Source organism: Apus apus, chromosome Z (assembly GCF_020740795.1).
Source record: "Apus apus isolate bApuApu2 chromosome Z, bApuApu2.pri.cur, whole genome shotgun sequence".
NCBI lineage: Eukaryota > Metazoa > Chordata > Aves > Apodiformes > Apodidae > Apus > Apus apus.
The window spans coordinates 42,385,677-42,529,855 of NC_067312.1; the positions used below are offsets into that span (position 1 = coordinate 42,385,677).

The 144,179-nt window shown below is 40.4% G+C and overlaps 1 protein-coding gene across 3 annotated transcripts; it reads right to left on the reverse strand.

The window, feature by feature from the left end:
• Positions 1–6,135: 6,135 nt before the first annotated feature.
• LOC127395741 (transducin-like enhancer protein 4) lies at positions 6,136–106,044 on the reverse strand. 3 transcript variants are annotated; one of them, XM_051643061.1, is made up of 20 exons: positions 105,958–106,044; positions 105,498–105,595; positions 104,293–104,356; positions 102,883–102,927; positions 74,847–74,909; positions 66,183–66,257; positions 52,244–52,445; positions 51,824–51,840; positions 22,161–22,280; positions 21,558–21,611; positions 20,833–20,985; positions 19,453–19,585; positions 19,016–19,209; positions 18,759–18,835; positions 14,996–15,245; positions 13,668–13,915; positions 10,709–10,856; positions 9,977–10,127; positions 9,481–9,557; positions 6,136–7,855 (listed from the first exon to the last, which is right to left on the reverse strand). In XM_051643061.1, exons 1-20 carry the CDS (start codon positions 106,000–106,002, stop codon positions 7,748–7,750), a joined length of 2,322 nt encoding a protein of 773 aa, XP_051499021.1. In that variant the 5' UTR covers positions 106,003–106,044; the 3' UTR covers positions 6,136–7,747. The 3 variants fall into 3 exon arrangements, with proteins under 3 accessions (XP_051499021.1, XP_051499020.1, XP_051499022.1); XM_051643060.1 differs by having other exon boundaries at positions 52,244–52,448; XM_051643062.1 differs by lacking the exon at positions 105,498–105,595 and having other exon boundaries at positions 52,244–52,448; positions 105,958–105,980.
• Positions 106,045–144,179: the final 38,135 nt, after the last annotated feature.

Here is a 144,179-nt window from a genome sequence, read left to right on the forward strand (position 1 = left end):
CATGTGCAGCCAAAATCATCTTCCGTCTCTTTCCCTACTGTTATTCTGATCACCTTACAGCTGCAAAACCCAAGTGCTATGGACATGACCAGTGACAGATGTTGAGAAGTACCTGCCACATCTCCAAGCTCAAAAAAATCCAAATATTTTGACTTATAAAAGAAACCAGATAACCTATCTGGGCTGGTGGAGTACAAACCCAGTGAGTCTAAGTAGGCTTGAACATGCTGTATTAGGGCTTGTATTATGTGCAGTTTTCTTCTTAGCTATTGTTTTTAGGTACGCAGAGTCATAACAATTAGATCCAGGGAGAAGTGGTGGTTTTTCAGCTGCAGAGAAACACTCCAAATGAGTGCTTTCTGTTTGACAGCCCTTCTCTCCCACTCTCTTCAGCCACCTTCCTCCTCTCCGTCCCTCCTACCAAGCTTTTTTTCAAAATAAGCATTCCTTCATTCCATTACCTTTATATATTCTTTATAGATGCAGGTCAAGCACGTGGGAGGAACTGGAAGAGACGTACAGGCTATGGGTGACAATGCCCTGCTTTCACTCATACCTCTTCATAAATGTATCATGCTCCATCTTAAAAGAAGCCTGCTTTTTTCTCAGAGGTCTCTGGATTATAAACCCACTTCAGGGCTTCCCTACACTAATGGGAGCATCTTTAATTCCAGGCTACACTGTTTTCCTCACTTGTTTTTTGTGCTAGCATTATCTTTCAGATGGAATACCTTTTCACCCTCAATGAACAGACATTGAAGTATTATTAGACATTTGTATCTTCTCTACATCTGTTAAGATTAAAAGGATGTAGGCTTTTCTTATACGACAAATTCTCCAACCCCTTGATTTTCCAGTCTACCTGGTAGGCCCTTCTGCCTATATCAGTCCCAATTTCAATTAAGTTTTTTGAGCTGGGTGACCAGGTTTGTACTCACTATTCAAGGCAAGGTATCACCAGTTCCTTGTATAATGGCAGCAATACTTCCCTATCTCTGCTGCAAATGCCTCTTCTGACACATCCTAGACCAGATTTGTCTTTTTCATGGCTGTCTCACTGGTACACTGAGCTCTGCTAGGACTCCCAGCTCCTCTCCTGCTTCATCATTTCCAGCTGATGAGCACCTGTGAAACTTGGTAAAGCAGATGGGTCAGCTAGACAGGGGACTGCTCCTACTGGATGTCTTTATTTAGGACTGCTCAAAGGAAGAAAGAGGCATAAATTACTCTGTAAGAGCTGTCACAGCTGTTGTTACAGCCAGCCAAATCCTGTGAAGAATTTTCATTCCCATTTGCTGAGCAACCTCTAAAATCAAGACCAAGCCACAAGCAACAGCATCCCCTGAGCACTGAACACCAGCTTCAGGAAGGTTCTCAGTGGGGGAGGAAGGAATAAGAAAATAGCAGCAGAGTTATACATGACCCCAGAAAACCCTAACATTGATGTGAGTTAGAGAAGCTATTCTGGGTGTTTCTTAAAAGCCTGATTTGAAACAAGCTAATTTGCAGTGGAGGTGGGAATCTTTTTAATCTGGCAAAAAACGTGTGCACAGGTAAATGGGAGGATGACACTGACATTGCTTTGGAAAACTATTTTCATTGAAATATTGTCATCACTGTCCCCACTTAGGACATTATACTGTACAATGAGCATATTGTTTTTTTTGTATAGTATTGTTCTGCATGTTGAAGAGGAGAGAGCCAGGTAGCTACCTTCATTCTTTCAATGTCACTATTTTTGTAAGATGGCTAGCCATGACATTATTAATAGCATAAGAGGATTCATGTTTATTTTAAAATCAATACAAATTGGACTTCATACCTAATACATTAAAGCCATGCTGAAACACAAAGAAGTCCATTATCTTTATATGATATATTTTAGGGTATTTTTCTCCCCTTTCCAGAAGCAGACTGACAGTTTATACTGCAGTGGTGCAACTCCCTCATTTGCACATTTTCAGTGTTTGATAAGCAGCTGAAATTCTTTATTCCTCAGAGGTCCTCCTTCTTCTTTCCCCAACAGAAAATGTCTCCCTATATTTCAATAAAGCTGTGACAAATTCTTCTAAAAAACTGATTATCTAGCCTTTAGATAATGCCTTTCATGCAGAAGAACATAAAAACGCTTTACACAGGACTCATGTAAATTACTTCACTACACACCATGTAGCAGAGCAGAGCCTGGAATCAGAAGCAGAGCAGCCCATTCCACATGGCACCTCATGGGCACGGCCCTGGGACCCAACTCATTCCTATGCACCATTTCTTGTGTCAAACATAACCTAAACTACAGTAAAAAAATCTGCACAGAATTGCTGAAATCCTCAAAATTTCCTTAGGCCATATTGGATAGACATCCAAATGCATTCAAATATACTGCCAAAAATCCATATTGCTTTCACTCAGGAAATGAGGCAACATTTTTGACCATCAATTCATGCTTTTTTAAAATGTTGATAGCGCTGTCTTAAATCTGGCTTTTAATAGCAGCCACATCACCTATCCCCATTTATAGCATTATTGTGGATTTTGCCACAGCACATTTGTGACAAAATTTTCCAAGAATAATGACAATAAAACCAAGAACAGTTACTTCTCCAAGCACTAGCATTGGGGTATTTTTTTAATTAACAGATTTGATTGAAAGGTAAAGATTAGCTTTAAATTCCTCCACCCCTTCTTTTATTTGAATATGAAAAGAAGGTGTAATACAGGGACTTACCTTGATATGACATTAGAAGACAGTTTGGGTCAATATAATTATTGAAGAAAAGCAGTTTAAAAAAAAAATAATCCTTAAATATTTGTACTTACTGATTTTACCCTTCAGATTCATTTTAGCATTCTGGGGTAATCAGCTAAGTCCAAACCACAGATGCAGAAGTAACTACTAGACAGCCCCTCCCTTACAGTGTATACTAGTCATACAATATCCACCCCCTAAACAAGAAAAAATAATTTCTGCAACAACATTGCTGAATGTAACCATGTGAGTCAAAGTGACTCCTCAGAAGAGTTCCTTTGCACGGGATGGCAGCTTTATGGACATGTTGTAAATGTCAGACTACACCACTTTTAATAATAAAAAAAGACACTGTAATACTGTTTCCTTGTAACCAGGACAGAAAATCATTTGGTAAGAGTAAGAACATTTATTGGTTTTGACATAAAAAATTCTTGCTGTGAGGTGGAAATGCTGTACTCCAAATACTGGAAGAAATATGAAATCTCAAGGGTTATGTTCAGTAACTCTTGGTTCAAAAGCAGACGCAGCAGGTGCATTATTTAAGAGCTTGTCAGAGATGATCTTCTACAGCACACTACTCTAGGATTAATCTGCTGCTATGCCTGTTAAGGGAACTCTCATATGGCAGAACTGGCTTGGCTGCACAAAAGGCCTATACTGCCTAACTCCCCCCAATACCGCTGTGCTCACTGCTTAATGTCCATACCAGAAAAAGTCTTCCTACTGAATGCAACTACTCCTCTGACATACCCCATCTAAGAGAAGTTCTTTGTTTGAGCTCTTCAGACTGCATTTGCTCTGAAAAAATCAGTGACATTCTTCTCAGTAGCTGTACTTGATGTTCTAAGGTGTATTTTGTATTGCTGTTCTCAGTGCTTATTTGGTGGCACAAGGACATAGTATAATCAGAAACAGTCGCAGCCCAAGCTCCCACTTCCGATTTCCCTACTCCTACACATACAAAAACTTCTGCACATTTTATTTTTTATTTCCTCATTCTTTTAGAGCGTAAATCCTTGAGTAGAAGTTAGTCACATCAGGATTTCTGCAGCAAAGATCACAAATAAACATGCTTGTAGAAAAGGCTCAAAGAACCAAACTGTTCAAAACAAAATACTCTAATCCAAAGAAGCTGATTGGGTTCCCTATGGCTACAGCAGTGAGCTAGATTTTCAGCTGTGTAAGACATGGGAGCATCGTTGTCTTCAGCACTGATAAGCTTATTTGCGCAAAGGATCTGACCCGTGTTTCTGCAGAAGATACTCCAGACACACACAGACCCACACAGCTACCTTCCTTCTTCTCTCACACACCCGCCAGCATTTCATGGAGAAGAAATGGTCTGTGTGTTTTGGGTGTTAGAGTGAAAAACATTCACAAAAGCCAATTTGAACTATTCCAGCACAGACTTAAAAATCCTTCATGCAGGAAAATCACAGCCAGTAAAATACACATTTTTCTTTCTTTTTTACATAACTGCCTCACTTAAAAAGAAATAGGATAGAAAAACTACTTTTGGCTAAGAACAAGCAGGAGAAATATAATTTAAAATGATATATTTTTAGAAAATACTGTTTTGATGGAAAGCATTCCCCTTAAACATGTCTATACTGGCCAGCCAGAAAGGATACAAAGATTAGAAAGAAATGGCTTTCCTAACGTATCATCGCACTAAACAACATTTGAGAACCAAAGAATAGAGAAAAAGCAATGGTTGTACCTTGAATATGGAGTATGCTGGCCACATGTTTGTGACACAAAAAACATTTGCAACAAAAAAAATTTGCACAAAATTGTGCTCTGCAGTGGTGAAAGAAACTAAAGAATGAAAAAGGAAAGTGAACCTATGTGTGTGTAACTGAAAAACAGAAAGTAGCTCTCTACCTTCTCTCACTTCCCTGAAGAGAGGGAAAAAATGGGATTATTACACATTTAACTGAAGTAATCCTGGATTAAAGCACTTAATTCGTAGACAGTTTACAAGCCATGAATACAAACATTAATAAGAAGATATATGGCAGGCTGCTTCAAAACTATATGACTTGGCTGTCAAAACTAGCTCTGGTACAAATTCAGGAGTGTGCAATTTTTCCTTATTTTTAAAGGAAGGTTTTATTTTAGGGATTTTAGGTAATTTCTTATGCCTGAATTACTACATAAAAATGTAACATCCTCTGCAAACATTCAGTAGGTGGTTTCTCTTCTGTTAGCAAATGGGGTACACTCTAGCTTTTTAAATTTTGGAATTCCTTTGAAAATAGAAGGTGTCTCTAATATAATAAGAGGTAAAATATATCTCTTCAGCCAAGAGTAACAATTAACAGAAAGCATCTGTATCATGTTTACTTTTATGAAACGTTATTGTACCAAACAGGACAGAATCTCCATATGAGTGAAAACTTCTGGGGGACATCTGGAAAACTCTTTACCACTAATGCTAAGGAAACTGATAGGCCTGAGGGAAACTTGCCTATACAGTCTCTTGGATCAATAAGTATACCCAGTCACTCATAGTATAGGTAAGTCACCTCATTAGCTAAAGCCTTGTGTTGGCATTTAAAAAAAAAAAATAAAAAAAAAAATTCTCAGCTTCAGACCAATCATGGGCAGTCATCATGCCAGGGCAGGCTTACATGCCTGGAATTTCCAACATGCACAATGTTGCCTTTCAGAATGGGTTGCAGCAGAAAGATTTCACACCAATTTCTCCTTGGATTTCTCCATTTTAATTTCTCCTGTTATGAATAGCAGAACTCCTCCCACCCCACCCCATCCCACCTCACTCCCCTCAATAGAGTATAAAGTAATATTCCCTAGGTCAGTTTAACCTCTGGTCTTAACTCAATGGAAGCTGGGTTAAATTCTTGATCTAAAACGAACTGTAGTTAAAAGAAGCCTTTCCATGTGCATGAACAGGTTTTAGCTCTGGATGGGTAAAATCCAGGCGTGTCGCTGCAGTGCAACAGCATTCCCCACATCCTCCTGAGCTTTGCATACTCCAGCAGGTGCAGAAGAAGGAATCATCCCCTATTTCTCTCTCTCCAAGGTACAGGACAACATAAAGCTTGGTATCGGATGACAAACTACAGAAACTGGAGGTGGCAAACACTTATGTAACATGGCCGAAGTCTTGTGTCTGATGCCTCCAAGAGTTCAGAATCACTGCAGTCAAATAATTTGGGAACCTATAAATTCACTGATTTTGCCAACTCATTTTGTGAAACTCCACATTGTCTCTCATCAGTGAAAAAACTGCGAAGTATCTGTAAGTGGCGTGCTCTGTGACTGAATGTCTGTTGTCCTCACAGACAGCATTCTGCACACACAACTGAGATAATAACATGTGAAAAAGAATGAGAAAGGGTAAAAACGAAACAGAAAGATGAATTTTAGAAGTTACTTAAGTTTAATGCTTAAAAGTCTGAATGCACAAACAATAATCTACCATTAAAGAAGTACTGGTGGTCAATACAATGCATTAGAACTATGTACAGTGACACAGTTTAGTATCAAAATCTTTCTACAATGTAGAGTATTACGAAACTGTTAATGACATCAAACACTAAGCACTTAAGACACCATTTTTTGCTACCACATTTGGAACTTCAATGAACAGTCCATTTTAACTTGCAGCATCAATCCATTTCTAGTATGAAATTAAGTAATTTTCTACTTATACAATAAGATTTATCTACACGGGTCTTTTGATTTTGATCCATAGCAGCAAAGGCACTGTACATCAGCAGATCCACAGACTTAAAGATTTTTTTTAAAGCATTCAAAAAAAAAGTCACAGATCATAGTTTTAACAGCAACAACAACAACATAAAAAGATAATACGTTGTCTCTGGCACAATGGCTCAGTCTGCGTCTGTTTTAGGGACATCCAATTAAGATTTGGATTGAACCACTGGCAAACAAAGTAAGTCCTTATCCCAGTGAGAATCCATTCCTTTTTGTATATCGGAATGAGTACTCTTGTGAATCCTACCTCAGAGGTCATTGCTTTTGTAGTTTGTGTACTGGTAGGCATCCATTCTTATTTCAGTGCAGTTTCCAAAGAACATATCAAATATTTTTCATAATCTCTTGTAATTGAAAAATTGCCCAAAGACACATATCCCCATTTTCAAGGAAACATTGCAAAAGTTTCCAGAAGTAACAAAGGTGATTCTTTGAGGCAACTTATTGTACTCTCTACAATATAACAAAGAGAGGAGTTTATATTAAAAAACCTAGCTTGACACCAAAATGTTTTATGCTTATCAACAGAAAAGCATTGAGAACAAATCTGTACACAAGATGCTATATTAACATTGCAAATATATAAATTAGCACATTCTCACTTAATGTGAATTTAATTTAGATGTGAACTGAATTTGCCATTCATCACAGGCATGTAGATTACTGGCTACAGTTTGCAATTTCCTAAGTTTCCAAGACTGTCTAAAATAGTTAAGATACAGCATCTTCCCATCAAATAATTATATTGTAGTAACACTTAGAGGTCTCATCCAGGAACAGGACTAAAAAATATAACAAAGTTTATTTTTTTTAAATAGAAATTACAAGTCTATTTAGTGTAATCTAACTATTTCCTGAACATCCTTCTCCAAGATCCCCAATTCGTCCACCTGTAAAAACGCAAAGTATACAATGCACCTTTCAAACTAAAGCCGGGCCAGACAGCTTTATTTAGTCAGTTCATTGTTAGAAAGCCGCCTTTAAACAAAATAAATACATTACAGATATAATACATAATTAAAAAGTCAAGTTCACTGTTAAGTATGCTTATTCCATCTTCTTCCAAGTAGGTATCTGATAATTTGGTATCACAAGTGCTTAATGAGCATTCACAAATGAACAGCAAGTTAAGAAGGTAAAAATAAATTCCACAACTGTGATCAGCATTTAAGTTCCCAGTTAGAAAGGAAAAAAAACCAGAAAGGAACATACAGCAAAGTGCTAGGAGAAGGAGTTCTGCATTCAGATTTGTCTCTAATAAATAACTTCATAGACTGTAGCTTTCTTGTCCCCAGAGCCAGTGACTATGTATTTGTCATCCACAGAGATATCACAGCTAAGCACAGATGAGGATTCTTTGGACTACAAGAAAGAAATAAAAAAAAAAAAAAGAAAAAGAAAAAAGAAAATTACATTTTTACAGTCCTTCAATCCAGAAGGGCTTGAAGATTAATTAGAAGAATTTATAGAGAGGGAATGCACTAAAAGCTCATTTAAATATCAGCATCGTATGAGAGCTTTTGTTGCAAGACTGTCTCTTCAAATTTGTTCCACCTAAAGCTCTATGACAAAAAAAACAACAAGGAAAGGGAAGTGAATGGCATGAACTTAGAGATAATCTATCAAACAAACAAAAAGAATCAGTCCTTTTTATACACTTCACAAGCAACGAGCATTTAATGGTATTTTACACATTAGTTTTTGCATAAAAAGTAATCAACAGTCATCTTCCCTTCCGTTTTTTGTTGTAAACCAGAAACCCATATGGAGGAGCACTACAAGCCCTACCCACCCATAGGTATGAAAGAATGAAGACTGCACAGAACTAACCGTATCTCCTCTCACTATTTCCTCAACACAGAAGACAAAAGTCTTGCACAAAGATATTCACATTATCAGGGAGGACGCAAATACGAAAAGATACTGTGGCGGAATTGGATGCACAACTGCCACTGAATGGCAGACAGATTACACCAGCCATGCCTTGTCTCTCCCAGCTTTTCTTCCTTTCCTGAGATAATGCTTAGACATTGTCACTTTTTACTTGCTGTTATATACTGCGTGTTTTCTTCACCTAGAATATTTCCACATTCTCTTCTGCCTGTCACTGCAAGAGCTGAACACACCCCAGTCACGCTAAGTTTTTGCTAAGAAACCTCTGCTGCACTGCACAGGAAATTTATTTCTCTGCCCCTCATTAAGAATGCTGCACTGGTGTTTTAACAACACTTTCAAATGAGATGTGTTATTTTTAGGACAATTTTGGCTTTCTGTGGTAGGTGGTTCTGGAGCTCAATAACACCAACTAAGAAAACTCAGACCTCAGCTTTCTTATGTCAAGGCAAACTCTGCTCTCCCCAGATATACATACATGGCAGCTACCAGTGCGGGTCAGATCTGACCATTTAAACCAGAACATCAGTTAGCTTAATTCAAAAATTTCCCAGTCTAGAGGTACCTGTTGATGAAAGAAGAGAAGGACATGCCAAAAATCCCACTGAAGTGCTATTAAAATTGGGCACAGAAAGATTAAAGAATATAGAAAGGCTGTAACTCCACAAGGCTCCTCCATAAGGATAGTCTTCAGCTCAGGAGTCTGCCTATCCAATCCACTGACTACGCATCTCATCCAAGAAAAATACACGTTAAATATGACCTTCACTGTTTTAGCTACATTTTGGACCTTCATCTCATCTAACAACATGACTTTGGGTACTGTATTACAGCAATATGCATATGAAGGTGAGAAAGAAGAGTATTAAAAACAATTTCAGATCAAAGGGCTACTTTTTGTAAGAGCTAAATTGTTCAAATGTTAGAAAGGACAAAAACATATCTTCCTTTAATTACAGACAAAGTCTTAAAGAAACATAGTAATTAGCCAAGAATTTACATTTAAAAGCTTCTTGAGCTAAAGACAGACCACAAGATGTGCAGCTCTACTGTACTGTAACGTATGTGGAAAACAGCTTTTAGGAGATGATTACCTGGAATATACTGGCTCCATAAGGTGTTCTCCAGGCATTAAGAAGATTATCTTTTCCAGTGCTTACAAACCATTTGCCTGCAACAGATTATTCAGATGTTATTCCTGCCTTTTGTTTTAAAGGAATGTACCCCAAGAAACAGATTAAACATGCATTCACACGTTAACGGATGAGGATTTTTGCCACCTGGTCTAGTGTGAGGTGCCCCTGCTCAAAGCAGGGAGGTTTGAACCTGATGATCTTAAAGGTCCCTTCCAACCTTAACCATTCTATGAGTCTATATCCAAAGAATGGTCACATCTTCATCTGGCTGCACTACAATGTTTGATTACAATATATGCAATCCACACAAAAAAGCAGTCGTATACTATTTAAGAAATAATTTTAGTAGTTAAATTAAAAATCTAATTTCTAACTATACCCGTACTTTCATTTAAAAGTAATCTTGAATTAATTTCTCTGGAGGGAAAACATTGGCATAGAAATATTTGCTTACCACAGTGAGCAAACTTGAGTGACAACACACAGCTCTCATGAAGATGCAGCTGATACTTGTCTGGCTTAGTAACATGCAGCACCTCGACATTACTGTTCTCCATTCCTACTGCCAACCATTCACCAGTCGGACAATAGCCCAGTGAGAAGATCTGGAATTAGCACACCACATGCTTCAATAAGTAAATGAATGAGCTAGAAATATTCAAAATCAACTCCTGCTACACTGTTAACACTGCAAAAACACTACTGCAGTTTTAAAAATATGATAATCCAACTCCTATCATAATCAAGATAAATCAGTCCATGTAAAAAAAAGCTCAATTAAAACTGTAATATTAAAGCACTGAATCAAGCTATAATAGTTAACATCCTAGCCTATCTGACATAATTTAAAAGTATTTTTGAAAATATGTTTTAATTGAAGAATCTCCAGAAATGGGAACAGACTGCACACAGTAACACTTTAATCTGGCAATTGTTTAATAAAAAGAACACTACTCTTATGGGAAAAGTACTAATCTGTCAAACAGTCATAACCCAGAAAGGTGTTTAGCTGCCACATGAAAAAGAAAAAAACAAAAGAGAAAAAAGAAAAAAGTGTAAGACTAATTGAAAAATTATTCAGAGTTCTCTTTGAGACTGCTTTTTTGCTTAAAAAAAAAAAAATAGTGCTTGTTTTACAAAACTACAACAGACTTTTCTTAACATGTGAAGGCTTCTGAGATTGAACCTGTGATGTGAAGTCATGTTGTTGTAGTTGTCTCCCTTCTCTTAGATCCCAGGATCTGACTGTATTGTCCAAGCCTCCCGTCCATAGTTTGGTGCCATCATTAGAAATGTCAATACAGCTCGCTCCATCTGTGTGGCCCTGAAATTGCCTGAAATATTAAAAAAACAAAACCAAACCACATTCTCACACTGGAAACAGTCAGTTCTGTGCATGTATACAGAACACCTCCTTTTTCTTTCATTCCCTGACATTAAAGACAACAGTAATGTAAATTCCAACAGCAGTCTGAGATTAATATAATGGAAAAAAAAAATAAAAATAGAATAATAGATAATAGAAAGGGCTTTTTCAAATACATAGCCAACAAAACTAATACCAGAGGCAATACAGGCCCACTGTTGAATGAGGTGGGTGCCCTGGTGACAGAGGATATAAAGAAGGCAGAGGTGCTGAATGCCTTATTTGCCTCTGTCTTTACTCCTGCAGGCTTTCCCCATGAGCCCCAGATTCATATAGCCCCAGAAGAAGTCAAGATAAAGGAGGAGTTTGCCCAGGTAGATGAGGATTGGGTTAGGGATCAGTTGAGTAATCTGGACATACATAAATAGATGGGTCCAGATGAAATGCATCCAAGGGTGCTGAGGGAGCTGGCGGAGGTCATTGCTAGGCCACTCTCCATCATCTTCGGTAAGTCATGGGTAACAGGAGAGGTGCCTGAGGACTGGAGGATAGCAAATGTCACTCCAGTCTACAAGAAGGGCAAGAAGGAGGACCCGGGTAACTATAGACCGGTCAGCCTCACCTCCATCCCTGGAAAGGTGATGGAACAACTTGTCCTTGTCACTATCTCTAGGCATATCAAGGAGATGGGGGTCATCAAGAGCAGTCAACATGGTTTTACCAAGGGTAAGTCATGTTTGACTAACCTCATAGCCTTCTATGAGGAAATTACTAGGTGGATAGATGATGGTAGAGCGGTTGATGTGGTCTATCTTGATTTCAGTAAAGCATTTGACACCGTCTCCCACAGCATCCTTGTAGATAAGTTGATCAAGTATGGGTTTGATGATCAGGCAGTGAGGTGGATCAAGAACTGGTTGAAAGGTAGAAGTCAGAGAGTTGTAGTCAATGGGGCAGAATCTAGTTGGAGGCCTGTGACTAGTGGAGTCCCTCAGGGGTCGGTACTGGGACCGGTGTTGTTCAAAATCTTCATCAACGACCTGGATGAGGGTACAGAATGTACCCTCAGCAAGTTTGCTGATGACACCAAGCTGGGAGGAGTGGCTGACACACCAGAAGGCTGTGCTGCCCTTCAGAGAGACTTAGACAGGCTGGAGACTTGGGCGGGGAAAAACCTGATGAAGTTCAATAAGGGCAAGTGTAGAGTTTTGCATTTGGGGAAGAAAAATGTCATGCACCAGTACAGGTTGGGGGCTGACCTGCTGGAGAGCAGTGTAGGTGAAAGGGATCTGGGGGTCCTAGTAGACAGGAGGATGACCATTAGCCAGCAGTGTGCCCTGGTGGCTAAGAAGGCCAATGGCATCCTGGGGTGCATTAGAAAGGGTGTGGTTAGAAGGTCAAGAGAGGTTCTCCTCCCCCTCTATTCTGCATTGGTGAGGCCACATCTGGAGTATTGTGTCCAGTTCTGGGCCCCTCAGTTCAGGAAGGACATGGAACTGCTGGAAAGAGTCCAACGCAGAGCCACAAAGATGATTAAGGGAGTGGAACATCTCCCTTATGAGGAAAGGCTGAGAGAGCTGGGTCTCTTTAGTTTGGAGAAAAGGAGACTGAGGGGTGACCTCATCAATGTTTACAAATACGTAAAGGGTGAGTGTCAAGAAGATGGAGTTAAGCTTTTTTCAGTGATGACCAGTGATAGGACAAGGAGTAATGGATACAAATTGGAGCATAGGAGGTTTAAGGTGAATATCAGAAAAAATATTTTTACTGTGAGAGTGACAGAGCACTGGAACAGGCTGCCCAGAGAAGTTGTGGAGTCTTCTTCACTGGAGACATTCAAGACCCACCTGGACGCATTCCTGTGTGATGTACTCTAGGTGACCCTGCTCTGGCAGGGGGGGTTGGACTAGATGATCTTTCGAGGTCCCTTCCAACCCCTAGGATTCTATGATTAATATAAACTCTGAGAAGACCATGTGAGTTTTGTGATGAATTGATGAAGCAATTTAGCCAGACATCCCAGTGCTAATTTGGTTTCAAAAGCACACTTTACAAGTTAGATACTCTGGGGATCTTTGCTGCTGTGTGCTACCTGGTGTTTGACTGAAAAGAACCCTTTCCTCTCAAAGGGATGTAGTGTGATTGTCAAAATCTAGTAAGTTTAAGAAAAATCTACAGGTCACCAACAAAGCTGGGGAAAAAAAGAGTGGTCTAAATGGGAACATCATGGAGTAAAAGCCTGCCTTTACACACACAATACTGATATATTACATACAACAACATACACACAGTGCAGCGCACAGAGAAGCTCTGTATGACTGGCTCCTAGCTTACTTTACATTATGTTGAGTAGCAACCCAAATTCTTCAGAAGTTTGCAATGCATTAATTTACACACATCTTTACCTAAGATATATTTGCTGGAGCAGTGTATATATTTGCTAGAGCTGGGTTAGAGAGATTGGAGTGTGAACACAGTGTAGTGCATGGAAACAAAGAAAACCATCTGTTCAAAGAACCTACAGCAGTTTCAACACCAGCTGATCTAAGGAAATCATAGTTATAGCTGCTCAACAGGCCTGGAATTATGAAACTCTCAAAACCTATAAACAATTATGTAGACTTTTGTCAAGGTATTACCACTGCTATTGCCTAGCAATGAAATACCAAAAGCAGCTATGCAGACACCATGGAGAAAATATCACATGTCCAGAGAGAAACATGTAAGGCCATACCTAATAAATTCTTTGCAATCTGATGATCCAGTTCTGTCGACCTACCTTACTAAAGTCTGATTATGCAGATCCCAAACTGCAATGTTTCCATCGCTACAGCAAGAGAAGCAGACCTTGGAATCAGGGCTGATAGCGAGAGCATAGCAAGCTGGAGCAGAAGATGTCAGCTCTGCTTTGATGCGAGGAGTTGGAGCTGCCAAGTCCCAAATGGATAACGTGCTGGCTTCCCCACCAACAATCAGGGTGCGGCCGTCAGGGAGCAATCTGCAGGAACGGATGTAGTTATCTCTGTTCTGTGGAGACAGAAGCCATCAAGAGATTACTCATGAGGAAAGGAAAACAGCATTAACATGAGAGCAGAAATGCATAGAAGTATTGTATTCCCTCCTGGTTTTAATGAGCCATTTATACTTATGACAATGATAAAGTGTATTAATGCCAGAAAATTACATGACATTAGGGAAGTACTTAAACTTGATCTACAAAACTCAGTAGTGAGAGATATTTAATCTTAATTAGCATCAAAATGCAAAGACCTGAACCCAGCCCCAAAACAATTCAAAATATCTGTATTCAATAGCTTATGTAGAAAGTTACACTTTCATACTCTGCTTATTTCAGCACATTAGCCTCTTGGCATGGGGGAGTACAAAATTCCCTGAACACTCCACCCCCCTCTGCTCCAGTGAGACTTGCTGCCATCAACTAGGAGATGTTAGAGGAAAATATTTGGGCAATTTTCTTCATTTGTGTAGTAAGTTGTGTAGCAATTCATTATATGTCTACACGTGCTGCACAGTTCTCATTTTACTGCCTCTGTAACAAGAAGCAACATGCTACCAAGAACTGGTAAATTACACAAGAAAAGCTGCTAACAATGGTTCATCTTGTTAGAACATTCAAATAATTCATGAATAACATTCAGGGATATTTTCACTTGTCACATTAAGACAGGGCAATGCATTCACACACACAGACACAAAATACATGACACAGCTTTCAAATGTTCTCAGACAATACAGTGGCAAAACAGCAATTTTTAGCATGATAGGATATCAACCTTTAAGATTGCAAACAAATGTCGAAGTTTGTAAACAATATTGGCTGTGCTGTCTTTGATCTTTCCCCGACCAATACAATCTTAGGATATTAAAGATATTTTGATTTGTTGGGGGGATAAAACCACAAGAAAGGCAAGAAACATACTTCAAACTCATTTCTAAAATAAACAACAAATTACAAATGAAACATCAAACTTTGATACTGGGGACAGCACTCAAGACAGCCACTGTTTCTTGTACCTTAATGGTATCATTTCTATCTTAACACAACCGACTATTTTCTTCCACTGTCATGTGCTGCTGTTCACCTACCAGGCAGTCCAGCTGAGAGACCGGGCTCTTGTTGCCGGGGTGGCTGATGTCCCAGACTTTGACGCAACCCTTCCCACCCGTGTACACGTGTCTTGTGGGGTTGCTGATGGTAACCGCACACACAACTTCCCCATGGCTCAGAGTGTTGATCTGACGGGCATGGCGCGGAATTCCTGGACCGATGAGGGCATCAGGAGGGAAAGGAACTGGCTGCATCTGACCGTCTGCAGTAACGTGAAAGGAGTAGGCTCTAAGGGAAAAAAAAAGACAGGGGAGATTTGGTATGTTTTCCTTCACACTTGTTGAAGAAAACAGAATTAAATATATGTGTCTACTGCAGGCATTCAGATTGTGCACTCAGCTCCTTTTGCAATTTTTTAAATAATGTGGAGGATAAATTATTTATTTACCTATAGCATGGCCCTCAAAGCATAAACTTAGGCACTCTTCTTTCAACATGGAAAGTCAAGCACCATCTAGCAATCAAATGAGGTTTTACAACTCATGCAATGACATTTTCTGGCATGCATGAGGATTCATGATATTACTCTTAAATTTGGGGAACATGGAGACCACCACATGAAGAAAGCAAGGGAGGTCAGGTCAGGGTGCCCTTGAAGACAGAAATAGTTGGCTGGCTGCTGCAGAGCATAACAGGTAGCTGAGTACCAGGGAACATTTGGTTACTCCCTTACTGACTCTGAAGTGTAAACTTCAGGTGGACTGCAGCCAAGCTGCCCTGAACACTCTGCCGGTCCCATGCCCCTTGAGCAAAACTGCCCAGCACTGTTCCTAAAGGTGCAGTGAAACCTCCACTGTCAAAGAGCTAAGCCCTCAGTGAAACCTCCACCGTCAAGGAGTTAAGTCCTCAAGGCACGGTTGCTGACAACTGACATGACAGACCAGCAAAAATGCACTGGATTTATTTTCCTTCTTTCGGGCTTTCTTTTCTTCTTTTTTTTTTCCACCCCCCCTCCTTTGTGCAGACCTGACACAACAACTACAAATCCCAATTTCTCTTGCCAGAATCAGAGCTCGCACTGAGAAAGAATGTGTTGTGTGACTGCCAGTTATGCCACCTGTGAATAACCTATCAACAACTTCATCTCAAAACGTTTTCCAGGGAGAACAGTTAGGTCGTGAAATTGTCTTGTTCTGAGATGCTGCCTGACACATCGCATCTATTAAAAGAGCACAAACTTTGTAAGAGGGCTCACCTACCCATACCAAGGTATGCTTAATGGAAGCCTTTGATTTCCTTACAAAAAATCATCACAGCACTGATCAAAAATCCATTGTCACAATGGTAGAATGAGAAAAGCTCACCAAAAAATTGCTTTTATGAGAACACTTAGGAAGATCACTTCCTTAATTGTTGCTTCAAAGTCACTGAAGACAGCAGTCTTCAGAATTCAACTACTGAATTTATTATTTAAGATTCAAAGTGCATTAACACTAGAACAATAATTTTCAGTGGGACAAAATGCAACTGCATTTTCACCTTTCTGCCCTATTCCCAAAGCTTTACACACTCTTCTCATTCTGCACTCTGTTTCTCATTCTGACAGATCTGAGTGACAGAACATATCATCATTCTTGTTTTTTTGACATTAAACACATTCTGAAAAGAGTAGGAAAGATTTATGTGGTTATCAAAAGAAGCAATCTGCCTGTATGAGTAGAATTGGGGTTCGATTATCACTGCAGAAATCTAAAATAGCTTCTTCATTATCTACCTAATTCCTGTTTCCTGCAGTAAACTACAGAAAAAAGCTGCTTATGATCACCTGAAATCTCTAATAAAACAGAGAACTTCCTTATAATCTTTCTGATTTCTGTAGGCAGTCACTCTCTGAAGAGCCATGCTGAGCACTAAGTGTATGATACTGTTATCAGCAAAAATGATTTTTACCATGTTTATAAAGAACACAGGGAACACATTTAACAATTACAGAAATAAAGCGTAGATCTGGAGTGATCTTTGAGTACATTATTCTCACTCTATTCATTACTGCATACCAGCACATGTGATTAAACTGTTGCTTTGTTGCTTGGTTTGGTTTTGTGGTAGTTGAGTGGCTTGTTGCTTTTTTTTTTCACCCTGAGAACTAACACTGCATGTTGCTTATTTGAATTACTATAAATATCTTACAAATACCACACAGCACAAACACCTGATGGGCACTTTCTTCTTCTTTTAGCTGCCTTTTGTATTTATATATTGTAAAGCCCTCAGTGTTTTGCTACAAGCCCAAAGTGAAAAGAGTTACTAGGGGCCAGATATAGACATGCTGCTACTCCATTTCAACAGACCCTCAACAGTGTTGAGAATTTACGTAACTTTCACTTTAAGGGAAAAGGAAGAGTAAATGAGAAAACAACAATCCTGAATAATAGCTGTGAAAAGGACCACACTTAAGATCAAGAAAAATCAATGTAATCATGCTAAAACAACCACAGGTTTCAAAGTTTTCAGGCTCTATGGCAGACAAGTACCAGTTACGTTTAGGAGGGAGATCTGCACAGTCCTGGTATTGCTGGTAGAGCTGGTTACCCTTCCTTTCAGGTAACTGACTCCACCAAGGAGGAACATGAAGCCAGCAAACATCTGAATGCGAAATCAAGACATTTCTAAGTGCCTGCTGCAGGTACAGGATGAAGATCTGTGGCCCACAGTTTTTAATGCAAGCAGCTGGTCCAGAAGCTGCTGCACACTAATCTTCACACTTATGCAGACACCTAACAGGGCAGCACTACTACCAGAGACATCAACTTGAGCTAGTAACTAGTGTGTGACATCTGAGAGGGCTGGACTTGTTTTATGACTTGTATGACAGACATGTACAAGAGAAATTTCAGAGACAAGGACAGATCACTTGTCACCATGGTATGTTATTAATCCTTCGTGTCCACAAGCTCACTAGCAGGTAAGTGTATGCGTTACTCATATGCATTCAAGTGTGCAACCACCCCACAGCAGCTTCTCCACAGGCACAAGAGAGAACATATGGCATAAACATCCCCTGCCCTTCCAACTCTCCAATACTAACTGGTCACAGTTTCCCACAAGCGTCACAAAGAAGTGGAACTGGAGGACCCTTACATAAAATCTGGATCAGTATGGTTTGCATTGCAGTTTTTATTTTTCCCCTCTCTAACTCAAGAGTGATGTGCCAGAGTTCTTCGTATCTGTGTAGTTCTTTTTCCAAGGCTCACAACAAGTGAAGCCTGGTAGAGCAGGTCACCTTTTAAAGTCAGTTCCATTGAGGATGAATATGATACAATAATTCTTTCCAATATTTTCAATCAAACAAAACATTTCAGCATTCCTTTCTCTGCACACTGCTGTTTATAGCAGCTGATAAGTTTGCAAGTAATTGCAAGGCTTTTGTGAACAATTTTTTTTTTTTTAAACGGAGAAGCAGATTACAGTAGAGACGGAGAGCCAAGAACCCATTCCAGCTTGCATTTCCACGTAAGACCAACTAGTCAGATTCAGCATATAACACCTTGAATCTCAGAACCTTCTCCCATTTATATCCTTTACTGTATATCATCCAGTCCTTGTTGGCTGCTATAGGTCTTCAAAACAAAGTTACAAATGAAGCTTTAGGATTAAACAGTATTTCTCCTGCCCTTGCCAAACAGGTATATTTATTTCTGTTCACACAGTAGTTTTCAGTAGCTAAGAGGCATTCCAGCTGGCAAGCAAACACAACTTCAACAGACACGTGACTTTTTAAGTTGGATGTTTGATACTTACGGTTTTCCTCCTGGGATGCCGGTGAGATTGGGAGGGATGCCGGGGACTCGCATGTGATGATGTGGATCAAAACCAACCTACAGTTTTCCCCAGACAAAAGAAAAAGTTGCATTAAAGATGGTGTTAGGCAAAGGAAGACTGTTTAGTTCATGTTCTCCATAGCAAAACTGCAGAGACTGAACTAGATTTAACCTCACAGGTCTTACATTTAATAAAAGCTGCTTTCAGCTCCACAGACACTAGCGGCCAACACTTACCACCGGAGATCTCCCGTAAGCTGCCGCTGCTGCTGCTGCTGCAGCTGCTGCACTCATTTGAGGGGAAATATTGTGTAGACCAGCATAGGCAGCTCCGGGACTGGTCAGCTCCCCATTCATACCAGCATGTGGCACAATCCCAAATGGAGTAGGATAAGGACACGGCACTGCCATAGGTGTCCTTAAACCTGAAGCTATTGAGGTGAAAAAAAGACAGAAGTCACACAGCCAGCCCGGACCCCCCATCAGATGAAAGAAGAGTCTGGCAAACAGTAATAAATAAATAAATGCCCCCACTGTATTAAAGTGCTGAAGAACCACCTCAGCATCCAGCTTAAGCAGGTGTAGTATACTGTCATGTCACTCCAGATTTAAAGGGAGCCTGGTTAGGGACACATGGCCACTGTCTCACACCACTGAACTATATGGACACTAACCTAGCGGGTCAACACCTGGAGGTTTGCCAGGCACTGGCCTCAGTCCGGGAGTGGAGTTGCTGCCTGGAGTTGGGGCATCAGTCCGTGGAGTTGGGGTATTTGATTTAGACACAGGAGTGGTAGATTTCTCATTCTAATGACCAAAAAGAAACAGGGAAGACGGTTAGTTATTTTACTTTTTATCTAGTAGTTGGAAAGAGAGCTGATAAGGAAAAGTGTCAATGATTAGTGATATTTAGCTTTTATGTTTGGGTTTCAACAGTCCCTGGCAATGAAGAGAAGCTACAGAGACAATGAATGAGACAGAATGGCTTTGGAAATTAACTACAGCCTTCACAGCTTTTGTCATTGAGGGCATCCATACAATTCAGAATGAGGTCAACGACTGAAACTCATTGCTGTCTGACAATTATATTGGCAGCATATGTGAAATCTGCCAGTGGTCTCACTCTGCTCATGCTGGACCTGCTCCCATTACATTTAGGAGTTTCTGAGAGGCCACTGCCAGGTGGACAAAAGCAGCAGAAAAAAAGCCCACAACTGACCAATAACTCACATCCAAACACAGTACAGGAAACACAGGACAGATACAGTGATGAGCATAAAGTCACAAACTGTACAGTGCTGATTTTGTGATAAGCTTGTTCATCAGACAAACCACTGACTTCTCCTGTCATTCCATCACCTTTCCTGAGCACGACATTCACTTTAAGCTTTATTTTTATTTATTTCATTTCACTAAATAATCATGTATCCTGACCTGTGAAGAACTGAAAGGGGAGTTACTGTGAAGCTCAGGAAGGTGATTGACTGTAGTCACAAACAGGAAAGGAAAGAACACCCCTGAGTTGCAGGCAGCCCTATTTTTATTTTTTTTCATTGTGATTTGCAATGCAAGTCAAGGCAGGCTCTTGTAAATGACAGATTACTTTTTAGATAGAAAATAAAAAATATTGTTGTGGTATATGGCCTGATAATTCAAACGAAGCTAACAACCAAATCACATCCAAGCAGGGAAGTGAACTGCTATAAACCACAGCACAGGAAAACAGCTCAAGGAACCCCTGTGTACTTATATTTATTCTCCAAATGACAGTTTTTCATGCGGTAGCAGAAAAAAAATGTATCTCAGCACAGCACATTCATCACCTATCCACACCACCTGTAAAAGCAACCTCTTCCTACCCCAAAAAAGGCTGTGGACTTCCTTTGTACTATTTTATTAAACTCCCTTAAAGAGATATATAAAACAAATTTTAAATTAATGCTTCACAGAGCTTTACTGCTAGCCGTGGAAATCCAAATTGTGTCCAGAAAGAAATCTGGTAATCACGTATTTCAGCATATGATCATGGGTCAGTAGCATTTTTAAGCACTTACAAGGCTAAGTTCTTTGGATTTGGAGGAAGGAGTACTGCTGGAGGATGCAATAGATGCTGGACTAATTGGTGCATCTTTCTTAAGCAGACGTGTCTTGTCCAAGCCATTCTCCCGCGGAGAGTGTGCTGGGCTCCCCCGGGGAGAAGAAGGATCCTAAACATCAACAATGTGGGTTAGTATAAAAACTTCATACTAGCCACTAGTGCTTGTCTTTTGAAATTCTCCCTTTGGAATGAAGATTTGTCCTAAAAAGTGACATCTTCCTTCAGTTCTTAATTGATCGTGAAGGACAATTTTTATTTTTTTTAAAGAACGTCTTAAAATTTTATGTCACTAAGAATGAAAAATAATGTTAAAAAAATATATGTATATAGAAATAGGGAAGTAAATCTTATTTTTGAGGTAACAGATTGAAAACATGTGAGGCACTTGGCACACCTGATAAAGTTCACAAATGAAGACACAGCCAAAGTGAAAGAAAACACGGATACTGTTGCTCACTTCATGTATCTCAAGCAGACTTTTGGTTCATACAAGAAATAAAAAGGTCCTTTGTAGAAGTAAGTCTTACAGATTTGATTTGCATTCTAAGAGAGACAACCTGATTGGATTCCCTCAGGCATTTCAAGGTCCTTTCTGAAGGCAAAGGCTTCAATATGCACAGAAACCACTGAACACACCCCCTCACCACCACTGTAAGGTAGAAAAACCACCATTGTGTATACCTCATTGGAAACATCAACTACCAAGTTGTCATCGCTCTTTTCACCATCGCTGTCCTGCAATGACAAGTCACCAGGTGTTAAATACATTTATTTAATAACTCAAAGTCTCTAAACTACTAAGAAAAAAAAAAAAACAAACAAAATGCAAGGCAGTTTACCACTATGCAACACATCATTTACTTTAATGAAGCTTAATGTGGTAATACAGTTATAATACTTAGATCACCTATACGGCTTCTGGTTAAAACAGGTTTCGACAGTTCACCATTCTTCCCTGTTTTCACAACAGTGAACAAGAACACAGGATGAAAATCCTCATCTGAAGTGGAGCCAAGCTAGAGTCCAGATCTACCAAGTCCCAGCCTAATTAACACTCAGTCCTCTGGTCACACACCTTTCAGGTGATCTGTATTTTTATTGTTAAAACCACTATCAGTTTTACACACCAAAACCTTCCACCCAAGACAGAAGTTAGAGGCAGGCAGTAGAAACCAGCCAAAAATTTTTACTCTCAATTTTAAAATTAGTTTTGCAGCAGGAATAAGGTGAAATTACAGAGGAACACTTAAGTTTGACAGTGCACAATGTAGAGAATTTACTCACATAGCGAGCTGCTATTTCCTTTTCTTCTGTTTTCTGTTTTTTACTATCTGAAGAATAATCTGCTGAATTTCTGTGCTTTTCTGCTGTTCTGAAACTGGCTGAGGGAGATACAGAAGAGCTCTGCAGTCAGAAAAAAGATGAAGAAAAACATCATTAGATTCCCATTCAAAACAGTGGTTCATTTGCCACTTCAAGTTGTTCTCACAGACAGCACTTTGGGTTTTATCAGTGGCAGCTGCCCAGCAAGTGTCTTGTATTAAAAGTGCACAATGCATTGCAAGAGCCAGACAAAAGTGATCACTTGACAGACCATAGTTGCTATCTGCAGTGTCAATGAGATGAATGTAGAGCTACTTTGCATAATTTTATCAATACTGAGCATTGGCCTGGTTTTGACTTGTTTCCTCTATGAATATGCAGGGTTAAATTACTATTCCTAGGAGAAGGGAGGGTGTATGTATGTGTTTGCCCGTGTATATCACAAAGAACAAAGTGGCTCAAGGTAAGTCCCAATTCAGCAAATGTTTGAATGAAGATTTCTATCAAAGAAAGAAGCAAGCTTCTGGACAGTTTCAAAGCATAAAAGAACATGGCAGAACACCTAAACCCATTTTATTTTATCATCTTTTACAATTACAGGCTGTGCCTGCAGTAGATGAGGCAATGGCTCAGTGAGTCTTGACATTCTGCAGCCTTCGCTTAGTAATGATCATTAAAGAGCATGCATAGAGGACAAGAAAGAAAGGAAGATAATATGTACTTTATGCACAATCATCCAACAATTCTGCTCTACTCCTCTAAACAAGGTAGGCAACATTTATCAACTCCTACCATATTTCCAAAGCTTGGTGGAGCCTGCATCTTGGTGTACAAGAAAGGAAGCAATGAAAGATGCAAAGCTCCCTCTGGGATTGATTTTAGCAGCAGCAGTGGCTTTTGGCCCTAGATCAAGAAAGCATTTAAGCATGCACTAGACTTTATTTCACACTGAAGTTAATGACTGAACATACAGAAGTATGGGTATGTTCAGGCATTTGCAGAATTGGAACTGACAGAAATTAAGATGGAAGTAACTCTCAGTTGAAACCCTACTGACTATTTCCATCTTTCTGTCCTCCTTATACAAGGGGTAGATGAACCAACTATCAAAGAAGTCCTTACTGCTGGATTTTACATCCTCCTGTTTGTCCAGAAACACTGTGTTTGGGGCTCTTCCTCCACACACTATGAACAGCTGTTGTTCTGCACAAAACTGTACAACACAGCAATTTGGTTGTGGGGTTTTCAGTGCATAACTTGGTAGGTTTATTTTATAGCTACTACTAGGAATGCAAACCAAGAAGTTAGCATTTACATTGTGCAACTTCTGTTCCATTGCTATTACCAAATTTCTTCTTCTCCTTAACTTACTACACCATAAACTTCTGGTAAGGATTAAGAACTGCCACCCATAAAAGCTAAGCTGTAGTTGTTGCCCAAGTCAAACGAGAGAAAGTTTCTCTCTGCTGGGACACTCAGGTCCTCCTCTCTAATTCACTGAAATTTCCAGTTCTTCTCAGTAGCAGTTCAGTTTAATGAATGGTGGAATCTGCAAAAAAATCTTCCATCTTTTTGATTGGTGGATTGTTAATTACCCCCAAATAAACTGAGTGGAAGTAAAAATTATAGAACAAAGCTAGTGATGAACACAGGCCGTGCCTCTCCCATTTGCCTGCCTGCTGCTCTCACTGACAGTATAAAATAGGTAGACAAGGATTTCCCATCCTGAGCAAATACATCTTAAAATGTGTTCATTGATTTAGCTCTAAAGCAGATGATTAATCAACTGTTACAGGAAATGACACAAACTAACAATGTCACCTTTTTCTCTGAAGAAACAATGTATATTAAGACACTTGGAGACAGTAGTGGCAGTAGGCACAGAATCCCTTAAAATAAAGGTCAAGTAGAAATTCAACATTAAATGAACTGATGGCTTTAAAAATGTATTTGTTTACTGCAACTGTATAGCATAGTCTTTTGAAAAAGATTTTAACAGTATGCTCCTATTACACTCATATTCATTTGCAATTTGGGATGCAGTAGCTTGTAATGCGCATTCAATTCACTATTTCTCAACTTCATCCTACAGAAAGCAATTTGCTTTAAATCGAAGAAAAATAATCACCAGTAAACTACAAATTAGAATGGTATGTAAAGAACTGAAGTAAACTACTGCACTTATTTAGATAGAAATACTTATTTTCAGAAATTTGAAACCATATAGTTAATTTTTTCACAATCTAGTTAGCTATGTACTATAGATACCATTTTAATCTTTGATTTCACTGCTTAATAAAGTAATAAATTAAAACTCCCTACTAGAATGATAAAGTAGCTAATTATCACTAGCACATGAAGAATGAGCAGAACACTGGGCTTTGGAGCAAAGCACACTACTTAATGGGCTTATTGCTCCAAAAATGGATCAGTCCCAATACTGGTAAGAAAAGCTCTTGCTGCAGTAGCTCACCTGACACTAAACGGAAAAGAGCAGTCACCCACTGACAGCAGGGAGAATTTCCCAAACTAAAATTTGGCCTAACATTATTTTGTCTCAAGAGACAATTACTGCAGAACAAATCTAAACATTCTCTCTTTCAATTGTCCTACCCTTTTCCTTGCATGGAGCCTGTCAATCAACATCCCTGCAGCATTAGCTACTTTTCTCTTCAACATGTAATGCACCTGCCACATAAAGATCTCTGACTTCACGAGATCTCTGGTATCGATGCTGACAGATCTAAATTTATCTCCTACACTAAGTAATAAAGATACGTCATGCACAAAGCCAGTGAGCTACGGTCTAGATCTTCCTATAGATCAAACCATTTTCACTGTGTGAGGGACAACATTATTAATTACACCTAATTCCCACTGCTATTTGCAATAGCTTTTCAGTCTATAAACACAGTGAGAAATAACGGGGATGTAAATATGTCCTCATGGTTTCTACTGACATTAGATTCCAATGCATAATCTTGTACCCATCCACACCTTGGTTCATGAGTGTGCAAGTCTACATTCTCCAAGAGAGTTCCTTGTAAGGAACTGTAAGAGACTGTGCAAGAAACCTTCCATTGAAGCACACTGTTTAGCTGTCAGACTCTGCCCTATTCCTTCATTATAACATTGGTGCTCTCCTAACAGTTGCCTTAAAGAAGCTGGAATAGGATTGCTACTTAAGAGAAATTAAGTGATTCAGCATTATGACTTAGCAGGCTGTAACTTAACGGGCTAGAGTCCTCATTTTAGTAACTAGTAAAATTTACATTGAAATAAAGTCTTTTCACACTGCTGTTTTCTTCAATAAAGTATGTTAAGGCACTAGAAAGTAAGATTTTTCTACTAACCGACACTGAGTTTGCTCACATATAGTAATTAGATCAGGCATAGGAAAAAAATACTCTTTGGTGAAAGTAGGTTATATTTAGTTCTCATTTTAGCAAAATGTACCAATTTTTCACATTCTGCTTAGGTAGGACATTTTTATTCATGTTAAATACACCACAAAATGCTGACAAAAAACAATTGAACATATACATTTACAGAAAGGTTGAGCACGTTGCCTTGTTCACATAATTTGTTCAAGGAGTGGAACTTGAGCTTCTAGTGCCAGCATCTCTTGCTAGCCTCTACAGCATAGCAACCTACGCTTCAGTCTCTGTTTTGGGCAGTGCTAACCACAGTGCCAACTGAAAAGATATCCCACCACAAGGACCACTCTCTTCTCTTTCCAATATTGGCAGGGCACTGCTCCTCATGGAGTACCAGTGCCACACAGGCACAAATTAAATGAACATAAAGAGGGCCATACAAGCCTCTTATGCAGCCGTAAAATTCTCACCAGTAACAGGGCAAATATCAATGTGCTTGCTGCTCACCTGGGATAATTAATACTTCAAACTGCTAAGAAAAAAAATAAATAAATCACCGTTTCACCCCCAACTTCTACTGGAAGCTACTTACATTAACATAGATGACTCACACTCTAACATGGCAGAAGAGAAATCAACTTGGCTAGATTGCACAGGCATCCAACTGTTCTCAATTCCTGCAGGCCCCAGCTCCCCATATGCTATCTCCTACAGATGAAGACCTGGTGTGAGCAGACTAAGTGATAATTAAATGAAACCAGTGTTAAAAGTAATGACTAGAGATGACAGGATGAAAAGCCCTCCTCCATCATAAAGCATTGCTTTAAAGCATTCAGTAATATGACCATTCCCCAGCGTACCTTTACTACTATGACAATATTATGTATTTGGAGTGTAATAATTAAAACAATAATTCCCAACAAAGTGGGAATTATGAAATAATTGACCATCCTGAATTATTAAGTGAACTGCAGTAAAAGCCAAGGATGCTTAACGCTAAGGTCAATTACAGTATAATTATCTGAATGACATTATTGCTGTTATAAAGTCTGTTCAAAGTATAAAAGAAAAAATAAAAGAGGATACAATATACATCAAAGGGGAGCAACCAGGCAGTAACGCTGCTTGGTTGGCTGATGCCAATGTTATGGATGGAAGTACGAGTGCTGGAGCTTAGACCCAGGCACTGTGCCCAACGTGGTGCACTGAGCTCTTTAAGATAACACTGTATGCTTAAATCAGAAACACACACACAAAAAGACATAAAAGCTGTGGTGTTGTGACTTCTGACATGCCAGATGAGACGGAAACTGTTCTGGTGAGAAATGAGTGGTACAAGGTAGGAGAGGTTCCACCAGAGAGGTGACAGGACAGGGCAGGCCATTTCCCACTTTTCCAGCTTGTTTCTCTGCTTACCCAAACTAAAAGCCAGCTTCCACTCAGCCACAACCTGATCAGGTTTATTGTTTTTGTTTGTTTGTTTTGGTCTAATTTGCTGCCTTTTCCCTGCAGCTGCATTTTTCAGATACCAGGCAAAGTCTCAGTAATTGTTAGTGAAAAATGCTACTAACTAGCTAGGAAAGATACAGAACAAAGCTCTTTTTAATAACACAACTGTGTCTGAGCTAGCTGGATTGAGTTTAATAATCAGGCATGTGATAATTATTTTTAATACAAACTATGATTAAAATGCAAACTTTGAAGCTTTATATAATATTTTTACCCACTAATTAACTTCATTAATTGCAAAATTAATGAAGTTAATTAGTGGATAAGAGTGTAATAAAAAACATCAAAGTATATATGTGCAGTTCTATGCAAGAGCAATGAGACAACCATAAAGAAGTTCAGAATAAAGAATATGTAGGCTCAGCAGCTAGTCTTCAAAACACAACTGCTTACAAATGTGTTACATGCATAGAATTATAGATATGTACATATGTTACATACATGTATGTGTAATTTCTTTAAAAATATCCATGTAACTGTTTACACTGGTGCCAGTGGCACCACTGTTAGATTTAATCTGAGCTAATTAAATGCATTGAAGTCTAGATGTTATGAAATGGGTAATAAAATCAACAATAAACCACTACTGTTGCATACGTTAATTCCAGTCATGTCTTTCAACATTCACTTACCGATTTGCTAGAAAAGCTAAGCAGGCCACTCAGCAGAAGCTGGAGATACCTAGGAAATTTGACTTATAAGCCTATCAGCGTGTGCTGTTGTTTCTCCATCCCCTTCTGTAGTACAGGTGCATGGTGATGGCATGAAAAGTAGGTGTTTAAAGCAATGGTGAGGGCTGCTGGCTAGCCTTTCACAGATGGATTTTTGCAATGAATCCTTTAAAATACAGCTTCTCCAGTAATAGCTGGCTGAAGGACATAACACACATAAGGTCTAATCATTGCTGACACTGTGAGGGTTAAAGGATGGAGAGAAGAACTGATGTAGCTTAAGCACAAGCAGTAGAGGAACACAGCTGTGAGGCAAAACGGAAAGGTTTAGGTTAAAGTACATCTTAGCACAGGCACATGAAAGAAGTGAAATCAAGGACTGTGGCAAGAATAACAATCACCCTTTGGTAAGCAAGACAGTTTGAACAAAGGACTTGGTTTCAGCAGGGAACAAAAGAAAAAGAAATAAATGGGCAGGAAAAGGAGTTAAACACTTCTGATAGGTTTACAGAAGCTTCAAAGTTCACAGATTACATTTACCACCAAGTCTGCTCTTATCCACATGTGCCAACTTGTAAATATTGAATTTAATTGATGGTAACACAACCCTGTATTGTCAAACATCCTCCCCTTTAATCCACCGAGCAATTCACCTGATTCGTTTTCCATTCACTACCCTGCACTTCAATCTCCTACCCACTGAACAGACCCCAAGCTAAGACTGCATGCTTCAGCACACAGCAGAGCAAGTACTCTGGATGGAGTAAAAAGATGTGCAAGGTGTTAAGGCACAAATTGCAACTGGTACAGGCAATGCAGCCAGTGAGCTCTAGGGCACATGCAGGCTGCAGAAGAATTCTGTCCCTATTGATTCCAGAATCAATCCAGTGCTCCTGGATAACAGCAAAAGCATAGGAAAGCTACCAGAAAGAGGAAACCATGCTGCTGGCATTTTAGAAAATAAATGCCAAAATCTGGGACAAACCTGCAGGTTGGTCATCACAGTGTACGAACCTCTAAATGTTACTTTAACCAAAATTAGACACACTGAAACAGGGGTCAAAGATCACTGAGTTACAGAAATTCATAAGAACTGATGGTAAATATACTCTTCTTTGGAAATCTAAGGAACAGGGCAGTGCCAAGGAAACGCAGAACTACAGCTGTACTCTCCTCAAATATTTATCTGGGGTTCCAGTTACCGATCTTTCACACTACTTCCTTCAGCAGAGGCCTGAAACAGTTTGAGCAGCTCTAGCAAAAAAGAAACAGAAAAAGAGAGGAGAGGATTGAGAGTTAACTAGGGAGAAAGAGCGAGGGAGACCATGCAATCACCGGATAAGAGAAAATGGTCAACCAGCTGTAGCATTCAATGCAGCAATTTAACTGTGGGCTCACCACCATGAAAGGGAGAGAGCAGGATAACGATGAGCCTGAATTACAAGCTTTGATTCAGCAGCATGCCACAGGGCAAGGAAAAGCAGCAGCACTCCCTGAGCATTCTTCAATGCTTGTAATGATGGACATGCACAGAAAATTCCCAACATCCAACATCTCTCCAGAATATTAACACGAATTACATTTTCATAGTGACTGAATTTAAACAGAACACAGAAGGTAACTCAGTTTTTAGAATTGTAAGAGAACACTAAAGAGCTCATGTTTTGTTATAGCCATTAGAGGCCTCTGTCAGTGTGCTTTACACTTTGCTAAAAAATACCTGCAAGAACTACAAAATCCCTCTGAAGAATAACCAGCTTTTGCTTAGAGCCCTCTTTTCAGACCAAGCACCACAGTAAAACTTATCCCTTTACTTTGCACAGTGATTAAAATGCATTGTACGGCACTGAGCCAAGCTGAACACACTTTCCTATGGCAGCTCAAGCCACAGGGGTTATAAAAATCTCACTGGTACCAGAAACAGAGGTTAGGAGGTAAAAAATACACACACCTACACCCTCCCAATTTGCCAGGTTAAAGTAATAATGATCGAGGCCTTATGCATTGCCTTCTCTGGGGATAGCTAAGTGGATTCAGTTTTCATGTGACAGGTCCTAACATCTTTCTCCTGGGATTTACATTCCCTGTATAATTCTTCATTTTGACTAGAAGGATATAACCTAGCACTAATTAGCCTCTTGTTTGTTGCTTTAAAACCACGGAGATCACGTCTGAAGATGCTCCCACAAGATATTCCATTTAGCTGCTTTCAATCAGGTACTGTGGCCCACATTTTTAGTTTGGGTACATCTAACGTAGGCTATATTCATAGAATCATAGAATCAGAACTATTCAGGTTGGAAAAGACCCTTGGGGTCACCAAGTCCAACCATCATCCCTACTCTACAAAGTTCTGCCCTAAACCAACATATCCACCAACACCACACCCAAACGACCGTTAAACACACCCAGGGATGGTGACTCAACCACCTCCCTAGGCAGCCTATTCCAGTGTCTAACCACTCTTTCTGTGAATTTTTTTTTCCTAATGTCCAGTCTAAACCTACCCTGTGGCAGCTTGAAGCCATTCCCTCTTGTTCTGCTGCTAATTACCTGTGAGAAGGGACCAGCACCGGCCTCTCTACAATGACCTTTCAGGTAGTTATAGAGACTGATGAGGTCTCCCCTCAGCCTCCTCTTCCTCAAACTAAACATTCCCAGCTCCTTCAAGCATTCTCCTTAAGATTTATTCTCTAGGCCCTTCACCAGCTTCATTGCCCTCCTCTGTACTCGCTCCAGCACCTCAATATCTCTCTTGAATGGAGGTGCCCAAAACTGGACAGCAATACTCCAGGTGTGGCCTCATCAGTGCTGAGTACACCTCTCTAAATGGCAAAGGCATCAATTTTCAGTTTTCAAATTTCTGTTCTCATCTATCCATATGTATAAACCCTTCTGGGAAAACAAATTTCATTTTCTTTCCTTCTTCGTGTTTGTCTCTAAAGGGTTTTATAGTTGCTTTGGTGCAGAGGTGACCTATGAGACAATAAGAAAACAAAGCAAATTATTTTTTTAACTGAGTACTTCACAGATAGAGCTGATGATCTCTTTCTACACTCTCTGACTTGCTCCCTTCCTTCCCTCCACTTTTTAATCCTATTTGGTCCTGACTTGTCAGCAGAACAAATCTTGCCACCTCCCTGGAAGTGTCCAAGGCCAGGCTTGATGGGGTTCTGAGCAACCTGGTCTAGCAGGAGGTGTCCCTGCCCATGAAGGGGCACCTGAACTAGACGATCTTTAAGGTCCCTTCCAACTCCAACGACTCTATGATTCTATGATGGAAAAAGAGCTAGCCTTTAAGAGGCTACTATGATCACAAAATGGGCCTTAAAATTCAACAGAAACATCCATTCCATATCCCATTTGCTTTAATCAGCAGAAACATGTTCACATGTTTTTCTAAGGTATTAAACTAAGAGACTGGCAACTATCTCATCTCTTCCCCTGTCAGATCTTGTACAACTTCTAAAGACGTCTATATTTTATGTTCTTCTATTACCCTATCTGATTTAGGAAGCCAGAGTCACTGCTAAATGTTCAGTGAAAACAGAATTCATTATCCAACCAGTCTCTTAATTGGGCAGGTGAATAAAACATGGCCAGCTGCTATTAAGTATCTGCAAATTCCAGTTTGTTCTGATTCTGAATGCAGTATATTCTCATCTATAAAAATATATTCCAAAAAGAAATCTTTGAACACTACTGTTTGCCTCTCTACCCAGATAACACCCAAGCGTATTTTTTTTTCTGTCTCACTTCATCTACACTCACGTGTGCTCCCAAGTCCCTTGTTCAGGAAATTATCCCATTTCCTATTCAGGAAAGCACTGGAGCAGATGCCAGATTTGACGCATACACTTTGATCTCAGGAAAATCACAAGGCAGATGAAGAAATCAGGAATGTACATATGTGCTGAACTTTAGATGTCTATCCTGAATCTGGACCTCAGCCTGCTGCAAAACATAATCGTCCCCAGTTTCATTCTTTAAATCAAGGACTGTGGTAAGTGGAATGGATGGAGGAGTCATAGGAACACAGATCCTGCAGTCAGCCTTGAAACAATTACATCAGTATATAATAGCACATTATATGTATAACACCTACTTTTAAAACTGAAAAAGTAAAATACAGTCAATTCTGCCAAACTTTTAGATGCATTACAATTCCCAAACATCTTAGAGCTTTTGCCAGCATAGCTTTTACATCTCTAGGCCTTTCATTATTTACATTAGACGGGTCATGCCGTTGATTTTTTAAACATATAAGCACAATCAAATGCAAACTTCAGGCTAGCTGGAAATGTTTTGATGTCAGCAATAAGCAGCAAATACATTTTTACTTCAGGCAAGAGGAGAGGAAAAGCAAAAATCTTCCTCTTGTACTCCCTCTATACTCTGCCAAGTAGTTAAGTGTGGTAACTGGCATGCACACACATGACCTTCTATTCTATTCAGATGAGTTATCTTAGATAATTTGTGAAGACTGTTCTTTCTCATTTAAGTACTTCATAATACAATTCATTTTCCCCTTTGATTTTGTTAAGGGAAGACTGCAGTAATCCCCCTAAAACAGCATTCTGGCAAATGCTCCTAAATTATGTAATTCACTAGGTTCAACCCTATTGTTGAAATAATTTTCAAGGACGATGGGTATAATACTTTATCATTTTAGCTATACAATCCTAAGTTTCGTTTTCCTTGGCTGATTTCCTAACATTTTAATGCTGAAATTGATCTGTTTTAAAAACTTCATGTGAAAGGCTTTTTAAATACTGTACATTTTCAAGCTCTTTATTTTAAATGGTTTAGAAATGAGTTGGTGAAAACAGCAGACCCAAAAAAAAAAGAAGGGGAAAAAAAAAGGTCTTATGTTCTCTAATCTAACATTAAGCAGATTTTGAAGAACAGGCATGTTTCCAAACAAACTAGTTCAGTGTACACCCAGCAGAGATGGAGATAACAATGCATAGGGCCTGAGTTCAGATCTGAGAAGAAGCTGACATTTCATCAACACACTGGTTGTCTAGGAAACTATTTAAAAAAATTATTTACAAAACAAAATGAAAGATGTTTATTTCCATCTGGGATGCCTCTAGAGAAGCTGGCAAGTAACAAGTTTATTTAAATGACAAGTTCAAGGTACTCTTCTTGTTGACTGTAAATAACCTCCCTGTGAGCCAATTAAGAGTGTGAAGATCAAAGGCCCAGGCAGCACCATAAAACTAGGAACTACAGAGTTCAGGGAAAGCCTCTGCAAGCTTCCTCAATATGGAAAACTTCCTCTAACATCATTCACTCAGTGCAACAGCAAAGACAAGTATTTTTGGACTTGCTTTGAAGTACATTAAAAACCAACACCCATATTTTAATGGACACCAAACCAAGCAGCTTGATTTTATGCACGTTCAGGAATTATTTTAGTTGTAAATAATGATCCAGATGAGACCAAAGCAGATGGATGGTGAGAAAGCAAAACTGAGTCTGGGAAGGATACATGAGATAACTTGTAAAATGGGTTCCTCAGTTGGGAAGGTCTATTAAAACCCAGAATGCAGAAGTTCGTCAATGCACTTTTCCTCAGCAGCTGCCAAGACCATGACTTTTCACGGCAGAAGCCAGAACAGCTAGCAAAGCATTTTCTAACATAAGGCTTTACTAGTATGGCGATCTCTGCGCACACCATCTTCAAATTTGACATCAGCATAGACCATACTTGTTCTGACTACATTAAGTACACAAAGCATTGCCAGCAAGTCTCTAGCTAGAATTAAGAGGCTGAGTTCTAAGTCACACCACTATTGACTACCTGACATTTGAACTGACTGAGCAACAGCATACTGTTTCCTTGCAACGCAACCTTGCTTACTCTTAGTAACGAGCTAAGACAGAGAAAATCTTTTTATTTTAAAGTGGATCTTCATAGTGCTTCCTACGATGATATGGACAGATTCTGAACCTGCCCAGTCCATTCCCCTCCATTTTGCTGCCCTTCCCTGCCCCTTAAACTACACGTTGGGAGTTGAAGGAAAAGCTTTTAGCATTTGTTGTGACTTCTAAGACAATCAGACTGCTCACTGTGGGTAGAATTTAGTTCTGACAGTAAACGTAAATTTCAATTTGAAGACACCTAGAGCACCAGATGGAGCCCTTACAGGGAGAAAGTGTAACAAGCTCTTTCACAGCAGGCACAATTGTACCCAGAGCTCCAGCCCACAGATGGAAATCCTTCTTCCCTGTCTACACACTCACTCCACAGGGTGCTTTCACTACTGACAAAAATCACATTCCCATATCCACCCCTGGGGCTGTTCTCTCGCAGCAGCACTGGAGGAAACCTGGAAGAGTACTCCAGCCATGTAGCTGCCTGCACTGGGCACCTTGCTAGCTGGCAGAGGAGCCCCGTGCCAACAATTTTGATTCACGGCTGAACAACCTTGCCCCACTTATGGAAAGCAGCAGAGCTCTGTGAGCGTGGCCTCAGGCCAGAGGTAATGCAATGGGAACAGCTCAGGCACAGTGTTGGGCGCTCAGAGTCATGCTGCTGGTGGGTGGTGTGCAACCAAGACAGGCTGGCATTAGTCCTGGGGTTTTGGCTGTGTGCTTCATTGCATGGTGTATATGCTGTGTGATGGCTGGTTAGCCTGGGGTCTGGGGACATGTCACTGCACACGTGCTCCCCTTGCCCTGACCCTCACAGTGCAGTGGGCTTCTACTGATTCTGCTACACCTACAACCCCATGCTGTATTGAAGCATCCATACCACACACAAGGGCAATCAGATTGAATCCTCCAGGGAAGGATGCAAGTTCAAGCAAAGCTTCTCTCCTGAAAAATATTATATAGAGATAAGGTAGTCAACTTAATCAGGCCAAGGCGATTGAGCTGGCAAACTAGCCCACATGAGCTAGTACCAGAAGGAAGCATGCATACACTTGCCATGAATGGGACTCAAATCTACTTTTTGATGTAGATTTTAAAAGGAAGAATCAAGTAAAAATGGATCACCAGGTACCACTGATGCTTGAGCAAAAAACTGAAACTGGGAAGGATGGGAAACTGTTTATATATGGGACAACTAGGTTCAGCAGTCTGCTCGTTCATCTGATCACGTGAACTCAATTAGCCTCTCCATGCCTCAGTTCATTATCTGTATAATAGGGATAATTTCAGAAGTCTACAGAGTGTTTCCTTCCTTTACAGTGTTGTTGTGAGGATTAATGTATCGAAGATTTGGAGCCACTCCAGTATCAGAGGGATGGATCCATCAAATATCCTATATCGAAATGGAATAATAAGGGAGAGAAGAAAAATCAGTCTTCCTTGTATTAGCAAAACTACAACTAGATGACTAGAGTAATACAGCTACTACAGCAGAGTACCTATACTAAACTCCAGAAACTAGTATGTCTACAAATAATAACTTCAGTCCTTTCTTAGTTTGCATGGATTTGTATCACATAGACCTAGAAAATGCACCAAAAAAAGAAATACTTCTGCATTGTATGTAAAGCTGTCATCAGCTAAACTTATGAGAGCCTACAGCCACTACATTTGAGATATAACTAACTTAATACACTGAGCAAAATTTCAGGAAGAAAATACTGATGATGGTTGCTGTTGTTTTTTAAATTACTCATGGGCAACAGAATTAACCAGGAAATGTGCTATCTGCAAGTTTGTCTTTGAAACTGTTTTTTTTTTTCAAATTAATCTTATGTATTTGAAATGTGAATAAAGTCAAACTTGCAGCCACCAAATAAACTCAAACCTGTACTTTGGAACGTGTAAGGCCTTCTCAAAGACAGCCAGATGTCAGATACAGCTCCTTGACCTCAGAAATGCAGAGCCAGTCTTCCCATGAGCACTCCTTTTACTATAAATCACCAAGTACACAGTCTTTTATTGCTTTGTGCTATGCAGTGTTTGCACTTACAGCACTCGATATACAAAAAGCAAACAGGGTGTGTGCTTATCAGATTAAATTCCAATGTAAATTATATGCAACCTGTGTGTAAACCCACTGGCTCATGGCAAGTAGCCAGTAAAGACCTTCTGTGCCGAAGGTTGTGCACCACTGACTTAGGTCATCTCACTGTCATACTTCACTTCTCTCTTATTATTTTAGCTTCCTATGCTACATTATCTAATACCCTCTCCATCTCCCCACTTATTACTAATTGGCCAGTTTAGCAGTCCATTTTCTTACTATCTGACACTAGACTATGCAAAAAAAACATTACACGATTATGTGTAATCACTTTGCAATTTGGGCAAATCCATTTTCAATACATCACTTCTCTCTCTCCTTCTTGCTCCTGTGATCACTCAAAACTATTGTTACTCAAATGCAAATTCTTTCCAGATGCACTCTCCTGCTTCCAGGTCTCAGCTTCCTGAAAATCCTGCCTTCTCCTGGCAACAAACAGTTTGGGGGGCCTTCTTGCAGGTCTGCAATAAAAACAGATTAGCCTAAAGAGTTAACTGTGTGACCAAATACAGGGGAAAGTGCATTTCACATGAAATCAGAAAACTATCCAAGTCTGACTAAAAATCATCCAGGAAATGCAGCAGAACATTAAAAAATATTGGGGTTTTTTTGTTTGTTTGTTTTTGTTTGTTTGTGGTTTTTGTTTTGTTTTGTTGTTGTTGTTTTTTAGAATTCTCCCACAATTCAGGTGATTCAAAACTGGATTTCTCAAATGCTGTCCAGACATGATTATGTACTGAATTTTTCTGATTGGGCCTTAAGTCTTTACTTTTTAGAGATTTCTCATTTTTTGTTCTGTTGAGGCTGAAATTTGCTATGAGAATTTCTTTAGCCCCCTATAGAATTGTTCAGGGTATTCCCTAAAGAGAGAGACAAAGAAAAACAACTGGGGATTCTTCATGCATAAGCTGATATTTACAGTAACACCACTCCTAGTACATGTTTGCTGGAAATAGCTTGGTATTTCTTCACTTTCTTTTAATATTTGTAGGATTAATAACAAATTCAGGCTCTGATCCCACAGTATTTAAGATCTGGGCAAAATACTTCTTCCTGATGTCCACAGGGCTGAGGCTTGGCACAACAAACGTGCTGCATGTTACAAAAAACCTTAGCAGTGGAAGCAGTAAAAGGCAATTTCTTCCTTACCTCTTTTTGTCCATTCCTTCTTTTCTTACTGTGAAGAGGCTAGGAAGAATATGACAGATGTAAAAATGGGGAATAAAGAAAAATCTCACAGATGATTGCTCAAAGTGGGTCCACAAGTGCCATGACTGCCATGCTTCTCTGGCATTTGGTTTCAGGACAACTTGAAGCTGCACAAAGGCAGGTGAAAAAAAAAAAATCTGCATATGACAACTCTAGCTCTCTAAAACCCTGTGGGCACTTTAGATACCACCAGACACACATGCTACAGCAGAGGCAAGGAATACCTTTATATGCCTTCAACAGCAAAACAAAACTGTGCCTTTTCCTTCCATCACAGTGGTGTCTTCACCCCTATGAACTCTAATTGTCACTTCCCAGTTCACTTGCACAACACTCTGAGGTTGACTGCTACCAGAAAACTACAGCTGGAATAACAAATATGAAGCATCTCTCCTGCAAAGTGATAAGACCTTCCAAATCACATACAAACTTCCTCCATGACTGGCCAGCATAACCGTATTTCACATTAAATGCATTAAGGGTCCCAAGTAAACAATGTTCAGGCACAGAATTCAAGAGCCAAAGATGACTAGAACAAACTTGCAGCTCCTCTAGGGCCAAAACTGCCTTTTCAGGAAAGATACCCTAACACGACTCTAATCTTCTGCCTTTATTCTCTTCCATCACTCAAGAGAGACTTGAAAAGGAAGGACAGCTGGAAAAAAAAAAAAAAAAAAAAAGAGCAGTGACAAAACCATGAGTCAGAGGTAAAAAGGTTAGTCTCCCAGAGCCAGAAAACACCAGGATAGGCATCTTAGACACGTATTTATAAATGCTTTCTTATTCTCTCCTTCTTCCCTTCCTGAAAGACTAAATGCAAAAAGAAAGAATCTTACAGGGCAGCCGCTTCCCCCCTGTGTTCAATCATTCCAGTCACACTATGTTGTCCAGTAACCTGCATTGATAATTCCTCATGAATAAAATGCCAACATTATCATCCACAGCTATGTTGTTGACATGCTTTTGCTGTTTCACTAAAAATACCATTAATTTTCTGGCTTCACAACAGCTGAGCTACTCCCCATTTGAATATACAAAAGAGTACTTTGTTTAAACCAAATTAAAAGCGTTCCAGTAAATGAGTTCAATTTGCTGGCTATACTACTTAGTGTATACTGTTCTATTTAATCCTCCCTTTTCTCAGCTATACCCCTTCTACTTCCCCCTCCTTTTCTTTCTTTCATTTTTTTTACTTTTTTTTTTTTCCCCTCTTTTTTTTTTTTTTTCTTGCCTTTTTGTACTTAATCCTTTCATGCCAGGAACTGGATTTGCCCAGCAAGGCATGCACAGTCAGAAAGACCTTTAAAAACATGGTGCAAAAGAGTTAAGGAAATGGTGAAATTGCGGCCATTCTGGTTTTATTCATCTGTGTTTCCAAAACATATCTAGCATATTTAGTATGTAATGGAAGGAAAGGGGAGAGGGAAACACACAAATGCTGAACACACCTTCCATTTCCTATCGAGGTAAGTGTCACATTCCCCATTTAAGTTGGAATGAAAACCACCATTACTGCCAAAGCCCTCCTGGCATCTCACCACTTTATTTGTTCCCATTTGTATCTAATGCTTTTGTCAACAGTTCAACAAAAGTCAAAGCAAACAACCCAGTACAAACACTGGGGGTAACAGCAACAACCATGAATCCTTCACAATTATCCAGCCCAGCTGCTCAGTGCCTGTCCAGGCTGCTGTCATTTACAACAGTGTCAACAAAAGGCTGAAACCCAGTAACTAGGTGGGTCAATACTACCACTGTAAACCCTCCGGAGAAGGAAATGCTGTTCTCCTGCTTAACTGCTTCAGCAAACATGCAGAATAATTCAGTTAGATAGACAAGTGTTTGCCTAATCATTTCTCGTGTGAATTATTCAAGGCTTTCCCTGTAAACTACTAAGCGATGCCTTTTCAAATATTTCTGAGGAACCAACAGATGGATGTCTGACAGGAGAAAATTAAACATGAGGTAAATTCTGACATCAGAGGACAACAGTAAACTATGGTCTTGGAAAGCGTTAATGTTCAGAGGATTAACACCTTCCTACAGACCTTGCTGCTGGTGTCACCGTATAGACGGCAAACAGCTCTTACATACAAGTGATAAGCACGCACTGGTCTGCTAGCTTCCTGATCTTTATGCAGCATAATCAACACTGCTGCCTACATTTTTTCTTTCTCTGTTTTCATGCGTGTTGTAAAAGAGTTCTCTCCAGAGAATACGTAAAATGTGGATAAAAATAAGCACAGTAGTTAGTCAGGTGGATGCGGAAAGAAAACATGCATTTATTCCCACATCTCTCCCTCCACTCCCAACCATGCTCATTTGATCTCTTCTTAATCACCCACCTTACTGTTTCTTTCTCTGCAGCCACAAGCGAATGTTCACTTGCTTCTCTCCAGAGGTTTCACTAAGACTTATGTTTACAAAGAGCAGCAAACTAGTCATACAGCATAGAAGCAAGTGCTAAGCATGACATCTTTTACTTCAATTGCCTCTTTGCTGTAGAAAACACCACCTCCAGATGTCTGCTTCCTCATTTTCAATGGCTTTTGTCACAACCATATGATTACATGAAAATATTCTTTTTAAACTTTAAGTAAAATTTAAAGAAACAGGCAAATTAGGTAAGAAGTAGTGCTTGTTTTGATTTAATCTCACTATTGGCAAAAACAAACCTGGATACGAACAAATGTTTTTCCTAAAACCAGATTACATCACAGTGCAGCATTGGACAGATACACATCTTGAGCCAGAACACAGTACCAAAACCAGTTATAAATATTTTATTTTTGACATCTACAGTAGAAGTTGTGTATATTGAATAAGTAGTATTTTAGAGAGAAACCTTGAAAGTTTTAAGACTTAGTAAAATAGTAAGAGAAATTCTGTCTCTATGTAAAATTAAAACACATAATTTTGTTTCTATAATTAGAATCTGTAGCATATTTTGTTTGCAAAAACAAGCAGTTTTGCAATGCTAGCATTGTAGCAATCTCTGGAGCTTTTTGTCAACATAAAGAGTCTTTTTCAATTAAGTAAGGTTTTCTTCCTCTTTCTGTCCAAAACAGTTATGGAACACTTGTCTACTGAATAGCTGCAGCATCATTACTTTGTGATCACTGCAGCTGTTAGTAGGCATTTCAGCCCTACTCCACATGGTGAGAAACTTCAGTTAAATTTACTATTACAAATCAAGTTATTGCTATTTGCAATGCTAAGTTTGTTTATCAGTATTAGCAGGACTGTTACAGTCATTAGCAGTATTTGCAAAATGGTTTAGGGTCCATGAAGACCACATGCACAACTGAAAGGTAGTACAGCACAGAAAATATTTTATATCAAAAGGATTGCAACTTGCACAGACTACCAGGAAAAACGTGTACAGTATCTGATGCTAGATACTCTAAAAATAACAGAGACGAGAGACAACACAACACAAAAATGTCACCACTTACTCATCTCCTGGAGTAGGAAGAGGGCTACAAAACTGGCACCTTTAGCTTCCCCATGGCTGGAGACAACACAGTTACCATAAAACCTTCATGAAGCACTCAAGAGTCCTACGTGAGGTCTGCTAAATACTTCCTTGCTTTCAAATACCTGCAGTGTGCTTTAAAGCTTTAGGCTATCTGGGTGGTATAAGAGCATAACAGACCTTTTCATAAAAGCACCAAACTGACCCTGGACAGGCTGCCTTTATGCTGAGAGCATTGCTGCTCTAATGTCCACTTTCACCCTGACAGGGCACTTGGAAAGATACCGTACTTCAAGGAAACGGCAGGAATAGGGTTTCTCCCAGCCCACAGGGTTTAATATAAGAAAGCACTTTAAAGGGATTATTTTAAAATTCTTCAGCCATTGAATTCCTCTCATGTCTTGCAGTATGAGACAGCAAAGCTCATTACAAAATAATATTTGCAGGTCGTTCATTGCAACAAACTCTTTTCTCAACGCAGGGGAGGAAAACCAAACCATTTATTTCCTCAAGGACTAAAATAAATTGCAATTTGGTATTTTTGAAAGAAAAAAAGAAAGGTGGGACAGAAATACAGCATCAGCTAGTATGGTTTCAGCAAACATATCAGGGAGAGACAAGAAATATAAGCACACAGCTATAATTACTGCAAGCCAAATAAAATGATTTCCTAATACCTGGTGTTGTAAGGCAAAGCTCTGTGTTTCTTAGGTCAGCGTTAGCTTTTCAACTCAATGCAAGCAATGATTTCTATAGTCAGGCCACTTTGTTGTTAAAATGAAATTAACAAAGGACTCAGAAATGCATTGATGTAGCTGCCAAGTTTTGTGTCCTGTGTGGTCTGTGTCAAACTCACATCACACATCCCTAAGGAGAGACCTTCTTTTGGGGTGTAGCTGCAGCAGGGAGATATCTCTCCTGGCCCTTTTTCTACACACCTGTGCTGCACCTCTGCAGCGCACACCTGTCTGACAAAGCAGGACACTGCCAGCAAAATCAGTAATTATTTAGTCTGGCCTGGCAAGATTAATATAGCAACGAAAATACTGTATGGTCTCTTTCAAAAATACAGGGGCTTGATATACTCCAGCTTCACTGCACCGAGAAGCTATGATAGAACGCTCACCCTTCAGACAAAAAAAAAGGAACAAACTGTGTCAAAATCTTCATTTCTCCCTCCCCTCCGTCCCACTTACTCATAAGCACGCATTAAGGAAACTCCCACAGCTGCATTCGCTGCCCCTCGAGAGGCAGAAAAACAAAGGTACAGCTGTGCCTGCTAATGCTCCTATGCAAACAAGTAGCGTCCAACTGGCTGCAACACCTCACTTAGAGGCACCTCAGTACTCTCTGATAAGCTCGCAGCTCAAGAAAGAAGTGAACCAGAGCAATCTGCCGTCCTCTTAATGCAATTAGCAGATTAAAGTGGCATTTCACTTCCAATACTTCATTAAAATACTGATTGCAGCCAGCACTCGCTGACGATACGACATACACAGTGTTCCCCCTACAGTCCTGCCGGAGACTCGGTGGGAACCGGCGGTGCCGGGGCCGCGCCCGGAGGCTGCAGCGGATCCGCCGAGGGACGCGGCCGAGGAGAGCGGGCAGCGCGGAGCGAGCGGCCGGGGCTGGACCCCTGCGCACCTGCCGTGCAGAGGCTGGCGGGGCCGCCGAACTGCCCCGGTGCGGGCTCGCTATGTGACTGCTCGGGGACGCACTGGGAACCGCTAACCCTCGCCTTCTGCATCTCCCAGGCGCAGTGGCGGCCGGGCCCTGGCCGCGGTGGCTGTCACACTGCTGGCTTCTGTCACACAGCTCCATTTTGCGGTCTGCGCGACTCCAGCTACCCCTCTACTTCTGTTTCCGCTGCAGTCCGGTGAGAGCAAAGCACCGGACTGGGATGAACTCCAGTCAACTGCGGTACGGACACAAGCGCTTATTTCGTTGTTGTTTTTTTGTTGTTTTGTGTGGGTTTTTTTTTTTTTTGTTTTTGTTTTGTTTTGTTTTGTTTTTTTTCCCAAAGCAGACCAAAAAGTCCAGTAACGCCTCATCTTAGGAGAAAATTATTTAATTCTTTCCCCCCGTGCAGCAAGCTAAGAGCATCCCAGCGAGAACGCCGTCAGGTCAAGTCCCTCCGCTGCGAAAAGCCCTGCCAGAGGGGGTCTGGCAACACCTCCTCTGCCATGTGCTGGGGGCACCCCTGGGGGACCCTTCAGCTCAGTCCCCACTGCTGCCAGCCAGCGTGGCCCCGCAGATGCCAAGGAGAGAACAAACTAAAAAAGATTAATTCACAGATGTTCATGCATTTCACACACAGGGTGCCCTGTGGTCCGTTGCCAGGGCAACGGGAGACCACCGGCGTGCGCTTTATTGGCTTTATGAAGTGCGTCTCGGGGGCTGTAGTCCGAGAAATGCTGCATGATAATTGTCAGGCTTTTCAGAAGCCTTGTTTTGTGTTTATCCACATTTAACCCTCCGAGTCTTATTAAGAGCACCACTATGCATGTCTGGCACATCCAGGGAAGTAGAGACGGGGGAGGGGGCGGGGGGGCGGGCACGGACTCACGCATCGTCTCCGCTTTCAGCCTAGAAACACTGGAAAATGCATCCTCAGCATCTGCTCCACCTGTCTAGCGTTGGAAGTTTTTGCCCACGGGCTGCAGGTGAGCTGGTCCCTAGGCTGCCATAGTGCAGGGTTCAGCACAGCAAGGTCTGGGGAAAAAACTGACACTGGTAGGTGCAAAGGCAGCACAAATGTCACATTAGACTAACAGAGTACTGATGGCAGGCACCTGTTTCCCCAGTAACTTCTAAAGAAGGAAAAAAAATTAAAAGAAAAAAAGGCCCAGCAGCTTCCTAGATGTAATATGAGAAAAAACACACTCTCATTTTGAATCCCGAACTCCAACACAAGCAAGCCAAACATGCCAAAACCTTTACCACAGCCCCTCCAAAGCTGTTGTCCCTGTGAAAAAGGAAAAGGAATAGGAAAATTCCATGTCCAGATGCTGGGTCTCATAGTGCCAAGGGCTACACCACCATATATAACTTCACACAAACAAGTGGGAGCAATAAGCTACGTAGGACTCTGGCTGCTCTGCCTCCCCCACCGCCTGCTCCCCATCATCTCCTTGCCCAAGGCCAGCGTCAAGTATCTCCTCCGGCTGTCCTCTTACCAGCTGTGGCAGGGCTGGGGATAGCGGGACAGGGTTAAAATGACAAATACCAAAACGCCCCAAGCAGCAGCAGTGCTGCCACCAACATCAAGCGCTAATCCAGCATGAGAGGAGAGGGAGAAAGCAAGGGTGGCAGAGGCGATCAACAGAAGAAACGGCTTGCATTCAGGCTCGAAGGAGAAAGAGCACGCAGAGACAATAATTTCCTGGGAAAAGCTAAAGCCTAACGAGAATTTACTCTGCCTCCTTTATTCAGACAACCAACCCTTTTGTGGCAGGAGCTTCCTGAGTGACAGGAACCCAGGGCCCCTTAATAGGATTTCCATATTATTTCCAACACCTGCCTAGAAGTTATTTGTTTACATTGAAGAAGGCGAGATTCTCAAATCAGACATCTGCTTCTGGTTCAGGCATATCTTAGGAAACCATCTAGAAAGAAGCTTTGTTGCTATGGAGACATTTTTATTTTCTTCCCTTAGTTGGCTGAAAAACATTAGCATTTCCAATTTTTTGTTCTTCAAAAGGCCAAATGTCACTCAACAAAACAGAACTTTTCAAATTGCTATGCAGAATACGTTAATTGAGCTTTAGATATTTAATTAATTATTCTACTCAATTAGAGCTGTACTGGAGAGAGGCGGGAGACACGGTGTAACTTTCCCGCAAATTCCCCTCAGGAACCCCCCAGTTCCTGCTGGCCAGCCTAATTGCTTCTTCCCTCAAAGCACAGCTAAAACTTTGTAATTCATGATGCACTCAACAATCTTGCATAATAACTCGGGAATCAGTCAGGCTACTAATTTCCTTCAGCTTTCTCTAAAATCAAACTAAGACACCAACAACATTTTGATCAGGAATGTGTTTCTCTCCCAGTGCTATGAATGAGATAGGAAGAGCAATATAAAGTTAATAAATTAATGCTCCTACTAGCATTTGGTGACTTTTGCCAGAGGACAGAAACTTCCAACCCACTGTCATCCATGTCACTGATTATGGAAGACAATCTGTCCTTCTCTCCTCCCTTTAGCAGCTAATTAGCTTGCCCAAGGAATCCATGGATTTCCGTGAAAATAACGAATACTTCAAGTTACTTTGTACCTAAGGGTTCTGAAGACAACTTAAAATCAAAATGCTAAGTGCTCAATGCAACAACAACAACAAAAAAAGTATCACAGTGCCAGCAGAAATACATAACGCAAAGAGAAGCTATCTAGTTTGTGTCTGGCTTTGACAAATTATTTAAAATATTGCTTATTTTCTCCTATTACTAACACCGATCTAACCCAACCTGCAAAAACCTTTTTCATTCCAGGTAAATTCACCATGAGTAAACTGGTGTGAGCCATGAATGCCAGGTTCCAAAGTATGATTTTAATAGCACACTTACAATGAGGACAACTTCAAAAGAGATAATAAACAAATTCATTCCTTCCCTTTACTTCTTTTCCCCCAGCTATTACATTGTCAAAGCCTTTGTACTGGAGAAGACCTTTCCACCCACCTCCTTACCATAGCAAACTTCCTCTTCCTACTCTACAACTGTGAAGTCATAATCCTGTGTTATCAACATCACAGTCTGTTGCCATGGAAATAATTAGACATGACTACTCAGGTTAGAAACTACAGCCCATGGAAGTGTTTGCCTCCTGGGTGCAGAGAGCATCCAGAGAGAGAACATTTGAGGTATGCTAAATCACCAAGTTGCAAAATAAAGTCTGATAGTGAAAAGCACTGCAGGAGTGGGCACACCACCAACTAAGAATCACACTGTGGCAACTGGCAAAAGGGTGCAAGGTAAGAGGTGAGTGTACAGTTAAGATAATACACAGAAGTAGGAAAAAGGCTATTGGGTAAAAGAAGGTGAAGCCATCAAAAATGGCAGAAGCAGCTTATTGTTTGATACCAGAGTACATGCTGTTACTTTCATACGAATAGTCTACACTAAATTAAAATTCCCAGATGACCTCATGAAAAAGGCAAATTATATGACACTGAATGAAAGAAAGAAATACATGTGAAACTCGGAGGGGGGAGACCAAGGGTGAAAGAAAAGAAGAAAAACACACAAGGGACATATATATACCTCAGGTTCAGTTTTGTGTTCTGAAAATCTCTTAAAAAACACAGAGCTTGAATGACGTGCTACAAGTTGAGCCATGAAAAGGTTATTAAGGAAAAAAAGCAGTGTCAAAAATGAGCTCCATAAGAGAGACCGAGACAACAAACAGGACCCTGCTAATTAATATTTGTTCTGCTTCAGCAGTTAGTTACTGGACGAGACTGCAACAAACAAGCATGTCTCACCCAATCACATCATTAATCCATTCACGTTCACCACCTGAGGACCAGCTATGCCCTACAGATATTTATTCATCTGTTCCACAAACAAACAATTACAACACATTTTCTGGAATTAGGGCACCTGTTACATTCTGCACAGCTTACACACCCAGAGGCAGACATCAATTAATACTGAAAAAATTACTGTATTGCAAGCCAAAAAAAGTTACTCATTATATTTTAATAACACCACCCCCAAAATACCCACAAAAATCAAAAACCTAAGTCTTGCAGAGCAAAGTTTAGCTCAAATATGCTCAGTTTAAAACTACCACGTCATCATTACAGAAAGCAAAATACACCAAATGCCTCGCTTGTGGATAGAGAAAGGCACAAGCAGAATCCATGACCTGAGTGTGAAATGTTTGGATTTTAACTAGCCTGTGAAGTGCTTTTCAGCTGAGTGGTACTAAAGTAGCAAAACAACAAAATTATCAGGAAATAAATTCTGTAGATTTCTTTAGGCATGTAACCACTGCCTACATTTCTTTGGCTTCTTAAACACATACTGAATGCAAGACATTTGGCAGGATATTCATGCCACTGGAGGAAGTCTCACTTAAAGAAACATGAAAATTAAGACAAAGTCCACAGCAGTATATCATGGCAGTTTATGTAGCATTCCTCTACCAGCAGAAGAACAAAGTCTGAGTAATGTAATTAAATTTGTTCATACCTGAAAGTCTTACCAAATATGATGGGAATTTTGATTTTAAACTACCTTTCCAGAAGCATTAAACTCTTACAACTTTTTTTTTTTTCTTTTTTTAATTGTCAAATTAGAACTGCAGGAATAAGCAGCTTACTCTTACCTACATACTAAATGAACAGAGGTCTGAACACTTAATAGTGGCTAAGAGGTTGAGAAGCTAAATTCAGAAGCACTGGAGCAAATGCCACAAAAAATGTAAATGGAACGTGGGAATTACACCCATGCTACACATGTAATTATTAGCCCTCACACAGATTAAAGCAAAAGCAATCTTATTGCTAAACGTGCTGGAATTTGCCCTGACATACTATTCCTAGTTCACTAGCATGTTGGACAGAAATTCCCAAACCTGCATTTGATGTGTTATTTCAGATCCTTACAAGTTTTTAGTTGTTTGTTTTGGTGTAGGTTGTTGTTTTTTTTTTCCACAGGAATCTGAAACAAGCTGTTTTATTCCTGCCACAAGACTGCAGGTTTTAATTACTGGCACTTGTTGCTGCTGAAACAGTAACAGCTAGCATAAAAATGAACAGTCTCCACAGCATAGGGAAGTCTCTGCCCGAAATCATTTAAAAGTGAGAAAAAAACCCCCCAAGAACACAACGCACCACATGAGGGCAAAGAACAACAGGATCTGCATTAACAACAGATGCTGTAAAAAATTACACAAGTTGAATCCTGTGCATGAGGCAGGAAGACTGAGAGATTCCTGAATAATCTGCCCAGGGACATCCTAGCTACCTGTGGTAGGCCGGCAACCCAGCCAGTATCTGGGGGTCCTTCTCTCCAGCCACCACAGCACCAGCCACAGGAAGAGACAGGCAGCACTCTACTGCTTTCTGCAGGGTGGTGCTTCTGCCCACAAAATGCTTCTGTAACTTCTTCACATGATCTGTTTTACAGGGACTGTAAGAGACCGGAGAAAATAGAGAAACTTTTGCCACAGCTGTCCCAGAGAAGGTACCAGGGCTGGGGAAAACAACATGCTTCCTGCATCACCAGCTCTAGCAGCAGGAGGTGGAAAAATCCTTCTAGGGTACATTTGGCAGGCAAGAATCCACTGCAGAATAACCCTTTTTTTTTTTTTTAAAGGAGTTTTACCACTTTGAAAAGGAGACACATGAAGTCCTCTGTGAAAAGCTGCTCAGTTAACTGCAGAGCTGTTTGTCTTTCTGTCTAAACACATTATATTCCCTCAGAGCCCTTAAGGCAGGGCTGCACTTCAAGCGCTGCCCTTGTGCTTGCCACCCTTCCTTTGTCCGCCCCGCAGCCTCGCCGCTGTACAAAGAGCACTCCTGTGACCCAGTTTACCACGTCTAGAGTTTTCCCACACTTCGAACTTTGCAAAGGATTTGGAGGACTGAATCCAACACGGAATCAAAGATCTCCTAAAGCCTCCCTCCTCTACAGAGCTTGCTGTGCTGATCCTGATCTATTATTTACGAATAGCTCCTCAAAAATCTCATATTATCTGGAAGGTGGGTACTGTTTCACAGAATCACAGAGTGCTTTAGGTTGGAAGGCACCATGAAGATCGCCTAGTTCTAACCCCTCTGCACGCTCACTAGACCAGATTGCTCCAACTACCATCCAACCCGCCCTTGAACACTTCCAGGGAAAGGGCATCCACAGCTTCTCTAGTCAACTTGTTTCAATGTCTCACTACCCTCACAAGGCAAGAATTTCTTCCTACTATCTCATCTAAACCTACACTCTTTCAGTGTGAAACTGTTTCCCATTGTCCTGTCTCTACATGCCCTTGTAAACAGCCCCTCCTCAGTTTTTCTGTAGTCCCTTCAGCTACTGGAAGGCCACTATTATGTCTTCCTGGAGCCTTCTCTTCTCCAGGCTGAACAGCCCCAGCTCTCTCAGCCTGTCTTCACAGGAGAGGTAGAGGTGCTCCAGCCCTCTAATCATCTTTGTGGCCCCCTCTGGATGAACTCCAACAGCTCCATATGCACCCTGAAGGCACAGAGGCAGCATGTAATGAAAGCACAGAAATTCAAGCGAAAAAGACTTGGAGAGTTTATCTGTTTCAGAAACAGCATCAACTTTACTTGATCCCTTTCTGACTGAAATGCAGCCACCACACTATTGAAATGCATTCTCCAGTGCTCCTCCCATGCAGATCCCTTTGCTGCAGCTAGAGCTCAACAGCTTGTGCTCAGTCTGGGAACACAAGTCCACTGGAGATCAGGACCACACAGAAGACTGGTTCACCACCACAGCCCACTGCTCACTCTGGGGAGGTGCTAAGAGGGACACAAGCCACATCTGGTTTACCAGGCAGAAAACATCATGTTCAGAAGAGCGATGCAAATTGCCTTTTCCTGGCCTGAACCAGGGGAAGGATCATGACCAGCAAAGCTGGAGACAGGAAGTTTCACAGACAACTGCCCAGAAAATCCAAAGTGCTGGAAGTGGTAGAAAGAAACAAGACACTTCAGCCAAACTCCTTTGTAGAAATGGGTAGGGTACCTTCATTTCCTGAATCATACACTAAAGCGTAAATTTATACTTTATGAGCTGTTCTAATATCTGCCCTGCTTAATAATCTGTATCAGCAAGAAAAAACTTTGGTGTCTCTCACAATTAAACCCAGGCACAACCTTGTATAAATCAAAATTTTGCTACCATATCAAAATGTTACACTGGGGCTGTATAACATTGCCCATATCCTCATTACATGCTACACTAATTACTACCAGCAGATTCAGAATTTTCTGCACATTAGAGGCTTTTAGAGGAGCTATAAAAAATTTCAGGCACCATTAATTTAAATTTGTATTGAAATTTCCTTTTGACAGATGGCCAAAAATTACTTACTATTTAGAGTACCAGAGCTGCCTGTTTGCACATTAGAAGAGGAAAGGGAAAAATTAAAAGCAAGAAGGCAATTTATGTCACGTTCATTACCTGTTAAATGTTAAGGAGCATTATCCTGCATGAATAAATTATTTCATACAAGTACACAGACTCCAGCTGCTGGCAACTGGCACGTTACGGCTGACAAAAACCATCTCAGGTCACATGGCAGACAATCATAAAAAGCCTCTCTTAACCAGGAGCCACTTAAGGGAGGACAGATCGATCGAACAAGCGACTAACTGCTACTCTGGGCATCACTGAAAACATTTAAGGAAATTAGCAAACTATTTCACCTTGCAAAGCTGGCAGCAAGCCCCATAATGCTGACACACAAGCCAACTCACAACCTGAACACCATGCAAGATAAACATCTCGTATAATTTCAATGTAAATTGGCACAAAGTAGCATCACCCTCCTCTCCCCTATCCAAGCTGTATGAATAACAGTGTGTTTGAGTCATTCCCAGACAGAATCAGCCTTATTGGTATAAACACTCCCCATAACACCCATGCCAGCATAAACATCCCAACATCCCACACATATTACAGAAACATAATTAGCATATTTTGTTTAAAATCAGCCATTGGCATATACTAGCAGTTCTCCTCATTCACTCTGAGTGAAATACTTGTGGTTCCACCCGTACAGGTATGCAAACTCGCTAAAGAAACCAGATGGGTTGGTATTCCCATATTTCAGTATCTGTCGTACTTGTTTGTTTGGGTGCAGAAAAAAGGAAAATGGACTAAACTTATCTGTTCACAGCAAAAAAGGGGTGTTTTAGGGAAATCATCATTAATATGCACTCAGCCTCAACCCATAAATTGACAATCCCAGTTCCCAGCTCTCACGACAAGGAACCTGAAGTGAAATCCAATGTGCTGTGGTCCTAAGTTGGCAGATAAGACAGCTTCAGTGCCTTTGCTTCTCACAGTAAAATCTGACAGTTCCTTTCAGCTCCTGGTTGTTATGCAGAGCCACATGGGTAACAGGAAAACTGACAACCATCATCTCAGTTGCACTCGGCTGGGACGTGGCAGAGTTGCCAGTGGCAGAACAGGCATGCTGAGGACGGCTGTGGGACACGTCCCCACATGGACCTGCCAGAGAAGCAAAGGCATAGCCCCTCACAAAGCAGCCCTGGCCAGACAACTCTCTGGCAGGGGTAAAGGCAGTGCTCAGAACTGTGCTCCTCCTTATGCTGTCTAGGGCATGCCAGTAACACCTGCTTGGCAAGCTCCTGGTCATCTTGTCTAATTAATGCAAGACTTGCGGTGAACACCTCTTCAGCCAAGAATAAAACTACATTTGCCCCAAAAACAAGCATAATTAAAACCAAGACAAATTGTTTTTAAGTGTTTGAGCATATCTTTAGTTTCAGAGTCACCATCACCTAAAAAAGCTTACACTCATTAAAATTGTGCAAGCCACTCAGGCTCTACTCTGTAACCATACCCAGCTACCTGGAGCTGGGCTGTTAACTGTACAGCTGACACCAGCTGGGTCTGTGGTGAATTGGTAAACCTCCTGTGGTAGCAGGGAGAACAGACTGATCCAGGAGAGGGCAGGGCCAAGATGCACCTACCCACTTGCTGCACTGAAACCCCACGAGCCTCTGAGAGACTTTTCATGGCTCTCCAGTATGGACAAGCATACACTGAATCATGGTGGTAGGCAGCACCGAATGCTCAAAATTACATAAGCCACAAGGTGTGTATTACATCTCCTTATAAACACTACCATGTGCAGCATGGTGCACATATGCATGCTGCGACGTCATTCAGAGCCTGAAAATTAACTTTTGGAAAAGAAAGCAGGCTCCTCAGTACAAGCACCACCTTGACGGGGTAGGGAACAGCAGCTTTCCAACTGCTATGGCAAAGACAGCTGGCAGCACCCCACTTCCCCCTGCGAGTGACAGAGCTCTCCTTCCATAACTGTATTATTAGGATATATCAGAATTACAGTTTACAGCCTCCAAATGACTTAAAACCACTGGCTAATTCTTTCTGCCTTAGAAGCTTGGGCAGAGACCCTGGGCAGTCCTTCCCTTACACCCAGAAACTACTGTTCCACCAAACCTACTGGATGGCACACTGCTTGCAATCCCAGCTGCCCCACTACCAGCCTCTTTCTAAGTGTCATACACCATCCGTGCAGGGCTCTGATAACCAACAGGAGCATCACAACTGGGTTTAACTTTGTGACTTTTTCCATGACTCTGGGCCATATTTCAGAACAGAAACGTGGTGTACAGCTCTTTCGAGCCACCCCTTACACATATAAAATGAAGTCCTACCTTAATGGAGTCTCTGTCTGCATGCAGAGCAGCCCCCGTAAGTAAGGAGAAAAGAAGGTGGTGGCAGGGGATGGGGAGGTGGGGGGAGAGAGAATGAGAAAAGTACTAGTTAGCTTACATTAAATTATATGTTTATCATACTCAGAAGAAAGAATCCTGATGTCTGTTAAATAATAAACTGCACAGATGTTAACTTTTCTGTACAGTTAATTATTAATACTGTACAGCCAGGCTTATAAAACTGGATTTCTATCATTTGAATACAATTTCTAGCTACCACTAGGTAATAAATACTGAAGCTATCAGCTAGAAATTCTTGTGAAAAGTACTTTTTTGTGTGTGTTTTTTTCCCCCAGAAAATATGAGTTTAAAAAAAGAAAGTAAGAAAAGAGAAACAAAGTTCTGTCAGGAACTACCTACCTCTTTGGTGATCGTTATCATGGTGCTTCTTCTCATCTTTAATTGGAAGGTGGGACTGCCCCCCCAGCGCACTGGACAGTGCCAGAAGACCAGCACTGCTGCCAATGGGTGGGATGGTTGGAGGCTGCAAGCCTGAGGGGTGTGGAGTGAGCGGCACAGGAAGACCATGTCCATGTGACAAATGCTGGGCCTGGAGTTGTTGCTGCTGTGAAAAACAAAACACAGATATTGAATTTGTTCAGGCAGCCAGGGGTTGTCTGATTGATCCTGTACATCAAACGTGACTGATCAGATCAACCAGTGGATCTGATCAATCCCAATACCAACTCTCATAAACATCCTGGCATTTTAAAAATGTTCATATGTTTGGACACCACACAATCAGTAAACTTCAGGCTGAATTAGAAGAACAATAAACAAAACAAGACAAAACAAAACAAAGGAGAGGAATTGTACAGTTTTGGTGATGCTTTTATTTCCCTAACAGAGGTATTACATTTTACTCTTTCTAGCAGAAATGTACCACGTACACATCTAATCAAAACATATGTAACTATAAAAGCAGTTATATAATGAAAAAAAAGCTGAAAATTGAGAAAATTAGTGTTAAACAGTTCTCCCAGCGCTACTGCACAGCATGCAGTGAGAGTTAATTTGAAAGAGAAAACCTGAATTAACAATCCAGAAAAGGAAACTGGTTGCAGCCACCGTTTTAAACCCTTTAAGTGTCCTCAGCGGTACTTGAGCAAATTACTAAAGAAAATCTAATGTAGCAAGGCTTGGGTCCTCCTGTAGGCTTGCTCAATAATGCTGAAATAATTGGGCACTCTGTGCACGTTTAGTGATGCTCGAATGAAAAGCTAGAGGCCTGCCCTTGTACTCTTCTCTAGCTGCTGAGTCTGTGTTGTGACAGGTTTATTTGAGTGGGACTGTGATGCATGCACCAGTAACTGCGCTGACAAGAGTTTAAAGTCATTTTTACCAGTACACTGGCAACACACAGAGAAAGCCCTTGAGAGGTTCGAATTGGAGTGCTTGACCTCAACCAGGGCTGCATCAAGCTCTGTGCTATGCTAGCCTTTGTGGGGTAGATAGGTTGTTTGTTGTTATTCAAGGGAAGGCAGGGGAAAAAAAACAACAAACCTAAAACACACAAAAAAACCCCAAACCCAAGCAAACAGGTGAAAAAGTTATGTTAAATAGATTTCAAGAGAGATCTGCTCAGGTCTGAGGCTTGCCCACTAACTGTCCAACTAATTTCTGTTTATACAGTAACTAGATTAGCTCTGAAATGTTTTGTTTTCAAGCACTCACTGCTCAGGACTCAGGGTAGATCAAATCAGAAATCCCCTAGGATTGCTTTTTCTCCACTGCACAACTGTATACAGGACTTAGGAAGAAGAAATAAAATCTAACATATAAAAACATTCCATTTTAAATTCCTAATTAAGAAGATTTAAGTCTCACTTTAGTTTGCTTTTCATTTGAAGCTAAACACACTTCTCACCTTGCAACCCAGCTCTTTAATCAGTCAAGAAACACTATGCTGTTCACTTGATTGTTCCCTCCCTCCTTAGCATGAATTTTTACATAAGGGTGAGCTGAAAGTAAAAGACTGAGAGTCATGCTAGGTAACTCTTGCAGCACACTGCATGCTCGGTGCGCTCAGTACCTCCCTGTGGAAGTACAGATCCTTCTCCTATCCTTGGAAATACAATCCAGGGGGTGGAATCAGATTGGCTGTGGCATGCACATCTCATCTGACCCAGATCAGTGCCAGGGAAAGCAGTGGAACGATCCAAAAGGAAGGTGAGAAAAAAAATAAACTGAAAATGCAAAAAATAGAGGGGCCAGGGCAAGGCACAAAAAAACCCCAAACCCATAAAGAAGATTCTTCCAGGTAGAAGAGGGAAGGCTTGATCCTTCCCCTGCTTGAGAACCATGACATTCCAGCATATATTCTTTCTTGTAGAAAGTAACAACCATATTTTGCTTGCTTGATGCTCTTATGGAAGGATGCTTTGTTTCTCAAAAGTTTACATAAACTACAACAAAATGAAGCAAGAGCCAACAGCGTATTGTTTAGCTTCAGGGTTTGAATGAGGCTCCCAGGCAGCAAGGGAACAATCTGGCATGCCTGACCTGGGGAAGGGAGGAGGAGAGCAACAGGAAAGAAAGGAATGGACAAAATAATCTGTCTTCTGGAGCCTTATTTCAAATAAGGAATTTCTAGTTCCTGATGAAGAACATGCTATAAACCACTGCAAGAAAATGTCTGCATGAACCTGCCAGTGATCTGAAGAAAAGGCATTGAGAAGAGCCTGAAATACCTACAGTGACAGAGCTTTCCCATTTTTAACTATTTCACTGTCGACTGGAGTGTACCAGGTAAGGGATCCTCACTGCACAGCACTGTACAATCCATATAGATCTGCCTGCTGAACTACCAAATTTGCATTCTATGCATTCCATGTCTCCTGTATGGACAAAATATAGTTTCCAAAGAGTTTGATTAAAAAATGTACTGTGAATGTAATCCCTTTTTTCCTGCTCTTTGTTGGGAACTTTCTACATAGCTCAGCAAGACAGCAGCACAGAATGCCCCTTAGATATACCAAACATCATTAATGCCTTCCAGGCATGGACATTAAGAGTAGCACTGGCAATGACACCTCAGTGGCTAGCAACTGGAGATCACCCAGACCAGCATGGCTGGCCTGGTACCTCCTGGCCAAGAAATGACATGTTTTCACTGCAAGTCAAAATGCAGAGAGATCTGAAAATAAGTGAACAGTGTAGGGAAAAAAATCCAAACCCACAGCCTTCCTGCCATGGTGAACTTTTCCTAAGAGACCAAACTCTCCCATGGATAACAATGGCAACATGAAATCTGGGAAAAACACGGCCCCTGCACTCACAATTAGGTAATCCACTGATACAGCAGAAATTAGGTGGAATGTAGTCACACTGTAATGGCACAAAGAAAGCACTTTGGTATGAAAAACAATCTGTAAAATAAATCTAAACTAACTCAGAATTCCAAATAGTACCACATGCCTGCGCCCCCTAGACTGGGTAATGTTGTGTGTGTTGTGTTAAGACTGGGGTGGGACTAAAAATTCAACAGGAGGAGGGTTGTGGATTAGGTTTGCATTGGTACAGGCAGGACTATGAGCTCCTCCAACACGATAAGCAACGCTGTTCGTCAAAAGTGAGGCACTGATCCAAAAATGGAAATTACAAGAATTCAAGAGAAACACTGGGAAGCATTTTGCTCTCAGAATGTAGATGAGCAAACGGAGACAAAAGTGTATGATTGCATCATTTTGCACTGTTTGCTAATAGGCACGCTCAAGAAGGTAAAGACAAAGTGACAGACCATGTCTAACTGCCATTTCCAGACCTCTGAAATCTATTACAGTATTCCAGTGTCCATGACCTTCACAGATTGGTTTTTGTTTTCTACTGCCATGGGTGTCACTGGTAAGCTTCAGCTTATCAGATGGCCTGTACACAGCTGCTTGCTTACAAGGTAAGTTATAAAAACATGGGCAATTCCTTAACTCACTGAGCATCAGTCTAGTGCTAGACAGTAGTAAAAAAAGGTAGTCTCCTCTAGTCATCAAAATGCAGAAGATATGGAGGAATAAGACAACTGACAGATATTCTCCCCACACAGAAATATTCCACTGGGGAAGAAAGTTTACATTTGTTTCTACCTCTACCATGAATTTAGATCATAAAATTTGACACAACTTAAAAATTTGCAAGAAAGCCTGAAAATGAGCCAACTGAGCAACCCTGCAATTTTTTATATGTTGCTCTAACGCTTTCACTTCCCACTCCTCCATCTTCTCTTTAATTTGTTATCCTTAGTTATGTTATTTATGAACTCTTAGCATGTGGTTAACTTTAGACAATCCTATCACAGTTGTTGACTACAGTACGTGTAAAGTCAAGCATGTATTTTCAGCATCAATGCATAATAGGTGAAAACTTGCAAACAGTGTACACCAGGCTTTATTATGCTGTAAATTCTCCGGAACTATTTAAAAATAAAAACAGCAACAGTTAGCTGCCAAGAATTATGTCCTATGGAATTGCAAAATAGATAGCCATGTTTTTAAGAAACATCCAGCACACAAAAAATGTAAGAGCACGGGTAAACCCAGCAATCAGAAAGAAGCCAAAAAAGAAGACTGTATTTGGTAGTAAGTTTGGGAAGATGACCATTTAAATCACCTCAGTAGTAGAAACTGAAGCAAAACTTTCAAGACATATTAATGCAGGTCAAATGACGATAACATCTGATTGCTACTGAACTGTTTCTTTGAATTTTCTGTATATTCTTCTAGAGAGTCTACAGTAAGGAGTAAAATAACTCCACAGCCACATCTAGACAAATGGATAAAAAGGCTTTGCAAAAGGTTCTCATCTGAGTACCACCAATTTTTACAAGAATTCTAAATATTGATGATTAGCCTAATTCTTTCCCAAACACAACTCAAGAGATCAAATTTAAAATAAAATGTGCTAACAATCCCACTAAAAAATTAGCTTCTAATGTTCTCTTGTTATAGTCAGCACATTCAAAGCTTGTTTTCCTGGACAAGCTTCAAGTTTTTACCGGATACTTTCCAAGCAGCTCTGTGTCATAGTAATGTGACAGAGGTAGAGCCTGAAAGTTCACAGCCATTATTCAAACAACCTGAAGACATTTCTAATGTTAACAAACTAATGTTTCAAAAAGATATTTTATATTTATACATGTGTGCACTACCCATACCTGCAGTACTGCTGGGAGGCAATAAATAAAATAAAATTGATAGACTTCCTTCATTGTTTGTTTGCAATTTGTTAGATTACGTGATTGATTGCTCGCAGTGAATCATTACTAAGTTAACATACAGATAAAACAGTAACCAAGATTAAAAAGATACAGACAAAAAACAACAGCTTGAGAGTACACAGTAGCAGTGCCAGTGGTTTAGAGACCAGCAAGAAAATTAAGTCCTTTGGCACACACAGTTATGAGTGTGCTTAGAACAATTTGAATTTTTATCTATCATGCTTGTTTCCACCCTTGACATGATGTGCACTGTTTGTACTTCCTTGTACATTTCTCTCTTTGCTGACATACCCTTAACAAACAAACAAACAAACAAAAAAGTTTTTTTTCTGATATTTACATACAACTCAGCAAAACAACATACAGAGACAGTCACGCATTAGTTCTTCCAGTGGAATGGTCCTGGAGCTATATCTATATGTACTGTATGATTGGTTTAACATAAAGAAACTGTAGTTCAGATGCAGGGTAAAGCAACCTGCTAGCCTTACTCTTTTAAGGGAGAGTGATCGTTTTGCAAATGACTGTGCTCAGTGTGAAAGAAACGTATCAGAGATTGGTGGAAACTCTAAAAACTCATACACAACTGATCAGCTGGAAAACACAAATGTTGTTTCTGTTCAGAAAAAGGAATAAATGCACAGGTTAGACAAAATCTAGGAAAAAAAGAATGAAAAATAATTAAAAAGAATAGGGAGGAGACCAATAATAATAATAACAACTACTTTCAATTTTACTTTTTTTTAAAGCAACTGTCAAGCATCTTGCTCTGTGAGAATCAGCAATTCCTGCCTTTGAGGATGCTGATTGTACAGAAGGAAAGCAAGCTTCACTGAGAAAACTATGGGGGAAAGGAAAAAAATCAATAGCTGTCATTAATCAGATGGGGAACATTTAGTACTCCTAGGTAAGTAACAAAGAAAGTATCAGAATCATATCTCTACAAATTGCCTCAAAGATCTTTTAAGTGATCTAGGAACCAAAAGTCATCTCCTGAATTATATTGTGGGATGAAAGGCAATATATGCAGAGCACATTTCCGTTCCTAATCACATGTGTAGAAACATCTGTTAGGATACATGTTTTATCATTTGTCCTCCCTTCCCCCCTTATGACTGTTTTTCATTTAGTGAAACAGCGTAGACAGAGGACAAAAGTAACTAAAATATTAATAAAACATACTAGTAAAGAAAAAAAAATGTGATGAAAAAGGCCTGCATTTTAATAAAGCAAAAAATAGTCCTCTGCAAAAGGTCAACTGCACCTTCCCCCAGAATCTCAGAGTTCAGTAGCTCCTCCAGCTTGCAGGACTCCTCTCCATCTCCATTTCACAGTGGGGGAGAAGAGAGGAAAAACTGGGCTCCTTAGAATGATTTTCTATTATCATTTAATAAAGGACAGAAATTCTTGCATACAGCATACCACTTAAGCTCTCTTCTCCTTTATTCTACCCCATCAACTGCTAGCTAAGGAAAACAATAACCACACCTCCTGCAAAAGAAGTCAGAGAGCATCAAATATAAGTAAGCTCAAAGTCTTACCCTCCAGAGCACCAGTGGTGTGAATGCCACAAGTGCCAAAGTTCCACTTCAAATATTTTTCAGAAAGATTTAAGCAGAACAAAGAGTAACAATAGAAGCAACTGAGTGCCCTCTGTTACAGACGACAAAAATCAGCTCTGGATAGGTAAGTGCACACTGGTTGAAGTACCTTATTGACCAAGTGCTCCACTACTCATGTCCTACCCAGACACACTGGGAAGAGATTTCTCTCCTGTGGACTGCCAGTAGGAAAATGGTGTCCCTGTTGTGACTGTGTGAATCTTGATCCTTTTCTTTAGAACTAGAAAATGAGAGTGATGCCTATGCTTTCCCAGCAAAGTCCTAAATAACCTTCTTCTATGCTTCTCATATGAAAAAGTTTCTGAAACCCTGGGCTACATACACAACTGATAAACGAAGAAAGTATCATCTGAGATATATAACAAATCAAACAATAGAAAATAGAAGAAAAGTTAAGTCATGCCACTGGTCACAGAGACCCCACTTGCTCGATCTATAAGCAATTCTACCACCTTAGCTTTTTATTTGGCAACTATAATTAACTTCGGAGTTTCCTCACAAGATACAGTCTAAGAGCCACACAGCCTTAGCATGAAAAAGATGCATGTTATGCATCTCACACATGCATATCTTTAATGCATCTTTTGAAGTCAGACCTCAGCATGTCAATTTTCTGGATAGCAGTTACTGAGAACCGTAACTCCTTTCCAGCCCATTTTGAATCTTTAAAGACTGACATTTCTGGTGCAGCTCTGCTCCTGCGCAGACCACTGTAATGCCTGTTCTTCTCATTACTGAGCAGCCTCTCCCACACATCAGTGTGAGGTGTTAGGACATCTATCCCTCTCCAAGCAGATTTCATTTAGAGATGCAGTGTTCTGTCTCTTTAATGTAGTCAAATAACTGAAACTTAAAGTGAGCTCTTTTGCTTTAGTGCAATTTCCCAGTTACAGCAGCTTTGATAAAGGAAGGTCTTGACAAGAATCAAATCACATGGATTTAAGTCACAACTCTGAAACTATGGAAGAACCATTTGTTCTCTTTGCCTCAGTCTCTTTCAAAGTTCGAACAGGGGAAGCAGTACTGCCTTGCTTCAGAAACATTACTGGAGTAAGTTCATCAATGCTTGGTGATTAATTCATATGCTAAGGAAGTGTCTGTGAAAGTTCACCAAACAATAAGGAACTGTCTCACATAAATCAAACATTCTGAAATACCAGACAACTTAGAGATTTAAGACATCTTAAATTCCTTCTTCATGAATAACCTTAACATTTGGAAATACTCTCCTTATGCAGTACTTTCGTGTCCATCCCAGCTAAGTCCTAAAGCCCTCACTTTGGCCTATATTTAAGATTGGAAACATCAAAAGAACTAACCATACATCTGACGAAAACACTTAAATGATCCACTTTATGGTATTCTGGTCCTCATTCACAGCTGTAAGCAAAAGCCTACAAAGTGTGGCTGGGAAGAAGTCCACATGACAAATACACAATCCTCTTTATGGGTGATATCTGAACTCTGTGGTATGAAACCATGACACGAAACAGTAACTGTCCTTAGGCTATTCTGTACCGTGAGGACATACATTTAAATGGACTGTATCTCCACCGAGTACATAAACACTGTTGATTTTGCAAGTAAGCATTTTTTGAAAACCCCAGCCTTCATGATACTTCAAACAGATGCTTTATATACTTCTTCATATTTTCCAAAGCCCCAGTATAAGGTCATCACTGAACACAATATATGGCATCAATAGTCTGATGGAGTATGGCAAATCTGTATTTGCTTGGATACAGCTCCCATACACTGGTGTACAGATCACCTTGGCAAGTGTTTTCTCCCTTCTACCGCATGTCAAGTGAAAGGGTACAAAAATAAGTCATAAATAAAATACACTACATGTTCATGCTGTAGAACATGAAGAAAATTATCTGTAGGAATCTGCATATCTATACTGATTAATCCTAACTAAAAAAATAAACGCACTGGTCAAATAGCTTTGGTGTCACGGTTTGGACAACCTTGAGAAACATGGAGGCAAAGTCAACCCTCCTGCCTGATCAGATACAGTATATGAGCTGTAACACTTGTGTCATATGCACTTACTTAAGCATAACAAGTAGGGCCTCTGGCATCAGCATATGGCCAGTGAGACATGGTAAGCGGTCTGCACTTGCACTGCAACGTTACTGACTGCTCATATAGTGACAGACCAATACAAATACAGTAGTTACCACAGCTACTGAAAATAGAAGAGGAAAACAGTGGCAGCCCATTCCAAGTGTAGCAACAGTATTTAAAATTCATCCTCAGAGGGGTTTTTGCAATAAATATGGAACCTGGAGTTATTTACATTCTAATTAATTCTCTCAAAAAAACCCTAAAAATATCCTGTCCTCATTTTCAGCTTCTTTAAATCAGGATAATGCTGCATTTGGAAGAGATTTATTTAAATTAGGCCTCACCTGCAAGGCTTTCTCTGAGACTAGTTCCTGGGAGTAAGGAAAGAAGAAAAAAATCCCTACAAAACACCTATTCACCCCAAGAAACCGTGATGTCTTTAATATAGCCAGACTTCAGATGAATAATTCAAAACCAAAAGTGCTTACTCACAAACCTACAATTACTACTACAATTTATTTCAGGCACCAGGCAGTGTAAAAAAATTTGCAGGACAGTATCATCACACATCCTCCATATACAAAGCAAGTGTAATTAAACATGGAGGAATTAATTTCAACATTTTTGTGAGGTACACAAATAAATACAACTCAAAGCACATACCATCCAGTCAACCTCCTCTGCAACCTTCCCACTGTAACCACTTGTGTACAACATTGAGAAGGTGGCCAACTTCCAAATTGTTTTACAGCATTTCATCTTCAACCACTGCTTAATATGCCTCTGAACGAGCAATACAGATGGGCTGGAGAGACAAGTGACTCTTCCTCCCAGCACACACACACATAAGAAACAGAAACAACCAATCCTCTACAAGGAGCGGGAGCCCCTGTACATGAAGCACCTACACCAAAAAGTGCCTTGGCATCTGGCAGTAGGAGCCCCCAACCACTGGCATCATGGCAGCAAGAGCATGTATTGATGACAAGCTTTTATTGCAACTTGTCTTGCAATGTATCTGCATTATAATGCTGTCAAAGGTTTCCATGCCTGCAACAACATACTGCTATTTTTCAAAAAGGTGTTGTTTTCCACGGCTGCTAGAAGGGACTCCTCACTTGGAAGCAACCAAAAATTATACACCTTTTGAGACGGGTCAAGCAAGTGCCTCGGTCCCCAACACAGGGTAGAAATCGTGATAAGCCATGTCTTAAGGAAGGGACCTTATAACTTGATGATTACATGTGACAATACAGAAGAGTCCTTTCTTCAGTAACAGCTATTTGCTTATTTTTAAACGTAATAGAAGTGACATAATAAAACAAAATGCTTAAAAATTAAAGAAAAGCCATTTTTCTTTCACTCAGATGTATAGAATGGTAAAGGAAAAATAATTTAAATAATTTCCTTAGTAATACAAGTAATATTTAAATAGATTTAATAGTGCTGCTCCAAACCAATGAATTATTAGTATAAAACCTATTAAAATGTAATGTGTTTTTTTTCCTGAGCTGAGGGGAGAGAGATTTAAATCCACTGAATTTTAATATTTCAGCTTGAGCTGCAGGAGGTAGAGAAAGTCCAAATGAACTATTCCATCAGCACCATTCAAGCATGAACATTTTAATCAGTTTTACTTCCTTGGAGTTCTCCAACACAGTTTACGCTGTCATTCTGAAAGCACTTAACACAGAGGGTGTGAAAAACCACCAAGGCTTGTTATTGCCTTCACAATTGATGGCAAATAATTTTGCAGACTTCCTATCATTAAAATGTCACTGTTAAAAATTGAGGTTCAGCACTTCTTGTGCTAAACTGCATTTTCTTTGAACACCATCACATACCTGTTTTTAAGTTTTTGGTAGGTTTATCTCTCTCTGTATCATAAACAGGCACACAAGTAGCAGCCTCCATTTCTGCCTTATTACCCAACTACAGCTGAAAACTGACTATTTTTAACAGAGGGGGGGGAAAAAAGACTATAAAAAATTTCTTATAAAGTTACAAGTACATTCACTAGTTCCCTTATTAAAACATAACCACATTCACTCAGCATGTTCAGATTATATAGTAGAACGGATTAAGAACAACAGCAACAAGCAAAAACATTGTAAGAGAGTTAGATGACTCAATTTAATAATACAGGAAATGAAAACATCATTCTGAATTAGATCATATTACTGATTTAAGGCTACAATTTGTGTGTTGTTGCAACAGTGTGATCTCGCTGATTCTAATTTAAAAACCCGATAGCTATGACACATGACAAGATTAACTGGATACATCACACTGCTCATCCCAATATACCCAATCTGGAAAGGAGTTCTGGATGTGCACTACAAATTGCTCTGAGCAAGAATGCTATACCATACTGTCCACAACAAACACCAGATGCGGAGTCTGGATGCTTGCAGATTTACAGTCCTCCTACAGCATGCATATGATACCTAGTTTTAGCTTAGTTTTCTCACTGCATCTCTCTAGAAGAGAAAATAGGTTATATTTAACTTGTTCCAGCCCGTCAACAGTTTTAAACTGAACATGACCTGTGAAAGAAGTCATTATAAGTGTGTTTCATTCCATTAAACACAACTAGTTTACTGTTAGGAGAGCAGCAGTCTCCCCGGGTTCCAGGCTCACTTCAGTATTTTGCATTTAAACTGCATGGATCAGTGATTTCATTCATTTACCAATGAAGATAGAATATATGGTGATTCCTCAGATTCCATTAAATCAAAACACAGACACGTGAAACACAATCTCAATCTCAATACAGACACGTGAAACACAAAGAGAGGCATGATCTGTGCACATTTGATTATTTTCTTGTGCTGTCCTCCGTTCCCTAGGTTTCCTCCATTTGAAGCAAAGGGGTTTAGCATGAGAGAGGTTAACTGAACAGCCTCCCCGCCCAAAGCACAGAGAAACTTAAGCTACAGTTTTATTTAAAAAACTCAAATACTGCTTCCGCCTCTGTAAACTCAACAAGTAACTAAAAGATAGGTTTTTAAAACTTGTGAAGAGCAAATGAACTTCAGAAACTTTTAAAACATCATAAGGTTAAAAGAACACAAACTCTTGTCAGATTTCTCAAACAGCAAAATAGTATTAGAAAATAAAATTAGAAGTATAGAAAAGCCATAATTTATCACTACCTTCTTTATTAGTATTCACTTTACAAATTATGACAAGTCTTTTTAGTCTCATGCTTCGATTTCAGAGTTCAAATCTAAGTGCAGACATAACATTACTGTGGGTATTCACGAAACTGGAACTTAAGCTTTTTTGATAACCTGCTATCCTATTTATTCCTTTTTAAAGCATTGATCTCTGAAAGACTGGATTAGATTACTTCTCTTTAAATCTGATGAACACAAAGTTTTCAGTCCATATTGCCCTGTTTCTCTAAAAATAAAGGGCATTTAGTTTTTCCCACACAGCATTTCGTAAGTCATCATAAAACAGCAGAGTGAGAAAAGGCAGTAGAGCAAGGTCAAAATCAGTCTTGTGAGGTTAGTGAGAGCTGTCCCATTTTAATGTACAAACCCAAAATTCAGATACTATGAAATTTTGAGGCAACAGAATTTCAATTGACTTAAAGAGAGAAATTCAGACAGCAACAAACAAAACATAAAATATACTTCTGTCTGATGAGGGAAGACCAGCAGAGGTTACTGCTAGGCTCACAGACAAGTGTCTAGTCTGCACAGATTCTGTGTGGTATTGTGGTTCATGAAAGCAGAATAAGCTTAAATAACAAGTGCAATAGTTGGTACCTATAACATCACATGTTAAACATCAATCAATTTATTCCTTAACAGAAAGCAAATTGCTTTTTGCAGTCTACCTAACACATACAAAGGTGAATGGCAAAAATGTACAAGAGGAAACTGTGAAGTATTCATACATGTGTGTGCACATACATGCACACACAAAACAGTACGTGCACATATACGCAAACACTATGTATGCACACGCAGCACAAGCATATAAATACTTCTTTAACAAAGAAGCCAACCTTTAGCTACTTACTTTATGCAAATAAAGTTAATAGAACGGAATAACTTTGGCTAGGTAACGAAAACTAATTGGGAAATTACTCATCTCCCACTCTCCCCACTGGAGTGTAAAAGTCGTACAACAAATGTTGTTCATGATTCTACACAACTCATTCCGATTCACCCCCTTCTTTCTAATGGGCACTTCAGAGGAAATAAAGGTTACTTTTTTTCCATTTATATCTTCTAATTGACTAACAGTGTTTTCTTGTGGTCAGAGGGATACAAAATAGAGTTAGAAACAAGCGAGAATCACACTGCTGCACTACACCATCGTCAGCAATGATCAGAGAGTCCTGATTTCCTTGTTAAAAGACAGAGGCATAATTGAAGCAGTATCTTCACTTCAGATTGATTATTCGGCGACCCTTATCCACATCTTCACTCAGCAATTTGAATTTTAATGAAAGTAAATGGAATAATTAGCATTTCAAAGTGTGTTTGATACACTGAATTAAAAAAAGGAAAATACTTTTATGTATAATCTATACACAAAAGAAAAAGCGTTTGGGAGGGTGCAGATGATGGGAAGTACAGTTGTAGTGTCTTCATTAGAATAACTTAAACAACTGCTTGCACCAGCTGCATAATTATACATGTGAATAATGTGCTATTAAGCTATGACTTCTCACCTTTATTTTAGGTAGTGTGAACAGCCACAGCTTTCATTGTTATGCCTTTCCTCTCCAGTTGCAAAACGTAAACACTACAATCTCGCAGGACTGCTATACTGGGCTAATACTGCTGGCAGTAAAACTTTTACACAAGGGGCTCCACGCTCCCGTATTTTTAGATGACTGGGAGCAGGAACACCTATGAGCCTACCAGTGACGAGTGCATTTGCCGTCCATCTTGGTTGCTTCAGTTTGTTGGTTTTTTTCTAAAAGGAACAGCTACTTTTTAATGTAAAAATAAAAAGCGCAGTGAATATTCACAGTCTTGAGCCATCAACCAGAACAAGATGTGGGCAGCAGGGCTGGGAAAAACCCTCCTAAAGCACAGTTTGTTATAGGAAGGCTACTGGTTACGGTGGCTGCAGAAGCAGACTGGCAGGTGGTATGTGAAAAAAACCAATGTTACTTAAAAGGACAATAAAAAAACACACAGTCATCCAGCTTCAGCAAATGGATACAACCCAGACAGTAATTACCCTGTTAGTCTTCTCAGTACAGTGGAAGCAAAAGTTTTCACGTAGTAACCAGCTTTTATGAAGATCAAACTACTGAACTTCACTGCCCACAACTATTGCCCACTGGATGCAAATGAGTTCATGCAAGACAGAAAGAAAATGAAAAGCTATTTACAAACACTATTAGAGCAAAAACGGAAAGACCACATACCCCAATGATTGCGTTCAGTTCTGCCATGGTCACTTGCTTGGCACGCTCCACAGCCTGCACCACTTGTTGCTGGTGCTATAAATGAAGATCAGAAACAGAATTATTTGTTTTCTAAATTATTAAGCAGGGATTCTTCCTTTTATCTTTTTTTCTTTGGTTTTCAAACACATGTAGAGTTTGAAATAACTCTTCTCTAACAGACAGTCACACTCTGTTTTGACCTGCAAGAGAATCAGGTAATGGGAGGATTTTTTTTATGCCATTACTTGCCAGGAATTACACATTCACTCCCCAAAGAGCTATTTTACAACCTGGCTAAATGGGAAATTGTCTTCCTTTTGTTCATCAGCACAGTGTGCTCTTGAATTCACATGCCAATGTAAAATGTAAGCCACTTTCCTTACAGCAACAGAAAAATATTTGTTCTTTTTTATTTTTATTTTTAAAAAGCATACTGAAAAAGAAAGGTATGTATTTTCAACGAGCGCATGGCACACACATCACTGAAGGATATACAGATTCTCCTAGGTACATTTCAAAGCAGCTCAACTGCAAGAAAGAAATTTAAAATGCCATTCACAATTCTGTCAAACATGTGAAAGAGAACTAATTATTTCAATCCCCAACTTGTAAATTTTAGTAGCTTTAAGAAGTCCATGAAAAACACATGGTCTAATTAACAACAGAGTTAACAAGCTTCAGTGGTTATATTATCTCAGTTTGACTGATACTGTATTCCTGCAGTAAATTCAGAATTGCTGTATACTGAAAACTGATTGATATTTATTTGAAAACATCAACTACAAACAAAAGAAGGTCCTCATCTTGCAACCAGATCCATGCCTGTTTGGAGCTCTGCCAGTGGCAAATTCATCTGCACAGGCAGCCTTGCAGGATCAGTATTTCACACAAGAAATTGGTGCAAGGGGGGGGTTAGGGAGAATTCCAAGTAGGTTGTGGAGTCAGCCCTGGCAGTGAGTCATCCTTGATCTACAGCCACACATTAAACATGAGGAGGGATGAGCTCTTGCCTATCTCAAAAGGTGCTGAAGCCGCAACGATGAAACATCAGTTCTGTATAGAAACCAACATCTAGATGATCTTTGTCTCAAAGCCTAAGGAAAGTGCTGAAAACGTCTCTTTAAAGCCTCCAGTTTGCTGGCCCCTATGGCTGTGTATCTGGGCACAGTGAAGTCAAGGTAAAGATCATACAGCAACACCTCCCATGAGTCCCTACTAAGGGCAGAAAATAAGGTGGGGACCCAAATCTTCAAGACTTCCTCCAACGCAAGAGTAGGTAAAGAGCATCAGAAAGACTCCTCAGTCAGCAACCTGAGCCCCACTAGGAGAGGGGGCTGTAAGGAATGGCTTTGCTACCTCCGGGGCTTGGCGCTCTCAGATTTGCCACTTCTATCTCAGTACAACACACAAATAAAAATGGCATTTTCACTTATAAACTCTCTCCCATAAAAGCCCTCAGAGGAGGAAAAGAAAACCTCAAAATCCACCTGTAACTGTAAGAAATACTGACCTCAACTACAAAAAATGGATAAATGCAAACAACGAAGGAGATAATTTAGAAACACTCATGAAAGGAAGAAAATGGTTTTAAGGCTTGTTTGGTTTTAAGCAAAGAAGAATTAAATGAAGGAAATGCCAGGAGAGCAAATAACATATTACTGCAAACAGAACCACAGCAATCCCTTTTAGTTTTGTAAAGCTACAGTGCTAATGTAAGCCAGATCTATCATTTTTAAACAGACAATGTAAAGAAAAAAAAGCAGGCTCATCATGAGCAAATGTGTTCCTGGCATTCAGAGAAAAAATATTAAATGCAGTGGTGTATCAACATCACAGATAAACCAGTAAAAAGAAAATAATGATACTCAGGCCTCAAGTTCCTGACAATGTGTTACCATCATCACATTTTGATAAGAGGTACAGCTTTCCTCAATTATATAGCTGAAAATGCCTAGTAACATATGGCAACAGGGTGATCACAAAAATTACACCACCATTTCTGGTGGAGGTCTGCCATGCCAAAAATGGGTCAAAACATTTGATCAAGCCATTAAAAATAAATAAATAAAATTTTTTAAAACTCCCCAAAATTATTTTTAAAAATCTTTTAAGTTATTTTTAAAATCCCACAACATTCACTGAGAAGTTTACAGTCACCTTTACTTTCCTACTATTTCCTAGGCAATGCTTTTTGCACTGAGGTAAAGAAATGCATCTAGCTCTTGATGTGTATGTACATAAGAATGTTTCATTCCAACACCTCTTTAGTTAAATCCTGTTCCCAGGGCCATGGATGGGAGAAGAAGAAACTTCTCAGGAACATACAGAAAGACAGCCTGAAAACTTCAGACATTTTAGGAATCACTTCAATTTTCATTCAGGTTTTGGAAAAACAAGTCAACTCCACAAGAGTTTGATTGTTTTTCTTTAAAACAAATACACAAAGAATGGCCCTGAGGAGTATTTGGGAAAAATATTTCATACCTAGGTAAGGGGAAGAGAAGGCAGAGGTGCAGAGTACCAAAATCTCACTTTCAGATTTCTGCTGGAAAGCACTATCAGGCAGAAATTCCCTACATAGCCACAAAAGCCATCTTTCATTCATTTTAATAGGTTTGGGATCAAGATTCCACAGAGAGGAAAAAAACCCATGGGCCTTGTAATGCTGAACCTAAATTAGGTATGATAGAGACAATTAAAACTTTCCTATCGCTAGCTGTGTAACATGGATCCAATCTTCAGTGGCACAGTATGCAAATGACCCAATACAGGTGGTCTCCAATTAGCGCCTCCATTGCTTCCACCTCATTGCAGCAACTGACCACACTCCCACCCAGCTCCCCAAACCACACACAGGGCCTAGACTGTCCTGAGTCATCCTGGAGCTGCTTTGAGTCACAGACACAAACCATATACTCCAGTGACTAAAGACAGGGAGCAGGGCCACTCCATGCCGTGGCAGAGCCCCACGCAAGCTTTGAGAAGCCCACCAGCCACCCTCACTGTCTCAGAAATGGGGGTGGTGTGGGCAGGGGGCTCCACATTACTGACCCTAGCTCCAGCAGGGGATGGCTCCAGCGCTTACTGTGTACTCCAATGCCTTCCCTGGCCAGCACACCGGGAACAAGCAGCATCACCTTAAAACCAAGCAGTACACATTAGCCTGCCCATCAAGTATCATGCAGCAATATACAGCTGAGTAAAAACACCAACAACAGAAAAACGGTTACGTTTTTTTCCGAACAAAATATAGACACAGGGTTGTAGCTTTGACAAGCATTTAATGCTAGCCTTCCTCTGTGCACACAAGCAAATGACAGACCCATTTTCTTCAGCTATGGGAAAACCGTATTTTGCATTGTACTTAACAGCAATACCCTGCTCTGCCTGTCATGAAGACTAGTATAGTTTCTCTTTTTTCACTTCTTCCCTGTTTCTACTCTTCACCCTTTTTTGCTTTTTCTAATAATCAGTGTATCTGCACTTGCCTTGTGTTGGAAAAACATCTTCTTTCCATCTCACAGCAGGTAGTGACAACAGAGACCACACGAATGACACAGGGTTTTTCACCATCACATTGGCCAAGGGGAGAGCTTATTGCTCTCTACAGCTACCTGAAAGGAGGCTGTAACAAGGTGGAGGTTGGTCTCTCCTCCCAAGTAACAAGCAATGAAACGAGAAAATGGCCTCAAGTTGCACCAGGGGAGGTTGAGATTGGATGTTAGGAAAAAAATCTTCACTGAAAAGGCTATCACACATTGGAACAGAACAGGCTGCCCAGGGCAGTGGTGGAGTCAGCATCCCTGGAGAAATTTAAAAGATGTAGATGTAGTGCTTCTGGTCATGGTTTAGTGGTGGACTTGGCAGTACTGGGTTAACCTGATAATCTTAAAGGTCTTTTCCAACCAAAATTATTCTACGATTGTCTCACCACACTCACTTCTCATCTATCCCTGACTCCTGCACAGGCATTGAATCATGGTGGAAAATACGTGGGCTTTTTATACCATGCCAGGGCTCACCACAGCTCCCAGTGACAGGAGAGCCATGCTGACAGCAAATATATGGCCAAAATTCCCCCTCACATGCACACACATACGCTGGTGTTAAAAACATCTGTCTTGAGCACTGCCAACAACACCCAAAGTGAAACTCACTGAGCTTTGCAGAAAGCACACAGGCTCTGCTATGTTTTATTAGGATTATTTTGTTGTTGTATTATCTGTTTAGAGGGAGTACAGACCAGGTCTTGCTAAAGAACTGCAGGAGTGCCATTCCAGAAAACCCAATCTAGAGATGGTCTAATTAAAAGAGACTGTGCCAAAAACACTAATGGGGACTGGAAAGCAATCACACATTTACCGTGGAGTAGAGCACACACTCTAAGGGACCAGCAGGGTTACTGCATCCAAGCACTTTAACTCAGACAAGATAAAATAACCAATTCATAAAAAATAATAACATTATTACCATAAATTGCTGATAAGATGCCTTTCTTGGTAGAAGAGTAACAGATACCTTACAGCTTCCTTTTACTGTTTCAGCTCTAGTCTGGGGCAAATCTAAGATGGAATATAATAATTTTGTGTTCTCAGCCTCTCATGTCTCAGAATAACAACTGCTTCCTTTTGAATGCATGTCAGGACTCCTGCTCTACTTCTATGTAATGGATTTCACATTCTTCATCCAAATGTACTGAACTTTAGAAGCATCTCTAGGGAATGTATGTACAGAGAAGAGCAAGTACACTATAGCCCATGTCTATCTTGTAAAAGGAAAATCATCAATTAATATTAAAAGTGTTTGAAAGGAAAAGACTGCATGCAGCATTTCCTTTTTGTATATTTGTTCACATATATGCACACCAGTGGTAAGCATTTTAGTGTACAGGCCTGTAATTTCCTGGATTATCTTTAATCCCTTTTTATATATTCATTGATGTGAATATCAAACTATCTATACCAGCTGCAGCAGTTCAAAACTAAGCTACAAGTGAGTGCTAACAATCTCGAAGTATCTTTCTATAACCTTGCTGACACCCTTGTCACCTTATGCAACAGGAACTACTTTGAGCACAGTATCACAGGGAGGTGGAAAATGACTGTTGCAACACACAAAGCCTGCAACCACAGCAGAAAATGAACACACATCGCCCCTGAGGTCCATCTCATGCCTCAACCACAAAGTCATTCCTTCTTATCAAAATAGGAAGCTCTTACTTCTTGGTGCTGTTTTTTACAGTCTGCCTAAGGCAGAGACATTGTAAAAACATGGTACCACTTGACTGTATGTTTAGGCAGGGTAGGAACGTTATCTTCAATATATGCTTAGATGATGTACAGCACAGTAAAACTGACTGAAGCCTGGAGAATCTCCTGAATTCTTTACTGGATTGCCCCCTGAAACAGCAGACACTAGTACGTAGTAGGGTGATGTATTATAATTGCATCCTTTTCACAAGATCTCTGGCAATTTTGGCCACGTTTTCTTACTTCTAAGTGAGCTATCGCAAGCCATTGATTCCTTGCAAAGTTAACAAGCAATAAGACAAGTTAACCTGATGCTATTATGAGGCAATAATGTTGCCATCAGTGCATGTAACTGCTGTATTTTGTTCATTTTTCCCTTAGGCACAATAAAAAGGAGCCTGATCACATTTTTCAGCCACTGTTTCACAATTAGACTGTATGCAAAATGCATAAACAGCAAAAGCAAGCTGCAATTCAATTCTCTATTAATCTCAATGATGAAATGAAGACACTTCCACTAAGACACTCTTTTTTAAAGACTCAAATAATATAGAAACCAAGACTAGCCGAATACTCAGATCTGGAAGTAAGCTGTCTTTTGCCTTATCAAAATATTCCAATATAAACTGATTAAAATGTTTCTACAGAAGTCAAACAATTGCCAATATTTTCCTAACCCTGATAAGAAAACTATCAAAATCAATGGCACTGTCAAGACACATGAAAATTTTTCTTCTGCTTCCCCTTTCAAAGTTTCTCTGCTGTCTACTCTCTGCTCTCCTTCTCTCTTGCTAGGTGAACTAAAATGCACACTTGCCTCCATGCAAGACATATATGTGCACTGGCTTTTTGGAAGTGCTCACTTTATCTTTATCAATGCATGAAAAAATGCTGAAGTTCTGATTTTTTGACCATTCTATTGCCTCTCTACACCAAAGAGCTTTGATGCCGTGCCACATTATGGGCCATGGATTTAAAAAGCAGAGGCTCACTAGCACAGAAGCCATACAAGAGTCTGTTTTCAGATCTAAACTTGCTTAACTCAGAGCTCTGATCTAAAGCTGAACAAAGTAAACAGCAGTCATTACACACACTGACGCTGGTGTGCTTAAGCCCTCACTAGGTGGTACTGTACCCATGACAGAAATGGGACAACATCCTTTTTCCAAGTTTACAATCTGGATCATCTCAGTTTTCTGTTTACATACTTCTTATAACTAGTGTATTAATGACAATCTACTGCCATGGCTATGTGTGGAATTACTTTAAATTGCATGGTCTCCATGCCTTGCTTGACAGCCAGGAGGCTGTTTAACAGTGATCAGGGCCTTTGACTCATAGTTCACAAGTTACCACATGTAAGCACCACAAGGGAGATTCTCCTCAACAGACAAAAACAATGAAGTACAACGTGCAGCCTTCACAGTGCATTCCCCCTCTAAGACAGGGACATCGAATGTACTAATATCAGCTTTTAGACAAATGACTCCAGGGCAATTCAGCTCCAGGGACAGGAGAGCACGATGTATAGTGAGCAGAGAATAAGGAGAGAGCCCATGCTCACCTTAGTGGGGTGCTACTAACCTTAAAGCTCTAATACCTACAGCCTTTTGTCTTACCTTGTTTTTTGGGATTTTTGTGGGGTTTTTTGGCCTCAGTTCCATATGAGCATGTAGAGGGAGGTGGAGCCATTTTTCCAAAAATCAAAAGCCAAGATCTACCAGTCACAGTGAGTCAAACACATCTTTTCTTCAAACGTATTTTAAGCCCTTGTAATCCATTTGCTTGTCTAATTGGCAAGAAAAATCTACTCCAAGAAAGCACATGGGATGCATTTGTGAAAGCAGAGCAGCATGACTTACTTGTGTAGAGTAATAAAGTTCTGCTCAGCAATTCAGCTGAAAATAGTACCAGTAGCAGCAGTAGTACACCGGCACAAAGTTTCTAAACATGGTATCATACACTCTAGAGAAGATGTCTCTGTTGTGGAAATGTTGATCCCATGTCTTTGCCAAGATAACAGCCCTGCCTGCCAAGTACTCACCCCTGCCTTTGTTTCAAAATTGTGTCATTTTAGTGCTCATTTTAGCATGAGAATGAATCAGCTTTACACCTTGTTTTTATATGCTGTGCTATTCCTGCACAGCAAATAAAACCCCGTAACTAGATTTACAGAGATTCTGCAGCAGTCGAAGTACAAAATCAACAGCTACTCATTTCAGATCGATGCAGGACTTGAATTCTGGTTCCCCAGCAATGTAACTAGATCATTGCACATCACTTAAGTTTCCACAAATCCACCTTGAAAATCAGAGAATACAGCAGCACTCATTAACATTGTCAGGTTCTAGTTTTGATAGCGTTACTCTCATTTCAAACACTCTCCGATACCCATGCACGTGCACACAGGCAGCACATTAGCTGAACGCTAATGCTGCACACGCAGCCTCTCCTTTGCAGCAGGATGAGCAGGTGCTTTGAAAAGCAATGGCATTTTATGGAACAACTGAAAAGGTGTGAGAAACAGTCGCAGCATGTTCTCAGCTATGATGTTTTACAGATGTAGTGCACAGAAGTATACTCTCCAGCTTTGACTTCTCAGCTACCAATTCTACTGAAATGAAACCATGCATTAAACAGATGTAAACCAGCCTGTGCCAGCAGGCCCTGATCTCTAGCCCCTTTTCTCCAGCAGCACAGGCAGGGGAAGCCGTTACGCACATGAAGTCTCCTTTCATTAATCATGCTTTCATTTTACTTCACTCGTACCTGTGGCTCTAAGGCTCCCTTGCCAGCACCCACCAACTCCCTCAAAATTCCAGTGCCCCTCAGAGTATCTACAATGCACTCAAGATAATACCAGCTAATCAAAATCTGGAGAAAATTAGTGCGCGGAGAAATCAGCTCTTCTGTCTGAATTCCCCAAGTACACAGAAAATATGAAAGGATTTCAGGTATTAAGGAATCTGGGATGCAGAAAGAAATAAAGGCAGAAAACAGTTACACTTGTATGCCTACTATGTTGAATGTCATTACTCAGACTATCAAAATGGAAGTTTCTGCCAAACTTTAATGTAGCACAAATTATGCCTTTCCAGCATTTTTGCAAGCTGTCCTCTGATTTCCGGCTGACAAAGTCATAATTGTGGGAAAAACTGCATTGTACATGAGAGCAAAGTATTTAAACAACTAAAATTGCGCTTAGCACATTAGAACATGTTCCATTACATAAATATATTTAATGATATTATAATGGTCTTGGACCGCACAGTGAAAAGTCATTTACAAACACCAGGAGATTCATAAGGAAGCAGTTGCCACTCAAAGCCCCATTTTCGTAATAGATACAATGAGGCAATTGTTTAGATCAGCACTAGTATAAACGACAACCTACCTCTTGGGACAGGAAGGGAATGACTTGAGCACATATAGCATTCAGCCTCTTGACAATTTCTGCCTGCAAGTGACAAGAAGAAAGAAGTTCAATGATATAAATTCTCAGATGTGATTTTCATGCATGAACACAGAAGACATATTTGTTTTGTCTAGTCATCCTCTGGCCAGCACAGATTATCAAAATAACAAAAGTATTTGGACACCAATTCAACAATACCTAGGAAGCTAATAATTTCTGGATAAAAAGTTCTCCTTAAAAAACACAGTTTAGAACTAACTCAAAGAAAAATTAATTCTGATTATGCAATGAAAAGCATTTAAAGAAAAAATCTTCAGGAGTTGTAACAAAAAAGATAAGCAAAATACTGTGTATCAAGCTAAACTTTCCCCTAAGAGGCAAAAAGGAGGATAATTTGAAATTACAGAAACGACATAGTAAGAGAATGGAAAAAATTAACTAGTTACTTCTATACTAACACTGCATATCATGAGAACATTTGCAACACAATGTATAACTTCACTGATAAATCATTTTACCTCACATTTTAGAAAGGGATACTGCAGTCTTGTATTATATTTATGCTGTTAACAAATCTGAGGTTAGTAGTAGTTACTTTCATCTTGCAGTTGTGGTCAGAAATGAATAATACACAATGTTTTATTTCTGTACTGGAGGTAATTTCTTATTATGTGTATTTAATCTGTGAATCTCAATAGAGACGGAGCAGATTCACAGAGAGAACACAAGAATTACAGCTCTAAAATCTGAATATGTTAAACCATGTAGACTTCCTTACAATAAATAATAACTTTCTTATAATAAATTGTAACCAGGGTCAGTTCCTCACTATACAGTAGGACAGAACACTCTTTCTTTCGCAAAGTCACTAATCATATGACAAAGACATACAAACTTGCACACATTAGGCTTCCTTCTTTTAACAGTAACCCTTCCAGCCTTTCTTTAAGGCTGTCTTAAACTGTGAACACTTAAAAAATAACCTATTGAACAGAAAGGCTCAGGACTAGGAGAAAAACTTCAGAACTACAAATTCAGTAATTATGCCAGTTACATAGCTACATCACCAGAAGATATGGTACACTCGAGGTAAGGATACACGTGAAACTAACTCTGCCCTCTTGTGCTCATTGTGAAAGGCTAGAGTTAACACACCCGACTTCACAGCTGAATTTCTTCACTCCTCTGAAATCCATCGAAAGTCCCACAGGTTATTTATACAGCAATTTCTATGTTGCCCTGTCCCAGTGTAACTTCTGACTGGTCTTCAGCATTTATGCAAGTCCTCATCTCATTGAAGTTACACATTTTAATAATTTTTTTTTCCATTCATTGACTGCACCTTGTTTGTGTATTCAGCAGCACAGGTACCTTAGAAGACACCTGCAGATATGTTCTGTTCACCATAAAGCTAAATTACCTGCTAATTTCAAAGGTTTAGCTGTGCTTATAATATCCAGATACCCCAAAAGGTAATAACTTCAATACCCCTTTAATAGTATTCACTATGCTAGTTGACACAGAGATTTAGGACCTGCTTGTTACACAAAGCAAGACATGGAGGGACAAGATGAACGCATCTAAACTTCAGCCAGGGAGGCTGTATGATCCAATACAGAATTACTTGAGAAACAATATTTAATTAAGGAATTCTAGACTGTAATATAATGCATAGCTGCAAAGTACCTGTGCTGTAGAGGTTCAAGCACCATTAATTTAGTCATTCCCAAATTTTGGGTCCCAGCCACAATGCTGTTTTGTTGGGTTTTTTTAAGGAACCTCCTGAGTGCCTTAAAACCAAAGAGAAAACTACACATCCTGCTCTTCAATTAACACACTTACGTGCCTTAGTTAAAAAAGGCAATTGTTCCTTTCTTCTGCTGCAAAGCAACTCTTCTATCCATCTTTAAGATTCCTGTCACAACCTCACCCACCTCCTATGCAGATCCTGGGGCGGGAGGAGTCTTTGCCTTGGCTGTGCTCAGCAGAAGACCATGTTTCCAGCACAGCTATTTAAGTTGGATGTCTCTATTGCACTGCTTAGGAACCGTGAATAAAACTGACTACAACTGACTCCAAGTGCCACACTGGAGCTCAGCGTGTAATTTTAACAAGGATTGTAGATTCATAGATTTTAAGGTCAGAAGGGAGTGTCGGAATTGTCTTACCTCACCTCCTGAGTAACAAGGGCTGTAAAAAACTTCACTGACTTCTCCATCAAACCTGTAAATACTAATTCAGCTAGAATATAGCTTAGTCAACAAAAATAATTTTATTCAACTCACTTTGAGGCATTTCTTCTCAATTAAGGTACTCAAACCCAGCTATTTCAAGCTATTTCAGATATGACGTTTTTCTTTTGATCACTTCCCTGCTCCTCAACAGACTATGTCTCTCTTCTATTGCTTTTCTGGCCAAAAAGTGGTTGAAACATATTTGCTCAATATTTATACAAAAATTCACCTCCAGCAGATTCTGAGCCTGGGAAATGTTATGCTAAAAAGCATCTTCCAAAAAGCTGTAAGTAACTGAAAACAGGTGACTGAATATGAACAGTTACACAACTGTAATAAACTTCTTGATATCAATCCCATTGGAGTGCAGAACAGTAAGCCTTTTCATCCTGCACAAAGCAAAGTGAGCTGATGGAGACAGCACCCAGCTCAACCTATGGAGAAGAAAAAGAGCTCATTAACAGTTTCAAGAGATGCCAAGACATTCCCCAGCAGGACGTCTCAGCCAGGCAAGGGGCCCAGGAGGCCAACCACAACAAGCTGAGAAGCCCTTGCAATGCCAAAGCAGGTGTTTACACCGTTCCCTTACTAAAATGGTCTCCGCTTCCCCCAACAATGAGCATGCCCCATTGCATGGTTGTGCGTACTGTTAGGTTTTATCAGCCCCAACACTTAGGCAGCAAGAAAACAGCCCAGCTGAGCAGCAGTGGACTGCAGAGGCACAACATGACAGAGACACAGACTGCCTACCTTTGGAGACCACCAGCAGCAGGAAGGCATGAAGGAAAACACTGTGTACATACAAAAATGACAGGAAGGACATTGCACATTCTGTACCAAAAAGATCTGAAATCCGATGTTTTCAGGTAGTAAATACAAGGTATCCTCTGCCTTGACACTGCAACTGTTTCTGCAATTAACTGTAAGGGATAACACCACAGTAAAAAGCTTAACTGTTTATCACAAAACAAAAGAGGAGGAATTAGCTGCCTGAAGCTAGCTAAAGTGGGCTTGTTGTGATGCCGCCTTGAAACTTGAAGGTGTATGCACTGATGACACAGGTTACAATCTTGGTAGACCTATTCCTACTGCCGTTGAAGGGGCCTGGAAACTTGTTCCTTGCGTAAGACACCAAGTCAGACACAAAATAAAGACACAAGTCTACTTCACCTTCTATGTTTATACAGATTTTTTAAACCCTCTAGGTTTTAAAACTCTACAGATTTTAGGTTGTCTTTTTTTCTTAGACATTGAGACAATGGATTTTTCATGATCAACCTAACTGGCATGAGAAGGAAATAGTATGATTTCATAAAATCAGGCAGCCAGTTCCTCACATGGAAAGCCAAACTTGCCTCAGAAACACATCTGCATCCACCGTCATCTAATTTTGCCTCTTTTGTCCCATGGGATGAGGCTTTAGAAAGTATCATTTATTTACAGGCTTTTCCACTGGGCTTCAGTTATCAGCCAATAATACTGTGAACATACACACTTCTAATGGCCTGTGTTTTGAAACCAAGTCTAATCTGATGGCACAGCACCCAAACTTCTTTTCCAGCATAGCCATTAAAGGATGTAGGTTATTGCTGTTGTCACCATTGATATTTGTCATTGTAATGTAATTAGGGACATAAAATGATGCATTACAGCCCTTGGCACAGCTTCTATTAAAATCTTTTCTTCTGCTCACTGAACTGCGACCTGCTTTCTGATGAATAACAGACAGACAGCTTTAGGGTGAGAAGCAGATTCATCAAATAAGTTTTTTTCATCTCTGGAAATAAAAATAAATAAACAAACAAACAAATAAATAAAATAGATAGCTAGATAGGTAATTAAATAAATAAATAGATAAATTACAGAGGGGAACCTAAGACAAGACGCGTGAGGGAGGTGGGGGGGAGGGAGAAGAGGGTGGGAAGAGAACACAGCACATTTGAATTACATCTGACCACTTGAAATTCTGATTGCATCTGATGAATCTTTCTTAGGACAATATATTCCCAGCCTGTGAATCACATGGTTAATCAGGGCTCTAATCTGCTATCCATCAGCCTATGCCAGCACTGTAACTTCCAATCAAATTTATAGGTTATGTGGGCCATGCATCCCTGAACAACTACATTCACAGATATCCCATTTAAACCTGCAGATTCTGAAATGCTGTTGTTAGTTTTACTGAATGTTATAATACTATTCAAAGCTTTATGAAAGCTCCTGATAAACAGCTGCTAAATTATTGCCTGTGGATACAGAATGATGCTCTGAAATAGCATTAATGGCCCAATAAAAGGGCAATTGTTCATGCCAAAATATAAAAAGGATAGCTTTTGTTGCCATAGTTTGTAAAATATGTTAACAAACACCGACACTTTTATTACTCCTTTCCCTAAACACAAAAGATGTTTGGATTTGCATAAAAACACACCAGCATGGAATCACAGGAGATGAAGGAGAGACAGATAGGGAAGGCTTGGGATGGAATTGTCTTTCTACCTAGCTAATGCTGGCTTGTACTGTTTGCACCCTTTGGAAGACACCTACAAAAGTCACTCTTTTAGCAGTTTGGATCTCTTTTCATAGCCACTTACATGACATCATTTCAAAAGAGGGAGAAACATTAAGTATTTATCATCTACAATGTTAATAACTTTTTTGTTTTGTTACATCTATAAACAGACAATAACAACACTGCCAGAATCTGATCCACATGAAGGAATGAAGACTCATATCAGTTAACAGCCCCTCAGCACTGAGGGACACAGCACAAGAACCTAAGGTTCCTGATTCAGCCAACAAAATCTTCTTGAGCAAAGCCAATGTTTAAGGAGTGCTTAATTGCTAAAAATTCTGACCTTTAGGTTTGTAGGTACCTATAAAGCATTCCGAAAAATGTCCAGAAGATAAGCCTGTGAGCAAGGCTACACCTCAGGTCCTGCAAGGTCTCACAGCCCCTGCAAAGTGTTCAGCAAAGCTGGTCCTTGGGGTACGGCCATGGCCCTGCAGCTAACAGCTGTACGTGGAGGGGAGCATGTGACGGGCCATTACACTCCTAAATCCCTTTGAGGATGGCAATGTAGGGGTTTCATTCAATTCACCCTTGCTACACACAGCTAAAATAGGACATCAGTACACAGTAAAGCATGGGAATGTGTTTAAGTGCCTTGATAAGTATTTTAGTACGTCTGAATTCTTAGCACAGAAGGAGACTAAAAGAGAAGCAAGAGTCATATGAACTCCAGATACTAAACTACTCAGGAATACTCTAAAATACGGAGAGTCCAGAATCAATTTGTTGTGTAAAAATCTGCACTTGCATTCTTCTCTGGGTGGAGGGGTAAAAAGAGAATAGGGATTTTATTTATAGTATATAAAATTCAGGAAAATATTTCCACTATATTTCACAAAGTTCCATAGTTATTACAATTATAAAAAATTGCTGGTAAAGAATTACCACTGGAGGCTGTAGGTCTGTCAGTGGAATGGAAACAAAACTACTATATATGTATTGTTGAAATAAAACAGAATAATAAAACACTATTGGGCAACCCATTTCAGCAGCCAGTAGGAAAAGGAATATATTCAATTACACTTTCAGAAAAATAATCTGAAACAACTGTTATTTCAGGTTTAATTTGTTCTACACAATGCAGCCTTTGCCAAAAAGATCAATCTAGTTTATTAAGTGCTTACCAAAAACACATGCGCACACCCATAATATCTAAACAGGCATTTCACAAATTAGTGAGAACAAAAAACATTATTACACTGTATGAGAAATATCACCATTCTGAATAAAGCAAGCAAAAAAAGCTAATCTCAGTATTTCACAGAAAATTAACTCTTCTTTCAGACAGAAGAATGTGTTTTGTTTTAATCACAGACTGTTGTATGGAAGTGCTTTCTGCAGTTCTACAGAACTGGAAGAAATACTGCAAGCCTTGAATATACAATTTCTCTTCAGCCCTAGATGAATGGTGTTTGGAAAGTGAGCCACAGGGAGTCTAGTCTTGTCAATGAGAGTGAAGGAAAAGTTCTCTGGTGAAAAGGATAATAAATGGAAACTCCTTCACTAAGCCAACTGCTCGAGTTAAGGAGATTTAATTTGAGTAGTGCATGTACAAGATGAATGCAAGGCAGGACCAAAAGACAGCTGAATACTCACTCACAGGTACATTCTCCACCTCACTTTCCTATCAACCTTCTTTATTATAAACATCCCAGCTATGCTCATGAAGCACTGTAACTTGACACTTACCTTTTGTAAGTTAATTTAGGTGCTTATTTTGTACAAGATACTGAAGACAGAAACATAGGCAATAAACCCGAGCAGCAGAATTTTCAAAATCCATTTTCTGATGTACATTCCAATTCATGGGCTGCTGAAGTAAACTGATAAGATATGGCTTTTATTTAATGCCTCAAGAACCATGTGGAGCTCAGCTGAGCAAGAAACAATACATATTGAATCATTCATGATTAAAACAATAAAAAACAAGTCAAGTAAGGTGACATATAAACATGCTTCAAGCCTGTCACTTAAGGAAGTTGATGCTTTTTGTTTATTTGCTTTTAATATTGACTTCTACCAGCAAGTAAGGGAATAGAAATGCTCAACCTGGAGATCCTCATAGTTCTTCAGTTGTTCAGTCTGCCACCATGTAGCAAGCTGCATCCTGCACTGTCCTGCATAAGCACCAGCAGAGGATCCAGAAAAACAGCTGGAAATGCAACTTGAAATGGCAGAGACTGGCTTAATTTCCCTTCCTTAAAGGTAGCAGGTAACACTTGCTGTAAAAGCAGACAGAAATGAGTAAGAAGGGGACACTGTCACACAAAGTGCTGCTTCCATCAGTAGAGCTTCAAAGTTGTCTGTAAGGTACTTTTCCTTCACCCACCAGCAATCCACAGCGTTTCACAGCTATACTTGTTTTTGTGAAATAAGGCCTTGTAACTCAGAGATGAGAACTTTCCCATAACTCTCTACCAACTGAAGGAATCTGACTTCACAGTTTAAAAAAAACAGTACTTTTTGTTTAAAGCTTCTAAACCTGTAGCACCACACTAAGACAGCCTCCGCTCCAGGTTTAGTCTTTTGCCTCTGTCTCCTAATTGTATTCAGGCTAGTATTTTCCATTTTAATCTTTCCCATAAGAGTTGAAACAGAGCAGCACGTCTGATCACCACTCTTACTATTCAACTCTTCCCTTCATGCATCCCTTGAAAGTCTCTGACCACCATTCTTCTGTGCTTGCTGGAATGATATAAACCAGTTTGAGCCTGTCCTTGTGACTATATACCTACAATGGTTTTAGTGTGCAGTTTTAGCTTAATTGGATGCACAGTCCCCTATTTATTTACATCAGAAGTTCATACTCTTTTTCTCAAGGAAGCAGGAAAAGTAGCCAGAAGAAATACTTCAGACCAACAGTTTCAATATGTACATCGTGAAGAAGTAAAGTAAAAACATGTTCCCAGTAGGTTTACTCTTGAGGTGTCCTTAACTGCCTTAGAAAAATTTTCAGAAGGCAGCATTTCAGCAAAAATCTGAGAACTTCAAACCAGGACACTCTAGCAGATGAAACTAAAACAAACCATGCTTTTAAAATACACATACATACTGTTTAGGAAAGGGAGTTCTGATGTTCTTATTAAAGGTTACCCCAAATAAACACTAAAATAGTTTTCCCTCTACAAAATCGAGCTGTCACTATCCAACTCTAACTTCTGATTCCCGCTAGTGCTTAACTTTAATTTGCAAATATACACAAAGGAAGACTCAGAAGTAACTACAGGCATCCAGTATCCTGCTTCCACTCTCTGTATTACGGCTTACTCCGGAGGACCCTGCTCCAAACGGTAATCACCAAAAAAGCTGATACACTATGACAGTTGAGAACCGTGAAGATTGTAACAGACTTTCAGTTACATCTAAAAGATTGTACGGGTCAGCCTTGAAGCTTGCAGAAAACACTGCACCTAATGGTAACATGTAATCATTTGACATAAAAGAAGGAACAAAATTAAGTTTCTCCAGCAAGAGTTACGTTGTTCCAGGTTTTAATGAACTACATAAAGCTAATCAATAAACTTATAAAAGCAGCAAAAGTGCCCCATAAAAACAGGAAAAGTAATGTGGCAGCCGAACCTAACTTATTTTATTTCAGATTCATCTGGAGGTCAGGAATCAGCCTTATGCATAAGAAACAAGGTTACCACTTTTCTTCCACCTCTGCTTTGCTTTTGCTTTCCTGCTTCAGCCATGCAGCTTATGAAAGGTGGAGCTTGTAGCCTACCTGATTTATTGATACTCACAATTGACTGTGTTTGTTTCCAGAGAAGATAAACATCAGGATTTGTTAGGTTGGTTACAAGAATTCTTAGAGTGTTTGAAAACTTTATCCTGTTTTGCCTTCAGTCCCTCCTCTCTTCTTCCTACCCAGCAATTTCATACCACGTGGTGAACAGCCATCAATTAGCTATAGAAACTCAGGAAAAAAAATTCCAGTATTTACGCAGACTAGCGTTCCTTGAAATATAGGGAAGAACATTTTAACTCCTTTTCATTGTAACTTCCTGAGGTACTATGAAAATGAGCAATTCTCATATGCAATTTCCATAGATTGAAGTAACAGATTTTTGTATTTGACATGAAAGATGAAAATCCTGCCCCTTTTAAGTCAGTACAGAAAAGTGTGACAACACCCCAAAAAAGTAATAGCACAGTAGATTTCACCGCAATGCTATAATCAAGTTTCAATTCTGGATCCTTGCAACAACACAAATTCAAGTAAGGCGTGACACTATCTCAATTTTTAAACCAAGTTTAAGTAGGATACCTGCTAATTCTTTCTGAAGAATAAATGTTTCATACTCCTTGGTGGTACTGCATCAAGTTCCAGTTTCTGGAGTAAAGAGATCATCTAAGAATCAGATTACATTTAATTAACTTTTCTCCCTTTCCCATCTGAAGAGTTATTTTTCCTTTTTTTTTTTAAATAAACACTCAACAAGTAGACACTATCTAAAATACTAAGGTGTATAAATAGGGCACATCTTTTACTATGAATTCAAGTGGAAGTTTCAACTTAACGTGCTCACTCATTATTTCCTCATGCTTTGAGATGGCAATGCCACAATTCTACAGAAGAACCAGCCATCTATTTCTACACTGCAGCATCCTGTGAACTGGCAAGCTAGAATGAATGTCTACCAACCTTACTACTCAGGGCTTACACCATACCACATACAATGACACAGCCAGTGAGGATTCAAACTCCTTTTCTCTGAAGCAGGTTGCCCTCAGAGTAAGAGGGAGTGTACCGAGGAGCTGGTGAACTGAACGCATTCACCCAACAAGGAGACACTTTAAGTTCCAGCATTTCACACATCTCTGCTGCCACACGGATGATGCTGATTCACAGTTATATCTTTAAGTGAAACACTTGCTGCAACGACTAGCTCAACAGGAGGGGATTCTTGATGCAGCAGAATGCTGCTTTTCTGAGAGCAACAGCAAAACAACAGTCTGTAGCTCCAGCTCCTATCAAGAAGAAAATATTGATACAAATTGCCATGGTTCATAATTTCAGTCACTGTGGATCATAACTACTTCAATTGAAAATAACTCTATTCAAATTTCTGCACTTCTGCAACTGGGTTTTCTTCCTGTTTTTCTCTTAAGAGAAGGAAGACAAGGAAAGAACCTTTGACATGAATATCTAACAAGTGCTAGTTTTGATAGTGAAGTGCATCTAAAATAATCTGGCAGTTTACAACTCTCTTTTTAACCTTCCCAATAAGACACATTTGCAAAGCAAATGTTAAGACTTTTGTAAGATATGCTTGCTTAATATGTTCAGGAAATCCACTTGTCCAAGACAGCTGGATACACTAAATACATCTTGATGTTTAATTAACTTGAATGGCATTCCCCCACCCAGCAAAACTGCCAACACAGATTGATAGTCAAACAACAGTAAATGGCATTTATCTTTAAATTCCATCAGCATTACTAAAGCTTTCAAATACTCTTCATTCAAGAGGGATCTCAACTTAAAATAACTTTTTTAAGAAACACAAAATTTAAGAAAATGCCATAAAAAACGGAACAGGAGACATGGAGCAAAGGAGAACTCTCTGGCTGGGAAATGTAGATTTCATGAAACCATTTCAGTGCTGTAACTCCCTGTGAGATCACACTTTGTGTGGAGAGCTACTATGAACTTCATTAATTTCAGACAAATGCTCAAGATGCACCATATGTTAACTGTCCTCTTGATCATACAACACATACAATCTTTAATAAAAATATCTAGAACATGGAAAGTAGATCAAATCTAGTAAATGAAAGGTGTAAATATTCAGCTGTATAAACAGATTAACCCTGTGATAATATCATCAATGCCTTTCTCCTTAAATGAGTACTTACCAGAAAAGGCATCAGTCAAACAGGATTCTTTGTTAAGCTGGTCCAATTTCACACCCATGATCCCCCTATAAAGATATACTTTATATCAAGAAATCTAGGCCAGATACACTGACTACATGCCCACCAATTACGCTCTATCTGCTCCTGAGATAGAGAGAAGGCCTTTGCTGTAGATTCACATACACTTCAAATTGGCATATAAGCAGGCTCAACAGAGGCTCTTCCTCAATCCAGCTACTCCTGCTCCTCCTATACCTGTCTCCAGTATTTTTGTGGGTATGTGGTGAAACAAGCAATTCATTTATGTGAATTTAAACCCAGCCATGCCCCCCCAATTTTTTTTTTTTAAATACAAACCCCATCCCAGACCCAGTTTACCATGGGGTTAACCCAGTTGTGGCAGCACCCCTTCAATTGCCAATGCCACCTTCTGCCTCCCTGAAGTGCAAAGAAAACAATCTCAGGCACACAAAATTTCTCAGCTGAGACTTACTGTGAACACTCCTTTCAGTCACAGAACAAGAGCACAGTTAAGGGAGCAAACCACACAGCAGCATTCCTGGCAAGCTGCTCATCTTGTTACAGATACCCACGCTTCTCTGGGCACGTGAAGGCACTCCATGTCACTTCCTGCACTACCCTGCAATCAACATGTATGGCTACCAACCACAACCTAAACTTTTCACCTCTCACATTAGCATCACAATCTGGTGTAGCTGCAAGCTTCAACTACTCTTTAGAGCAACCTGTTATGTTTACCAGATCATCTGGCAAACCAAATCACCAATACCCAACTGCACAGTGAATTAAAACAACAAATAAATAAAAACAAGTGTACATTAATGGTGGATGTCCTAGCTTAAGAGTGGTCATATGAAGAAATCAGATGCTGTGGCCAAAACTGTGAAAAAAACCACACTCATAAAACAAGGTATGTTTTCAGTTATAGCAGACAGCATGACAGTCAGCAAAACCACATTTTTGTGCCTGTTGTTTTTGGCTTTTTTTTTTTTTTTTTTAAATGGATAGCTGGCTCTTTGCCACGGTGTAATTCTATGGTTTACCAAAATGGAGTCTCTGAGCTTACTCATTTCATATTTAGTTTGCTAGTTCTCTGATCCTGCCACCCTTTTAATCAAAAACATTTCAGGCAAGCATAAATGAAATTAATAAATGCAAAATATTAATTCAAATTCTAGTATTTTTATCCACAAAAATACACAGAGGTTGTATCTATTTTGGTTTATAAGAATCTGTTTTGCACAAGCTATTATAATTATTCCTTTTCATAAAAGCAGCTTCTCATGACAATTAGAGACTTAGTTGTGTTATTCTGTTTGCATTAGAAATTTGCCAGAATACAAGAAAGGAAATCTTAAAAACACTGAGCTACCTACTGTCTGTTTGCAAACCTGTTTGAGTACAATCACTGCCTGTTTTTCAGAAAGACAGCAGAAAAGGCTGGGGAGGAGGAAGAAGTGAAAGAGGTTTGATAACTAGTGGATAGCTCAGACTGCATTTCCTTTGTGTGAGCCCCAGTGACGATAAAAGAGTAAGCTGGAAAATATTAACCTTTAACATAAAGAGAAGACAACTCAAAATTACCAATTTATTAAAATAACTCATTTTTCACTACAATAACATAACATGTTGCATAGGTGAAAGCAAAAGAAAAAGAAGCGAGAAAAAACTTCTTTTTAACAGTCACCAAAAAGGGATACAGTGACTTTAGCATCACAAGTGTAACTTCAGCTCATGAGCACAAAACTGAAGTTGCCTCAAATCAGATACAGAACTGCCCAAGAAGCTGGAGAAATACTCATCACAGTAAAACCTTGCCAGCTCCTCAGTTAGCAAGACCTGAAAAAGTCTGTTCAACAGTGGTTAAAGCCCACCTGTGAACACTTCAGTCACATTCATGAACACCATCCACAGGCACCAAAAAGCATTTTATCTTAACTCCATACCTGTAAACAAAGTTTTAAAAATAGATGCCATTTTCTGCCAATGCAGTCTAAAGCAATACAAAATTAGTTTCAATATCCACTGCAGAACCTGTGTAGAGCACATTTAGTATGGCTGTAAATTAGGCTTTCTCCAGCTCTACTGAAAAAGGTAGGCTGTACCGTTAGAAGTATTATCACTCTTCCTATATGCACAGAGGTTCTGCCTCCAAAACTAGCACCCTTCAGAGTAAGGGTAACCAAAAAACCTGCAAAGTGACACTCAAGAGAAAGTGACCTATTTTATCACCTAAATCCCAATGCTTCACCAAAGTGGAAAAGCACAGCAGTGTTTCTGTGGAGAGCACCAAATACCAGACATTTCTCCAACATCATGCTGAAGCCAGCCCTCAGACTAGTATTTGTTTTCTGAAGCCCAACTTGCACTTATGCTCAAAACTACATTTACAGCTTCTCGTATATGTATGGTATTCACGTGATAAAGACTGAAGACTCAACCACAGGTGCTGAATACTAAGCTGGTTTGCCTTATCTTTTGACCATTACCTTCCTTCAACCTCTGCAACAAATAAATCGAGAAAGAGCCTTGTACAGATTCATTGGCTAATGGGCAGGAAAAAATTCAAATGAGGTTGGAACGAGACTGGGCAATTGGCACCAAGAGACGTCTTCAGACTAATTTTGCATAGAACCAAGAGACGCTGAAAGGTTTAACAAACCCTTTGTTTTCCCTAGCGTTACAATATAACTGCTTGTACCAGAGAATCAAGATCCCATTGTGCTGCAACTACTGCATGTATAGCAAGAAGCCCCATCTCTGGGATTTGCCAAGGTTTGGGAATGCAGGAGGAAGGTAGAGACATGCTCCACAAGTTTGATTCAGTTCTCCCTAAAAAACTCCACAGAGGCAAAAAAGCAGCATTATCTCATTTTCCAAAAGGAGACAGATTACCAAGAGCAAACTTCCTGAATACAAATCAAAGCATTGAGTCCATTACCACTGAAAGGTGCATTACGGGAACATGCTAATTGCACTCGGGATGGAAAAGACAGCAGAACTCACACGGGAGGCAAAACAAGGACAAAACTGTCTTGGGAAAGAATCCTGCCCCAAGCATCTCACAATCTAAAAAGATAAATATAGCCACTTCTAGTGCCTCCCATGTAATATTTCACCTCTCAATTCTTAACATACTGCTCTCCAAAAACTCCACTGTGGCAAGGGTTACGCTTCAGGAAATAGCATTACTTTCACTTCCCAGACAGAGAACTGAAGCAGTGAAAGCCAGAGGTGAAGTCTCAAGAAGATATGTAATGGGATTTTTAAAAATGCCTCAGCAGACTAGACATGTAATTCGGGCAGAAAGGCAGCAACAGACAAAATGTTCAGGAAGATTTTAAAGACTTCCTAAGCACAGGGGGCAGCTACCCATACCTATAGATACATATATGTACCTTTGCAGGTAAATAGACACATCAAATATAAAGGCTAGAGCACCACAAGAATTTAGGTATTAAAATCCCAAACTACAAGTGTCATTGCCTTGCTTGCCCATGTGAGAATAACATGGAGTTGAAATTACCAGAAGTGTATTGGAGTCTCCAGCTCCAGCACCAAAGTTCCCCATTGACCTCGTTGAGTCCCCTTTCAAGGTATGTACAGATCAGTCTTTGGCTCAATAAGACCAAGCTCATTGGCATCTAGTTCACAACTAAGCCCTGCAAACACCCTCTCTCTGCAGCTCCCCTACCAGCTCAATGCTTCTCCACCTATGTTCCCCAAGGAGCTGAGAACCAAGGCCAGAATTATTCCCACACAAAATATAGCAGCAGCTAAAACACATGGACATGGGTTTGGGGCAGGGACTGGAACCCAGCACAACTCCTTCCATCTGGCCAGAGTCTTTCCAGGGTGACAGCACAGCATGCATCTTTCATTTTTCATCGCTTCTGAACCACTGAGGATCCCCATGCAAACCACTGAGGTTTCTGCTGTGTATCCTGGTCATTCTCCTGGGAGAGCAGAAACATGGGTCTCATTAGTAGACAGGAAAGTAGCTAAACTGAGATGAATCAAGACTGTGGCCTTCTTCAGCTTTTTTGTTCATTTTTTGTTTAAGAAAAATCTACACTATGCTTACACCTTAAAATGAAGTTTAGGTGCCGCTCTTCAAAAAGTTATTCTGAGACTACCAAGCCCAGGCAACATGTTCCGACAGGACCAACTGTGGTGTCTAAGCCTTCAAGTGCACCCGTGACCTCAGTATTTCCCTGTGAACCTATGGACCTACCCTCCACCCGTGTTTGGCTCCACACTGAACCACTTAACACATCCCACGCAGTGCAAGCATATTCTGGCCCTGGTTTAGTTGGTCCTGCAGCCCAGTAGTGCAAAAGTACCTGCAGCACCACACCCGTCTCACTGCAGACAGGGGTCAAAGTGGTTTATCCAAGGTCTCTCTAGAAGCCCTTGACAGCACAGTCCAGAAACTTGCACCTGAATCCACCCAATCCCCAGATCCTGACGGCTGCGCCTCATACCCCTGGGAGGACTCTGCTTCATTTCACATTAATACTGAGAGGTATTTTCACAGGTTCTGTCACAGGCTTAAACAAACCTCATGACCCTTAATACAGTGCATATTTACAGCAGCATTTTTCTTCGAAAATGTGTAAACAAAGATTATTCCAGGATTCTTATCATCCACTGAAAAAGACTTGGTAAAAATCAATGCTTCAGAATAAATACACATCCAAGTGCCAGGCAGAAAACAGAGCTAAGTAAACAGCAACTAAATAAAGACAAAATATCATTATTTCATACATTCACAAGGCCTGAATGTCCATTCATCTGAAAGCATATTGAAAAAAAATAAAATATGGCACACATGTAAAGAAGATGGATGTTTGTATCTTCAAAGGAAAGACTCGTGTCTTTCTGCAGAGGCAAGTTTTGAAAGTGTATTATAACAAGGTCACTAAGGTTAGTTTGAAAAGCATCTTGTATGCATGTTTGAAAACTCATCTTCAAGGAGAAACCTACCTCACAAAAAACTACCCCACATGTACACTTGTGAGGGCTCTCTTCCTGTACAATCTTGTGGTGTTGCTCTTTACATCTCTATCTACATCATCAAATCTAAGAACAATTGTCATCTCCAGTAAAACGTGGGTTTAGAAACAATGTCAGAAACCTACCATTCCCCAGAGATTTCCAGGATGCCACAGGAACAGAATTGTAATACCTTTTCTGATGCTGCCAACAAGTGAAATGGGATGTGTGATTTGTTATCACCGGTCTGTAGAGATACACCAGGAAAAGCTGTTAGGTGGAAAAGAACTAAGTCTCTTGTAGAAGTGCAAAGGAACTTTCTCCTTATGTTGCCCACCTTAGAGACAAATTATTAGCTTTGTTTTCCTTAACAACCATCTCTAGAAGCATATGGAAGAGGAGATGCAAAGGAAGCAGAACATCACTTTTGAAAGAATTATACACAATTACCTTTTCAAGATATTGTTTACCTCTATGTTTACATATGGACAAATACGTAACAAGTAACTGACTGAAGAAGTCTTTTGATATTTGGAGAAGACGGTGTCTCTTCCACCAATATTGTTTTAGAGTAACAAATAAGCAAGAGACACCCATCAATACCTGGATTTTGTTGTAGTAGTTGTTAAGACAAGACTGAGAAAGAAAACATATAGTTTGCCCCCAGAAACTAAGAAGTACTCATACAAATTGTAAATGAGCAACGTGCTCAGACTGCAACAGCCTTCTGCAATTAGGAAAAAAAGCCTGCTGGTTAAACTGAGTATAAGAATACACAATCTATCCTTTGTTAACATGCTGACACAAACATATGGGGTGTATTTTATGTATAAAGTTTTTCCAATCTTTTGGAACCGATATTTTAATAAGAGGCACCTACTTTGTATCTAGTCACATGCTCTACAAAATTACAGAAAGCAGACACTACTGGTGTTGTAGCTGACTCTTTTACTCATCAGGACAGTGCCATCTTTCAAAGGGGGCACTGTGAAAGTGGACGGTTGTCATACAGAGTGAATGGTACTACAGAGAAATAAGAGACGTGAGAAGAAAAACAATTAAAGGGCTTTCTTGTTCTTTCCTTCCAACCCTCAAACCAAGAACCTAGTAGAAGCGTTCTAGCTGGCTTTGGCCTTACTCTTTTGCTTTCCTTCTCCAAATGTTATCACAAGACCACCCATCATCTATTTCTGACTTTTATCTCCCACTACACTTAACAGAATAGCAGGTCGAACACCCAAAACATTGTGTTATATCCTGGTAATCTGTGGGACATAAGAACAAAGGAAATCCCATAGAGGTTGAGGCACTGCTGGACCTCATTACACAGCAGACATGGTTTGGAAGGAGTCTTCTTCCCTCCATAGCAAATACATATTTATTCAATATTCTGTGATTCTCTAGTGCCTCTCATCCAATAATGGACATGAACACATTAAATCTTACATCACTCCCCATCATGTAAATATCATCACCATTTCAGAGCAGGAAACAGAGGCACAGAAATGTTAAGAGACTTCCACAAAGTGCTGCAGAGTGCAAGCTTGAAGTCAGAGAAACTAGAATTCTAATTTGTCGCTTTCTTTAATTCAAAATGGCCTCTTCCCTAGATGCAAGCAGCCAAGCCCCTGGGCAGGCATCTGCAAGTATCCAGAGGCAGAAACAGAACAGGCATCAAAACTGACTTTTCTCTGCAGATCCTCAGTGTTTCACAAAGGACGAGATATGAACTCACAACCCTTCATCCTGCAGCTGCAATAAAAATCCAGTGGAACCCCAAACCCTTCTCTAAGCCAAAACTACCACCTCGGTTGGCTCAGCTGGTGGTTTCCAATGACCACGTGGACTCCACACTGCCAGTGGCTATTTAGCTATCAAGCAGCTAGATGATGGCTTGTCCTCCTCAAATCTAATGCTGGAGCTCATGGGGCAAGTCCAGAGGAGGGCTAAAAGGAGGTTCAGAGGGCTGGAGCACTTCTCCTATGAAGATAGGCTGAGAGACTTGGGGTTGTTCAGCATGGAGAAGGAAGGGCTCAGAGAAGCCCTCCTAGTGGCCTTCCAGTACCTAAAGGGGACCTACAGGAAAGATGGGAGGGGACTTTTTACAAGGGCATGTAGTGATAGGACAAGGGACAATGACTTAAAACTGGAAGAAGGGATGCTTACATTAGACATTAGGAGGAAATTCTTACTATGACAGTGGTAAGACCCTGAAACAGGTTGCCCAGAGAAGCTGTGGAAGCCCCATCCCTGGAAGTGTTCAAGACCTGGTTGGATGGGGCTCTGAGCAATCTGGTCTAGTGGGAAGTGTCCCTGCCCACAGCACAGGGAATGGAACTAGATGCGCTTTAAAGTCACTTCCAACCAAAACTATGCTGTGATCCTATGATTCCGTGATCTCCTCAGGCAGATAGTACACCAGTCAGAGACACTGACAGATCTACAGACAGAACCCTACCCCTGAACAGCCCTCCGTGAAGCAAGTGGACATGCATCGTCAAGACCAAGTGTGCCCTCTTCCTCAACCTTTATCTGGCTGCACCACAATTATTTTGTCTCCCTTGCATTTATTAATAGAAGCACTTAAGAGGCAAGCATCACTGTGTTTTCACAATCAAGTCCACAAGTGTTAAAGCCACAAGGTATGGCAGAGAACTCCTTATTCACCCCTGTAAAAGGTTAGAAATGGGAAAAAAAGTGGTTGTCCAAGATAAAAACTTTCCTCAATGATTGCTCCACTTTCCCCAGGGTTTTAAAAGGTAACATTTGAATAAAATGATAAACAGGAGTAACAAAGCAGAAGTTACTGAGACAGACAGGTTAACTGGATATCCAAATATATTAACCTACAAGCCCTCAGCTACCTGCTTTACAAAGAATGTGCAAACATTAAGTTTCATCTCTACTGCCTAGAATAAAAGAGACATGAGAAAGAAAATGAGTGATGAAAACGCCTTCCTCTTCCTCAGCTCCCAATTTGCCTTAATTTTAAATAATTCTGTCACAGTAATGTGGTAAATTACGGCTTCACCCACCAAGCAACTGTCAAGAGGAACATTCTGCAATGCAGAGTTTCTAAACTCTGAGGTCCACGCACCATCACGCAAGCCTTCTTCCAGCTGCTGTCAGGGCGGACCCCGTGATCATACTACTGTGCCAGCTCAGTGGGCTTCAGATTGCCTGCTCTTCACACATCTCCTGCTGAGCCTGTTGTTGTAACCTCATGGACACCCTGCAGTGAGTTTTGAGGAAGCTCCCTGTCTTGAGGACACCTCAGACCCAGGCCAGACCTTTTTGCTGTTGTTCTTAGGTTTAACATTGTCAGTATTAAATTTCAATAGCATTTGCTGTCACTGCCTACAAGTATCACAATGTTTTACTCAGTATTTGCAGAGAACATGTGTGGGCCCCGCTGTGTTTTGATTTGTTGATTTTGGGTTTAAAGTCAGAACAGACAAAAGGAATGAGGCCCCTCTGATTTCAAAAGTACTCTTCTGCCATAGTAAACCTGCATGACTGGCTGTGGCCTGTAACTGAAACCCAGGTGTTGCCTTAAGTAGCAGCCACACCATGCCCTCTGTACTGTGCTACTCCATCACCACCTCCTCAGTCCTAGGGCAATAACTTCTCTCTGGCATAAGCGAGGATGGGGTCAGAAGGGTTTTTTTGAATTTGCAAGTTCCCCAAACAACCAAGACACTAAGTGAAGCCAGGCATATAATAAGACAGAATAAACTTTACTCTATTTAAAATGGAGGAAAGAGCAGCATTTTTAAAAATTAAATTCTCTCTGTGATCATACACAACATGCACACAGTGCACAAGACACACGTCAAATACAATCTACTGGAAGGACCTGTCGTTATGCAGATTCTTTATAGCACGAAGGGGACAGATTTTTACTTCTGTTCAACTGTGAGATGTTCTGCTGAGGTTTTTAAGCAAACACAAGAAAAAAGAAAAGCATATGTTCTCATTGCCAGTGTTCCACATCCCATATGTGAGCGAAAGGTTTTTCTCCTTTGAAGAAGCTGAAATTCATCCAGCAAACATCAGAAACCTCTGGCAGTGTAAGATCCTGCAGAGAAACCATTAAGCAGACCAAAAGAGAGAGGCCAAGTTAGAAGACCTCCACTCAAAACTACATCCTGTGTTCCTTCACCTCCTAACACAGCAAGGGGAATTGCCATCAGTCAGTGTGTCATCTCATGATCTATCACAAAAACCTAAAAAGCTACCATATATAACCCACAAAAAACTTAACTGGCAACTCCAGAAATAATATGTATCTATTTTTATTTGGTATTACTTTTTCTTAGGATACACCACACACATCTTCAGAGAATAGGAAATTATGATGAAAGTTGTCATCTGTATCTCTTAACCAGCTCCCTTGATTTTATCATTAATCTCATAACGTTTCACTCCTTACTTGCAAAAAAAAATTATGGAAGAATATCAGAGGAAAAGCCTAAGAAGTATGAGCTAAACACAGTTTGACAACTTAAAATTAGAAGGGAAATAAAAATTACCATAAATTTATTATTTTTTTCTCATTATTACTTTAAAGACAATCTCATGATTTTCTGGGGACCGGCATGATTTAATATTTGGAGTTGGTAATACAGGATACCATACAAATACATTACCCATACAGAGACCAACTCAAGTTTACTCTGGGGACTATAACTTTGACTTGTATGACATCTGCACATTCAAACATCCTAGCCATAATATCACAGTGTTAAATGCTAGAGCATTATGTACCCATCTGGGACTAGGAAAGACAATTCCTTACATCTAAATCCTATCCACTCAGGGAAGAGAGCACTATTTAGAGTTCTCATTACTATTTGCAACACATTTCCATCACATTCAGAAGATATTAGTTAAAAAAAAAACATTTGCTACAGACACGTGCTTTTGACATTGTGCAAAATGCTTCCTACTACACTGAACTACAGAGGCTGTGCCACCACTAATATAAGCGAATTCAAGGGCAAAAGTTTACAGAATAAGTGCTTCAAGGAACTACTGAAACTGTAAGAATATCACCTTGAACCAAAACAAAACCTGTAAAAATATACAGATAATCAAAGAAAAAAACAGGTATTCTTAAAACCACTTCTTATTTTTGTATTTTAAGATTATAATTTTTTAATCCAAAGATTCAGTTTCTTTCACGGAATAGCATTTCTTGAGTCAAGACAGGTTTGACTTCACGTATATAGTCGTTTGCTAGTGAATGCAAGAATTGGTTTATACATCCTGTGTTTCACATCATCATCTTTGGTCTCTTCCCACTGTGCCTTGTGGCTAAATAGGTTTTCTGAAAGGCAGTGGCAACAGATGTGCTCAATCTGCAGAAAGCAAAGTAAGTGACTTCTGTAACAATTACAACCACACTGCTCACAAACTAGCTCACATTTGTGACAAAACCCAGTCCTTTATTATGACCACAAATAGTACATACTATCTAATTAAAAAAACCAAACAAAAACCAAAAACAAACACCCAAAAACATAACAAGCAAGACAAAACTGATAATTCTGAATTATCAACATTTGACAGCCTTGGTGTCTTTTCCCACCCACCCCCCAACAAAAAAAAAATATTAAAAAAAAATTTAAAAAAAATAATTGTATCGCAGCTTTAATGCACTGAGTACATGGCACACACTGGGATTGACCTGTGTGAGCATCCCCTTTGCTTTTTCTAAAATCTACTAAAATCACAATCCCTGTCTCAAGAAGCTTACAACTACAGTTATGTCACATGCCAAAATCCTCATGTTTAAACTTATTTCAGAGTTACAATCACCTCTACAACATTAATTCAACTTCTCTGACACCTGCTTCGTGCACTGAAACAAGGTTTTCTAGGAAAACTGGTAATGAGATCAGCAAGCATGTAACTAAAAACTGCACCATGAGGCACATACACGATGGTGCAGGATCAAGCTCACACAAACACTGTAAAGTTTAAGCACCCTGGCATGACAGCATCCAGATAACTCAGTTTGAAATCAATTGCTAAGTAATGTCTTTTCCTGCGTTTAATGACCTTGGTGCTCCTTTTTTGCCCCCAGAAGGCAAATCTCACCACACAAAATGATGCAAAAGTTACTATACACAAAATGGTGACACATCTTCCCTCTGCTGTGGATACTAAGTTCTGAGCATTCAGCAGGAGCCTTCCACCACCATCATGCCTCCAGAAGAGCTGGCTGATTCAACAGGCAGTGGCAGAACCAGGCAGGAGGAAGGTCTCCGGCTGCCGAGGTCGACATCACCTTTCCCTCTCCCTCTGCTTTCCCTCCACCACACCACCGGCCCAACAGGGCAGTGGCTACTCACCAGAACTGTGTTCCTTACTGCAAATGGCACAGGTGATGAATTCTCTTGCAATTAAAAAAAAATAAAATTAAAATTGCAGCAATTTTTTTATAGGAGAAGGTATTAGGCAACCCTAATCACAGGGTCTGTAATGACAAGTGGGCCCATAAACTAACACAGTCAGCAAGGCACCATCACAACAATTAGCATTTTTCGAAGGAAGAAAAATGCTTTTAGGTTTAAGTACTGCAGAGCACAGCCTCTTGCCAGTAAAAACAGAGCATATGTCTTAATATAAAAGTTTGCTCAGCATGTTCTGTGCTACTTCCTGTGTCTTAAGCATCTGTCTGAATTGCCAAAGCAATGGGGGAAAACGATGACTTCTCTGCCTTCTTCTGCTTATGCACGGCAACACCACGGTGAAAAGAAGCTCTTGTGCTCATGCATGTTATCCTGCAGTTGTGGGGGGAAAGCTTATTTCAATGGTAACTCATGAAGAAACAGCAACAATAAACTTCCCAGTAATTAACAGGACCTCTCCACAGAAAGACTGGCTACCATCTGTATTAGGAAAATGCACAGATTCTTGTTTCAGAACTTAGAAGTTATTACCAAGTAAAAGCTTTCTGGTTTAACTGCAGAATACAGTTTCTAACTGTTCATAAGCTTCTAAGCTTTTCTGCTGGCTTTGGAGGCTAAATAACCTAAAACTGGGACAAACAAGCCTCAGTTGTCAAAAATTTGACAGCCTATTTTTCTACATTTTGTGAGTTTGATGGAAAAGCCACTTGTTTTTCTCTTCCTCCTTAATAGTCCTGTATGAGCTGCCGCCTTCAAAATTTCACTTCTAATCTCTTTCATTTTGAAGTTTTCCAGTTCAGTTCTGACTATCCACTGTCTGTATCTCTATTAAATCTTTCCTACTGTTTATAATGGAGAACAAATTCAGCTGGTATAATTTTAGCTGGCTCTCCACTTATTCTTCAAACGTAAGACAATATACACTCAACTACTGGCTGTTAAAAAAAAAAAGTGCACACCTCCATGCATATACATTCACACTGAGCCCAGACCAGTGGGGAAAAAATAAAATTATATATATATATAAAGATAAAAATTAGTATTTTTGCATTACACAAGTAGTACACACACAAACCAATCCTCTATGACATTTGTGCTTTAACGCCACAAAGATGAAAAACAGTCAAAACACTGCCCTAAATTAAACAAATTGATTCCCATCTTTACTCCTTTACCAAAATAATTTTCTAAGGCCTAAGAAGCAAGCAGACTTAAGGCTGGGATGTTGTACAGCCTATATATTAACTCAGTCGGCAATAAATCTCCCCTGACTCTCCATGCTATTTTCTTAAATAGCTCACTATAAAGCCCCAACCTAATTAAAAACAGCTTTCTCGGCAACAGTGGCCTTGATTTCACTTATTTACACATTAACTGCAGCCTCTGTTTGGCCAATCCTGTCTATTCCCTGTACCACGCAGGGCCTTTTATCTGCCCTGGACAGCATTTTCTCCAGCAGATGAAGTAGATGCCGATTGATTTGCTGTCGAGCATGGTAAATTAATAGCAACAAATTGCTGAGGGCCCCATCTCGCTGCTCCACCATGCTTCGGCAGTTTTGCTTTATTTGTTCCATGATGGGCAGCAGTCAGGCCTCTTCAAGTCAATTTCTTCTTAACAACCTGCAATACTTTTCAATGGTGAAAATAGAGCCATTCCTTGTAAGTCGGAAATCAATATCCTATTGCCCTTAGAAAATGCTAAACAAGCAGTATTGGCAATCCACTTGGTACTAGAGGGTATCAGATATAATGCAAATCCATACCACTTCCCTCCTCGTAGTTATTACAGTTTGCTAAAAGGTTCCTAATGCCATTTGTCATCATTTACCATCGACTACTGCAGCTATGATTATGATATCCTATCAGCTAGCAGAGCCCTTTCATTTCTATCCAATTAATATTTTAGCAGCACTCAAATGGTTGTTGCCCAAGTCTCATAATGAAATTTACATGGATTGGATTTTTTTTTTTTTCTGTGATCCTAAAAAGTAACTTAATTTATTTTTTAATACCCAGCTTCTTAAAAGAGCTGAATTTTCTTTCAAAAATGCTGAAATCTAACATTGAATTAGTTCAAAGATAGAGGTGTAACCAAAAAGAGTTTACAGGATTTACATATTGCCACCTTCAAAAACATCAAAATAAAAAGTGAATGTTGTATCCTATTTAAGCTTTCCATCAGCCCCATTCACAAATATCTGTTGTCTGTAGCCAAATACACTTATTTTAAGAGATAACTACAATTTTGAAATAAAACCTTCAGCAAGGGTGTTTAATTACAGCAATTTAAATAAACTGTTTACCATCAGAACATCCTAATTTCAGAAATTAAACCAAATGACCACCACCAAACAGCAACAGTATACTAGAAACACAGAGCAGCACGTCAGCTATTCATTCATAAACTATCGGCTGAACCTCTTAAAAGGAAATGTTAAAAATGCAGCTATGTTCATATCTATTCTAAGGGCAGAATTTAAAACTGTAAGGAAGTACCTGTTCATACTGTGACCTAAAAACCCTTTTAGGTGTTGTTGTTGTTTACTAGTTGGTTGTTTTTTGTTTTGTTTGAGGTTTTTTGCATTGGTTTGGTTTTGGTTTTTGAGTATGTCTACTTTGATCCTAGCACACAACATAAAAAATTAGCTGAGTATTTTAGGCTACAACACCACATGTCACAACATAGCACACACTTGTCTTTAAAAAAAAATACAAATTACTAATTCTACCAGTCTAATGCTATTTACTCAGTTACCAAAATTTAAATTAATTATGTTCTCAAACATAATTGTTAAAAATTGGCAACATTATGCAGGCTTAATTAAGATTAAATCCAATTTACTAAATGTACTTTAATTGGTACTAATTACATTAGCTTTCCTTTCAGAATGACAAATTCCCCATAGGTTTCACTTTAATAGTCTTCTATCAAAATCAACACAGGATGACTGATGATGAACATCACACAGGGGTGGGAAAAGAGATGCTCCTTCCCCCTCAGCCCCACCAGACACACCGACACATTCGCTACCACTGCTCTTTGCACGTTTATCCTTTAATCAATTTGCTAAGTCACAGAGTCATGACTCCATCACAGCCATCATTTTCTGGTCCAGTGAAAAATTTCTCTAAAAATAAATACACTCTGGCTGGGAGCAGCCAAGAAGAACAGAAGCTTTAACAGAAAAATACACAAAGGTTTCAAATATCAGGGCCACCAATTACTAGGGTACTTCCAAGGACTCCAGGGAGTCCTGCTCTTGAACCTTTTGAGACACAAATCTAATAAGTGAATAAGCCAAACCTGATCTTGAGAACTAGGCCCAATTATGCCGAAGGGCAACTTCACTGCATTATTGCCTTCTTTCCATTACAAGGGCATCCAGTGAGTACATCTGGAAAAGAACCTGAGAGGAACCAAGGCTGTCTCCCCAGAAAAACAAATAAAGACAGATATGCCTCTGTGCTAAAGTGAAAAAAAAAGAAAGAAAATATAATAAGTAGGGGGTTTGCAGGCCTGTCTGTATTTCATAATGTGATAAACTGCCCGCAGGATTTTTATATGATTGAATTTAGAAAGCTGGACACTGAAAGGTGGGGGTGGAGAATAGAGGGGGGGGACAAGGGAAAAACAAAAGGTGAATCACTCCATTTCAGCCGAGTAAAATCCAAGAAGGTAGAAGAAGGGAATTTAAGGTGGAAGACTACAAAAGCTTCATGCACATGAAATGAAGCAATCAAGGCTATCTATGTAATATACCACATTGGACCCTAATGCTGTGATCATAAAGCAAGATGGGAAATAATTTGCAGTTGCTGAAGCAAGAAGTAAAAAAAAAACAAAACACCTGCTGTGGCAATAGAAAGAGAGACATGAGAGATATTACATTGATACCAGATTTAAGAATGATAGTGAACAAGCTTCTTAGCCACAGCTAATCTGAATCAACATCTGACAAAATATTTAAGTGTTCTGCATGAGAGTACAACACTTAAACTACTAATTTGAACAGAGTGAACAGTAATGGAAAAGGTGTTTAATTAAAACCCAGTCCTTTGTAATCCCCACACTTAGTTGTAACTAAGTATTTAATTTCTCCAGAATATCACTGACAACTCCATTGCCTTAACTACATACAATTTCTGAAGTAAGGCATTTAGAAATTAAAAGCACCTTCATTTTGAGTTTTTGCCCTGCTTAAAACTATTTAATTATACATTGCATTTGCAAGCTGATTTTGTCCCACAGAATTTTGTGCAGTCACGCTAAATCTACATACAACTAATTGCTGTAAAAACAGAGTACCTAGAAAAAGAAACAAGTCTGACTGCAATGCTTGCTTTCAAAGGCCTGTAAGAATTTGCTTGGTGGCCTGCAAGGAGTCTGGCCTTTGTGAATTGTTTCCATATTTACTACTTTACTGACTGGGAGTTTATTTGTTTGGTCTTTGGTTGTTGTTTTTTTGTTCGTTTTGCTTTGGTTTTGCAGGGTTTTTTTAATGAGATCTGAAACAATCTGGCTATTCATTTGAGAACAGACCGAACACCTGAGAATCAGTGACAAATCAGTCTTCCCACTGGCACCTGCAATCTGATCCAGGTCCAGAGAGTCACATACCACATACATGATCAGCTGCAATCACAGCCTTGTGCTCTCAAGCATCTGCTAAACACACTTGCTGAGTATTCTCAGTACCTGTGAGATAGGTGGACATCTGAATTCAACAGGTCTGTATATGTCTGTAAAATAACCTGCATATACAAGGTCCCATAAATTTGGAACTGCAGATGAAAAACGCTAGGAGGCAGGGAATGACACTGTCTTCGTATTTGTATGCCATCTAGTGCAAATGGCCCTAATCAGTACTGTGGCATTGAGATGCTAATGGAGTACAAAATATAATAAATAACATTAAAAAAATATTTGACTTGTATGTCTGCTCCCAGCAAGATAAAGAAATCCTATTTCCACAACCCAGAGAAGTTCCAAATCCCTAACTTTGAACAGAAATGCGTACAAACCAATTTTCAGATGGCCTTTCTTCTCCCATCCAACCGTTTCTTCATTTCTGCAGTTTACACTCCCAAACAATACTGGCAAATTGCTCAACCATTTGCTAAAATGAGTTGTCAGTATTAAACTTCACCATATAAAAAGTTCCCTCACTGGAAAAGAGGTCAGATGTTTAATTCATTCTCCTCCAGAGAAGGTTAAAAACACACATTGCCAACTAAGAAACTCAGATTTACACTACCATGCTCCATCTGACTAATCTCCTGCTAATCTTGGCCTGAGTGCTAGACTTCAAGGCACAAAACCAAGCATGCTAACATCCTCGAAGAAACCTCATTTACTCTTTCATGTTTGAGATGCTAAGACACTGGTTTTGCACAAAGGTCCAAGGAAGCAGCTTGAGGGAAACAGGAATGTGGCTGTGCATCAACTGCTTTTGTAGCTCCAGATTAAATCAATTTAGGTAAACCCAAGAGAACAGTCTTTTCCACACACAAATACAAATCCGTCGGCACCTAATAAGCATTTACGGTGTAGCTATTGTCCCAAAAAAGTAAACCCTGGATATTCCAAGCCAGACAGATCTGAAGGCGCAACACACACACACATCCCTGTTCACATACACCCTCCCCAAGCAGTACAGGACTGCTCGCATGTGCAGTGATTGCATGTGGGAAGTCAACAAAATAAGGCACAACTGGGAACCAAGACCATAACCTACACAGAGCCCATACACCATAGACAAGATGAAAACTTCAGGGCCAGGTTAAGTAAAAAAAAAATGCACTTAAGCATGCAATTACCGCAAGTCACACAGAACATAAGAGCACATAACTGTTGTAAGACTGACGGGAAAAATTACACAGAACACTCTCACATAAAACAAAATATGTACCTACCTGCTTATGCATCTCTATATTCAGCCCATAGGACATCTCATAATACTAAGAAAGAAGAAAATTACTTGATTAGACCTTGCAAAAACTCAAAAATTCACTTTGACTCAAATATCACCTGTACAAAGACATACAGAGCTAAAAACATGTACTGGCCTCAAAGTGCTCCTGGAATTTGAACAAGCATTTCACAGTAACCCTTTTTTTGTTGTTGTTATTTTACCTGCATTGCTTCAAATTAAAAAGAACCCCCATAAAACAAGCAAAAAAAACAGATAACAAACAATTACAAAAAAGTAATCGAAACCAGAGTTAACAATTAGAAGCAGAACAAAAAGCCACACAGAAATGCTCAAGATTTTATACCCTAGCACACATAAAAGATGCCAAAAAAACAGCCCAAAGTCCTTGATGCCAGACACACATAAATCAGCAATGTCTAACAGACTGGTGATTCAATATTTTAAATTAAAAACACACAAAACCAGCAATTAAATTGAAGGAATGCAAAAAAATGAAAGAGCATATAAGAGCCAAAGTAGATAAACCAATCTAAGTCTGTTCAGTTGTGCCCAAACATTGTGGGGAACTCAGTTCAGTGTGTAATGTTAGTACCAATCTCCAAGACATCAATCTATCAGCCATGAAAAAGACAACTGCAAGCCTTAACATTTGCTTGTACTCTTGGTTAAGAATTTTTTGAAGTTATTTGCTTTTTTTGTAAATACAAGAGCATTATTTATCACCTACATAGGGAAAATGGCTAATCCTCCACAGATGTAAAAGACAGCAGATAGCAAAAGATCCTCTGGAGTAATCATGATCCATCATGTAATTATGTATTTAGAGGTGTCTTCTTATGTGCTTTATTTGACCAGGCAGATAACAACCATTGAGGAAATCCATTTCAAGGCTGAGATCCCTGCTTTTCTCAGTTTAGCGAAACAAGGAACCAGCTGCCCAGGTACAACAGTTCTTCTAGGAAGAAGGCTTTGGGTTTGTACACGTATGTGCACAGTTTTGGTTTACATCCATTGCAGAAAAAATATTATCCTGAACTGTTTTACATTGATATGATCATTGGGAGAAGTCAGCAAAAGTTAAAACATCATCCCCAGGTACACTACGAAAGTTGTACATGACTATAAAGGGCTGACAAGTAAACGGCTATTATTTGGAAGAAAAATCTCCAATTACTTTAAAGGTTAAAAAGCAAGTTTCATGTGGAAACTTAACTGCTGAAAACAAGTTATAAACCCTTGAAACTAAGTATTTATAATGGAAGCACTGATGTAACCTCAACCCCAGCAGCGCTACTATAATATTTCTGCTCGACTCCAACAATTCAAATGCATTTTGGTCTCAATTTACCAAGCTAAAAGATGTTTTGAATTTGTTGTGCAGCTTGCTTACCATGACATAATGTCGCTGCATCTCTGTCTTCTCACTGGCCAGTTTTTCACATTCTAGCTTTAAACTGTTCAAGACATAAAAAGGAAAAAGCGTGGGTACTTCATAACACAAATCTGACATTCTTCCGTACACAGGTTACTCCCCTTTTCAAGCATTTCTGCAACACACCAACAGAAACACGCATTCCAGGTTTTGCTTGGGAGTTCAGAGCAGGGTTTATACTTTTCCTCTTTCAAGAGGTAATGTGAAACATCCTCATCTCCTAGGCAAGCTGCATACAGTACACCCTGCATACAGTACATGGGAGAGTATTTTTCTCTGGCAAAAAAAAAGCAAACCAACACTGGTTCAGAGAAGCACGCAGGGATTCATACCTATAAAACTTCAGCTTGAGAAGCCACTTACACATCCATAACTCGCATTTCAGAGTTTTTATTTAAATGAGTTTTAGAAACACCAATTGCTCTCACTCGACCCACAGAGAAATCAAAACCGTATCACTATTTCAAAGAGCAAAAAGTTGCTGGATTTTTTTTTTTCCAGTCACTGATGACAGAACTGCAAGGAAAAAACACTGCTGGTAATTTAAAGAATACCGCGGTAAACACAAACACCTCCGCTGTTTGGGTTTTTTTGTTTGTTTTCAGAAGCCCGCTAAGCAATCCTGCCAGAAGTCACTTGTCACTTTGAGGACACGGCGCTCTTCCACCTAAAGATAATGAAACAGCTCGCCGCCTCTCTTCCAGGTTATCAGCACTTGACATGTCAATGAAAGGCGCGAGGGGGCCGAGCCAAGACAAGACGTGTGTCCTGAGCGGCATTTGGAAGAAAAGCTGAGGACGAGCCCAACCAGCCACATTATTTTTCCATCAAACCCCAACCCTCCATCCCCACTCCCCAAAATAAAGAAAACAAAACAAACAAACAATCAAAAAAACAAACAAACAAACAACAAAAAAACACGAAGCAAAAACCAACCACAAACTGGAGCGTGGGGAAAAAAACAGAAAATCCGATCGCACCGTTCGGCTCGGGGCCTCGGCGAGCCCCCGCCCCGAGGGCCGGGAGCGGCGGCAGGATGCGGAGGAGCTGCGGGATGGGGTGGGTCCGCCCGGCGCCCCCGCCCCGCCGCCCCCCGGGCAGCGGCGGTGAAAAGCTGCGCGAGGCGAGCCCGCGCGGGGAGCGGGGAAAGTGGGCAGCGTTACCTGTGGTACTGAGCCTGCAAAAACTGAAACTCCTCCTTAATCCGATCGCAGGACTCGGAAATGGTGAATTTAAAGGGCTGCGCTGGCTGATGAGGAGCCTGCAAGCAAGCAACAGTGGGTCTTTTACTCTCTCCCTCTCGTCCGCCCGCCGCTCCCCCCGCCCGGCCGCTACCCTCCGCCGCCGCCACGGCCCTCACACCCGGGCTCCGCGGAGACGCAGCCCCCCCGGCCCCTCGGCTGCCCCCGACGGGGCCACCAGCGGTGTGCGGCAGCCGCGGAGGGAGGCCGTCGCCCGCTCAGACCCCCCGCACCAGTGGGGACGCGTGTCGGGCGCCGGGACCGCCGCGCACCGGCGAGGGCAACTCGAAGAAGCCAACCCCAGTCCGGGGCGGCGGCGGCGGCGCGGCGGACAACAATAAGAAAATGGCTACAACTCCGCGGGGTCGCCGCCGCCACTCACCGGGTGCCGGGTCTGCGGGTACATCTTGCTCAGGTCGCGGATCATCCAAGCCGCTTCGGGGGGCGCTGACGGCCGGAACGGCGGAGATCAGAGCTGCAGGAGTGGCGGCGGCGACGACGGCGGCGGCGGCAGGCACGGGCGCCCCGGCCCCGTCGCCCCGGGGCTGGAGGGGCACCGCCGGCAGCGACGAGGCGCGGCGGCGACGGCGGCGTCCGCGGCGAGCGGGGGCCGCTGCCACATCCCCCGGGGGCGGTCAGCGGGCGGCGCCGACCGACTCTCCCGAGCGCCGCTGCTCCGCGGGCTCCGGCGGGCTGCTAGCCCCGTGTGGCGGCGGACGAGGAGGAGGAGGAGGAGGACGAGAAGGAGGGCGGGGAAAGCCCCTCCGCCAGCGCCGGTGCGCGCTCCGCCAGAGATTCCAGCCGGCAGTTTTCTCCCTTTCTGCAAACTTTTACTGCAGCCGGCGGCTCTCCCACCCCAGCGGCTGGCGGAGCGGGGCGCCGCGCTGGGAAGGGCGGCAGGAGGGCTCTCTCCGGTGCGGTGCCCTTTTGTGCGGCGGGCTGGTCCTCGCTGCTACCGGCCGGCCCGCATCTCCCCCACCAGCTCTGCTTGGCCGGCCTTTTTTACCCTTTTTTTTTTTTTTCCTGTCTATTTTTTGTCTGTTTCTTGGATTTTTTTAATTAAAAAAAATAATCAAAAAAAGAGCGAGAAAGATGAAAAATACGATACGGTCCGGGCTGTTTTATTTATGTCTCTTTTTTTGTCTTTTTTTTTCTCCTTCCGAAACTCCGGGAAGTGGCAGCGCCAGCACCGGAGCGGAGCCCCGTGCCCAGCCGTACCAGCTCAAGCTCAGCGGGGCTCAGCCCGGCCACCGACGCTCTCCACCGCTCCCACCGCACGCTGTGGCGAGGTGACTCCTTTGACCAAATTTAGCAGCGGCTGCTCATTAACATTCTGATACATATGCAGAGCAGCCGGAAGGCCGCCGCCGCGGGGCAGGCTGGGAGCCGCAGTCCTCCCGCGCCCGCTCCGCCCGCACGCCGCCGCGCCCGGGACTGCTCCTCCCGTCGGGCGGCGCGGCGCTCCCCGCCCCCCGCGCGGGCCCCCGCAGCTCCGCCCGTGAAGGGCGTCGCCGGCGGCCAATCGGCGGCGGCCGCACATGAACCGCCGCGCCGAGCTCGTGCCCATCATCCCGCCGCTGACAAATGGGCGTGCGGGCCCGAGGAGCGGGGGGAAGGGGACGGCGCCGGGCTCAGCCCCCACGTGGGGCCCTGACGCCGCGCCGGCCCGCAGCCAATCGGGCGGCGCCCCCTGCTCGCCGCCCGAGGTGGAGCCGGGAGATCGCTGCCGTTCCGCGGCGCCGGCGTTCGAACAGGGGAAACATTTGTTCAGCCGTCAATCAAAGTAACGTGGGGCAGTGTCGGCTGCCGCCGCTGCTGCTCCCGCCGCCTCCCGCGCGCGGGGCGGTGTTGGGGGGGGGGAGCCCTCCCCCGCCTCCCGCCCCGCCCGCGGCTCCCGCCGATCGCCCGCGCCTCCGCGGGCACGCGCTAACGAGGGGCAGCGTCTCGGTGAAGAGGCAGGCGCGGCGCTGGTGTCCCCTGCGGGCGGCGGCTGCCGGCTCCGCCGTCCCCGCCCGTGGTGGGGCTCGTCGGAAGGAGCTGCGGTCGGGGTGGGCGCCCGGGGGAGTTGTTCGTGCCGAGCTGCTCCCGTCGTGTTCACCGCGAGAGGAGGCTGGTCCCCGAGAACCGCGGTCGGGGCGGGCGAGCGCCCGACTGCCGCCGCCTCACCACGAGGGGCTGACGGCCTCGCAAGCGGCCCGTTCTGAGCCACGAGCACCCGCAAGGCGACGGGGCGGCGGCCCTTCGACGTCTCCTGCGCCCGTGGCCGGTTCCGCTGGGCGGGCGGAGCGGTGCCGGGTTGCAGTGGCGGAAAGCGAGGCAGTGCAAGGCTCCCTTCCCGGCGGGTTTACTTCGGGCGCTGAGCCTTTTCTGTGGGAAGAGGTGGCGGTGCGGGTCGTAGTCCCGGCTGCTCGCCAGAGTAGGCCTTAAAGCCTTGACCTTTAAACGATACATGGTGAAGGTATGTGGATGCTCGACGGGGCGTTTTCTGCCGGCGTCGGGTGGGAAGGGGGCAGTAGGGTCCCCAGGGCCCGGTTTCTCACGGGGCAATTAAAGCACCTGTAAACTACCTGTGGAGAGGAAGGGACGGGTGACAGGAGCCACGTGGAACGAGCAGCTTGGCAGCAGATGTGTCCTAAAAAGACCCCAGAACCATTATTTCACCAAGCCCCACCGCAGACAGTTCCGTGTGGTGTCGCACACGTGACAGATAGGCTCAGAGTCTTTTTTTCCCCCACTGTCTCTGTCATGCCTTCAAGCAGTTTGTATTCTTGATGAGCTGCAGTTTAAATTTGAATACAAAATAAATGTGGTTTAGTCACGTCATTTTTGATGCCTGTATTCCAAATCTGCACTCTCAAAGCTTGCGCTCAGCAATTGGTGCCTTAATGACATACTTTGCTTTTTTTGGTCATAAATTCTTACTGCCCTTAGCTCACTGGCTCCGTTGCCTCGTTCCTTGAGGCCTTGATGGGACATGCCACCTGGGTTTTGCCACCAAGGTTTGGCTTTGCTTACCTGATGTCAGAGGACTGGTCCAGTAGTCGGGACTGAAGCAGAGCAGTGGTCGTGCTGATGAAGGTGGTAGTGGTGTCTGGCTTCTGCCACTGCACAGGACCCAGAAACGCAGGATAGAAATTCCTCCTCTTTTTGAAGTAGTTTGTTACAAAATCTGCTTCCTCCTGCTGAGTGCTGTATTCACTAGAATCTGGAGCCATTTGCTGCTACTGATTCTGAATCCTTTTGAAGCAATATTTTGCCTAAAATGGCAAGTGATCCACCAGGAAATGAACCAAAATATATACAAAATATATCAGTCTCACCTTTTTTTTTTTTTTTTTAATACCACTGAATATGTCTACATGATAGGTATTGCAATGCTTAGCTGTCAGCCTACTTGCATATTTCACTTCCACTGGAATTTTCATATTTACCAAGTTCATAATCAGTGTTCTACTGGGATTTAGACCTCCAAGTATTGATAAAAGATTTTAAGATACAATACCTGCCTAATTATGAAAGCCTTGGTTCTCGTGTCTAAACCTTCCAGCAAAAAAAAATGCTTATAAAAGGTGAGTTATGAGCACCCTTCCCTAGGCAGCGGAGCACTTCCAGCTCCTCTGAAACAGAGGATGTTCACCATGTGCTAGGATCAAGTCTTGACATTCAGAAGTATGGCTGCCAAATCTGCAAGTGCTTAAATGCCTGTCACCTAAGTGCTTGAAAGCTGTGCAAGAACAGAACAAATGCTGTAGAGCCACAAGCAACTCTGGAAAGGTGATGTGCAAGCTGAACAGATTTTAACCATCAAATCCACAACCTGCAGAAAGACAAGTACAATTATAGCATAAACACTGTTGGAAGAAGTTGAATTCTGACAATAACAGCAAGATTCTTTGTTCCTTGACACCCTGCATTACTTTGGCGTGAGGTACAGAGCTCCAAATGGAAAGGTATTCAACACCTTAGAAGGTGAATGTGTACGGCTTTTGGGGACAGCAGTCCCTCTTCTTTCATAGGGCGTTTTACCAGTAGTGTTTGTCAAAGCTTCACTACTTGCATGCCCAAGTCTTTAGTGAATTTGTGTGGCTGGAAGCAGGGCAGGGTTTAGTTTGCTAAACTTTAGCAAGGTGTATATAATCTATACTGTTAACTTTCTGTGTAACTAATCACTGTATTTTGGTACAGTTTTGCAGCATTCTAACAAGATCCATGAAACCCAGAAGTTTGAGAGAAAGTGCACTATAACTTGCCACTTTTAAATTATGTGAATTAAGATCAGAATGTCAATGTCATTCTATTTTCCTATCTTTTGTCACTTTTGACAGAGTCTTGATGGGTCTTTAAATATATGCTGTTTTGTATTTAAAATTCCTTGTTTTTTCCTTTTATGAAAAATCTTTTAGGGTAGGTTATGTAACCTGTACTGTTACCTAGCAAGTGGAGAAAGGTTTTAGCTTTTAAATGTTTTACACATTTTCCTAAAGATTTCTCGTAAGTAAATCGACTGCAAGAAATATTTAGGCAGCTTTATATGCACATTCAGTGTGCTGAGTTTTCACTGGTGTAGAAAAACCCTAGGGAAGAATCACAGGAGCCAGGGGTTGCAAAATATCATATCCTTCCTTTTTCTTCTCTTGTCAAGAAGTAACTGGTTATTTCAGGCCTTCTAATTCAGAACTAGACTGCTTTGATTTACATTCAAAGTCTAAGGTCTGAAATTAAGGGAACAATGTGCACTTACATGTGTATTTTACAGGGAAGGTAAAATGTTTTCTGGCTAAGATTTTCTAACCCACTTTCAGGTGCTGGTGTTTTTTTTTTACAGTTGAGCCATAGCCTTACTACAGAGATGATTTATCAGTGCCAGGGGATGTTTAAAAAAGGGTCCAATCCTGAGGTAATTTTAAATATAACCCCACAGATTTCCTGTCCAGACTGACAGTAGCTGAAGACCATGAAAGTTGTGCCTAGCACTGCAACTTATTATGGTTTATTTTGGGACCAAGTTACTAGGTCACCATGCTGTGTCAGCGGGGTGCTCACACACACACACACACACGTACTCTTACAAAAATAAAGGTGTTAAACTGATCATCAGTTCAAAATGCCTCAGACTAAATCTTGCATCAGTACACAAATTTAAATGTACTGTGTAACAAGTGCTCATCTTACCTTTCAAAAAGATAACTCAGGTTTGCGGTTGAATTGGCACCAAGTTCTCTATGCTTAAAACTTTAAAATACGGTGTTAAGGCAAGTTTTACTGGTAAGAGAATGTAACGTTATGACACATGATTTATGTTGTGTTTTACAAGTGCTATCAAGTGACCCTCAGTATTTTTTTAAAACACTTCCTACTTACAACTTTCTAAATTAGTCATTAGTGACCTTAGGGATGTATAATAGCTAGAAAGCACATTAAGATAATTTATAATAACTATGTATTACAGTGATTTATATGTCAATTTATATGTAGCTCTCACAAAACAAGAGTTCTACATGTTCCAAACTATTTTTCAATTAAGTCTTTACATTCTGTAACATTGTCAAAGTCGTGTTTTATTTAGTCCTTTTACAGGCATTTGTGTTCTAGATTCATGATCTTAGTGTTTTTCTACTTGGTTCATTGCATGCAAACTTCTTGCAATGACACAGTTCTGCTTATAAGAAACTAATTTGTGACACGGCAAGAAAACTTTTGTTGACGTCTGCAAAACTTTTTTTGCTGCAGGAAGGACAGCAGTTTAGGGCTGTTGTATGCTGACTGAAAGCTGGATTTGTACACTTAGGCAGTGCAGAATGGCTTTGGCAGATATTTGAAATTAAAGTAATTTTTCCTAAACAGTGCTCTCTCTCTCATTGAAATCTGTGAAATAGCAGTAAGGAATATTTTTTCTTATGGTAAATCCGTGACAAATTCTTCAGGAAGAAAACTCTCAGAGAAGTCTCATAAAGTCCTGTGCCGTCATGTTTTAGATGTGAGTGCTACCTAGTCACCCATCTGAAAAGAAGGGACTTAGCCTTGAGGCCCACCTGCAACATTTGCTGAATGGGAGTAGCAGTAAGGCTGTTTGTCCCACATTTTGTGGTAACGCTTCTAACTTGCAGTTAACAAGGAAGGAGTGCAACACTGCATGAACTGGTAAGGCTGAACCTCAGCAAAGCTTTTTCACACAATTAAACCTTATAATCACAATACAGATAGATTACAAGTTATACCCCTGATCAGAATTTTGTAGTATTTCTTAGTGCACTTTATTCACAGGAACCACGTTCATCTCAGTAACTTAAAGTCCACCATCTCATTTGCAGTATTGGATCCAAAACTTTCTTAGCTTCCAAAAAATTAATCAGACAGTTTCACATGAAAAAATACGGGCTTGTCTAAGTGCTGAAAGCCAGAGTTACAATGATGAAGTAGTCACCCACTCAAAAAACACAGCATCTCTTGCATTCATCCCCAGCATAAAAAGAATAAAATTTTCCCTCTCAGAAGTGTTGACTGCATGGAAACACATGGCTTTCCATTTTACCTTTCAACTTCTCCAGCCAGGTTTCAGGGCCTACTGCAATGTTAGGATTCTGCTAGAAATATTAGAAGATGAGAAGGGTGGATTTAGCATGCCATCATGCTACGTAGAATGCAGTTCATGACCCTGAAGTATGGAAAGTACTCCCAGCCCTTGCAACGCTATTAATAAAAGTCACTATTTAGCACATATACTGAATATATCCAATTCTTTGATTTCAGTCTTTGAATATGCAATAAATACTATTCCGCAGTTTTCAAAACTTTAGCTTTTCAAAAGTAAAACCTTGAAAAGAAGATTTTTATCACATAATTTTAATAAAAGAAAAAGTATCACCATTGGGAAATCAGCATTGTGGAATTATTTACATTTATCATGGAAGAAAATTATATTAACCAGTTTAGTGTCACAAGTTCAAGGTGTGCGTTAAGTAGAATGAGGAAAGCTGTGCTGAAGAGTAAGACACCAAAAGAAAAAAATAAAATTAATGCAATATATCTTTAGTTCAATATTTTTATGTTGTCCCAATTAATGTTTCTGTACTTTGGCAAAGTGAGTAAACTAAGTAGCATAAAAATACTATCGATATTAAAAGTAAAAAAAATATTTCTAACTTATTTTCAGAGTGTAAAGAAGATTTTGAAGTTCTCTTTTTCACATCATATACTGAAAATTTCCTGGTTGCTCTGAAATGGTAAAGACACCGTTTCTCTTTTAATCTTCAATTGTGTATTGAAGTTTACTTGCATGCTGTCATTGTACTGCAGACTCAGCAAGCACAGGGAAATGGAAATTTAGATATTGTGTATTGTGAAACAGGTTTATTTTCTTTACACCTTTGCATGAGTAACATTCATGAGTAAGATACACACACACCTCTTTTATTAGCTATGGAATTACTGTATAAAAAGATTCATGTGTTTAGCAGAGACTGATTTAAAAAAATAGCTTCTGTATAAAGGTTTATTGTTCTAAAACAATGGAAAACTCTAATTTCATGGCGGTGTGTTTTCATATGATGAACAACCAGGGTTGTTCTCTAAATACTCTTTTCCTCCCTAAGGAATGGGAAGAATAATTTCTCTCCAGTTATTATTCAGAATGGAAATAGCCAAGATTGTGTGTTTCAAATAAATTTATTATTTGCAATGTTAACCTCCTGCTGTCTTACAGGAGTCCAGGCAGTTTTGAACTTTTACTGTATTTCAGCGTTGAGACTTTTAAACAGTAAATGGATTTTGAGAACCATTGAATGCATTCTGCTTCTGTTTCTGTGTTTAATGGATAAACATCCAGTCACGCTGTGTATGGACATGGACATATTAATGCAGTCAGCAATCCTTTCTTCAGAAAATGTTAAATATTAGGATTTTGTAGATTATATACATAGTTTGGGGTGATGTTAAAATATTGCCAAGTCATAAGATCATGTCAAAGCAATGTGTGAGGTTACTTCTCTGTTACTGAAGTTCAACCAAGACTAGAGAGATGTTCTTGCATGAATTACATCATCACATTGCAGCCTTGCCTTTCTTGTCCCTGTCATGTTTTTTGTTCCAACTCCCCATACCAGAGAGGAGACCAGTGGGGAGTCCAGAATATCTTCTGTGGTCTGGAGAGCTGCCATCAGCTTCCTGGAGTTGAGCAAAATGGATTCTGAAAGTGGTGAGACTTTGTCCTGCGTTCTAGGTATGATTTATAGCAGGGATCACCATCTGGTCTCAGTGAAAACTGAGTGCAAACAATGCGATTCTGTTCAAAATGTGCTGATGAATGGACTTTCACAATTCACAGTAAAGAAAGAGGAAATTACTGTTTATCTGAAAGACTGTTCCTGTCTGTGTAATGGACATAGCTATACATGCAGTGATCCCCACTCCAGATACTCCAGGTATCAGCCAGTTCTTTAACCCACACCTGTCTCAAAGGTAAACAGTAATTTTATTTTTTTCCTGATAACTAGTCCTTTTGATGAGACAATCTCACAAACCTCTGTAAAGTTTACTTAAGAAAACAATGAATGGGGATTTATTCCCTAATTGCTTGTAGCTCAGGTGACTCTTTCAGGTTTAATTGCACTCACTGCTTTGGATGAACACTAGTATAAAAGACAGAAGAGATACAACCCACAAGATCAGACCTGTCAGGAAATAAACTTGAGGGGCAATCGAAGAGCTTGTTTTGTAAATAACCTCTAAGATATGCTGGTTTGAACTTGATGTGAGCTGGCTGAAAACAAAACAGGGACTAGTTTACTAAACAAATACTATTTTCTTTTCATTTTGCTTTTAAGAATTGAAGCTGAGCCTGCCGTAACAGAGTTCCTGTCAGAAAAAGGAGGGATGGAGTAAAGCTGAAGATAGCAAATTAATAGCATCTTCTTTAACAGCAGTCACTCACTTCCTGCAATCAAAATCATGCTAGCATGTGGCGTGTTCAAATGAAAGTTACTGGACAAAAGCCAAACACAGAAAAGTAATTGATAATGTGTTTTTTCAGAACCCACCCATCCATCAAATGTGGTACTCCTGCATAATACTTCACTGCCCCTTCTGAAGAAAGATCTTGAAAATTTGTTGTGTGCACTTAAAGTGTCCTTGTCTTGTTTATATAATTCTCTTTTAGTTTGGGTTTGTTTTGTTATTTAATTACATTCTCTTCTATTGTGCATTTTTGTACAGATAGTTACTGGCAATTTCTGCCGCTCTTAAACAATGAATCCTTTGTGCTGTATCAGCTTGCATTTTCCTTGGATTTTGTGGTGCTGGTGTCTTTTCACTGACTTCAGCACTGGCGTATTGTCGTTAACTTCACTAAGTAGACTGTAACAAACAGATTCAATTGTCCTTTATCTGTGCTGCATCTTATTAATGGATCTGTGGGAAATGCTCTTTACATTGTTAAGGCATGTGCACTAATGCAAACAATAAATTTACCTTAACTGGAGAAAGCTTTGAAACTCGTAATACAGTAACCTAGCAGAAACTGGAGTTTATAAAAGCTTTCTACCTGCCAAATTTCGGGGATATTTTTGCTAAAATGTCCTGTACCTGTTTTCTGCAGCAACCTTTTCCTATGGCCCTCACCAAAAAGATATTATGAATCACTCTCTGTAATTTCTTAAAATGAGATAGCAAAGGAGTCATAAATACTAGATTCATTCAATTGAATCTTTGTATTTCTTCTCCCCCACAGTTAAAGAACAAGGAACACAATTATAGGAATATTATTACACTAAATCAGAGGGCAGTGTTCACAGATCTGTTGTACCACTCTTAAAGGGGCTGCTAATGATAACCCTCAAATTACAGATCACAATCTAGTTAAGAGGTGCTTTAAGAGTTACTGTGGTGCTAATTAGTTCACGAAGAAATGCTTCGGATTCTAATGTTTAGACTGGTTTTTTTCATATTATAAAGTGTTAGAGCTCAGAACTTGTGTACTGAGATCATCATAGGTACTCATGCAGGCAAGACAGCAGGCAGAGATGAGGGTGGGAGTGCAGTTGTGGTAATGGAGAACTAGGGGCATACTTGAACAAATAAAGCCCCTTCCTACTCCCCCTCAAATTAGATATGCAAAGCCTCTGGATCTAGGAGGGAGGAGTTTGTGCTCACACACTGTCCTTTCACTTTTGGGAATTCTTTTTTTGTAAGTTTACATTGAGTATGTTTATAAATTAAAAAGAAGTGCATCACCTATTCCCCCCTCTGGAAACTATAGGCCCAGAAAGAATAATAAAAAAAAAATAATTACTGCTCCTTCACCTAGGATTGATTAGCTACAGTGCAGTAACCTCAGCCCAAAGTCTGATTTGTCAAACAGAGTGTTTAGATCTTTGAATCAGATACCAAATCAAAGTAGGGAGCAAATATATGGCTATTAGCTTTGCCACTCACTGACTGGGTTTGGACAATTTATTTTCGGTTTCACTAAGGAACTGTGATAAGACTTGCTGTAATTACTATTTGTACAGGGCTGTAGAATCTGTAAATTATTTATTATATTTCAGGAAGAAGCTCCAGGGTTAGTACATGTAAATCCAGGAACCCTTGCAAAGACATGCAATTCACATGCCTCTTGGCTTTTACAGACTTGCATGGGTTTTCTTGACATCAACACTTCTAGTCTCACACTAACTGAAAATCTGGCAACATCTGAGAAGCAGGCCCATGAAGCTCTGATCTAACAGTTGTAACTGAGTCAATACAATGCTTTAAGCATTTGCCTAACTTCAAGCCAGTGAGTTGGGCTATTAATTCAGTGGAACTAGTCAGTAGATTAAAATTAAACTAATGTCTAAATGCCTTGCTGGACTTTTACCAGAGTGTTTCATTTATGATTTAAGTACCTTTCTTACACTTGCTGAGATCAGATTTCCTGATTTAAGAATTTATGGTCCAGCTGAAAGTGGTAGTGGACTTAAATTTCTATCAGAGTTAATTTGCGGCAAGAGATCTCTCAATATTTGCAAGTATTTTTTGTTATGTTAACATGGACTAATTTCTGTTATCTAAAATTTTCAAATGCTACTGTGTTTTTGTAGCTCATATTTAGCTATTTTAGCATTTTAGCATTTATTAGCATTTATCATATTAGCATTTTAGTAATTTTGTTTCTCTCAATACTAGGTTAATACCTATAGTGTTATAAACTTTCCTCAGGCAACTGCATTAAGGCTGCTGCAGTTTACATGTTTGAAGATCTGGGTCCTGCTTGATGCTACATTTAAAGTCAGTGTTGCCATTTGTAGTACATTATGTAAGTAATACATGTAGATACAAATACAAATACACTCTGCATCTTGCAGTTACAGACCAGTCTCTATTAGGTGCACCCATTTTATGTATATGTTACACTTTTGTGGTATCTGAATAATGTACCATCTCTCATTCAAAGATGCTGGTGCTTTGTATTGTAATATTCATTCTTAGATATTTCAGCTGAAAAGAAGAAGTACAACTTAGGAAAATTCTTATCTCAAGTGAAACTACCTGAGAAGTTACATGTGACTTAACTGGATTTGGGGCATTTTCTTAATAGTTATTTTGATAAAATCCACATTGTTTATGTATGACTTAAGCTTTGCCTGACTGGAAAATGGCTTTGTTCATTAATGAGTAGGAAATCTACACAACAGTGTAGGACAAGAATTGAAGAATTTTCTACCTCTATGAAATTACAGAGGTAATTTAGAGAGCTAAAATGCAATTACTGGAACTGGAACATAGCCAAGATCTTTGGGTCAATTTCCCTCTTCTTAGTAGAAGCTATATATTGATCCTGTTTCTTGTCTGTCTTTGCTGTATTTTTTTAGTAAAATTCTGAAATGTTTGGGTTGTTTGTTTGTTTGTTTTTTCTTTTTTCATTTAAAGAGAAAGCCGGTTTCAGTGGCTGGACATAAATGTTAAAAGCATGTAGATATGCTTAGTCTCCAGCAGTTTAGCAACCTGTGTTTAAACAGTGGTGCCTATTTTAAAAAAGAGTTTTCAGGGCTCTAGTAAACAGACTGAAAGCAGTGGATATGGTCAAGACTATGTAAGTCTTGTATTGCCTCTAAAAACATAGCATGAATTACTTAGCTTCTCAGATCCCTGGTAAAACTCTCACAGACTTTGGTGAAAGAAGGATTTCAGAATGACATTGTTGGTACTTAGAATTTTAGCACCAATCTTGCAGTACTGTGTATTTTTATTGTATTCTCAGCTCCAAGTCATGCTTGTCACATGAAACTCTCAGCTTCATTTTTAAAAACTCTGGTGCTACAAAACAGTTTTGGCCCAGATTCAGCTAAAATGTTTGGTGCTTTGTGAAGATGTGTTCATGGATTTTGATTTTGAAACACCACACCTTTTGTCTTGCTCCCACCTCAGTCTTTAAGTCCACACTTGCCGTTAGCTGAGCACTTGTACAGCTACAGCAGGAGGTGCCTTGGATCCTCAGGTTGCTCTGGCCATGGTATAAGCACTGTCTGCTCATAGCTTTGCCCCACATGCACCAAGGAATCAATATGTCTGTAATGGCAGATCAAGGTAAGCTGACACACATCCTTCACTTGAATGTTTCTAAAATAACTGGAGCTATAAATTACAGTATTTTTTAGGACATTTTGGGAATTCCCCACTTTTTTTTTTTTTTTTTTTTTAGACAGCTTTGTCATACAGGCTGTTGTGAACATCATCATGACCAAAATACATCTCTACTGTAGGCGCAGAAACAGCCACCTTGCACAGCCAGAACTAAAAATATAAGGGAACACTGTAGAAGTTCAGCTCTGGTAATGCTTTGGAAGAGTGCTGAATTGCCCCGAAGTGCACTGACAAAAAGAGGTTGGTGTGAATTCAGGATCTTGGACTCATGCTCTCTTCCTCTAATCTGCTCCATGTACTGGGGACTAGGGAATGGATTCAGAGCTGTGGATCTGCAGAGTGCCTACAGTTTTTTATGGATTAACCTCTTGTGCCTTGGTTTCAGAGAAGTTTGTATACAACCTCTTTAAGGAAGGAGCTCACAGGACATCTGAAAAATACCTAAATTGTGCATTTTAGCAAAGTCTAAAGAGGTTCTCATTAGTTTTAACTCAAGTAGATTACTATGTAAGACTATTCCATCTAACTCTGCTTCTGTCACTTGTGGACGTGAGGAGATTTTACATCATTACTATAAGTCCTTTACAAAAAATTAGAGTTCATCTTGATGCACTTATTGTGTAGCACAGCTCTGTAGCAGAAGGATGCAGGCCTATATACTAATGTGTACCTCTTGCCACTAATGAAAGCCCAGAATATTTACAGGAATTACATTACAGGCTCAGTTCACTAGGCCAAAATTGATTTCTTCCATTTAAACCAGTTATCTTTATATGCATTTTTGCAGCTCTAATTACTAGAGCACTGAGTTTTCCTGTGATAACTGAGAGTATCTCCCTGGAGTGCAATGAGGTTCCTGTCATTGATAAAGAGGTCCTGAACTTTTTTGCTTTTCTCTAATAGTTCATTTTTAATTGATACACATCTTAGTCATGAGAACACTTGTGGTTCCTTGCTTAAAGAACAGACGAAATAAAAGACTGAAAACTAAAGAAAAATAGAAGAACAGATTTCTTTATACCTTATTTTAGTGACTGTGTATGATTCTTTGATCATATCAAAAGAAAACTGTTGATGACATGTGCTAAAAAATAAAAAAACTTAACATATGGCTGAAAGCATATCAGCATAGTACTTCTGTTTTTACACCAATTTCTACTGAAGTTTCCTGAAGCACATTTACTAATATTTTGCAAAATACATTGAACTGTTCTGATTTTTGCTATTTGCCGTTATGACAGCTTTGGAAAGAACTAATTCTTTTAAGTAGTCTACTGTCATACAGTTTTTTAAACTTTGACACTGAACTGCTTTCAGGGTTAGTGTGTGTTTTTAAAAAGGTATGTCTCCTATACCATATTCTCATGAATGGATGATGACAAAACTCCAAGATAAATTCAAACACAGTGATATTAATTTCTATGCAATCTTTAGAAAGGTTTATGTGATAAATGCCATATGATGAGCTGAGGTGTTTCACACTCTTTGATACTGGGGTACTAATTCGTATGGAAGTCAGAAATAGACTCTTGCCCATCACCGTGGCTATAGACATCTTTACCCATGCAAGTTGAAAGACACAACAGTATGTATTATTATCTCTGTAGGATAATCTGATATTTGACTCTTTCAAAGGCTATAGTTTTTTCCTTTTTATATTTGTCTCCCTAGTCCCAAGACCTTAATAGATAATCATGTGCACGATGAAAATCACAAACATACTATATTAACAGGTACTTTTTAGAATCTGTCACCACACTAGAAGAATTTCAAAGACATGTTGCTTTCAACAACAGTAGCAAGTTTAGATGATGAGATAATATGGCTTTACTCTTAGCTTTAAATTTATGTAGCTTATGTCTTTTATACACTTAAGGGGAAGTGCTGATCTAAATAAATTTACATAATTATCCACATTTAAATTCTTAGTGGCAGTAATATTTATTATTATTAATTATCTTCCAGTAGAGGTATGTACTCTTATGGATTTCAGTCTTCAATTCCAGAATCAGTCTGAGTTTTTAGCAAGAAAATCCAAGTTTATTTCCTCAGAAGATTTTTAAAACGTGGATGAGTGTTGTTGTAGTGATTTGCATAGCAGGGAACTAGCAGTAGCCAAATGGAATGACCTGCTTGGGGCAACACAGGGAGCTAACAGCATAGCCTGGAAAAGAAATGGAGCATCCCAAAGATCTATATCCTGCCCTTTCTCTGCTGCTTTTCATTGTTAAATTTTCCATTTATGGGAACTATTTTATTTTTTTTTAAATGGTTGCTGGGTTAAGTAGCAGTCAGAATTTATAAAAGAGGCAAGGAGATTAAAAAGAGGGAGAGTTCAGATTTCACAATGCTTATGTTTAAAAGGCTGTATGTGGAGGAAACACATCTATTTCATACTCTGCATTTTAAAAAGCCACTATACAATGACAGCTTGTACCTTTGTGCAATGCAAGAAAACTAATAATTGAAAACATCTGAAGAGCTCATGTCATGTTTTTAATGTATTCCTGTTCAGTGTTCTGAGCAGAAGTTTTATTGTTGCTATGGGTAGGGGACAGATTGAACTGATTACATACTGTGTTATAAATAAGTGTATTTTTGTTTCCTGAGAAATTATTCTTCCTTCAGTAATAGGAAAAATAAACACAGGAAAAAGGATACATTTAGGGTTGCTGTCAAGTCTTAGCCATTCCTAGACTTTCAGATTTCTGTTCTCAGCTACTATCTTGTAACTATGAAATATTTTCCTTTTAATTTTAAATCCAGTTTCTAAATGGTTTAAGGAGAGATTTCTTCCAGTTAACCTGCAGCTATACAATTGCTAGATAAGCCCTTTTTTTTGCCTGAACTGCAGGGAAACGTGGGAAAGATGTGGTTTGAATCTATGTTTGCACTTCTGTGATTCTGGGACTGGCAGGAGCCAGATTGGATTTGGCATACATTAGAGCCATCTGAAACTTTTCTGTCATTGCTGACTACTTGAGACTTTGTGGGATCACTCATAACTGAAGGTCAGGTATTTATTGGGCCATTCTCTGGAAAGGTATTTTAATGGGGAATCCTCAGTAAGCCAGCTATATTAGTTTAGCAGATGGTTTTACTACTTGGGCAGAGCCAAAAAATGTTACACTCCAGGTGTGACAGCAGCATTTGCAGAAATGCAGAGTTTGGCTTTAAATAAACCTGCTTGGGGAAAACATAGTGATGCAGTGGCTCTCTGGAGTTCAGTGCAAGGTGCAAATGATAGGCAAAAAACTCTGTTGAATGCCTTTAGCCAGTTGAAGTTCACGTTGCTGCAGTGACACTCCCTGATCAGAATTAATGTAAATCTAACTTAACCACCTTGACACAAGTCACAGTCACATCATGTACTGTGGTATAGACTCAGCTCAGCACTTTTCATACAATATCCTCTTCTTTTTTTTTTTTCCTATCCTCTTCAATTTTATTTTTTTAATTTTTTTTTTGCTAGACCACTCTTGTCTTTTCAATTGAAATAAGCAATTAATCTTATTATATATACTGCCCTTAAGAGGTACATCACATCTCTCATAGTGACTGGTAATTCCCATATCAATTGGTGGGACAGTCTTACAGTTAAATCTCAGCTGCAGTCATCACTAATTATCAAGAGAAGTTTTTGGTGTCTTTTCTGCTAGTCAGAATTTTTAGCCTTGCTTTCTATGTAAACAGTATTTTCATGTTGCCAGTTATGATAATCAGTAGAATAAAGTTGAGTTTTTACAGGCCAGTTATCTCAGTGGCCTTTTAAAAGTGTCTAGCACTTCAGGGGAAAAACAAACAAATAAACAAACAAACAAACCTACAACCAAAAAAAACCCCAAATGAACAAACAACAACAACAACAAACACAAAACAAACAAAACATCACAACCAACCACATAATCATGGTGGGATATTGTTAATCTTTAATTTTTCTACTGAAATGCAGCCACATATAGCACAGGTTAAACATTGATAATTATTAGGCTGAACAGAGCTATACTACATGGCCATTCAGGAATGAAAATAAAGCAGAGAACAGCATCAGGCAAACCGCCTGGGGAAGTTTAGGTAAACCTCAATACCCAAGCTGCAATTTAGCTGTGACACTGGCGTTCACAAACATCTCCTTGGTAAGTGCTGCAATGTCTTTAGTGACCACAAATACATATATATGTTCTCTGAGATAAAAGGCGGTGCACCCAAAGCAACTGTTTGTAAGTTGCATTAAGGCACTGTTTACATGACCAGTTATACCATTTCCTGCAGCATTTCAGTTTCAATTGATAGCTCCTAAAAGGATTATGTTTATCAAGATGAAAAATGGTAGTTACATTGTATCATGATAAAGAGGTAAACTTCTGTATCTGAGCTCATATTAACGTGTTCTTGGAAGAAGAGAAAGAGACACCACTTATTCTCTGCTACGTATTTGTTGTATATGCTCTCACATACACTGTGGTGATGTACAACACATCCAGTTTATGAATAAAAGAGAAACATTGTGCAATATTCACAGTCAGCACAAAACTAAGTGCTCATTTTTCAATCATTTAAGCATTTCCTTCATAGTAATTTCCTCAGTGGATCTTATGTGGCATTAATTTGATGTGTTCTCAGCCTGTGTCTTCTCCCTTCTTTTGAATGTTGTGTATCGTTTACACCTGCTGCCAAAATTGCCTTGTTCTAATGCAGGATCATACTTTGCTTCCTCACTTGCCCGTTTGTCCACTTCAGGCTAATGTTAGTAAGCATCCCTTAAAGACAATCACTTTTAATCTTGTCAGAGATGCCTGTGTTGTGAGGGTGACAATCCGTTATTAGCTTAGCTTTTCATCCATGCATGATAGGATGTTAAAATCAGAGATGTTTGCTTGAGGCCTTGAGAAGCATCCCACTCTAAGCTTACAAGTGCTGAATTTATAAAATGCAACATATTTAAAATAAATAAGGAGAAGGCAAATACCACTTTAAAACGAGAAGCAGGTTGTTTTTTGTGTATTAGTCTTTGTGTAAGGAGTTTAAGACATCTTGATTGCAGTAAAAGAAGAAAAATATGCTGAAACTTTGCTGATTCTTATCCCTCACACCTATTTTGTTATATTAGCTGATCAAGACAGCAAACTATGTGTCATGGTCCACTCCTCGGTGGACACGTGATGGTTCGTTTCAGCTGTGATCCCAAAGTGCAAAAATGAAATGGCAACAAGCCCAGGGAGTTAAGTTATCAACACATAATGACTTTTTTGGTCTTGTCCGTAAAGTGGCTTGTGATAGAAAGGAAGAAATACAGGAAATATCAGGTAAAAAGGGGGAGAGGGGGGGAGGGAAGAGGATAATAGCTACCACCACAGGTCCAAACGCGTCCCTGTGGTCCCGAATCCAGATGGCGTTCCGCTGCTTCTTCGATCATCGTGATCTCTTGGTGGGGGAGATCTTCAAAGTTCAGTTAGTAAGGAACCATCTTTTATCCTGGGTAGCACACCTTGCTCTTCCTTGGACCCACCTCCACTCGACCTCTGTCCCATGGAAATGTGCCAATCTCCACCTGTCTGGAGTAAGGCTTCCACACATGCCCAGAAAGGAGTGTCTGAGGCGTGGCCAGCTTTGGAGGCAGGCAGCTTCTTACCAGGAGGTGTGTTTTTGTATTATAATAATATTAGAATGAGGAAAATTCAACTGAGGCTTCATCAGTGTTGGCACAGCAAGCACGATCCATCTTCCTTGACAGCAGTTCTTTGCTTTGCTGCTCCAGTAGAATAGACCCGTACCAGGTAGTGGCACTGTCCGTACCTCAGTCCATTCTCCATGGTTTCTGCATCTGCAGCAAACCACTGCCAACTCATGTCGAGATGTTAGTCCAGTTCTTGGGGCCTAGTCACTGATGACAATGTTGAGACAATACTGATCTTCTGATCACACTATGCCATTGCATTTCTTGCAGGGAGGACTTTCCCACTGAATGGGGTTGTAATCAGCTTGGTGCCTGCAGCATTAAGCATCCTCAGTCCTTGTACTGTACCCTATCAATTAAGCCCCAGGGAAAACAATACCAAGACAAAGTCAGACTGAAAAAGATCCCTGAATAAAACCCATCCCTCACAAAATAGTGCAAAGACTTGTTTTGCACCTGTATTGCAAGGTAAAGCAGGAATAATTTAGAGAACATGTAACCTAAAGAACCTTCTCTTCCTTCCCCACTGGAGCATTTGTGGCAGGATGGGTAGCTGGCATCTCCCTCTGCAAATACCCACAGAGCAGTTACAACTTCCCGTTTTCTTTCAGTCTTATTCCACTTCAGTTAAATCAGCCAGAGCAAAGGAGGTAGAGTACGTGATAGTTCCCTTGGGAACATCTTTGTTAGTATCATGATAATGGGCAATGAAAGCAATCAGTGAGTTCAGACACTTTCAGAGAGACCTCTTAGTGTCTCAGTGCTCTCCTTTGTCATCCCCAGTACAGGCATAATAAAAATGGCTGCTGAAGAAACACAGGTAGTCTTCCTGGCTCTAAGTGTGTCTGTAATACAGCATGCAGAGTTGTACACCAGTCTGCTGGATGACAGACCTGAGTATTTGGATTGTCTACCAAGTGTTGATGAAAAGCCACACAGATTCTTCATTCAGAAACTCCAATTTTTGCTCTGTTACTGTGTTCATTTGCTTTATCAGCAGGGGATGACTTACACTTTCAAAACTGATTAACATTTTAGAACTGTGGGAGCACTTCATGTGGCATTTGAAATTATTTTAACCCTTTAGCTCTTTGCTGGAGATCCTCTGTTTGTGGGTTTGTTTTTTTGGTCTGGTTTGTTTTTGTTTTTTTTAGTTTTCTGGTTTTATTTTGTTGGGGTTTTTTTCTCTTTTTCCTTCTTCTTTCTCTTTGGAGTACAGGTTATGAAAGCACTTCCAATATTTTGCACTCTGCCGAAGCACCAGAGACATCAGTTGCGTTAACTAGTTTTTGGCAGTACAAAGAGATGGAGGTTTACCAGCTTTCACCTCATTGTCTAACCTACTCACGTAGGTGAAGGAGACAGCCTTGCCCTAAGGCTTTGAGAAACCCAGCAGTTACCTTAGTCCTTTCTCACATGCTATTTGTACTCAAAATAATGTCTCTGATACTGCTGTTTAAAGTCAACAGGATTTATCCTTTTCATCACATTTTCCCCTCAGTCTTTTTTTGTCTTATTTCCTCTCTCACATGCTTGAACACATTGATGCATGGGCAAAGCAGGGACTCTCTGGCACCCAAAGATCCATCTTCTGAAAGTGTTTAGCTTTGCTCTCAGGCAGACGAAGCTCATTCTAAAGAATGGCTGAGGAATACTATTCACTTAAAAATAAATACAGTACTTGAAGGCATTTTCCATATCTATAGACAAACAAATAGCTGCAATGTGCATAGTATCATTTGCAGCTAGGGAAGACTGTTAAGCAATGTCTACAGACTTGTCTTTAGTTATCTTATAAGCAAATTAAAAGGGTTAACATCCATTCATGACCACTAAGTGGGTTCATAACATGACTAAAGATGCATAGAAAGGATCCAGTTCCAATGTCATTTTAGTAAGTCCCCACTGACAGTGGTGGGACTTGCATTTGAGGACCCACTTTGTCTTGTGTCTCCAAACTTGAACGAAGACATTGCTCACCAGTTGCTGTTCTGCAGCATTCAGCAGTGACACTTAACACTGTAAATATTATTTTATTTTGCTTCTTACTGTTTTTCGGCAAACATAAATCCAGTAGCAGTAGAGTTTTCCTACTCTCTTATAGTTAAGAACACAGGAACAAAACTACCTTTCTGTTTTTCTACAGGATTGTTGTGATTAAAACCTGGGCACAGTTCTCCTCTTTTTAGTTTACCAGTTTTAGGAATTCAGAAAAGTTGTGCGTGGTCCAGTAGTCAAGGACAGGAAAGAAAAAAAGGCAAGAAAGGCACATTACAACTGCATCTAAAGATAAAATATCCATTTCTCAACATACATGTCTTTTTACCTTTCCTGCTTTCACTTTCCAACTCTTCTTTGGCTGAGCTTCACTCCCCAATATCCAGATTCTCCCTCAGGATTATTTTGGAGCTTGCTAGTAGCCCTGTCCCTGCATTTAGTGATGGGGATGTTGATTTTATTATGTATTTTCGTAACTCAGAAATTCTTTACAGTCACACCAGCAGTACAAAGAAATATGGAAAATGCAGAATACTGGAGAGAACCAACCAGGGATGTGCTTATTATTCCCAAAATTCATATCTGCTTCCTGAAAACATAGCTAGTTTTAAATAGTTTTAAAAAGAAAACTCCTTCAGTTTTACTTTTTTTTTCCCTGGAATATTACACAGCACATGAGAGTTCAATCAGTTTATCTTTGTTTCATTAAACAGGGTCAGGAAGGAACGAGAGGAAGTAGAAAATCTGCTTGTAGTACTGGAAATACTAGTGCCTTTTAAAATCTTTCAAAATATGAAAACCTTGAGCATTTCTCAAAAGACTAATGTTTTATTGTTTTATCACATAACTAGTATTCTGAAATATTAGTAGCTTTGCAAAAATTAGTAGCTTTTTTGGACATATGATTAACAGCTGCAAGCAGCACTTTTTCAGACTTGGAGGCGGGTCATTTACAGCTTATAGTAGGGGAAATGGAACAAGAGGAAAGAAAGATAGGAATGTTTCATCTACATTCCTTCCACTTTCTTTGAAAGGTTCATATTAATATTCGGGAGCTATTTCCCTTTTTTAATGTTTCTTCCTGTGGGGAACGGCCACTTCCACAAATCGAATTTTAGTTAATTATCTTGGTTTTCCACTGTAAATAAAAAGTAAGAAATCTGCCAGTTCGCTTTGATCTTGGTTCTGGTCTTTCCCCAACAAAACTCACACACAGAGTTTTTTCTCTTCCTTTCCTTTAGAGGTGAAATATTTCCTTATTAGGAACCCTCTATGGTGAGGGTTATAGATTCTTTGAAGCAGTTTCCTTTCTCTCCAGTTACCAATATTTCAATTCCCAAGCATTGTCAGTGTTCTGAGTGTTCCTGTGTATAGAATACAGTGTCATCGAAAGCCCAAGGCAAATCAGAAGAAAAAAAAAAAAAATCATAAAAGCTAATGAGGATGTAGTGAAAATACTCCTCTTAACCAATGCTCAACCTGACTTACTCAGGGGAGTTAGACTGAAGTAGCTGTATCAGGAAAACTGGCACAGTACAGCAAGCTGCCAGTGTTATCCTCCCTCTATCCCTGCATAAAGCAGTTCAGAAAAAAAAAACACAAAACCCAACTAAAATTATTTCTGCACCTTTTTGTTTATTTCAATTTATTTGAAAGAAGATACGAACATGTATTCTTTGTCACACTAATTCATATTTTGAAAGTTTGTTCTAAAGTACTTTTCATCTTCAAATGAAATGCATTTCTAGTGGACATACATATCAATTGTTTTGCAACTCTACAAATGCCAACAGTACAAAAATTGCAGGCATTTAATAAACACAGGGCAGAAACGACATACCGAAATTATTCATCATGTGCACAACTTGTTATATAAGATCTTGAAACAGGGGAAGAGTTATACTCTAGTTAGAAAACATTGTCTTGAAGTTTGCATATATCCCCTCTTATTTCCTTGTGAAGTTTTAAAACTACACACACATATACACTTGCTTGGAGCGTTATGAAGCTGAAATGTCAAGTGAGAGTTGCTTTATATCATGTTCTGTCAATCAAAGTAAGCAAGGCTTTATGCATCTGTAGCTAGTATATTGGCACTTTTTGAAGAGTGTTTCAGAGGGAGCGAGAATAAATAAAGATCCTTCAGGCACTTTCTCATTAATGGATGAGGAATCAAAGCAGTCTGAAACTTCATTTTCAGCCTGATACCCTGAAGATTGTTGTCTGATAATTCTGGATGGAACAGCTTATCTGGGAGGATTAGGGAGAACATGGGCTTCCTATTACTGCTGGCTTCAGCCTATTCAGCTGGGCAGACTCACACATTATCTGTGCCTTTACATATGTCACTAATCTTATCTATATCTTTTCAGCTCCTTCTGTTGGAGCTGTGGTTTCCTGTACCTAAACCTCCCGTTTCTTCATTATACCAGCTGTACAGGCATTAGCCTTCTCTAACAGTCTTTCTGCACCATGTCATTCAGTAATGGCTAGTAGTGCAAAGGTATGAGAAGGTAGTGGTAGTGCTTTATCTCTGATCTTAAAGGCATCACATCATTATATTAAATGCATTCCCCTCTTCACCCCAACATCCTCAGCCCTCCCTAGCCATTTTTTACCAAATGCGCTTAACAAAGTAAAATCTTCTCAACAACAGGGTATCTCTGCAATCATTTAAAATAATGGAAGCAGGCAACGTGGGGGCAAGTATATATGCTGGGAGGGCCAAAGTAGTTTGTGACCAAGAGAACAAGAACATCAACACCAGAATTAATCTGGAGTTTTACCATTGTCTCCTGGACTGCTAATTGATGTTACAAATTTTGTGGTGTTGGTGACTAGGATAAAGTAGCTCAGAAGAAAGAAAGATTAAACCTTCTTGAGAGTCCCCACCCTTTTAAAATTTTAGGCAGTAGCACCTTCCCCATACATACCCTGAAATACTTCCGCAGCTCCAGCTGGCTCCCTGCCTTCCAAGCTAAACTCCATCCTTTCTCTCCTCTTTTGCTTTTGCCTTTCAGTTTTCCTTCCACACCACCATTCTGGTGTCTTTTTTCCTTCCTAATTAATTTTCTCCTGTTTCTTTACCTCCTTCAGCCATTTTCAACTCCCATATGACCTGCCTATTGAATGAGGGGACACTGTGGACATTGTCTATCTAGACTTTGGTAAGGCCTTTGACACCATCTCCCACAGCATTCTCCTGGAGAAGCTGGCAAATCATGGCATAGACAAGTGTACTCTTCACTGGGTAAAAAACTGGGTGGGTGGCCAGGCCCAGAGAGTTGTGGTAAACGGGGTCAAGTCTAGTTGGCAGTTTGTCACCAGTGGTGTCCCTCAGGGCTCAGTTTTTTAACATCTTTATCAATTATCTGGATGAGGGAATTGAGTGCACCCTCCATAAGTTTGCAGATGACACCAAATTGTGTGGGAGTGTTGATCTGCTTGAGGATATAATGGCTGCAGAGGGATCTAGACAGGCTGGATCAAGGCCAATTGTACGAGATTCAACAAGGCCAAGTGCTGGGTCCTGCATTTTGGTCACAACAATCCCAGGCAACACTACAGTCCTGGGGAAGAGTGGCTGGAGAGCTGCCCAGCAGAGAGGGATCTGTGGGTGCTGATTGACAGGTGGCTGAACATGAGCCAGCAGTGTGCCCCGGTGGCCAAGAAGGCCAAGAGCATCCTGGCCTGCGTCAGGAATAGTGTGTCCAGCAGGAGTAGGGAGGTGATCGTGCACCTGTACGTGTCACTGGTGAGGCTGCACCTCAAGTACTGTGTTCAGTTCTGGGCCCCTCACTATAAGAAGGACATGGAAGTTCTGGAGCATGTCCAGAGGAGAGCTACCAAGCTGGTGAATGGTGTAGAGAACAAGTCATACAAGGAGAGTCTGAGGGAACTAGGGATGTTTAATCTGAAGAAAAGGAGTCTAAGGGGAGACCTCACCACCCTCTACAACTACCTGAAAAGAGGTTGTAGGAAGGTGGGCATTGGCCTCTACTTCCAAGTGAATAACAATAGGACCAGAGGAAATGGCCTGATGTTGTGGCAGGGGATGTTTAGATTGGGTATTGGGAAAAAATTCTATAATGAAAGAGTGGTCAGGCACTGGAACAGGCTGCCCAGGGAGGTGGTTGAGTCACCATCCTTGGAGGTATTCAAGAAACATGTAGACGTGGCACGTCAGGGTATGCTCTAGTGGCCGAGGTTGTGGGGGTTTTGTGTGTGGTTTTTGGTGGGGTGTTTTGGGGGTTTGTTTGTTTGTTTTATGTTGACCGTTAAACTCTGTGATCTCAGAGGTCCTTTCCAACCATGACAATTCCGTGATTCTGTGATTGATTCCCTGTTACTGTAATAAAAATTATAGAAAATTTGAAGTGAGGGAAATTGAATTAATTACATATCTCTTTGTCCATTTATTTTGTCAGTAACAGTGTTTTTCACTGTAAGGTCTTTTGGGCACAGGCTACTCTTGAATGTTTTCATTGTGCCTAGTACAACATACGTAAGAAAAAGAGAAAAATGCTAACTCAGTTCTTATATTGTGACTTTTTTGGATACTACCACAGCGCTAACTAGAAAAACATGTCACTGATTTCTGACTAATAACTCACTCAATAGTCCTATCTGGCACTTTATTTGCAATTAGTAATTCAGCCAGCTCTGTGTATAGTTAATTTAAAATACATTTGAATACAATTTAAATAAGTTTAAGACAAGGAAATTTTTCTTATTATTTTTACTGCCTTCACATCTTGTTGTACTTTAAATTGCCAAGTTATTAGGGATCTGTATCTTGTCTGCTCTCTCAAGGTTGAAACAATAAACTTTATCTGAACCTGACAAACATAATTTCTTTCCTCCATAAAAGAATGCCTTGAATGTCATGGTTTCCCCACCCCGCAACCACAAGCCCAGTCAGGGCCGTGTCATTTAACACAGATCCATTTTTCATTCTGTGACAAGCAGGAGCAACAAGAAGTGTAAGCCAAATCCCAAAGCTATACAAATGCTGCTGAATTATATAGGTGAGACAGCCACAGAGAGTTGGGTTTGCTCCAGCAGTGCTGGCAACTGCAGGAAATAATGTGATGCAGCAATGGAAAATTTCCTTGACTACTTACAGGCTTTCAGAGATTTGGAAAAGATTCTCACTGTGGACTCTGGAATAACTGCTGTTCTTCAGTGTACAGGGGACATTCATGGTCACTCAAGGATGTAAGGAAAAACTTGATTTCAGACACTCCCAGGGAAATTGTTTTCACTCTTCTAATCCAGTTGATTTGTTCTTTCCTAGGCTCTTGTACATGGACTTTTTCAACAGACACTGGGATAAACTGAGGGTTTGGTATAGAATTCACTTTACCCATAACAGAATCACAGAATCATAGGATCTTAGGGGTTGGAAGGGACCTCGAAAGATCATCTAGTCCAACCTCCCTGCCAGAGCAGGATCACCCAGAGCACATCACATAGGAACGTGTCCAGGCGGGTTTTGAATGTGTCCAGTGAAGGAGACCCTGCAACCTCTCTGGGCAGCCTGTTCCAGTGCTCTGTCACTCTCACAGTAAAGAAGATTTTTCTGATGCTTATGTGGAACCTCCTATGCTCCAGTTTGCACCCACTACCCCTTGTCCTATCACTAGACATCAATGAAAAACGCCTGGCTCCATCCTCCAGACACTCGCCCTTAACATATTTGTAAACATTGATGAGGTCGCCCCTCAGTCTCCTCCAAGCTAAAGAGACCCAGCTCCCTCAGCCTTTCCTCATAAGGGAGATATTCCACTCCCTTCATCATCTTTGTGGCTCTGCGCTGGACTCCTTCAAGCAGTTCCCTGTTCTTCTTGAACTGAGGGGCCCAGAACTGGACACAATACTCCAGATGCGGCCTCACCAATGCAGAAGAGAGGGGGAGGAGAACCTCCCTTGACCTACTAACCACACCCTTTCTAATACACCCCAGGATGTAATTGGCTCATGGTCATCCTCCTGTCCACCAGGACCCCTAGGTCCCTTTCTCCTACACTGCTCTCCAGGAGGTCAGCCTCCAACCTGTACCGGTACATGGGGTTGTTCTTCCCCAGATTCAGACTGGCAAGCTCTGCATGTCTCTGACTGTAAAGTATAGGACCTAAGGAGGGCAAGGCTACTTCTCAACACTAGAGCTGAATCCAATGTTTTACCTGAACTCCTTTATGATATATATAGTATGAAGATATATATAAAGAATCTCTTAAATACTTAATTTATAGTCAACCCTTGTCTGAGTATGTGTCATTTATGAAAGGATAACATGCAGCATGTGGACTTATCATTAGCCCAGGGTAACAGAGGTTATGACTTCTAATTCTGTTCTCAGCCCTGCTACAGAGTTACTACATGACCTTGCGCAAATCGCTTAACCTTTATGTGACTAATTTTATCCATGTATAAAATGGGGATAATAAAATTTTTAGCTACACACAGCAGGATTATGAGAATTAATTAATGCTGTAAAACTTCCTGAGAAAGAAGGCTTAATGTACATGTTCCACTAGTGTTCACTCTGTGGCTCTGTGTCTTGAGCAGTTACTTCTAGCTAAGCAAAATTAGTGTAAAAAGCTACCATCTGGATTTGTTAACTTTACTGAGATTCACTGCACTTAGATAGGCAGTTCACACGAAACGCTCTAGAGAATCAACCCAAGAGAAAACTCAAGCAATTCATTATTAATATTAGTTGTATAACCACATATATATAGAGTACAATCAACAGCACTTGAGCATTCAGAATTTCATAGCAGGGGCTCCAAGTCAGCATATGTAAAATGGAATCTGATTGAAAGTGCCTGTCTGTGTTACTGAAGCTGCAAGCACCAATAGGGTGACCATATGCTCACATGCATGTGGCAGAAAGACTGCATTGCTCATGTGGTTCTTCAACTTCCGTTTTTTTAAATCTGTCCCTAAAACTTCACTTCTTCTGGATTGTGAAGCAATTTTCTATAATAAAAGCAATATGATTTTAATTAGAAAACTCAATTTGGAAATGTAGTGTCATGTCAAATGCTGTCATGAAGATGTGGATAGCATGAAGACCCAGATATTATCTGTGGCTAGCAGTTGGAATGCTGGGGCAATGGTAGACTGAAGATGACCATGCTGTTTTCACTCTGCTACTGGCATGTTGTTTTAGAGTGGGCAGTCCAAATCAGTTCTAATCCAATTTCCATTCTCTGCCACCAGGTGAAGAAGCTAGAGAAGGAAGTGAACAGGCTACACAGCATTTGAGCAAACAAGTAAGAGATCAACAGATTATTTTCAAAGATGTTTCAGTCTCAAGATCCTCAGTAGTTTTGAACCTCCCCTCCAATGGAGAAGCAGGTGGACCCAGAACCGAGAAGGGTAACTAGTCAAGAGTCTGCTGATGACAAGGACTGTAGCTGAGCCACTAAACGTACCAAGATATGGGTTCCTCCTGCCTCTGAAAATCCAACAGGCATGTCTGGCACCTCTTATACCAGGTACAAGGTCCTGGAACTAGAAAGATGGAATACTGATAAAGAAGGAGAAGGTCCTTCTGAGATAAAAGTACCTCCCAAAACTAAACCAACTGCAGCTTGCATTGCGACCTCCTCTGCTAAGAGGAAGAGAAGAGTAGTCATAAATGGAGACTCCCTTCTGAAGGGAACGAAGGGCCCGATATGCAAACTGGACTCAACTCACAAGGAAGTCTGTTGTCTCCCGGGTGGCTTGGTAGGGGACATTACTGGTAAACTCCCTACTGTAGTAAGGACCCTCACATTGACACCCATTACTTGTTGTTCAAGCAGGCAATGATGAAATAAAAAAGCAAAGTAAGAGGGCAACTAAAAGACATTTTAGGGCCTTGGGACACCTGGTTGAAGGGTTAGGACTTCAGGTTGTGATCTCCTCTATCCTCCCATTAACAAGGGATGATATTAATAAGACTAGACAAATCCAAGAGTGGTTGTAAGCAGAAAAAATTTTGATTATTTGATTATGGGATGATCTACTTAGCACCTGGAATGCTAAAATGGGACAACATGCACCTTTCTCAGAAGGGAAAAAAGAGTTCTAGCACAGGAGCTAGCATAACTTGTTGATAGAGCTTTAAACTAGCTTGGAAGGGGGTAGGGGACAAAACCAGGGTTGCCAATGGTGAGCAATGGGATGGTGTGACAAAACATGAAGAAAAAAGCACTAATGGGATCCCTCAATCTGCTTTTCAAGGTGTTGCCCACGATGTACTAATGTGCACAGCATGACAAATAAACAAGATGAGCTTGACACCTTGGCCCAGTCCCAGAGATATGACATCATCGGCATAAGTGAAACCTGGTGGGATGAGTCCTGTGATTGGAGTGCTCTGTTGGATGGGTGCAGACTCTTCAGGAGGGACAGGAGGGCAGAAGAGGTGGGGGAGTGGCTTTGTATGTAATGGGAGGGCTGGAGTGTATGTAGATCATAGTTGGTAATGGCACAGCTGGGAGTCTTTGGGTAAAAATCAAGGGACAAATAATGCAGATGTCATTGTGGGAATATACTATAGACCTCCTAGCTAGGATGAGGATGCCAATGACCTGTTCTTTGAGGAACTAAGGAATGCTTCCAAGTCAACTGACCTTGTCCTTATGGGAGACTTCAACTTGCCAGAAGTGAACTGGAAGCAACATACAGCTAGCAAAACCCAGGCCAGAGGATTTCGAAGCCACCTGGATGACAGCTTTATGGAACAGGTCATAAAGGGAGGCAACTCGGAAGAATGCCTTTCGTGATCTGCTGCTTGTCAGCAGAGAAGATCTCTTGAGTGAAGTAGAGATTGGAGGTCATCTTGGCCACAGTGACCACGAGGCAATTGAGCTTAAAATCTCTGTTGACAAGAGTAAAACTGCCAGCAAAACTTCAGCACTGGACATGAGGAGAGCAGTCTTCAAGCTGCCCAGGGAGCTTCTGAGTCAAGTCCTCTGGGAAAACATTTTTGGAGGTGCTGGAGTTCATAAGTGCTGCTCACTCTTTAAACATCGCCTCCTAAAGGCACAGGACCAGGCAATCCCATAGTGTAGGAAGTCAAGCAGATGAGGCAGAAGACTGGCTCGGTTGAACAGGGATGTGCTCTTGCAGATTAGGCAAAAAAGGAAGATGTATGCCCAGTGGAAGCTAGGACAGGTGATATGGGAAGAATACAAAGATGCTGCTAACCACTGTAGGGAGAAAATCTGAGAGGCTAAAGCTCAACTGGAGCTGAAACTGGCAAAAGGCAGTGTGCTACAGTTTGATCCCTACAAGTCCATGGGGTCTGTTGGGATCTGTCCAAGAATCCTCAAAGAGCTGGCTGATGTCATCACTAGGCCCTTCTCTATGATTTTTGGGAGGTCCTGGGAATCTGGGGAGATCCCAGTTGACTTACTAATGTTGTTCCAATATTCAAGAAGGGCAAGAAGGAGAACCCTAGAAACTACAGGCCAGGCAGTCTAACTTCAGAGCCTGGTAAAATTATGGAAAAGATTATTCTAGGAGGTGTTGAAAAACACCTGGAGGACAACACAGTCACCAGTCACAGCCATCACAGCTTCATGAAGGGAAAGTCCTGCTTGTCAAAATTAATTTATTTTTATGACAAGGTAACTCACCTAGTTGATCAAGGGAAGCCAGTGGATGTAATATTTCTGGACTTCAGCAAGGCTTTTGATACCGTATCTCAGAGTATCCTCCTGGACAAAATGTCCAGCATTTGGCTGGACAAACTCACCACATGGTGGGTGAGCAACTGTCTCACAGGTCGAGCACAATGAGTGACAGTGCATGGGGTAACATCAGGCTGGCGATCAGTCACTAGAGGGGTACCACAGGGCTCCATCCTAGGCCCAGTCCTCTTCAACATCTTCATCAATGACTTGGATGCAGGACTCGCAGGAATTCTAAGCAAGTTTGCTGATGATATAAACCTGGGAGGAGCTGGTGACTCCCTTGAGGGCCCACAGTCATGCAGAGAGACCTCAACAGGTTAGAGAGATGGGCAGTAACCAACCACATGAAGGTTAACAAGGGGAAGTGCCAGATTATGCACCTGGCACAGGACAACCCTGGTGGTAAGTACAGACTAGGGAACAAGTAGCTGGAGAGCAGCATGGCAGAGAGGGATCTGGGGGTCCTGGGAGATGGCAAACTGAATGTGAGTCAGCAGTGTGCCCTGGCAGCCAGGAGGGCCAACCGTGTCCTGGGGTGCATCAAGCACAGTGTTGCCAGCTGGTCAAGGGAGGTGATTGTCCTGCCCTTCTTTGCACTGGTGCAGCCTCACCTTGAGTACTGTGTGCAGTTTTGGGCACCACAATATAAAAAGGATGTCAAGCTACTGGAGAGTGTCCAAAGGAGAGCCACAAGGATGGTGAAGGGTCTGGAAGGGATGACTTATGAGGAGCAGCTGAGGTCACTTGGACTATTCAGCTTGGAGAAGAGGAGGCTGAGGGGTGACCTCATTGCAGTCTATGGCTTCCTCATGAGGGGAAGAAATAGAGCAGGAGGTACTGATCTCTTTACTCCTGTGACCAATGACAGGACTCAGAGAAATGGCAGGAAACTCAATCAGGGGAGGTGTAGGTTGGATATCAGGAAAAGGTTTTTCACCCAAGAGGGTGGTGGAGCACTGGAACAAGCTCCCCAGGGAAGTGGTCACAGCACCAAGCCTGCTGGAGTTCAAGGAGCATTTGGATGATGCTCTCAGGCACATGGTGTGATTCTTGGGGTGCCCTACACAGGGACAGGTGTTGGACTCGATGATCCTGATGGGTCCCTTCCAACTCAGCATATTCTATGATTCTATGATATCATGGCATAAAGAAATCCCTATATAGTATAGAGCAGTCTTCAGTATCTTACTCTGCTGTTTTACCTAATGTATGTATGGATTTATGCTCAAAACAATCCCTTTATTTCTTCGTACTGCTGAGGTAATTTTTTCAAGTTACTGTGATTATTGCAAACGCCACCAAATTAACAACATATATGCACTTAAACCAGAAGATCAGTCCAAACTTATAAAATTGCCAAGAAAGCAGAAAGCACTAGTCCTGCCTGTAGGTATCAGTAATAAAATTGCCTTATCCTAGACTAACAGCAAACCAACTGATTAATGATTCAAGATCATGTTTGTTGTAACTTGCAGTACTCTGTGGCAGGCCCTAACTCAAGTGCCCTTTCAAATTAACCTCAGAGGATTCTTCATTATAAGGAAAAATTAATTCCTTATGCAATGAAAGTGATTAACCTACAACCTTCAAAGTTAAGATGATTAGGAAGGGGGGGGAGGGGAGCAGGAAGGGGAGAGGGATCTCTCAACATCTCAAAGATGTTTTAAAACTGATACATCAGGGAGAAAACAAACACAATAAATATGTCTCTCTCCTTTCTTTGCATTTGCAAAGCATTCCAGCATATTTTGCCATAAAAACCTTTTATCTTTTAAATTATCAAAGTGGCAGGTGATCCAATCAGGTAAACAACTGCAACAATCCAAACCAACACCAATAAACCTAAATGTCCTGTTTACTTAAGATGTTCATTGAATAATGATCCACAGGTCCTATGAGATTTGGAGAAAAAGAAGTATATAGAAAGTAAAAAAAGCTTGATGATATCTATGATAAGGTGTGTGGGGTGGAGGACTGTGGTTGTGGCGTTTTTCTCTTTTGTGTTTTACTAGGACTCAGAAATTTAGGATGAAGGGGCTTTTTGTTCTGAATTTCCTACTTATAAGGGCTGACTTGCTGTTATGAATGTCTGAGGGCTGATTATCTGTGATTGTATAAATGTCTATTGTGAGCAAAGAAAACTTTACTTGCATACTATTAAAATCCTTTTGCAGCTTACATACTTAATGCTAATATCAGCAGAGTAGAAGGATATAGCAGAAAGGGCTAAACATAGCCAAATACCAAAATAGCTTACCTCTAAGCATACTCTCCCAAGTCAGACAAAATAAATAAAATAATAATAATAAAAAAATAAAATAATAATAATAAACTAGTAGTAATAATAATGCAGCACATAATACTTCTATAAGAAACAAGCAAAGCTTACCCATAAAGAATTAAATGTAAATTATCTCTGAGATGCTTTGGTTTTGTATGTTTATTTTAATAGAATAATGACAGCATATAATTGTACTGAATAATTTCTTCTCTGGCTTCTCCATTTATTCTCTCTCTGGCCTCCTTTATTCCCTGTATCCCTTGACTCATTTCAAGAGAGGATTTAGGGAAGTGCTGAATGTTAAAGCAGATTAATTTTCCCATTGACACACATAGAAGATACACAAAAGGTTTTTTGATGTGAGGCATGTCATCTGGGAGGCCACTCCAAGGAGGCACCCACCTGCCAGTCTTGCATTAAATTCTCCTGCTCCCACTCTATCATGCCACAGCCTGAGTCAGTCTTCTCAGTTTTTCATATTGATTCACTCAAGCTCAATGAAACAGCTGCTTTTAGGTCTTTGTCTGGTAACACACTCAAATTGTACTGCCTCCAAGAAAGCCCTGCAGCTCTAGAGATTCCCCTTTTCTCCAAAATGTCCATAGCCTTCACTTTGTCAGGCTGGTGTGCACTCCCACTCACTGCATTAACCAGACTTCTACGATGTGGCCTTCAAAATTACATGGAACTCATCAACTTTGTTCATACAGGTAGTGATCGAGAGACTTAGCACACTACACAGCCTATAGCATGAGCATGGCTCAACTCTCCTTGGGTTAAGTTCATTTTTAAAACTTCAATTTTAAGACCTCTGATCATATTAAGGGCATCTTCCTCTTTACTTTGGTCCTGACATAATCTTAGCATCAAGTCTTTTGTAGAATTGATGTGAGGATATGTTGTTTGCAATACCTTGAGGTGTATTCCAAGCTGCTTGCCACTTTCTGGGGTGAGCCAGATAACACAGGTGCTGTATGTGCCATTCAGCTTTTTATTTTTATCTTGAAACAACAGTCAGCTTTAGTGAAAATGAGTCTATCCAAAATGATCATTTATATATATACATGTGCCTTGAAACCAAAACTAGTAAGACATATTCGTGTATCATTAGATGCCTATTTTCAGTTCCCTCATTTGGATAATTAGGGCTTATTTTTCTTAATATGAGTCAATTAGCAGAACTGCTGAAGTGGAACAGGGTAAACGGGACTCATCCTACCTGAGGTCTACACATACACTTGGTACCCACTTGTTTTTTATAGATGATAGTAATTAAATAAAAACATCTCAATGTATGGGTGAGTAAGAGACCAACCCACTCTGTGCTCAAGTGCCTGGAAACACTGTGGGTGGCACTGGCACTTAGGTATGATGGCTAGGAAATATACCTTTTGATCAGTTGGTGGATGTACCTGGGTGTGTGACCTGCATCTATGCTAGTAAATGCAAACACTGCTGGAGTGATCCCAAACACCAGGATGCTATTTTCTCTGCCTGTAAAATGTTAGAACATTTTTGACAGGCACAAAGCAAAAACAGAACACTCAACACCACAGATCACACCTTATAAACCCTCTTCTTCTGAAGTTCAACAAGGGCAAGTGTAGAGTTTTGCATTTGGGGAAGAAAAACACCATGCACCAGTACAGGTTGGGGGCTGACCTGCTGGAGAGCAGTGTAGGAGAAAGGGACCTGGGAATCCTGGTAGACAGGAGGATGACCATGAGCCAGCAATGTGCCCTTGTGGCCAAGAAGGCCAACGGCATCCTGGGGTGCATTAGAAAGGGTGTGGTTAGTAGGTCAAGAGAGGTTCTCCTACCTCTTTATTCTGCATTGGTGAGGCCGCATCTGGAGTATTGTGTCCAGTTCTGGGCCCCTCAGTTCAAGAAGGACAGGGATCTGCTTGAGAGAGTCCAGCGCAGAGCTACAAAGATGATGAAGGGAGTGGAACATCTCCCTTATGAGGAGAGGCTGAGGGAGCTGGGTCTCTTTAGCTTGGAGAAAAGGAGACTGAGGGGTGACCTCATTAATGTTTACAAATACGTAAAGGGTGAGTATCAGGGAGATGGAGTTAGGCTTTTCTCAGTGATGACCAGTGATAGGACAAGGGGTAATGGGTGGAAATTGGAGCATAGGAGGTTCAAGGTGAATATACGAAAAAATTTTTTTACTGTGAGAGTGACAGAGCACTGGAACAGGCTGCCCAGGGAGGTTGTGGAGTCTCCTTCACTGGAGACATTCAAAACCCACCTGGATGCGTTCTTGTGTGATGTGCTCTAGGTGACCCTGCTCTAGCAGGGGGGGTTGGACTAGATGATCTTTGAGGTCCCTTCCAACCCCTAAGATTCTATGATTCTATGATTCTAGTATCCCCATCTAGTAAGTTACTTACTGTTGCTTTGAGGTTTGTGTACACACTATTAATATCTTCCCAATAATGTAGGTAGAGGGGTTTTTTTCTACGTCTTCTTAATGTGTAGATGTCAGCAGCCATAATTCTGAAGAACTGGGAGGAAGGGTCTGAAAAGTTCTGTGTATTCTCAATGGATTGCTTTAAAAAATGTATTTCTATATTCCGTAGCACATTTTATTCACTGTTCACTAATATCAGAGGACAAACAGGACAATTCTTTGCATGTTTTACAAAAAAGGGTGATATTACTCAGGTGAATTAATGATGTATTTGCATCAGTGTTGCACCATGCACAGAATTACTTATTAAAGAATTAAAATTTAAAACAAACTGCTGGACTTTTCTAAACGAACCCATCTAAGAAGGCTGTCTAACCCCCTATAGACCCTTTTCTATCATAAGCTAAAATCGCTTGCTATAAAGAGTTCAGAAAATTGTGTAGCAGGCTTTGTGGCAAAACTTCTGTTGCGGAAAGCAATCTAATGGAGTGCTGGTTTAGATCTGAAATGTCAACAATTATATATTACAATATATAGATATTATAAAAATACTTATTCTACTTATTACTATTTACTTACGGTCTCCAAAATGAGATGACATGGATTTGACAGATGGATGACTTGGTGGATAAGTAATTTGACTGCAAGGCCACACCCAGAGAGTTGTGGTCAATGGTTCAGTGTCCATTGCTCCTCCAAGTGGAGGCAGGTGACGAGTGGTGTTCCTCAGGGGTCAGTATTGGGACCAGTGCTGTTCAACACCTTCGTTGGAGACATGGACAGTGGGAATGAGTGTATTCTCAGCAAGTTTACTGATGATACCAAGCTGTGTGGAGTAGTTGGCACCCTAGAGGGAAGGGACACCATCCAGAGTGACCTTGACAGACTGGTCATGCCAACCTCATGAAGTTCAACAAGGTCAAGTGCAAAGTCCTGTGCCTGGGTCAGTGCAACCCAAGGCACAAATACAGACTGCGGGCAGAGAATGGATTGTGAGCAGTCCTGAGGAGAAGGACTTGAGGGGGGGAGGGGGTAGTAGATGAGAAGCTCAACATGAGTCACCAGTATGCACTGGAGCCCAGAGAGCCAATTGTGTCCCCGGCTGCATCAAAAGAAGTGTGGCCAGCAGGGCCAGGGAGGTGATTCTCTCCCTCTGCTCTTGCGAGACCCCACCTGGAGTACTGTGTACAGTTCTGGAGCCCTCAGCACAGGAAAGATACAGACTTGTTGGAGAGAGTCCAAGAAGGGCCCTGAAGATGATCAAGAGGTTGGAGCACCTCTGCTATGAAGAGAGAGTTGGGACTGTTCAGCCTAGAGAAGAGAAGGCTCTGGGGAGACCTTATAGCACCGTCCAGTACCTGAAGGGGCCTCCAGGAAAGCTGGGGAGGGGCTTTTCATCAGAGAAGATAGTGACAGGACAAGGGGGAATGGTTTTAAACTGAGAGAGGGGAGATTTAGGTTAGATATTAGGAAGAAATTCTTCACTAGAAGGGTGGTGAGGAACTGGAATGAGCTGCCCAGGGAGGTTGCTGATGCCCCATCCCTGGAGGTTTTTAAGGCCAGGTTGGATGAGGCTTTGTGCAACCTGGTCTAATGTGAGGTGTCCCTGCTTCTAGCAGGGAGGTTGGAACCTGATGATCTTTAAGGTCCCTTCCAACCTTAGCCATTCTATTATTACAATTGACCTGAATTGCTTGCAGTAGAGATTATCTGTGTAGTTTTTTCTTTACACCATCAGATTCTGCAGTAAAATACCTAGCTATCTTTACATATTTAAATCACAGCAAATTGGGTAAAGTTTTGCTCAAAACAAATAGGCAACTAGCCAGTGCACGTCCCCAAATCAGGACTTTTTAGAACTAACAAAGCTTCTATATATGCTTTGGAATTGTTTTCTGTCAAATACAAGCACAAATTAATCCTAAAAAAAATTAAAACTATGTTTAAACTAAATTAGTACTTGTATAGTATTTCCTCCTACTTGATTTTTTTTTACTGAATATCAGAAGAGCGGGATAGTTTTCTCCTTTGCTACCGGAATGATATGTATTGGGAAGAAATTAAGCTACGTGTTCTAGAAAGTATTAAGCTATGTGCAACACTAATACATCTTTGAAGTGAAGCAATAAACCAGAAGAGCAAAGATCCCTATTGGTACTATAGATTTGCCTCAGCTGCTGAATAATTTTTAATTCAGAAAGTAAACACAAAGTGTGTTGAATTTTTTAAATCCATGAATATGTTTTCATAGGCAGAAATGGTATGACAAAAATAATAAAGAAATGTAGCAGCCATGGTGAATTTTGTTGAATGCTTGATAAGTTTACAAATCTTTTATCATATTACAGTTTGATACTGGTGAATAATTTGTGATGAATATTTAATCAGACACATGTTGCCTTCTTTTTGCAAACAGAATATCTGCAAACATGTTGTAGTTTTTCAGATTTGTTTGTTATTTGAAATTACTTTAAAATGAAAAAAGAAAAAAAGAAAAAAAAAAAAAAAGAAAAAAAAGTAGCTCTATAGGTTAATCCAAAACCATTATCTGCAAAGACTTGACAACTCAGTTGGGCTAATCTGTTGTGATGAGCCAGATAAATCACAAGGTATCCGTTCTATTCATGCACTGGAACAACAAGCATATACTTTTGTGAGTATGTGAATATGACATTTGTTTCAGTGTATACCCCTGCATGTGATAGGGGAGCATGTCTTCTGTGACCATTTGTGCCAGTAAAAGGCAATAATTCAAATGTCTGTAGAAAGCAAAAAAACAAAAGAGGATTGTGATTATCATGTAGCCAACACCAAATACAATCCCATTTTTAAACAGGGGAATGAATTAACAACATGCTGTTGATAGGACAGATGAGTGACACTGAGGACACAAAAACAATCCCTGTGGCAAAAATTTGCATACTATTTGTCCACCTCCCCTTTCTGTAATTGTTTGACGCTCTTGGGTACCTTCTGTTAGGATGAAAAATAGTTACTAGGCAGCAACAAACTAGGCTGATGACAGTAGCAACAGATATCCAATATCTGTACTCAAAATTGATTTTGTTCCTTGCTGTGCTGGCTAATCATTGTCCTCAGGGTTGCTTGAAAAGGCGGAAATAACTTCTCACTTTATAATATACTTCTCCTACGACAAAGGCTAAAAGAAGCTGGGTCAGGGCAGCTGTTGTGGGGGCCTTAAATAAGTGGATAGTCCTTCTAACCAAGGAAATCTCCCATAACTGGATCCAATCAATTTATGATCATTTAACTTATTAGGTGCAAAAGGACTGTAATCCAGCTTAGAAACTGAAATCTTTTTTTATAGAACAATAACACACTGAAACCTGTACAAGACTAGAAATGTCTCCCTGCCTGACACATATACGTATTTTCAAGAAACTGATAAAAAATGGGCAATCCCTGTTGTCTTCTCTTTACGTGGACTGACTTCTCATTCAAACAGTCACAACTAACACCTCATGTGTTTCATCTGTGATGGAAATGGTGAATGCCACATAGTATTCCATAATGTGCCAGCTGTGCTTAAGCAGAGGTTAGGAAGACAAAGATACCAAAGCCAGCTGTGCCTGAGTTTTATCTAGACACTCAACAAAACACATTTTGCTTTACTCCCCATTACATTAAAAGCATATGACTGTCACATGCATTCAGTTAAAATGGAGAGTAAAGGTATAATCATAACAGGTACATATTATTAACATTTTTAAAAAATCCTCTGTAGACAGAAATATAAGAATCTTGATTTACACAGGTATTTGAAGTACTGTCATTCAATTTCAATGGGAATTAATTCCCTGACCTGTTTAGAAGCTTAGGTAAATCGTACTAAACACCCATCTTCCTGTCTAGGCAGCTGAGTAACTCTGTGTGTTTGATTTATAGCATTTAAAAGAGGTTGCTGA

Excerpts from the sequence above, each read along its gene's own strand:
- LOC127395741 (XM_051643060.1), bottom strand. The coding sequence starts at position 106,002 with ATGATCCGCGACCTGAGCAAGATGTACCCGCAGACCCGGCACCCG. Across the intron at positions 102,928-104,292 it reads TGCAGCGACATTATGTCATG|TATTATGAGATGTCCTATGG; the intron begins GTAAGCAAGCTG and ends CTTCTTTCTTAG. Across the intron at positions 15,246-18,758 it reads GGCATCCCAGGAGGAAAACC|AGCCTACTCCTTTCACGTTA; the intron begins GTAAGTATCAAA and ends TTTTTCCCTTAG.